General features: G+C 37.4%; 1 protein-coding gene across 1 annotated transcript; it reads right to left on the bottom strand.

Annotated features, from left to right (window-relative positions):
* Positions 1-39,781: 39,781 nt before the first annotated feature.
* On the bottom strand, positions 39,782-137,726 carry tph2 (tryptophan hydroxylase 2). Its single transcript, XM_002940171.5, has 11 exons — positions 137,579-137,726; positions 130,446-130,586; positions 123,158-123,341; positions 122,537-122,637; positions 116,742-116,809; positions 116,450-116,646; positions 110,133-110,268; positions 103,749-103,875; positions 49,591-49,686; positions 40,756-40,889; positions 39,782-40,663 (listed from the first exon to the last, which is right to left on the bottom strand). The coding sequence occupies exons 1-11, from the start codon at positions 137,675-137,677 to the stop codon at positions 40,489-40,491; spliced, it is 1,458 nt and encodes a 485-aa protein (XP_002940217.3). The 5' UTR covers positions 137,678-137,726; the 3' UTR covers positions 39,782-40,488.
* Between the last annotated feature and the right edge of the window lie 6,453 nt (positions 137,727-144,179).

Below are 144,179 nucleotides of genomic sequence, written 5' to 3'. Positions count from 1 at the left end.
ATGTTATATATTTTATTGACCTCAGCAGTACTGACTAGCAATACGCAACATTTCTGCATTCACAGCTATGATTCCCTAACTGCTTATTGGTGCTAATAATGAAGTATTTCAAAGTGCAACAGCTAACTTGAAAATAGGTGTATATTCAAACATAACGATCTTCTAAGGCTCATGTCCCTTGGAGCTGGTGAGTCCATGACAAATCTCTGCTATCGCGGGTGACCCGCCTCTATGCCTAAGGCGTAGAGGCGGGTCAGGCAATATACGATTGACAGCTGGGACTTTTAAATGCTTATATAATGGGTATGGATGTGGTAATAAAAAAATGACTGGGTTACATGTTTAATTTGAAAAGGGCTTTTATTATACAGCTTTTTATGTCTGGGTGACAGGTCCACTTTAATGTAAAAAAAATATTTTTTGTGGACATTCATTTAAAATGAGCAAAAAAGGTACAATCTTTAGCCATACAAACTGTAAGGCAAAAAAAAAAAAAAAGGTTGAAAGATTGACTACACATAACTACAAGATTAACTGACTGCACATAAACATATTGCATGCTTTAAAATATTGCTTAAATATTGCACGAAAAACAACCACAATAAAATCGCTTCTTAAGTCAGACCAGTGGCCTTTTTGTGAATCGATTGTTAATTCTAAAAATATAAGAAGTGATGCTATTTTTAAAGCATGCTAAAAATAACACTCGCTTTTTCGGCCTTTTGTGAATCAGCCCCTATGTCTCTCCTGGGAATACTTCTGACTAATGATTTAATAAGCAGGTCCAGATGTGACAAGACGGCATATAAAGGGGTGTGTAGACTAGAGTGCAAAAAGGTACTAAACGCCAACAAAGTCAAAGTTATAAATAGCATGCAAGGAATGTTATGATGGATGTAAACAAATGGTTTAATTTCAGGTGTCTGGCCTGGAGCTCTTTGAGAGCAGAGTTCATACAGCAAGCAAGACAAAGAGTTAACACTAGAAATAATAAAGAGTAAAAATTCAGACTAAAATCCAAAGTATGCAGGCTACCTGATTTCATCACAGCTCATCAGAGCTTCTTGGAATTTCATTCACATTAAGCAGAAAGAAATGCAATCACATTTTGGCTATGTTTAGAAAGGCAACTTAAGGCATACAAAAATATATATATAATTCTTTTTAATGTAACAATATAGCCATGAAAGATTCAAATGCATAAAAATAGCTTTACATCAGAACACATTATAATAACATGCTTTGTGCAAGCAGTCCAGTAAAAAGCTGATTTATAGGTCAGCATAGAGATTTTTAAAATATTACATATTTCTGCAGGATTTAAAATGAAGCTTCTAGATGTGAGTAGTAACTTAATCACGAGAAGCTGTGGAAGTCAATGGTAGTTAAGGCTGCTTGTCATCAAAAACTGTATGAAAGGGAAGGTGTATTATGAACAAGATGACTTCATTTTTACTTTGTTGATTTATGTATTTGCTCGTTTTATATATGTCATAGAAATGTACAGAACGTTAAGGAAGGAGGAGACTGTGGGGCCAGCAAATGGCATTCACCTTTCTATGTACATAAAATCCTCTGAAACTGAAGTTGACATTTGTGAATTTGATGTTAGAAGATTTCCTGGTGTAAACAAAATTTCTTACTCAACTAATTTTTTATTCCAGTTTAACTCTAAATTTGTAAATGACAATTGCTTTTCTTTTTTAACGAGTGATAAAAATAATTATAAATCTGGTCCTAGACCTAGATGCTGCTTGCGTTGCTCACCTTTCCCTGGAGGACAGTAATTCTCGTGTTAGAAACCAATGTTGGCTATGGAGATATAGCAGGGTATGTTCCTTTTATAGATTCCACAAGTAAATTTATTTTCCAAAAATACTTTTCAGTAAAGCAGTGTTAGCCAATGACATTTTTAAATAATTTGCTAATAATTTGTTTACATATTATATACGCTGTGGTTGCTTGCACCTACAGAGCTTCCATGCTGAAATCATGTTCAGCCCTACTGCCTGCCAAAGAACCAATGTAAAAAGTGATGGGCATTAACAGTGCAATATGTTTATGTCGTCTCCCTAGAAAATCATAGGTAAAGGCCCATCCTAGCTACTTTTCTGCTAGCATATTTCCTGGTAGACATCAGCCCCCCTATCTTCTTCCAGTAATAGTGACTCACTTAAAGGAAAACTATAACAATGTAGATCTCTATAAAAATATATTGTATAAACAAGCTCATATATAAAACCCATCTGAAAACCCATTTTCATAAAAATATACTTTAGAAGTATGTGCTATTGGGTACTCCTAAATAGAAACTTGGCATTTTAAGAATTAAGGGCCGCCTCCTGGGATCATAGGATTTACAGTACAGGTATGGGACCTGTTCTTCAGAATGCTTGGGTTCTGGGGTTTTCCGAATAAGGGTCTCTTTCTGTAATTTGGATCTCCATAACTTAAGTCTGCTAAATATCATTTAAATATTGAATAAACCCAATAGGCATGTATGGCCTTCAATAAGGATTCATTATATCTTAGTTGGGATCAAGTACAAGGTACTGTTTTATTATTATAGAAAAAATCATTTTTTAAAACTATAATTATTTGCTTATAATGGAGTCTATGGAAAATGGCCTTTCCGTAATTCAGAGCTTTCTGGATAACGGGTTTCTGGATAAGGGATCCCATACCTGTACACACAAACAAGCCAAGACACGCATACATGCTAGGCCACATCAACCAATTAATGGGCAGAGTTCTCTTTTGCTTTCACACTTATTTCTATTACAATTAAAGCTGCATTATTTCTGGCCATGTGATCTGAGGGAGCACACAGGCCATCACAAAATGGTGGGGCAAGGGAAAGGATGTAAACGGGTAACAGGTTTCTCTGTTTTTTTGACACACTCATTTGTGCAACAATACAAAAAAAGTCATGTTTTCACATCTTTTTTTTGTTTATTCTTTTTTAACTGATCTTTTAATAAATGACTAGACTGTATAAATAAGTTTAGTTGTGGCTTCAAAAAGCACTAAAACCGCAGAAATCCGAATGTTGATAAATCCCCAATGACTATATTATCTTACGTAACAAGTTACTAAAAGCTTACATTTGTGTCAGCAAGTGCAGTGAGCAAAGTGCAATTTAAAGTGCAATTACCATGATTTTTTCCACAATATAAGCATTTTTCCACCATCATTGTGGTCTCAAGGGGTTAGTGCCATTTCCGGTGTTCGGACATCTGAACCTGATTTGTTAGGTGCAAGTGTACTGCGCCCATCAAGGCTGGACGCAAAGGGGTAGTAATAGGTAGTGGTAGGTAGGTGGTGGCTCCAGGGTTGCCCTGTGTCAGTAAGCACAGCTTATTTCACAGAAGGCAGGAAGGACAGAGCAGTACCAAGTGCAACTACACTGAACTGCAAGAGGGGCATTTTGTCGCTAGTACCTTCAATAAAAATGGTTTTATGCACAACTGGCTGCACTTGCAGATATAACTGTGCCTTATATGTTCAAAGTATATAAACTAGTTTTTTTTTTAAACTAATTAACCAAATGGCACTGTTTTCAGGGTTTTTTTTATGATAATATGCACTTACAGCTATTTCTACTCTTCCCTCATTTGCAGACAAGAGAATCTTACATGGAAATAGGACTCCTTATTAGAAGTCTTTTCCTCATGCCCTATAATGATCCCCTTCAAACATTACCAGTATTTATGGACATCACAGACCTGCTGTGTTATTACTCAGGCATTAGCAGCAGTCTTTTCACCTGCATCTCAGCAGCAACACATAGAAAATGTGCAGATAAAGCAAGAAAAATCTTTTTACAGCTTTACACAGACAATTGAATCATGCCTCATGAATTTTAATGTGCAATCTCATTATTTGTTATGTCTGTCACCAATACACTAGTCAATAACTTTACTTACATTTATACAAACAATATCCATATTGGATGCTATGTCTAAGAAGTGTACAGTGTATTGGGAGATATTATCACAAGTAATTCCCCTTATCCATGCATGTCTGAAAGAGTTATGGAATATACAAGCTGGTTTAACTAGTCACAGTCAACAGATTAAAGCTGTAACCTTTCTGAGCTTGATCTTACTATTGTATATACAAGTACAGAAGAAGACATTAATCATGTAATATATCTCAACACAGAGCAATATGCTGGAGAGGAATACCAATACTACAGTTGAAAAAGGATAATGTGCAGCATTCATATCAAGTTAAATATACCATTAGTCCAATAGCACACTTAATTTACATTACTGTCTTCCAACAAAAACTGAAGTATCACATTCACTGTGCCTGCTGACCACCATTTCCCCATCCATGTGAAAGGAAATTTTAATTTCATTATTATTTTTAATATACAGCAGATATTAGAGTTCACTTTTACCTCTATTTTCTTCTTGTTTATAGGCCTGACAACACTGGTGTTGATATTATGCCATGAAAACTCTATGGATACAAAGGATTGCATCAAGACTTCTCACCATTATGGATATACCTGGTATCTGTCTGCTGCTGAATATGAACCCTGGCCCAATGTTTGTGCCTGTCTTGTCCTCTCTCTAGTCTAGGAAGGTACCCAACCCCAGAAGTTACCTAAATAAACCCAATCCTGATTACTCACTTGCATATTATATGTCTTATGAGATCATGGGTACATTATTTGTTCTTTGACTGACCTTGTTATTTGTCATGGGCATAACCCTTGTAGCAGTTAGGGTTGCCACCTCGACACATACTCAATCTGCATCCTGCATGGCTAATTAGCAATTAATTTAGATGCATGCTGCATAGTGAATTGGTATATGTGTGGCCATGCAGCATGCATGGTAAGTAATTGCTAAACAGGCATGCAGGGTGTGGATTTAATATGTGGTCAGTATTAGGCTGATGCCACATGGGCGTGTTCTCAGCAAGCCAAAAATTGCTTGTCAAGAATACACCCCGCTACTGTAAATGTAGCCTACCTTGTGCCTGCACCCGAATGAAAAGAATACGCTCGGGTGCAGGTACATGTAGCCGGTATCCACCAAAAAACATGAGACTTAATATTTTCAGCAGATATTGGCTTTTTTTCAGCTTGCCGAAAATATACACCATACGCTAAGGGGGAGATTTATTAAGAAACGAACGCTCGGAGCATTCAATTGAGCGTATTTTCACTGATTTTTCGCGCTTGCATGACTTTTTCGTACGCCCACGTGAAAAATTTGGAAAGTTTCTGCTACTGTTTACAATCATTTGGTACGAAAATTTTGTGACTTGCGGATCGCCGATACGATATTATCGTGACGAATACGATTTTTTCGTAAGCATTTTTGTGATATTGGCGATCTTCAGAAATTATTGTATCCAATCCGAATTTTTCCCTTTCGGGATTCGATCTCTCGCCCCTAAGTGTGACATCAGCCTTACAGGGGTGAATTGGCAGTCCTAGTTGCAGTCCTGTTTCTTGTCTGGTTGTTCTTGGCTTTGGGTTATTTTCTGTTCATGTTCCTAGTGATGCCCTTGTCCTGGCAGTAGCAGATTAACGAAGAGTCAAAAACCGACTCAAAATGCAAGGGGATAAGTATAGGCATGAGCATGCCTGCCACTACCTACTCCCCTTTACAAGAGACTGAAGGGATCCTTTACTAAATAATCCATATAATTTGTTTGACCTTCAAATCATATACCAGTATGGGACCTGTTATCCAGAATGCTCGGGACCTGGGGTTTTCCGGTTAAGCGATCTTTCCGTAATTTGGATCTCCATAATTTAAATCTGCTAAAAATCATAAATATTGAATAAACCTAATAGGCTTGTCTGGCCTCCAATAAGGATTAAATATATACAGTATTAGCTAGGACCAAGTATAAGGTACTGTTTTATAATTACAGAGAGAAAGGAAATCATTTTTAAAAATAGGAATTATTTGCTTATAATGGAGTCTATGGGAGATGGGCTTTCTGTAATTCGGAGCTTTCTGGATAACAGGTTTCCGGATAAGAGATCCCAAACAAAAGAAAATTTGTTTCTTTTACCCTTCTCATAAAAAGAATACCATGTTTAAAGTTGACTTATGTAATAAGGCGCTACAATAACAGTTTGCTACAGGTATAGTTACCTATAGTAACCAATCAACAGGTAGTATTTAATAGTGGTCACCTGTAAACAGTGCACAAGTAGGAAACCAACTTAGGAAAAACCTAACATTTTCCATAATTTAAAAAAAAAAAAAAAAATGAATCTGTAAGAGAACTTCCCGTAAGAAGTTTACATGACGTGGGTATGGTTCATGGGTAGACATTGGTAAACCTAACTCTTCTACAACGTCATTTAATTGATCTGTTTTCAGTAGAATATTCTTGGTGACACATTAGTAGCAGACTGAAATGGCCAAAGCAATTAGGTCTAACTGACTTTCCATTTATAATTCTGCATCCGCTCATTTTTAATTGTGCCTACACATCACCCCCAAGTTTTAAGACTCAAAGTACACTGTAAAGAAATGCAGAACATATTCACAGGTTACAATGTAATTCTTCATTATTCATTAGACTGTTATTGCATAGCAAATTTTAATTTTTCTTTTTAAGACATGCTTGAAGATGGCGTGATCATCAACAAAAATGTTTTTTATTAAAGGGGTGGTTCACCTTCAGGTTAATTTAGTATGCTATAGAATTACCTATTCTTAGCAAATTTTCAATTGGTCTTCATTTTTTATTTTGTATGGTTTTTTTCTTTTATTTGCTTTCTTATGACTCAAAGATGGGTCACTGACCCCAGAAGTCAAAAAACTTTTGCTCTGAGGCTACAGTTTTATTCGTATAGTTCTTTTATTACTTCTCTTTAGGGATGTAGCGAACCTAAAAAAAAAATAATTTGCGAACATGTTCGCGAACTTACGCCAAAACCCGCGAATATTCGCGAACTTTGCGAACCCCATAGACTTCAATGGGAAGGCGAACTTTAAAACCTAGAAAAGCCATTTCTGGCCAGAAAACTGATTTTAAAGTTGTTTAAAGGGTGCCACGACCTGGACAGTGGCATGCAGGAGGAGGATCAAGGGCAAAAACTTCTCTGAAAAATACTTTGTTGGCACAGCGTTGTGCAAAAAACGCAAGCTATTCTAGCGAAAATACGCGGCTTTTATGCTATGCGACATAGCATAAAAGCCGCGTATTTTCGCTAGAATAGCTTGCGTTTTTTGCGCAACGCTGTGCCAACAAAGTATTTTTCAGAGAAGTTTTTGCCCTTGATCCCCCTCCTGCATGCCACTGTCCAGGTCGTGGCACCCTTTAAACAACTTTAAAATCCGTTTTCTGGCCAGAAATGGCTTTTCTAGGTTTTAAAGTTCGCCTTCCCATTGAAGTCTATGTCGTGTTTAGCGCGACGCTAAACACCATGAAAACGGGATTTGCGGAAAAACGCCATGTGTGACTTGTGCGGCGTATTGTGCAATACTTTTGCAACGATAAAAAACGCGGCGGAAAACGCAGCGCGAACCCAAACTGCGAACATACGCTGAAAGTTCGCAAACACCCGATGTTTGCGCGAATTTGTTCGCCGGCGAACAGTTCGCTACATCTCTACTTATCTTTATATTTAGGCACTCCTTTATTCATATCCCTGTCTTTCAAATCACTTCCTTGTTGCTAGGTTATATTAGACCCTAGCTACCAAATAGCTGCTGAAAATCCAAACTGGAAAGCTGCTAAACAAAAAGCTAAATAATTAAAAAGCCACAAATTATAAAAGAATGAGATCAACTGCGAATTGTAGCAGAATAACATTCTCTACATCATACTAAAAGTTATTGTAAAGGAGAACAACCCCTTTAAGTAGTTTTATTATATACTGTGCACTGGCACAAACTTTAAAATTTGCAAACTTTCCTCAATTGTTGCAAGCAGTCACTAAATAATTTCTGTATTCACAAAAACTATATACAATTCACGGAAAGGCAAATTTGTTCACACAGAAAACTCAAATGTTAAACTTCAGCATTGTAATGGAGTAAATTTAGTTTTTTTGTTTGTTTGTTAATCCTTAAATGTTATTAAGCTTTGCTAGCCAGTAATCTATGTAAATATGTGTATAATCTGTAAATAGTTTGTATATGTTGTGTGTTAAAAGTGGAAACTTTGCAACAGTATTAGCTTTGGTTAACAAACTGAGGCCTACTTTGTTTGAAGCATGTGCCTCAGCTGTGCTGGAAGTAAGTTTTAAATGGTGCTGAAACAATTGTATATTGAAAGCTGTGCTTGACACATGTGCATACAAAATTGTGTGCATGGAAAACCTTTATATACAACATTGCAATTGCTTGTACAAACTTACATTTCATGAAGCACTTACCTAGAGCTCTCAGAGAAGCCACTTCCTAAAGGGAGGGGCAGCCTCTCTGAATAAATATTTATAGAGTAGATGCTGACCACCTGGGGCAGCATAGAGCAGTCTTGGGGGCTATGAAAATGCATCGGATAAGGGTTTACTTTTTCAATGCCAGCTGATTTGGTCAGACAGTTTTTTAACATTTTGCACTCTTTCACATTAGGGGCCTTTCATTGGGGGGACTTTTAATTCACCCTAGCTTTCAAAATATGCTAGAATTTTTGTGTAATTCCAATCATGTAACACAATATAGTTGCCTCCTTCTGTGCACGCTGCTCCTCATTGATGAGCGTGCCGATTCTCCTTGCCGCACATCAGTCGCGCGCATAATTTAATCTGACGTGCCACATGATGTCATCCTGCAAAATTCAAATATTTAAAGGCGCCATGCTGATTTCTCTGTGTTTGACATTGCCTGGCCCCGACTTTTATAAATTCTGCCTGTCCTGACCCTTTTGCCTGATTTTTGACCACACCTTTTGGATTTCAATTTTGAACCACGCTGACAGTACAGTTTTTGACCTCGGCCTGAATGTGACTTTGCCTCCTCCTCCTGATTCTGTAGTAACGCTTAGGTTCCCTTGCCTGCCCAGAACACATGCCTTGGTTCTCTCACGTAAGTCTTGGTGGCACCCGAGTAGCGGAGGGCTCCTCCTGAAGTGAAAGATGGCTGTTATAGGCAGAAGAGTGAGCACAGACCAGGGCCCTTGGCTGTTCTGGGTTTTGGGATACTGTGCCTGACTGTATATCAGTGGAGTGACCTGAACAGCAAAATAGTTCCTCCAGGACAATGTCACTGAGTCAACAAATGCTGGTGCAGTTGTAGCACCACATAATAGCAGCATCAAAACTACAATGGAGCAGATACCTCAGCGTCTGAACTTATAAAAATGATTATGATTACATGAACAGTTATGTTCCTCTATACTTCAAAACCTGGTTATAACTGTTTACTTTCTATAAAAGAAGGGAGATGTAATTTAATGTGGTTTTTTAGTACAGGTATGGGATCCCTTACCCGGAAACCCATTATCCAAAAAGTTCCAAATTACGGAAAGGCCATCCCCCATAGACTCTATTATAAGCAAATAGATTTAATTTTATAAAATTATTTCCTTTTTCTCTGTAATAATAAAACAGTACCTTGTACTTGATCCTAACTAAGCTATAATTAATCCTTATTGGGGGCAAAACAAGCCAATTGGGTTTATTCAATATTTAAATTATTTTTAGCAGACTTAAGTTATGGAGATCCAAATTACAGAAAGATCCCTTATCCGGAAAACCCCAAGTCTCGAGCATTCTGGATCACAGGTCCCATACCTGTACAACAAAATAATAAGGAAAAAAAAGTAAAACTTGTTGGTGTCGTTTATGCAGCTTAGTTATGGCCAAGTATAAGGTACTACTGTATTACAGAAAAAATGAAATTCATAAAAAAACTTACATTTATTTGCTATGGGAGATGACCATCCCATAATTCAAAGCCATTTGGATATTTCTGGGTAACAGATACTATACCTGTACAAAAAGCAGCTTTTAGTGAGATTGGAATATCTAATCACTGAATAGATTCAATATAGGCTGCTATTATTAGTTCTAAACAAATTATTTCTCTCTTATTATTCTTCTGACTTTTTCCACCAGTGACTTTTCTTTGCTTTATTGTGTTTTCTCATGGAAATGTGTGGGTTTTTTAATAGCTCCATGTTTACAGCATGGCACCTTGCTAACATTTATAATAACGCAGGGAATCAGGGATCCAGTCACTGTGAACTACAATTTTGATTTCTGAAGCTGAAAATGGCATTTGCTTTTGTTTGTGTGCAATATGTAGGCAGGGTTACAATATGAGCCCCTTCAAATCAGATGTTTCTGATCTCCACATGCTGCATGGCTGATTACTGATTACTTTATATGAATCCCAAGGCTGCTTAGAATTCAGTGCAATCTGCTGTATACAACGGAACATAGCATTAAGCATGTGGACTCCAATTGTATCTGGCTCAAAGTTATGCAGTAAAAACCTTCTACCTCAGCCAATGTAAAAAGAAAATCTTAAGAGCCCAGCATTTATAAAGAGTTGAACAATACATATTCTGTTTTAAGGTGTTTAAATCCTTTCTTTAGAAGTGTAGAAAAATTGAATATTTTTGTTTTGATATGGAAATTATTTCCAAATGTTGAAAGGAAAATGTTACTGAATTCAATTACTTCAGCAAAACTATCAAATTTAAGACAAGCGTATTCTGCTCAGCCCATATGACATATTTTATACTGTATTTTATAAAGCCATTACCAGTTCAGTCCTGGCACTGCAATTGTAGAATATAAAATTTAACAAGAAGGTTCTGAACTACAGCATTGAGCTAACCTGAGCTATAAGGATAAGGATATATTGCCCATGGCAAAAAAAACAACAGACTGAGATTGTCTTTTAATGTATTTGTTTTTTATTGATATCAATGTCAAACTTTACATGCCATAATGTAAAGAAGAAATAAACAATAAAGAGAGATATAAGGACATCCAAAGGTGATGATGATTGTTATAAGAAGCTGAAACAAATAGGGCTATGAAGTATGAAGGCAAAGGTCTAGCAATCCATAGCAACTAAGTCTAAGCAGGCGTTGGTATTTTTTGTTACATTTGTAAACATCTCAAAGATGTGTACCACCAGCAATCCACTGTGAGTATAAATATAAGGGACTCTGTAAATATTAACAAAATAAGTTTGTTGTAGCCTTTATATGAACCATATTCAAGAAAATGCAGCAGGTCTTCATCTTAGGTCAAAGCAGATGGACCAAACAGTATGAGTGTAACAACTTTTGACATGTGCTGTTTCAATGAGCTCTTTAAGTCTCTAAAAAGTATGGAAGCGTTACATGCCGTGTGTTTCCTCAAACTGTTATTTTTAGCATACATCTGTTGGCATTGGCATATGCTATGATAACTCGCTCACAACATAATAAAAATGCAGCAGAGCTGAACACCAGAAATATTTTTGTTTCCAACCTTTTAAAACAAGACATATTAGTGTAAAGTGCATGTTAATATATTTGTTGTCCCATATATGACAACATTAGCATGACAATAAAACAAAATTTAAAGGTCTAACTCTAAACAATTACATTGTGATCTCGTTACCCATAAGTTGCTGTTTTCTGCACCCTATTGTCCTATTGTGCATTGTTTCCTCAATTTGTTCTCATATTCCAGAAAAATAATGCAATAATGTCCAATAATGCCCATCTAGACTTTTCAGCAAGTTCTGAAGTGGTGTACCAACATAAGTCCTTCCATGACCTTTGGAATCCGTAGGCCTACTGTAATATATTTAAAATTTGAATATGGCACTGTATTACTACACACTAAGGGGCCAATGTATAATTGCTCGGGCTTTCTTAAAGAGATGCTGACACATTTGTTTTACATCTATCATAACACTGTCTTTCCATGCTCTTTATAATGTTGCCATAAAAAGTATTAGCCTATGCTTTTACTTTACCTATCCAATCCCCATGTTCCTATGAGGGGGCTGCCATATTTGTCCAGCAGGAGGCCGTTAGCATTAGAAGCTATAACTGACAGGCTGAGAAGGGACAGTCAGGTTGGCAAAACAGTCAGGTTTAGGGACTTCAAGTAACAATTACTTACAAAAGCAGCCCCATCAGCAAAAAACATGACTTATAGGGAACTATTTATGTACATTAATATTTTTAGAAGTAATTTTTTAGTGTCATTTAAATGAGCAAAAAATTGGCGGTTTTTAGGTGCTAAACTTTTTCTTATTTAAGAAAGCCTGCTCAGGGAAAAATACCTCAACTAACAAGTGAAGTGAATTCCTTAACTCACACAGGGTTTCCTTCATAATTACTCGATCTGCCCCCAGATCGAGAAATCATGAGCAATCATAAATCTGCCCCCAATGTACTCCTTTTCTCTAGATTATTTGCACTACGATGCTAAGTGGGCAGCTATTGTAACTTTGAAGTATGAACATATGTCTAAAAGGTTATTTTATTACTGGGCATGATGCCCGTCAGTACAGCTTATGTGTATTAATAATGTGCCAAAATCTGCAACTAAAAGAGTTGGGCGGTTTTACGGTTTCTTACGGTGGCAACCCCTGCATCTTATTCTCAGTCACACATCACTTAGATGCAGACGCTCCAGGGAGTTCCAGCAGGCAGATGGCACAGAAGAACACAAGAAAATGAGAAACCCTTTTTTTAAAAAAATATCTAAAATGACTCTGTACAGCCCCGACAATAACAAACCTTTCTCATTCAGATTTATTTTGCTTCTCTATTACAAGCAGTTAATTTACTTACTTCCTTTTTTAGTAGAAGACTTGCCCCCTTTTGCTTTATGAGCTCTTCTTCCCTCACTGACTGTGATGACCTCAAAGAGGTGCCTAATGTGCATGCCTGATTGATTTTAATCGGAGCAGAGACAGTGAGCATGTCTCTTTGAAGTCTTCATAGTCAGGGCCACTCCTGCCATGAAGCAAGGTGAGAACCTTGCCTCAGGTGGCAGGGAGTGGATAGTTACCAGGGGCAGCAAAAAGCTTCTCTCTGCACTAGCGATGCGGCCCCCGCGGACTTGCTCCGATGCCAAAGTTGTAAGCACGGAGAGAGGGAGCAGCCCTAGAATTGCCACTGTTCATAGTAGGAGAGAGAAGAAGGGTTCAAAAAACAAAAAGGGGTGGAGCTTCACACTAGTTGAGGAAGTAATTAAAAGAACTGCTGTTCAGCTGCTTGTAATAGAGAAACTAGGGGCTAGAGTAATGTTAGGGGATTTTAAAATAAAAGGCTTACTTATTTTTTAAACACAGAACTGACTGCAGCTGGCAGCGATGCGCTTAGGACCTTACACTGAATTTATATATATATTTATAGCCACTGCCCAAATTAAAGTGCTTTGTGCATAGGCACCAAGGGATGCAATTTTGCTCATCTTAGTGCACATCTTAAAACTTTTGCAAATTTGTCCAATGCCAATAAAAATGAGCGCTTATTTTTTTAAATTCATGTGCTCTTCTAAAATAATTATCATCATTATCATAATAATCTTGAGTAAGTGCACCTATTGGTACTTGGTACAGTATATTGGTAAATTGGTACACCCTGAACAAGATGGTAATCCCAGGGTTCTCACAGTTGGCTGCATTAATAGGCACCTAAGAATCTTACACTAATGCAGTTTGTTGTTGGGCACTATAAGTAAAAAAAAAAAAAATGGCATTTGGCTTCGTAAAATTGCTGTTTACACACTACACTGCGGTTATAAATTTTTAGCTCTGTTGTTCAATTTCTTTTATCAGGTACTCTCCATTTACTGTTGTAAGTAGCAATAACCAGGATACCTGTTCATACCATGAACCATACAGTTTCTGATTTATATACCATATTTGTTAATTATCTCTGTGCTTTTTACTGTGCTGTAAGTTCTGAGTAGAATAATTGTTTTGTTCTGGGATAGATTTTATGAGATGCTGCGATTTATAATGTATTTCTGTTCGTATTTAGAAAAATGTTTTTTTGAAATTGCGAGTAGTGGTGAATATAATTTTTGGGCATTTTGCTAAATTTTGATGCAGCAAAGGCAGCAACCAAACACTCATAGACCCCAATGTATATTGTGCAACAAAAAGATGTTATGAAACAAATGTCCATAGACCATTGTATTGTGTAGAGAAAAAGTCACAGCACAACACCCATAGACCAAAGTATTTTGCAGAAAAATAACTGCAAAAAAAAGGCCAATGTGTTTCCCAAATTTTTCTACAGTTTAGAAATTTTTTGGTGAAGTGAAAGTGGACAAGTGCAAGTCCTTCCATGTCTGAGTAACCAAGTGTCAAGTGCTTGCTATACTTGCTTCTGTGCTTTACCTTTTGATCATAGGAAATGAAACATACTCGCTTTTTACTTTTAAAATGTTTCTATTATTTGTTTCTAAAAACTGGTGCATAGAGTATGCATCACAAAGGCACCAAGATTTGACTGGCTACAGCTCTTCTATAACTGATCCCAAATGGCGGCAAAGTAAACTGACAGGTGAAATACTCTTAATAGTGACTTCCAAGAATTTTTCAAGTGCTATAAAATCCCTATTTTTTGCAAAGTAAATTAATTGGTTATGGCTCTCTAGGTACGTTTTAAAAGGAGCTTAAGATGCTGGATATAACTGTCTTTGTGAATGGCAAAATTAGAGCTGAGCCTCCAAATCCGTAAGGTAATGTTTTATTGCTAATTGCTCATATAATTAATAGTTCCTTCAACAGTGGAATACATTTTTGGCTTGCTCATATTTATGAAGGAACTTGAGATTTTATTCACTGCCAGATTTAATAAAGGAGATTTTCAAGAAGTGGTCTGTATTTAACTACCAATAGCTAAATATAGATATAGTAAAACACCAATGATTCTCACTGAGTGTCTGGCTATAGAAATGTCTTTGCATAATAAACCATCTGCAATTGCATTTTGTTAGTGCTTACAGCTTCTACTATTGTATCCTACAAATTTATTTAATCTTTTGGTCAAGCTGTGGAAAGGGCACTTTGAAACTTACACAAAAGGGACTTCTTTTGAACTTTCACTGACCTTTTCTCATCCCAATATTTTACACAAAGGTTGTAAAAATTATTTTTGTAATTTTATGGAAAAGTTCAAGGCAATAATATATGTCAACTCCTTCCGAAAAATACTTTTGTATGTTTGTATACTGCAAGGGATGATGAAATATGTATTATAAATTCTAAAGAGATTACAAATATATAAATGTATGTTTCATGTGAGACCCAGAATAAAGAACTGGGAGAATATAACTTACAAAAATATAGTAATTACTACAAACTGGGAGAATATAACTACAAAAATAGAACAGCATAACCAAAAACACCAAAAATAATGAGTCAACTCTTTCTTTCTTGTGTTTTTGTATAATGTGAGGGATTATGAAATATGTGCTATAAATTCATAAAGAGTTTACAACCATGTAAATACATGACTCATATGATACACAAATAAAGAACTACAATAAAATAATAGAATTAAAGAGATGAAAATAGTTGATTATAAGAATAGCATAACTGAAAATATATATTAACATATGTCATTATTGGGGCAAATAAATGATGTTGTGCTTTCCAGATCTGGGCACGTGGCTGGTTAGGAGACAGAGGACAAGATTTATGAAATATCACAATATTTTCCAGTTGGTTTTCTCATGCAAAAGTATTTAAGGCTCAGCAGTTGATATGGGTGGATGTGTGCTTGGGATAAACAAGGCCCAGTGAGTGTTCTACTCTAGAGGGACCTTACCTTAAAGGACAATGAAAGGTTAATATAAATTAAAAGTAAGTCTAAAGGCATTCTTTTTAAGTACTTACTGCATATCTAAATTCCCAGATCCCTGCTTGCTTCTCTGAGATATGGTGCTGGTAGCCTACAGCAGTGTGAAGACTACAGTGACATCACTGAAATCTCTCTCCCCTTCCTGTAGGTGCCAGCAGCAGCCTTCCTATTCTCTGAGCATGTCTGTAACTTGATCCTGTCTCCTGTTCTGAGCTACGCATGCCCACCAGCCAATCAGAAGCAGATCTGGCAGAGGGGAGGGGGGGGAGGGAATGAAACACGTGTGCAGTATGAAGCAAGGAGGGAAAGGAAGGGAGAATACATTTTTAAAGATGGCTGCCTGTTCATAAAATGTGAAGTAAGTGTGACTGAGTAAATATTTGATTAGGTGAGCCAAAAGGTGTGGCGTTTTTACTAAACAATAGGAGGACTATTGGGCAGTATGCTTTTTAAATTTTGACTTGCATTCTCCTTTAAGTGAAGTCAGGGAGAAAGGACCCTGTGACAAAGTTTAGTTTGTGTACAGGAATAGTTACTGTCATAGAGTGCATGACTAGTTAGCAAGACCAACATGTGCTCCAACTAGGAGGAATAAAGGGAGTAGATGTCCCTACTATATGTCAGACTATATTAAATTCCTGGTCAATATATGATGTAGGGAAGTAATCCCCAACCAGTGGCTTGTGAGCAACATGTTCTCCCCAACCCTTTGGATGTTGCTCTCAGTGCCCCAAACCAGGTAGTTATTTTTCAATTCCTGACTTGGTGGCAAGTTTTGGTTGAAAAAAAACAAGATTTACTAACAAATAAAGCCTCTTGTAAGCTGATAGTGTGCATAGAGGCTACCTAATAGCCAATCTGGCACCCCCAACTTTTATGATGCTTGTAGTCTTTTTACATTTGACTGTGGCTCATGAATAAGAAAGGTTGGGGACCCCTGATGTAGGGGATCCACACTACAAGACATTGTGACCCCAGCAGGTGAACCTTAAACTCCCCAAGCTATCTCTACAGCGGTGTCACAGATCACTGCACTTTTTGTGATTGTACCTGATATTCATTCATTCTACTTCTGCCTCAAGTGCTGTCAGTATTTAGCCTGTGGATTTTCTCGGATAAATATAGCTCTGTTCCAGTTTTGTTATGCAAAGAATCTGATATCCTTATTCTATCATTCTTTGGCAGTGGAGAGATGTAGTTGCACATAGACCTCTCAACATACTCTTCCAACTAGAGAAGACCTGTCCTGTGGCGAGACAGTCCACTGCAACCTGTGTTCTCAACTAGCTAGACAAGGCCTATTTTAGCCAAGATAGGGTCACACTAGCTTAGAGCAGAACTGAACCCCTCTAGTGGCTGAAGCTACACTTGCCACAATTATGTGCATCTTAAGTTGGCATTATAGTAATCTCTGTAACTGTATTAAAATACTTTGAAGAGCATTATAATAATTACAATATAAATGGCTCATCACTAAGGAATGCAATGTTACCCGAGGTTGTTCATGGCTTTTTTTTTTACCTACTGCCATCCACACTTATGTCTCAGACAGTGTCAAGAGACTCTGATTATTAATGTAGAGAGTGCAAGTGTGTTCTCCAACTTGCGAAGAAAAAAACACTGCTCCTAGTAAAGGACTGCTCTGCCCCTGAATGTTACTAGGTAACAAAAACTTCAGTAGCAATTTAATTGTGTACCTGTTTGCACAAAAGCCAAACACTGCCTATTATTTCTCCTTCAATTTATCATTTTAATGTTCATTTTCCAAAATAGCCAAATGGTATATTCACTCAATCCATACCATGTGAAATAGTGCACATTAAAGTCTAGTGACACAGATTTAATTATAGACCCCTAGAAGAGATAAGGACTCAGCTTGTGATAGCTAAAGTCTTAAGGTAATAAAGGTTTAGACAGATGGTAAAAAAAAGCCTCAGGAAAAATGATTTGTTATATACAGTTATTATGAATTTCATGTTTATTCTAAATCTTAAGGATTGTGCATGTCATAGTGCAGTTTTGATGAGTGAAATGCCCCAAAGGGCACAAATATGCTTTAAGCAATGTTCAAGAAAATTAGGTCATGACTTTTCACGTGCCTTCTTTTTCATACCGGTGACTGTAAAAGGAAAATACATTTCCTTGTGCATGTAATCTAGCTAACCTAGTATTTCCAAGCTCATTAAAAAAATCCTACTTTAAATTTATTTAAGAAAAAAAGCTACTAAAATAATAATTTCTTAATATAGTACCAAAATGTATTCATATTCACGTGCCAACTCCTTAAATAACTTTTTTTAAACAGATAGAAGTCCTTCTTCATTATATTCCTGTCCATAAGTATGTTATGAGATTATAATGGGGTGTATAGGAGATGGGCTTTCTGTAACATATATTTTGGGGCATTATTATCCGGCCCCTTTGGAAGCGTGACAATATCACGCAAAACGCATAGAGCTTGTTTCTACCGCCTGTTTTGTGAAGGTTTTTATATAATAAATCGTATTTCACTATCTTTTGCTCATTTTTCTTATTTTATCATGATTTGAGGATTCGTTTATCACTGCTATCAACATCCTGCATATTAGCTTTGGTGTGCTGAAATTTTGAATCTGGTGAGTGCATTAGCTCACCATACTGAACCGGTGGAGGAAATGTATTACTTAACCAAGTCTATCTATTATTGCACTTGAAGGTGTGGATTGTGTATAAAGAAATACTGCACCATATGTTCATATTTTCACATTTCTTCTATCTTTATGCACTTCCAACTCATGCTTTTTGGAGAGTTTTGAGACCCAGTCAAAGGGGAGTTGTTAAGAGGAGGCTGCACACAATCAACACAAGACCCTTATTTTTAATATATCACGAAGACCACAAGGAGCGCTTTGGGGAGCGAGTATCTTTGCTTTATTTCACAAACAAATCTCTGCCTTACTTAAAAAAGTAGAGCTGGAGGGTCAGAAAACACCAGAACAGATGCACTATCAATAAGAAGTGGTACTACTGTTGTTAGTGGGTGACTTTAAGAGATTTAATTTTAAAAGTACCCACTTTTGCCTCCCATTGAGTTAAAGCATGTTGGTGGCAGCAAAATGCTGTGAGACTACTTTTCTATTTGGAATAACAGAATACCACTCAAGGCGCTGATCAGAATCCAATTAAAAACATGCATTATTTATAAATTACAAAAGACATTTGATTAAACTGAACACCCTTGAGTAAATCTGCCTGGAAGAGGGGCCAGAATTACTCCTAAATAGTAGGGATGAGCACATTTTTTTGGGCTGGTACAGATTCATGCCAGATCCATAAGCAAGTGGTGAACATTCCTGAATCTGCTCTAGAGTTTCACCATGTGTTTTGTTTTACTGGGAAAAATGCCCATGCTTTTGGTGCAAGAAAAAACACCCATTCACTTCAAAGTCCTTGGTGCGAGAAAAAATGCCCACTGACTCCAATAAATTTGGCACAAGAAAAAAACACCTATTCACTTCAAAGCACTTTTAGTGAGAAAAAAACACCCACTGACTCCAATAAATTTGGCACAAGAAAAAACCCAAGAAAAAAATAGTCACCAATGAGCCGCAACCAGTGGCTTGCAAGCAACATGTTGCTCACCAACCCCTCTGATGTTGCTCCCAGTGGCCCATTTTTGAATTTCTGACTTGGAGGCATGTTTTGGAGGCATAAAGACCATGTGTACTGCTAAACAGAGTCCCTAGTAGTCTGCCAGTCCACATTGGGCTACTAATTAACCAATCTGAGTCCTTATTGGTCACCTACTAGGAATTTTTTGAGCTTGTGTTGCTCCCCAGCTTTTTTTTAATTGAAATGTTGCTCACAGGTAAAAAAAAAAGCTTGGGGAAGTCAAATATTACTTTTGCTTTACTTACTTGAGAATTTTCCCAGGCATCTTTGCAGAAATATGATCCTCTGAGAGGGGGAGGAGAAATTGATTCTGGAATTTTTATCTGTGAGATTAGCGTTGAAAAAATGAGAATTTACACAATTTTGACAAATCTGCCCTTCAGTTTTGCGAGCAAGCAAATGTATTTTATTACTTCTCCACCAATGAGAAAAAAAGACTGCACAGTTCACAGCACTAGCATGCAATGTACGCAATAAACATTCTACTGGAGTTTGAACACAAAATTGTGGCTTGCTTCATTAGGCAGATAAATGTAAGTTTTAATTTGGTCTAATTCAAAAAAGATGAATTTGCTGCGTCATTAATCTCTATAGAGAATGCAGCATTAACTTCTCTCTGCACACAATCTTTCAACTGTTTTTTTATCTTACATTTGTAAGGCTAATATCACACAGGGTGCTTTTCAGTGCTGTTTCAGGGTTAAGAAATACTTTGTATGGCTTTGGCCCAATGTCACACCCACTTCTACTTTTTTGTTTTATTTCTTTAATTGCAGTAAACCAAATAGGTTGTGTCTTTATAATTTTACATTTATTTTTGCCTTCTTGACCATTTTGCTTTTCTTAAAATCGTGTCCCCTTTCTTATTCTACTTTTCATTTGAGTTGAGCTACATAGGCTGGCTATTATCTTTTTACCTTTGTTCCTAAAGGAATACATTGAGAACTGAATAAAGCTTAGCAGATCTCTTTGGTCTATGTATTATCCCACTTTATTTAAATGATGTTCTAAGATTTTCTGCAACAACTTTTGTAGTGATGTGCATCTTGGCAGGAACCCAGGATTTCTACTAAAGAATGGATGCACCACATTCTCTGGATGTACTAATGTCATATTGTAATGTAAACAGGTAGCAACAACAAATTGCAGTAAACAGGTGGTAACTACTTGCTATGATACAATAAAAAGATCAAGGTTGATTGACATAACATCTGCCCCTTTTATTTTGGAACATTAAATAGATATACCCAGAAAAACCAAGAGAAGCAGCAGTGGCTATAACTATCATTGTGAAAACATGTAGCTTTCAAAATAATCAATATAATACAGTATCTTTCACACAAAGAAGCCAAACTGCATTGCAACTGCACACAAACACAGAATGAAGTACACAAAGTCTTGAAGAGAAAGGCAATAAACTTACCAAAGACAGATTTGTAAAAAAAAACTCTGTTTTCTAAAAGACTTTGTAACGAATATTAGTGCCTGTACTTCTGGATATATGTTGCAGAATTTCCTCCAGAAATAGCTGAATCAAAAGGAAGAACAGACCTTAAAAAGAAGAATAAAACAAATTCAAAGTTGTTTATCAAGCATAATACCTCTGCTATATCCAGGTGTATAGAATAGGTGATACCTTTTATTGGTTAAGTAGATGACAAATGCGAGCTTTCTAGACTAATTAGGTCCCTGCTTCACGGAGGGTATACCATGTAGGATCAGTAAATAAAGCTAGAACGCTATTAGGAGACAAGTACAGAGTTTGAGCAATCTTGGCAAACTTATCTAGTGGCACCTAAAAGGCAAATAGACACCAGTAGTGTGGTATTATTTCCTAGAATCAGAAGTCCTTCCTGTCTTTACTCAGAGCTGAATCTGTTTTCCAAAGGATTCTGCTCTATGGTCCTGGGCAATACAGTCAATATATAGATATCACATATAAAGCAGCTCTTCCTAAGCAATCTGTTTATTTTACATATAACAAACTATTATCAACCAAATGCTTATTCCTCTGTGGTTGACTCATTCTTGTCAGTAAAATATAAGAAATAGATCACAATACTGTGTTAATGCCACAGCAATAATAAACAAGAGCTTGAATAGAAATCAAGTCTTTAAAATAGGAAGCTTTCCAAATACAGTATTAGTGATTTGTAATATGAAATAAATTGCTCACTTTTTGCTCAGTCCATTAGGTACGAAGATGAAAAGAATGTTTCTTTACCAGTGCATAATATTCCAATTTCCTGCATCCAGCCAGCAAGGCACAATGTGAAAGAAACAATATCTGAATTTTTGCAAATTCAATTTATTCATATTCAGAGCTTTTGTACTTAAAGTACAAAGTTCACACTGGCTATAATAATAATTCTTGTTATTCCATGCCAGAATTTAATATTAAATTCAGGATACACATGTAGCCTACTTCTTAATGAATAGAGTCCTACTGTGTGCAATGTCTAAGGGAAGCCTACACAGCTACTTGAATGCATATCATTTAGTGGAAAGAGAAAGATATATACAAATAAAGAATAACTAAGTACAAACCAAATATTGTGATATTTTTAAAAGATGAAATATATACTGTACATAAACAAGTGGAGAAGGTTGCATATACTGTAACTCTGCAGACAGGTGTATTGAGCCTTTGTTTAAAGTCTGTACACGTAGGGGCCCATTTATCAAAGTTTTCGTACTGTGCATATTTTTTGTGACTTTTTCTTTAATTTGCGCAACTTTTTCATACTTTGCGACAAAAAGCGCTAAAATTTGTGCGACAAAAACGTATTTGTCGCGCCGAGTACGAAAGTTTTGGATTTATTCAAATTATTCGTGACTTTCCTTGGGCCAGCTTGGAGCTGCAGAGTGCCATTGAGCCCTATGGGAGGCTTCCAAAATCATGCACTGAAGGATCAAAGTCAGAAAGGTTTTCCAGCTGTTTACGATACAAAAACTTAATGACTTTTGGATCGCCAATACAATATTATCGTGACTAATACGATTTTCTCAAAAGCATGTTCGTGACATTTCCGATCATCAGAAATTATCGTATCTAATCCGAATTTTACCCATTTTGGTATTCAAGCTCGTACTTTGATGAATCAGCCCCATTGTATGTTGTTTCATATCATTAGAATATCCCTTTCTGCAATCTACATCCATCAGACATACACCCTGTATCTTCATATCTAAAGGAGTCAAATTGTTTGCTTAAGAGACTGGAGTGCAGTATGTTGTTAAGAATTATTAATGCAGAAAACATACAGTGGGCACTAACATACCTTTAAACTCTAAGAAGTTATATGTATCTAATGAAAATAGGCATTTAAAGTCATTTGTGAATAGGGAATAAGAAACCTAAACTTCTTATAAATACAGGTATGGGACCCATTATCCAGAATGCTCGGGACCTGGGGTTTTCTGGATAAGGGATCTTTCTGTAATTTGGATCTCCATACCTTAAGTCTACTAAAAGATTATTTAAACATTAAATAAACCCAATAGAATTTTTCTGCCCCCAATAAGGATTAATTATATCTTAGTTGGGATTAAGTACAAGGTACACTTTTATTATTACAGAGAAAAAGGAAATAATTTTTAAAAATTAGAATTATTTACTTATAATGGAGTCTATGGGAGATGGCCTTCCTGTAATTCGGAACTTTCTGGATAACAGGTTTTCCGGATAACGGATCCTATACCTGTAACATTCACTTTGGTGCAGAATGCTTAATAGGATATCAGGATGATAAACAAACACAAACACCAGTTTGATTTTACAACACCTGCAGACACCGTATATGTACATTTAGCAAGGGAGTGTATCATAGCAAATTCCAGTCCTCAGTACCACAGAAGTTGGACAACACTGGTTTAAAACATTTGTAGTGTGGTGGATAAAGACAAGACTTTAGCTAGTGTAGTAAAAAGTTTTTTGGAGCAAATTTAGGCAGTGCAAGAAGAATTTGTGTAGCAGTATCTGTTTTTATTCTGCTTGCCTTTACAGTGAGACCCATAGCATACCAGCAGCAGGGGATGTCCAGCACGGTCCCCAAAGAGCAGGACAGAAGGCTACTGGTCTAGACATGTGGGTCAGCATCCTGGGAGTGGGATGTGTCAAATCTCGGGAAGGATGATGACAGGGCAGACCCTGTCTGCCACCACAGAAGATGGCAGCAGTAACCGTCCACAGCTTGGACAGAACAAGACAACAGGTGTATTTAGATGATGTGGAGGATACAGAAGACAGTCGAGGTAATTTCTATCAACATCACTGAATTTCAGTAAAATGTTGCAGTTTTGCAGAATTTACAGCTAAGTGAAACACCATGAATTCGCTTATAAATAGTCAGGTGTTTTAAAACCCACATCTGATTTGTTGCTTTGGAGTATTAGTTGTGGGCATTTTTTTTTATTACATTAATGCAGTTGAATGGTTAATGTCTTGATCTGGTTTTTTTTTTTGTTGTTGATATTTTTATGTGCTAATTGATTATTAATGTACTCCTTACAAAGGACTATAACACAGCCTGTAATTGAATTGTAGGTACAATAAGAAGAATTTATACATTGGGTAGTAATATTATTAGTTGTAAAAATATTTCTTAGTACCCCATGCTTTCTCTATAAATGTACTGCTGGCAGTTAGGGCATTGTTATATGTAGCCTTAGTTTTACAATATATGTCAATACATTTCTTTACTGACACGCCAGTTTAGTTGCTTTTTACCATGAATAGCTAAGTGGGGTTAAAATATTCATTTATCTAGAGCCGCTAAGTGCTTTGCGCAGTCACCTGATGATTACAGTTGTGATATTGTCAGCTATTGCTTTGTGTTGTCATTGTTATTGTGCCGCTGGAAAGGAGACATTAACATTGTAGGGAAAAAAGGGAATGTCAAGCGCTTCCCTGTCAATCACATATCTTGCTACTTGCCTTATTATTTTACTGTATGGGCGCTTGGCATTTATTCTTATAAATTGCGGCATGGACAAAATATACAAAATGTGGCGTATGAAAAGTAAACGAACAAAAGAGGCATTAAAAACCTGAAGCACAATTATGAGACTTTGAAACTTACAGCTCCCTAATATAGTTTGGCAAGGCATGGTAATATTTTATGGCTCATGGGAATAAAGCCCAAGTTTGACATTTGTTCTTACATACCTACTTTTCCTTTTATCTCCGTTTCTGTAAGCATTTGTCAATTATTTTTTTCCTCAGATCGCTCACATTAAACAGTATAAGCATTCAAATACCTAATTAAATATGAAGAAAGTTTTGTTTCAGAAAAATATAGGGTATCAAGTATCTTTGCTCTTAAGGGCTCTGGCACACGGGGAAGATTAGTCGCCCGCGATTAACTCCCTGTTCGCGGGCGACTAATCTCCCCGAGTTGCCTAGCCCTGCCATCCCACCGGCGACTTACATGTTCGCCGGTGGGATGGCAGGGGGAAGGCAACTCAGGGAGATTAGTCGCCCGCGAGCAGGGAGTTTTGCCGCGGGCGACTAATCTCCCCGTGTACCAGAGCCCTAAGAGTTATATATTATGGTGCTATGGCAAAGGTTTCATTATTGTTGGTATCAGATCTGATTGTGCTATTTGTTAATGCCTGTAACACAGCCCTTAGAGAGACGTTTTATGGTAAAGGCAATGCTTAACATTAAAAATATAGTACCAAACAAAAGAATAAGTAATTTAGCAATAGTGCAAACCCATAAGTAAGACTGTAAGTGTAATTCCTTGATGTCAGAGACCATGGTGCTGTAAAAAGACACATACCAATACAATAAAAGCAATCTGTACAAATACAGCAATGAGGCATAACTGCTACAATCTCTCTTTTAAAGCATATTTATTTCTTCTTCTTTTTTGAACATTATTTTTAGGCCTGAGAACCATGGTGACATGAATTGGATGCAATTGGAATTGGATGCTGCTTTTGTGTCAGGGTAGTCCTTAACTGCAATACCTGTGTGCAACAACGATAGGGTATATACTGCCCTGCCTGAATGATCAGAGCTAGAGAGAGGTAAACAGTTTATATGCTAACACATTTGTTGTCTCAATTGACCATTACAGAGAAAAGGCATATGTGTTGCTTTGTTTTCTGAAGCCGTGCAAAGTTCTTCTTCAGGAGAAAACTTCAAGCATCTTTGGAAAACAAAGTGATGCGTATGCCTTCCCACCGACTATTGTTGATGGGAAGGCATTTCATTTCAGCCCGTGGTAGCCGAGATTAATCTTCCTGTGTGCCGTCACCAGGGGCGCTTCTGCCATTAGGCGAGTTGAGAAACTCGCCTCAGGCGGCAGAAGCGCCCCAGTTACCAGGGGCGGCAAAAAGCCGCTCCTGGTAACTTTAAGAGCCGAATTTCCGGTTTTTAAACCGGAAATTCGGCTCTTCTAGTGCAGAGAGTGCAATTGCGCTCTTTGCACTAGCGATCTCACCGCCCCCGGACCCGCTCCTGCGCTCAGAAGGTAAGCACTGGGGAGCGGCGGGGGGCGGCATCCAGGAGCCGCCTCAGGTGGCGATATGTCCAGAATCGCCCCTGGCCGTCACCCTTATTCTGTGCTTCAAGGTGAACCAAGATGACCTACTAGGCTACATAATGTAGCATTAGATATAAATAGACTTTCTGAAAGTGGTTGGTAAATTGAGCATACATGGAGGTAGATTTAGTTAATCCAGATCAGGATAAAACTATGGTTTGCAACTGAAAATACCTAGGTTTGGGCAAAACGTGTTAATCTTAAAATGATTTTTCTTAATATAGGGCATCCCATCGCAACACTCTTAAGGGTATGTATCATGCTGTGTGAAAGAGTGGGCATGTCCTAACAGTTCCTGCCAGAAGCACAGTAGGAAGGGGAGAGCGAATCACAACAGGCAGATCACAACCCAACAGAACAAATGGGCAAGACTAGTAGGGATTTTGCAGAATTTCTCAATAAATCAGCCCAAAACACTACTATTTTCATCACATGCCTTCTATATTTAAAAAAAATGTATAATGCACTGGCACATTCTTGTTTTTCACACAATATGGGGCAGATTTATCAAAATGTGAGTTTAGAGCTTAATACATCACAAAGGAATGAATAGAGCATGGGGAGTTTGTATGTATTAAGCTCTGAACTCATATTTTTATAAATCTGCCCTTGTATCTATAAACTGTGCATAACATTTACATTAACTACATTTTTTGTTGTCCGGCTGTATTGTAGTCTTACAGGAACAATTTGCCTTTCCTTTGTTTACTTTTGGCATGTAAATCTATTGCAGGTCCCTAACAACATCACATACAGTAACAAAGGTGGCTTGCCATGTCCTTATGACAGGTAATAATGTGCATCTTCACAAGTAGCTGTTATTATTCAAAGAGATAAAATGAATAGGGGGCTTTAGGATTCATTTAAGATTCTTCAGAGTTTAAAATGTTAGAAAGCTATAAGGAAATCAGACATTTAAAATAGCAGTTGGCAATAGAATTTTACAGCTCCTTTAATGTAAGAGATGTCAGTATAACAGTACTTTAAAGCTCTTCTTGAATGACCATTCTTGCATCTTATCTCAGTTATACATCTTCAGTCTGAAGTGCTACCTATAAAATGAGCTGTAATTGCAAACATTTCGTTTTAGACTGAAACCTTGCTATTCCCATATTCCCTCAACCTTCTTAAAACCTTCTCAAACCTCCTATGCATCTTCTGTCACAGAAAACCCACACTCCCATAATTGTTTTATGGCTTGATTTTGCCGTAGTAAAAATGAGGTTCACCAACAAAATAAAAAAAAGAAACTAGAATTTCTGGAGGGCCTACTGGTTCATTCTAAAAGCATCTCTAATCTCCGGTCTACTGGATTTTACTAATCAAAGAGAAATACTATCTCAGCTTCTGAACACATAGAGGCATTTGAGTTCCAGAACTTGAACTGCACTTCACACTTTCACCAATTAAAAACAATGTACATTAATCTGTATAACATTAACATGCTGGAATGTGCATTTTCACTCCAGTACAGCAATTGTTATTGTCATTCCAGGCTATAAGCTTTTACAGTTTCCAATAGAAAGAATGTGAAAGGATTTCCGCATCAGGAACCAAATACAGACTAATTTAAATCCAATGATGCTACAATATATCCCTGTATTTTCAAAGACCCATGATAGTTAACAGCCCTCAGAGGGGAGTATGCAAGATCTCTGGCACTAGGAAGCCATATATAACTATGCAGCTGTTTGCCACAGATTATTAAGGTCTTTGCTATGGCAGGAAATAGACCACCTATTTACATGCAACATCTTGGGGCCGATTCACTAATGTCCGAAAAAACAAGTGATATTTATAGCATGCGTTAAAAATATTAACACTTCGTATATTTTGAGAATTAGCGATCGATTCACTAAAAGGACACTTGTCTGAATTAAGAAGCAATGTAATTGTCGTTATTTATCTGGCAACATATCTTTAAGCGTTATTTTAAAGCATGCAATATATTTATGCATTATTTGTAGTGATGAGGGAATCTGTCCCGCTGAAAAATTTGGGAATCTTTCAAAAGATTCGCAAAACGGTGAAAATGTTGCGCGTCAATAAAAAATTGTTGCCCGTGACTATTCTTTTGTCACGCGGCTATTCTTTTGTCACCCGCGGCTATTCTTTTGTCGCACAGCTATTCTTTTGTCGCCCGTGGCTATTCTTTTGTCGCCCGTGACTATTCTTTTGACGCCCACGACTATTCTTTTGTCGCCCGCGGCTATTCTTTTGTCGCCCGTGACTATTCTTTTGACGCCCACGACTATTCTTTTTTTTGATGCATGACTATTCTTTTGACACGCGACTATTCTTTTGACACGGGTGACAATTTTTGGACGCGCAACGAATTTTTCCGCACCCTTTGGGATAATCAGGATTTTTGCGTATGTGATACGAGTAGTAACGCATGCAAAATTACTTTTTAACGCATAAAACTATGCATTATCCGTTAACAACCTTTAGTGAATTGGCCCCCTTGTGTCGTATATCTACTTCTCATTTAAGATTGTTAGATCTAGGAAGCAGGGACGTCTTTGTATCTAGCATTGGTCAGTATTTAAATGCAGTTTATATGTTTTATGTATGCACCCTTCTATTGTGCAGTGCATTGGAATATGTTGATGTTTTATAAATATGATTTAATAATATACTAAAATAATATCAGGTAAATGCTTCTAATTTCTTATTCCTTTACATCTTATGAAAAGAAAATTCAGCTGAAATATCTGGCAGCCCATTAACACACTTAATAGGAAACATTTAAGCAATATTTATTCAGGCTGTATTCCATTAGTGAGCACACTTTTCTCTAATCACATCCCAACTGGCACAACATATTTTTAAAAAGGAGCGTGATTTGAATATTAATATTGCAAACAGTAAAAAGAACAAAACAGAAAAAATACAGAGCTACATACAATAGGAATGTGCTGCCGCCTAAAATGTTATCATGTGGCTCTGAGGATGTTTTTGGGATGCAACTATCATTTTCCTCAGTCAGCTATGGCGGACGATGGGAGCGTAAATCACAAGCTAAATCATGGATTCATAGTCCTTACGTACAGCTGTACTATCTTCTAACACCACCAGTCTACTACATACTTAGAATGCTATAAATCTATTTCACATGCACAGAGAAGATAACAAGGCCAATGAAGACTGAGGCTATTCGGATGGAGCAGTTCTCATCAAAATGGTGCTTCAGACTCTGTAAACTAGTGAAATGCATAACTCCATCCAGTTCAGACTTCAGCCAGATTTATTCATATTCTATACCAGAACTATAGCTTGTAATATATGGAAAATAATTCATGTTGGGCTATTACTCTTGCTCTACCACAATCCACAAGTGAGATTAGCATGCTGTTTACATAGTACATTAATTTGTTCATTTAGATGAATGAATTAACCATCTTAAGATTTTGCAAAGTGCCCTCACACAATGCTTATGAGTATTTATTAAGGAAGAATGTTTCTTTGATGAATAATTAAGTGGGCAATGTTATTTTTACACAATGTGCCCTCAGGCTAGTTTTTGTTACTGTGCATCTTTTACATGCATTTCCAGAGCTAATTCAAAATTGCCATTTGTGAGGTCCAATTAGCCCTAAGAAAGGCAATCACATTCCCATTGATCGGCTACTTGCTTATCTCATTAAAGTCTAAAAAGGTGATGAGGTTTTGATGACTCGCAGCTGTTGTTTCTACAATAAATCTGTTTGTCAACAACTTGAAATAACTGTAAAATGTCTAAAATAATGACAAATCAATATGCAAGATGACAATAACATGTTGGATCTCTTGATTTGCTATTCAGAAGGTCAGTAATGTCATTTTACTGAACAGGAGCTCAACCAGTCTTTGCCATGGCTAACAAGGAAAACCAGATGTTAATATGAAGAGGATTGAAATTGTCAGTCATAGATGAAGCATTGGGTTCAATTCATTTGGATGGACGACCAACAGGTCATTAATCTATTATATATAATCTATTAGACCTTTTATAAGCCTAGCCCTCACCATTGCTCAGTGCTTGGTCATTATGCTGTTTGCCTTGCCGACCTCTGTTTTCCCAATTCTTGATCCTGTGACACCATTTGTCACAGTCCTAGCCTGGTTCCTTGTCCTGGTTCTGACTTCTGGCCTGTGCCTCAATTCCGTTGCCTGCTGCCTGTCCTGACTTCTGGCCTGATACTTGACCCAGCTTGATTGTTGCCAGCCCCGACCATTGTGCTGGTACTGGATTTCATCTCAGCCTGCCATTTGCTATTGACTTTTGCCTGTATATTAACGTCTGGCCTCAGTTCTGCTGTATATGGTTACATCCCTGGTTATCCAGCGCTTAGGCTCTCCCCTGCTAGCCTCTCCTTAATGTCTCTTCATGACACTTATGACAGGCTCTCTTTTTGGATTTTTTGCTATCAAAAGGAAAAACCAAAAAACAGAGAATTTATAGTACTAGATGTTAGGGTGCCTGACCACAGACTGTAAATTTAGTAATCCGTGGGAGCCCTCCTGCCAGGGCAAAGACGTGCACAGGAACAAGAAGGACACAACCAAATGGAAGTTCAAACTTGTTCAGTTTATTCTTACGTGATCATCCCCTTGTGTATGTGCAGATACAAAGCAATCATTATAAAAAATATAGTAGAACCTCATTAGCTTCAAGGATGGCCTTCAAGGATGGCTAATGCGGGACAGAAATTTTAAGGAGGACACAAGGAGTAGAAGAGGCGTTAGTGCACAGATAAGATTAAGTTGTTTTTCAAACCGTGTATTTCGGAAGGTGTGCAAGGGTACTATTTGGGAAAAACAACTATTATGGGATGTTCAAGCCTTGCTGGTTGCTGTTACAAAATGGAGATATATTTCTAAAATGGAGTATGATATGCTAAGCATCAAAGTGTATCAAAGTTATCAATGCATATATGAATATATGATTATATCGATATGAGAATACAGGATATTATATCAAACCTCACACTAGAATAAGGGAACTTTCCACTGTCGGTTCTAACAGACCAACAGTGATGACCCTGTACTTACTCTATGGCATACATTAAGTTTAGTGCCCTCTTGCATTTAACAGTGCTGGGTACAGGAGCAGCACCAGGAGGGAAAGGTGCAAGAGATTACTACGTGGAGCGTTAAGCTCTCTTTTTTTTGCACCCTTCATAAATGGATTCTCTTAACCCTGATTTCAACTGTATAGGGGACACTAGGGGCTATAAATTTAGCCCCATGCTACTCAATGAGGAACAAATTGCTTTTACTACAAAGATTTGGTAGAAGATTTTATCCACCGAGAAATCAAAAGAAACCATCCTCTTTGTCACACATCTCTACTGTCTACTTTTAAAATCTGTCAGAATGCCTCATTTTCCTAAGCAGAAGCCATGTTATTTGCATCATTTATAAAGCTCTATGCGGTTACTGTAATTCTAGCGATAAAGCAACAGGAACATTTCTGAAGGAAGGATGACTGCTTTCAAATTCATTTCTGATTAAAAGGGCAATGAACATAGCAAAAAGACAGAATGCGGCTGCAAAGTACAGACAAGCATTAGCAAATGCACAGGAGCGATAGAGATGCCCATGAATCTGGCTCATTTAGAGAGGCGAATAGACAAAAAGCAAAAGCATAAAGGTACATCAAGTCAGTTTCCCCCATATCCCTTCAGTTTGTGCCGACACAATGATCGCATAATGTTGAACCTCATTGTAATTTAGAGCACTTACTCTCCTAAATTTGTGGAGTGTAAACAAGTCCCGTATTGACATTTGTGTATGATTATTTGTCTATTCATGAGTTTTCACATGTTCATTTACTCATCCATATTCACAAAGGCATTCATTCCTACATTCATTTGCATGCATAATTCATAATTTCACACTGATTGCATCTACATTTTAATAGCATGAGAATAAAGCTTTTGCTGCTATGATAAAATAGCACATCTGGGGGGCAAGTGGACTGAATGAAAGCAATTATTTGAATGACTTTCATAAATGCAAAGACCACCCCATGAAAAAAAAACATATGGATACAGAGCATGAAGTCCATAAAGACTGAGATCATTTAGTTTTATGCATCCACAAGGGGGGGGGGGTGCATTTATTTTATATAAAAGCAATATATATCATTTTATGCAAGTGAGATCTAGAATTTCAGCTTAGTCTGTAGGTCTTCAAATGTAGGTCAACGCCAGAACACTTTTTTCATGTGCATATTATATAAAAAAATGGAATTCTAAATAACTTTTCAATATACAGTGGCATAATTATAGAGGAAGCAGACTCTGTGGTCACTGGGGGCCCAGGCTGCGGTGTCTGCTTCATCTATAGTTAAAAATAATTTGACCCAGGCGGGCAGGAGTCCTGAGCAGGGGGTGGGTAGGCTATGGTGGGAATTGGTTGCACTGGGCCCCTTCTAACTCTAGTAATGCCCCTATATATTTTCAATGAATTTAAAGCTATTTGTAAATGTAATTGCAACTAAAATCAGTACCTTTCTGTCCCTTTTTATTCTCTGGACTAAAGGTTCTGCCTATTGAAACAATGTAGGAGAAATCAGCTGCTTGGCAAGCCTGTGGAGTAATGTGTATGACTGCAAAGTCAAAATCAGCAGTGCAGAAAGGATAGACAGCTACTGATTTCAACTGCAATTCCATTTACAATTCTTTTAATAATAATCTAAACTTCTCATAAGATCATATTGCCTCCATGTTAATAGGTAAATTAGAAAAAGCAATAGAGAAAATATGTCTCTGCAGAGACTCACCTCTTTTTAAGTACCTGTCACAATGACCAGGGAAAAAGCTAGAGATGTTGCTGGCCAATTCCATGCAGTGCTCCAATGCTGCTATAACACATTAAGAAAAAAGGGAGAAAAGGCCGCACTCCTTCTCTAAAAAAACAGTCCTTTATTCCTTAAGTTAAAAACATAAGTGGCTATTGTGAAGCAGACAGACTGACGTGTTTCGGGAAAAACCCTTAATCATACACTAGAATGCATCAGGCTGTCTGCTTCACAGTAGCAACTCATGTTTTTAACTTAAGGAATAAAGAACTGTTTTTTAGAGAAGGTGTGCGGCTTCTTCTCCTTTTTTTATATTAGAAAATATCAGAATATATCTTTATTGCCATTGTCACATAGTAAACAACGAGATTTTCTTATGGTGTAATAGGTAAATTATAAATTCAGATCACTATATTAACCTAGGAGACAAGACTCTGAAAATTCACTGCAAGTGAGTTCAGTTTCATTGGCACAGGATCTGATTTTATTAGTTGTAAGGAGGGTTTTATAATAATATTAATAGTGTAGCGACCCTAAAAAGTTATGTCCGTTGTTCAAGCAATACCATTAGTCTGGATACCTAAAGGTGGTCCTAATGTCTGCGTGGGACACTATTGCCTTTTCCCAGGTTAAAAGAGTTTCCTTATAGTAGATGCAGTAGATGGCAGTGTGTTAGAGTATAATAGCACATGTGTGTTCAGGGTCTTTCCTGGGACCTCGCCTCACCGGGAGGGGGTTACAGGGTTGTTGGATTATTTAGGAAAAGTTAGTATTGAGTCAGTTTATGTGATAGTTGCTCTAGGAGACAGGGGAAGATAGCTGAGCAGCTCATTGCTCCACCAAGGAGGTTAGAGATATTAGGAACAGTATTCAGGGACATAAGTGGGTACCTCCAAGGAGGGAAGTTCTCTAAAGAGGAGGTATGATTGTGAAAGACGCATTGTGTTCAAGGAGCCATTTCTCATGGTTGTTTCATGTGTGAGTACCTGCCAATCCTTTGAGTTAACCAGAAGTTACATTGTCAGAAGTTAATTTGTTTGCACTAGACAACGATGGTCCTGGTTATTACCAACAGACAGATGAAACCCACCAGACTGCGCAGAACGAAAGGTAACACTGCAGTACAGAAGCTGGGAGTTGCAATGAGTTGTTCCCCAGTTTTCCAGTTTAAAGTGCCCTTTAAGTATTGCACGCAGCCCACACACACACTCTCACTGTTACTAAAGCTAACACCTAGAGGTGCACTACAATTATAATTAGTAATAAAAGTTACAAACAAATGAAATGTCACAAAACTAAGAAAGAAATGTAATATTATTTACTAATAATGCATTTTTAGAATTATCCAAAGCATTTTTAAAGGCATACTTAACATTGTTTGTGCAAAATTACAACTTTTTCAGAGAAATAATGCATTACCTTCACTACATATACATAGGTGCAAACTAAAACGTGTAATCTTTTTTTAGCACCAAATAAGTCATAATTCTGCATTTTTGCTAGATTTGCTCACATTACAAATATGACATTTATTACGTTCCCTCATTCAATTAGGGTTGCTCATTTTTTCCTACTTTATTGCAGGACCCCAAATGATTTCTTAGCAAATGTTGTGAACTTGTTTAAGACAAACACACTTAAGCAGTGTGACCTTGGTTTCCTGGTTATTTATAATGGCCTCAACGTTTTCATTAAAACTACTCTCTCTTGGGGGTCATATAAAAAAAGGTGCAATTTTTCTTTACAGGCCTCGTCACTTATAGCAACCTATCAGCAGGTAGCATTTACTAGCTTTTTGGTTACTGTACCTGGGTAAAATTTGCATCTTTTATTTCATATTGGGGTAACAGTGTCTGTTGTGCAAACCAATGGAATCCATGTGTAATTTATATTTCACCTGCTTAAGATAAATTGGAAGATTGACCAGCTATGCATTGGGACCCAAGGAATGTTATGCAAATATTATTTTAATGCATTGATCAATCAGGAGGAAGGGCAGTGGTTATAAAGTTAAATCTTCAACCTCTTATCTGCATCAGATTTCCGCTTAGTGTCGGGGTGCCTCAGGGCTCTGTGCTTGGTCCTTTGCTGTTCTCCCTGTACACTCTCTCTCTAGGAGACCTTATTTCTTCTTTTGGTCTTAAATACCACTTATATGCAGATGACATCCTGATATATTTAGACACCCCTGCACTAACCGCTGATGTTCAAACCCAGATTGGTAACTGCCTCCTGGCTATCTCCTCCTGGATGAACCGACGCCAGCTCAAACTTAACCTAGCTAAAACAGAGCTCATGGTCTTCCCGCCCAAACCTGGCCCTTCTCCTCCTTTCACCATTACTATTGATGGCATGACCATCAACCCTGTAAATTCTGCAAGCTGCCTTGGGGTTATCTTTGACCAGTCCCTCTCCTTCGCTAGCCATATTAATAACACTGCCAAAACCTGCCGCTTTTTCCTCCGCAATATTGCCAAGATACGCCCCTTTCTTTCACAAGCGACAGCTAAAACACTAATCCATGCCCTTATCCTTTCCCGCTTAGATTACTGCAATCTCCTGTTAACCGGCATCCCGGACTCCCACCTCTCTCCCCTGCAATCAATTTTAAACTCTGCTGCCAGGATCCTCCTGCTCTCTCTGAAGAGGGTACCTGCTCAGCCTCAATTAAGCTCTCTTGCATGGCTGCTTGTTAAGCAAAGGATAGCTTACAAAATCCTTCTGCTGACATTCAAAGCCCTTCACTCCTCTGCTCCTCACTACATTTCTTCACTGGTCTCCCTACATGTTCCTGGTCGTCTCCTCCACTCCTCTCAGAGCCTCCGTATTTTTACACCATCCACACCCACTGCGCTCTCTCGTCTTAAACCTTTCTATCTCGCTGCTCCTTACCTCTGGAACTCTATCCCTGAATCCCTCCGTAGGGAACACTCACTAACTCTCTTTAAGAAAAAACTCAGCTGTTACCTTCTGGAGCACTAAGACATTATTTTGCCCAGTCCTGCGCTTAAGGGCAAATGCCCATACCTGGTGCACTCTTACCTTCCAGTTTGTGCCTGTATGTTACCCAACCACTTAGATTGTAAGCTCTATGGGGCAGGGACCTCCTTCCTACTGTGTCTCATACCACATGGCACTTATATATATATACATATATGTATTTATTGTATTTATTTATTATATCACTCATCCTCCCAGTGTGTAATTTTGTATTCTGTAAGACTGTACAGCGCTGCGTACCCTTGTGGCGCTTTATAAATAAAGTTATACATACATACATACATCAGAAGGGAGAGTGAATGTGGGGGGGGGGGTGCAGCCCCCTCCCCATTCATAGTAATAAAGTAAGGCTTTAGAGCAGATATTACCCAATTTATGACTGGTTACATGCCCCCCACCTGGTTTTTAGACCATTCCAACCAGAACCCTAACTTGAAAAAATGTGAGCAAAATAGGCTGAGGGCTCATTAACTCAGAAGGATTTCAGATTTATTGGGGACAAGTGCTTGATAAACTGAATACTTTCAATTATACAAAGAGACATGTCCTCAAAGCATGAAAGAATCTCTGGTAATTTTTCAGCTTTAGCATGAAGTTCAGTTTAGGTGACAGTTTAAAGGGTGGCTATTTCTTTAGCTGGATATGGTGCAACTAATCTAATTTTGGTTGTATGATCTGGAAAAGTTGTGGTGAATTGACCTGGTTATATTAGAGAGCATTACAATGGTAGAGGATATTCCTGTGCCAGTAAAACAGATGTAAGACTACAAATAGGGCTTATATACAAACAGCTGGGGAAAGTGCATAAAACAGGCACAGAGCACAAATTGCACCCCGTCACAATACAAGCATGTTGGCACACTGGCACATTGGTATCCACCATATGCTTCCTTTAGGTTGCACATCATTAGGATTTGTTATCTGATACAAGGTAATTAGTGGAGCAATGCTTCAGTCAGTTTTGCACTCTTTAGTGCTCTTTCTCCAGAGCAACAGATGTACCTTCTTCTGAGCTTTGCAAAAAATTGCCAAGGGGCTTTTTATCTCACAGAAGTGCACATTGGAGAAAAGAATGTCACTTTAAGATGAAGGAAAACACCACTTAATGTTATGTGGTAGATCACATGGGGCGAACCAACAGCAAAACAAGAAACTCCTATGCAACCCTTAGAAACATTGCACATTAGGGCATGGCTCCACCATACTTTTGACATACTTTTGAAGTGGGCTCACAAGTACAAAAGGTTGGGGAGCTTTGCTTTAGAATGCATGTAACTTAAAACTTTCATTTGACTGCAAATCACAGTAGAAATAGCAACAAAATATGTCCAAAACACATACCATACATCACTTCTACTTTTATTGGAGATGGAGCTAATGTATAACAGACTTTTTCAAGAGTCAGTGTATCAAAGGACGATTTTCTTGTATAGAGTTTTATTTGGTAGTTTTCATATTAAATTCTTATATTATTCCACAATAATAGGTAATTGAAACCATGAATACCGACACAATGTTATGTTCTTTGTGTAAACTTTTCCTTGTAAAAATAATATTAGAATTACAAGTTGCATAAATTGCTGCTTCTGTTATAATCACAGTTTGTCAGTGGCTTGACAAAAACTTAAGCACAGTACATGTAAACTGAAAAGCTGTTATAAATTATACTTTTACATTTGACTGCTAGATGTAATTAACAGGTAATTTCATGTAAGTTTAAACAACACTGAGGCCTACCGTATTTACAGTGTGCAGCATGTTGTGCAGTACAGGTATGTACCTGTTATCATTTAAACGTTAATTAAACCCAATAGAAATGTTTTGCCTCCAATAAGGATTAATTATATCTTAGTTGGGATCAAATATAAGGTACTGTTTAACTATTACAGAGAAAAAGGAAATCATTTTTAAAAATTAAAAATTGTTTGGTTAAAATGGACTGGGAGATGGGTTTCAGGATCTCATGCCTGTATTCCTCCTATTTAAATTCATTAGACTTTGAGGTATGCCAATAGCTGTCCCAAGAAAAGACTAACCAGAATCCAAACACAAGTTACAAACCTACAAACTCCAAGGGAGGAAGTTACTGTGCATAAAACTAATGTTTTCTGCAAAGTCCACTCCGGACCCAAAGCATACCATTGTACTACTGACCCACCATTATGCTAGAATTATGCACTAAACTAAAAGAGGCTCAGGACAGCAGTCAAAAAGAGAGGTTAGTGTGCATGTGAAGGAGAAAAGCTTTGCGAGAAGTGTTTTAGTTTGAAAGTTGGCTTTCTAGAGAACTTCATTTTTTTCATATTGCAAAACCATTCTATTTATAAATATTCAGAAATTATGGCCAATAGATGGCCATAATAAATAAAGCATGACAATACTGGGTTCCTTTTGATATTAGCCAGTAGTTTCTAAGACAAAACATCTCATATATCCAATCAGAACTTGCCGAGAACCTCACAGGGCTAACCTACAGTCAACCACTGCACTCATTTGCCAACTCCCAGGAAGTTTAATAATGATTATTTGGCTCCCCAAAACATGTAACATTAGAATGTGGCTTACAGGTAACATACACATACATATATATTTATAAATGTGTGTCTATACAAACATTTAATCATTAGCAAAATAATTTGGAGCATTCATTTATATCTAAAATGAAGCCTGCAAAATAAGTGGAGCACATTGGCAGGCATTTGTATGTAACTTCTTAACATTAGAACATCTCCCTTTGGAAGTAAAATCAGTACTTATTCTTTTCATCAAGCAAAATAACTTAGTCCACCAAGGTTCTAAGTTTAATTTTATTAATATTAAATATTTATAATGCTGAGTGATTTACAGATCATAATGAAATCACAGGAGGTAGCAAAACACATTTACTTTAATTAATACAGAAAAATATTTATGAGGCTATGCTGTACACAATACACCTTTTTGGAAATACATTTTCTTTGGCTTTAGAGGAAGTAAATTAAGTAACTAAAAATGCAGCTGTTACAATAGCCTTAAAGATGCAACCCTGGAGTGCTCAATGTTATAATTTATTTATTAATGCAACTTGTACTTTCTGTACCATTAAAACAAGTCTTTTTGCCAGTCAGGTCTTGAACAGCAACCAGCTTCTTACTGTGCTGCAGTCCCATTGGGTGAGATCTGCTTTAACAAAGCCTTAGAACATTTTGCACTGGCAAGAAAATAAATAAATAATTTTTTTTTTGTTTAAGGTTGAAAACATTAGTTTTGTTTTGCTTGCCTCGCCAGTAGTAAGAAAGTGAAATGTCGCTGCTGATTTGCTTGTCAATAGAATTATGGTTAAACATGCTTATGTAAATTGCTTTTCGAGTTGTTTTCTCTCCCAGGCTGATGAAGAAAGATGGATTTGCATACAACTGTAGCAGCTAGAGTTACTACTAAAATAAATTCTATTTTTAAAAAGTATTTTACAGAAGGCAACAAACATAAGTAAGACTTCACTGTAAACAAAGAAAAATATTCAGAATTACTGCTTGTGAGTACCCTCTTTGTATTTGTTTCATGAGATACTAGCACAGAAGAGACACTAACGCTGATCGATTAGTACTGCTTTGGCCCCAGCAGATATACTTTTAGTTTAGTTATAAATTCATGGATCTTATAAGAACACTAATACTAAAATACAGCTTCTTCAAGGACATCTGCAACATCAACACTTATACATACATGTATTTTCAAGTTGGAATGTAATATAGTATGTACTTTTATTGTTCTTGAGATGGTGGGAACGGGGTCGGACTGGGGGGTGCAGGGCCCACCGGAGCTCCCGCCCCAGGGGCCCTGCAGGTGCCCCAGCCGCGTCCCCTAACCCCCCCCAGGGGCCCCCCTAACCCCCCCGAAGGGCCCCCGCCTGACGTCCTCCCCGAGCGCGTATAAATTGAACGCGTCGGGGAGGAACAGTCAGTAGAGGGAGCGCCGGCAAAGGTCGGACTGGGCCGCTGGGGCCCACTAGGGCTGGGGCCCACCGGGATTTTTCCCGGTGTCCCGGCGGCCCAGTCCGACCCTGGGTGGGAAGCAATGGCCCTTAACTATAAAGAGCTCATTCTCTCATGAGGTGGTTGCACTTTTTTTTTCTCAAATGCTTCCAGAACTATAGCTGTGACATTTAACACCATGTTTTTAAATATCTGTAAACTAGTTATAAGAAATGTCTTAATTTTGGATGAAATTTGGAGTGATGGCTTCCCAATAATGTCTCATTCTGCATGAAGAGGGTTGACTATGATAGACTCACTATGTTACACTGTAGGAAAATGATGAATGCAATATGAAATCATTTCCTCCAGCCCTCCATTAAAGGATAAGTAAGCCTTTTTTAAATTCCCTAAAAAGACAGCCCCCGGAATAACAAATATTTGTCCCTGTATTCAGTTTTATGCAGTTTTTAAATCACAAGCTAAAAACTTGCTCATTTGAGCTATTCCCTGCTCTAGGAGTTCTCCTTATCTCTTTTACCATGAAGACAGTTAAAAATGAATATGGATAGAAATGTCATGCCTAAATGCAGATTATCCTGGGCACTATTTAGAGTAATTTTAGAGATAAAGGCTTTACTAATTCTTTAATAAGTACATGTAGTAATTTAATGCCTATAGAAACCTGTTTCAAATAACATACTTGTAACTGTGTCCTTCCTGAATATTTGCATTATCATTTTTATTACACAAAACAGTTTTGTGGGAGGGTTTTGGGTTGGATTTATATTCCCAAATATTTATTCATTTTGGCTAAAGCATCAGACACTGTGTTTAGATCACTCCGTAAATCTTGAATGACATTTTCAATACTCCGGGTATTGTTAAGGATTTCAATGCTCTGAGTATAAGGATTGAAGTAGACTGAAAAAGGTCTGTTGATTGATTTGGCGAATTCCCTAGAAGAGAAAAGCACACCTGTAAAATCATACTTAGAGACATGAAAATGGATTGTTTTGAAAGGGTTTTTTTTAAAAAGTACTAAATGTACCTCATTTTTTCCTTGGCTTCATCAAAGCTTTCTGACACAAAGTAGGAATCCTGAAAGGTGGTGATAATACATTCTTGTAAGCAGGTTGTCTTTGGATCAAACGTTTTCACAATAGCTTTGTCAGACAAGGCGTGCTGGAAAAGAGAATCAAGTTTTCTAGTGAAAATACACAAGGAAGAAAAATTTTACTTTGCTCTTTATTTTGCATTTCCAGGCTAAACCCTGAAATCTCATTGATATATGTACATGGGATATATATCTATATAGCAATGAGTTTCTGGGTAGTTATGAAGCATTAATCACAACTATTTCTATTTAACCTTCCCTTCTAAAGAAAACATACCCTTCAATAGTAACTGCCCACCTGTCTGAATTATGTATATTTTGTATGTTTTAACTAGACCATTAATAACATATTTCTTATCAAATGTCATTATCTCAGGCTCCCAATTCCCCTGTCAGTTTTTACTTACAATATTAAATATGCAATTAGGCTACTGCCACTATAAATTCTTGATAACTGCAAAACCATATTCATGAATTATTTGCCTTGAAAATATCCTTGAGTTGACCTGAACCAAACTCCAAATTTAAACTAAACCCTAATTTCCCTCACTTTTCAAATTAAGACATAGTCATAAACGCAGAGGTAAAATAATAAGGTGCCACCCCCCTAACAAGAAATTATTTGGGCGGGGCCAATGTGCCCCTTGTTATCCTGTGGCAGGTAGATTCTGGCATCATCTGGGTATATGGTTACTATGACTAAAGAACTATAAATGTAATAAAGTATTTAATAAGGCATCATTTCCAAAACTGCTCTCTCCAAATGGACAGTTTGGGGTTGTCTCTAGAAACAAGTGTAAACAGGCCCATATTTGTGGCAAGGCCACAAAGGCCCGGGCCTAGGGTGGCAGAAATTTAGGGGTGGCATGCCGCCCTGCCGCACAGGAAAATTTTGCCCGCATACCAAGCAATGGGGAGAGGACACGCAGAAACGTAAGCGTGTCCTCTCCCCAATGCTCCGTATAAAGTTGTGACGCGCATGCGCACGGGGGGGGTGGGGGGTTGGGGGGTGCGCGCATGCATGGTCGAAGTGGGCGGGCAGCCTTGGGTTGCCCCAATCAGAAATCCGGCCCTGAGTGTAAAAGATAATCACTCTATCAGTTTATGGGTCTGAAATCATACAGAGGAGACATCTAAACATTGCAAAGATAATATTTTATGGGTAAGAACAGACTGACACATAAGCCAAAATACTGTATATCAGGGCCACTATCAGAAATCTTGAGGCCCCATACAAGTTATTTGCCTGGCCCCATGTGTGCAAAACCCGGTTATACGCTACACAACAGATCAACTATCAGTAGCGCTAGGTTATGCTTGGATAATGGTTCAACTTGATGGATTGATGTTTTAACAGCTACTAAACATTACTGAAAAGCAGGGGAAACAGACTCTGTAACTGGTAGGGGCCCGGGAACTATAGGGAAACTAGTAGGACTTTGAATAATAAGCAACTGCAATATATGTTCATGTAAAATGTAAAAAGTTTAGGGGCCAGTGATCTTGCTGTGGGGCCCAATATCCAGTCATTCCAGTGCTGGAAAGTTTATGTAGGAAATAGATCCCAATATAAAAAGTTGACGTTATTCAATAACATGTAGCTCATATACATTGTTCAGTCAATTCATGTGCTAAAAAAGTTCACTGGGGGTCAGTGGAATTTACCTTTAAATTTTTTTAATTCATTGGGGTTAGTGGAGTTAGCCCTAAGGTTAAAACATACTCATCTGCCTGCCCCTGTCACACTTTTCTGGGTTGTAATTGGATGATAAGTAAGTTACATTTCTACAAAACAGGTTTCTTCAAAAGTAAGGGGGGACTTTTACTTATGGTCTGATTTTTTTTTCTTCTCGAATTGTATTTAGCATTAAAAGTGGCTAAAAAAAGCTGCAAGCTTCCTTGAAGATCATTCTTTGCTTCGCATTGTTAGAGGTTTTCGGATTTTTGACATTGGCATTTGTGCAACAATTCAAAAAAGTCGCAGTTACCATGCAACAAGTCAAAAAAAAGTTGCAGTTTTCACAACCTTTCCATGACTTTTTCCCAAATGTGCTTTTTCAGTTCCTATTGTTTTTATAAATGTCAGACATTCGTGGAAATGAGTTTATTCAGTCTTTTTAAAAAATGTGAGTTTTAGTAAATCTGCCTCATAAGTTTTTATATGTTACATACATTTTTCACGTTTTAATGCACTTATGTACATGTTACCGAATGTACTTAGATTTTTGCTACACTGCTGGGCTTCCCCCCCACAGGTCAGAACTTCATCAGGCCTGTGACAACAGTCCCCCCTTGATGGCAGCCCTGTTGTATACACTAGGTTAAAGATAAGAATAACGCTGTTGCAAATCATGCGCTACTAATGAACAGCAGATAATTCACAAGGACTTGGAAAATTACAGATGTACAGATTTAGACTGTTGTAATACTTGCTTTTATATCTTATGCTAAGAAAAAAATGAAAAAAACAAACTCTGCTGTTTGTATATTGAAAATATTAACATGCCCTCTGTGTCTGGAAACTATAGACCTAATCATCCAGCTTTAGCAAGAAATTTCACAAGAGAACATCAATCAGTTGTAATATATGCACCGTCTCCAATATGAGCTTTGTCAGATGATCACCTGTGCAGCTGTTGTCATCCTTCTTGACTTCATTGGCTTCTTATGGAATATGATTAGCTGCTGTCAATGCTCAGAACATAAAACTGCACTCAACTCGGAATTAAATAAAGGAAAAATAGACTTTCTGCATCTACCTCAGGAATCTGAATTTTTTTACTCAGCAAATATAAAGAGTGATATGACTGAACCTGACAGAAATGTTTTTCTTTAACAATTCCCCTTTCTTTACATTTTTTAGTGTATGAACAGATAATTTGGAAGCGCTGCAAGAAAGAGATCTTTACATTCTTTACAAATTTGTAGTAAAGACTGATTGCTAGAATGTCCAGTTGTTGCCACCAGCACTAAAAACATGGCTCTTAATAAAGTACTTTCACGGTGACTAACTCTGTCACTAAAAAGTGATGTGTGCTGAAGTGTTCTCTGGATAATAGGCTGTATTACCTTGTAAAACTCGGATTATTCTTTAAGAACTTTAAAAGTCTAATATTTCTTCCCATTTGGAAAATACTAGCTACTCCATGATGATGAACTTAAAAGTACTGAATGTTTTAATTCCCATTGCTCCTCTGCCTGCTTTCATATTTCCTTTTACATTAAAGTAGAAGTTTAAAGTTAAATTGTCTGAAATAGGAAAAAACGTTAGGTTGAGGCAGCACACTAATGAGCTATTTGTATCTCACAAAAAATAAAAACCATTTAGTTAAAAATAATAATTAAGCGCCCAATATAGACAGGGTGTATATATACTGTATATATATATCTTCTTAAGGATACTGGTGTGTATGTGTAACTGTGAAAATGATTTTGTGCTTGAATGCCAATATGGCCACTTACTAAAATATAACCAGGGCCATTAATAAACTGTAATTCATTTCCGTTCAGTGAAAATGTATAATTTAATTTGTATTATTAGATTGTTAATGTTGTTTTGTTTATTTCTATATGGCCAGTGCGCATAATCTTACCTTATCTGACAGCAAACAATGAGCTAATATTAAATATTTCATGTTTTCTTCCATAATGATCTGAATAAGCCAAGCAGCGTAACATGATGGGAAATGTTAAAGAATCTGCTAAGCATATCCAAGACACCACGGGTATGTATAAAATAACCAGTATTAATAAATGGGTGTTTACATGTAGCTGCTGTGCTGGAAGGGCATTTGGAATACTTAATAGCCAAGAGTTTATCTGATATATAAATTAGAGGAAACAAAACATAAAGAATCACCAGTTCTTTTCAACAACCTTATCTGTCAGTTATTTCCCATTCTATTTAGATGGTAAGCTCTTCAAGTGGGTCCCTCTAGCCCTAATGCATTTTCTGTTACTGTTTTTTCATTGATCGTATGATCTATGTTTGGTATATAACTATTGTAAAGCAGTGCAGAACACTTGCTGGGGATTTGATGAAGCCAACAAGCATCTTAATTCATTTGTTTCATAGAGAGAAATACACAGATTGATTATCTAGAAGATGGAGCCTAGGAATTTACTTTGAAAAAATGTGTGTGAAGTATACTTTTTTTATTGGGTGATCTCCAGGTTATATCATTCATTCAACCTATTAAACTGCTTATATCTATTTAAATGATAATGGGTTTCTGAATAACTTAGTTGTCCATGGAATGCCACCACTACAACATTCTATGTTCCTCTGGACCTTCCTTTTTCTGCAGTTTACACTTTCGTTGACTTTATATTCACTCTTATTCATTTTTTACCAATCCTTTAAAGTCAATTTCATCTGATGGATTTGACATATGCTAAACTCTGTGTAATTGGCATGATAATGTCATTTACTTCACCTTTGATTCCACCTTTGAAGAAGCAGCCTGAAAACTGATTGAACTCTACAAATAGTACGAATAGTAAGCTTTCAAATTCATAACATCATATCTTGTCTGTTAATTTAATTCTTACTGATGTAATTTTCCTTGTTGCTTCTTTTTACAACTTTTTATAAAAATAATTGATCAAAAATCAACCCCCAAGGCTAACATCCATGCATCTATTTGCTATGACTTGTTTTGAAATGGAGAATGCACTCTAAACTTGGTCTGCTGAGTACATTCTGGCTCTACAGCCCAACAAGTAATGTTATACTGTATGTATGCAATAAGATGCATTATTCCAACTTTGACGTTAACCACCCGCTGTTTTAAACATGTTAAATATTTGATCTTTTCTTTCACAGGAAGGCTATACAGGTATGGGACTTATTATCCAGAATGCTTGGGACCTGGGGTTTTCCAGATAAGGGATCTTTCTGTAATTTGGATCTCTATAACTTAAGTCTGCTAAATATCATTTAAATATTGAATAAACCTAATAGGCCTGTTTTGCCTCCAATAAGGATTATTTATATCTTAGTTGAGATCAAGTACAAGGTACTGTTTTATTATTACAGAGAAAAAGTAAATCATTTTTAAAAGTTAGAATTATTTGCTTATAATGGAGTCTATGGGAGATGGCCTTTGTGGAATTTGGAGCTTTCTGGATAATGGGTTTCCAGATAAAGGATCCCATTCCTGTACAAAGTTAATTCACAGAAATACAAGTATTACGGCAGAATTAGTATTTCTACAGAAGATAGTGGCATAGAGTCAATGAATAAGAAAATAGATCAGTAACTGCTGAATGGTTTATTGTATCAATGCAACCAAATGTATCCCCAATAAAAAAAACTCTACATTTCCTAATGTATTACTAGTGTGGCAATGAATTGACATAGATATAAAATCCTGTATTAAATGTTTATACCCCAACTCTGATTTGTCCACTCTGAAATACACAATAAATAAGTTTGTGACATTCTGTCCACTCAAAAAGTTATTTCTCACAGTTGCTGTACTGATGTTCTTCCCAAGAATTATACCAGGAACAATATATTGAGCTCACTGCAAATGTTAAAAATAAAATTTGGCATATAGAATTCATGGAAAATAGTATGCACTGTGTTGGGGTTTACACAAAATATTTACACTTTTATACATACCAGTCAATCAAAGCGAAAGACTACAGTTCTTACATTTTATAGTTAGTTTCCACTTATGTTCTATTTAGTAAGAGTAAGAGGCCCCTTTTCTGGAAAACCAATACTGGCCTAGCTTATTTTCCTATTAATATATCATACTTCATTTCTACAGGCCAGGTAGCAACCCTAAGGGGCTGATTTACTAAGACACGAATTCGAATTGGAAAAATTCCGATTGGAAAACGAACATTTTGCGTCTTTTTCGTATTTTTTACGATTTTTTCTGCGCCTTTACGTCTTTTCGGAAATTGTCGCGACTTTTTTGTTACCAATACGATTTTCACGAAAAAACACGAGTTTTTCGTAGCCATTACGATTCTCTCATATCTTGTCGCGACTTTTTCGTATTGAGCGCTCGTAAGCGGCGGCCGAAACTTTCAGACTTAGCATGATTTTGGAAGCCTCCCATAGGACTCAATGGCACCCTGCAGCTCCAACCCGACCCAAGGAAAGTCTCCCATAGGGCTCAATGGCACTCTGCAGCTCCAACCTGGCCCAAGGAAAGTCTCCCATAGGGCTCAATGGCACTCTGCAGCTCCAACCCGGCCCAAGGAAAGTCTCCCATAGGGCTCAATGGCACTCTGTAGCTCCAACCCGACCCAAGGAAAGTCTCCCATAGGGCTCAATGGCACTCTGCAGCTCCAACCCGGCCCAAGGAAAGTCTCCCATAGGGCTCAATGGCACTCTGCAGCTCCAACCCGACCCAAGGAAAGTCTCCCATAGGGCTCAATGGCACCCTGCAGCTCCAACCTGGCCCAAGGAAAGTCACCATACTGAAGCTTGAATGAATCCGAACGCTACGAAAAAATCGCAACATTTTGCACAACTTTCGGAATGGCTACGAAAAAGGCGCGACTTTTCGCGCAAGTTTTAACGCTACGAAAAAATCTCCAAATTTTGCGCAACATTCGGATGGCAACGAAAAAGTCGCGATAATTTTCCGAAAAAATCGCCAAATACCAATCATTACGAAAAAAACGCAATCGGACGCATTCGGCCGGTTCGTGAGTAAGTAAATGGGCCCCTATATGTAATTAAAAAATATTGAAAACTGAAACTGTGTTATGCCTGTTGTTTTACATGAAATTATTATTTTAGTTTAGTACCAAGTCCTTTACAGCATCCCACAAGCACTGCAGGAAGGGAAAGAAGCCGTTCAGTATATTCTAAGTTTAGTGCCTAAAATAACTGTGGCAATTATTTTTCAAAAGGGATCAGTTTGTACAGTAAATTCTTATTTTTCTCATTCTGCAAAGGCTGTAAGAATTTGTGAGTCTGAATGAAAGACATGACACTTCAGTAGAAATATACTTTCGAGTGCTATTGTTGTAATGCTTATCCCAGAGATTAGCCTTCAGTTCAAGGTGGTTGGCCTTAGATCAGTGAGGGTCGTAGAAATTAATTCTACAAATAAGTGCTATGTAATGAGATTTAAACTAAGAGTGCCTTTAACCCACATCTGTAAATAATAGAGAAACTTCATAACTCTGTATTGCTTTTTAATTTATTAATTTTTAATAAAAATTGCTATATTGTTCTCAATAATTCATAAAATACATAGCAACTAAATGTTTCAGTTTGCAGAATAAACCCTTAGCATCTAATAGAGGAACTAACATGCGGGAAGGGAGCAGGGAGGGGGCAATTAAGGGCAGTCTATGGGGGCTTTTGTCTGTGGGGGGATTAGTACTCCTTTAACCCTAATTTCCACAGAAAGTACCTTGAGCAGCTTTATTAATGTTTAAAGACTTTTACCGGTTGAATATCCAGGGGCATATGTATGAAAGACAGTTGTTTTTGAGGAAGATAAAAAGCTGGACTCCAAAGAAATTCAACCTATTATTCCCAGCTGGGGAACAGAATATTTGTGTGCTAAAATAAATATACAGGATATCTGTCTTGAAATCATATACAGTTTAAATTGTGAATATGATTGGTGGGCAAGTTGACTTGCAGAGGAGGAGCACAGAATTTGCGCCAATAATTTAGATGATAAATGGCTATGTTACTAGAGTGCCCTAGGAGCAACAGAATACATCTCCAGAATTTGTGGCATACCACTGCAATTATCCTAGGCCCAAAGCTTGCTGGTTTCTTACAAGTTCCCCAGTCACTGCTGCTTATTGCTATTCCAGGGTGGATGGCTGTGAAATACAGTGCGTAAGACAGACAGTATATATGTGAGTTGGACAGAGACTGTGTACATGTTGCAAATAGGAATATTTGCCATGGTCTTGACTGTCACACATTTGGTTTTAACCTAAATGTTACAATGTTTTATTGTGTATAGTCAGTGTGTATAGCACAGCAGTAGCCTGTATCTATAGCTAAAGGTAGTCACAAAGGCCCTGGGAATCTATTGTGTCATATTATAACTAGGGATGCACCGAATCCCGGATTTGGTTTGGAATTCAGGCCGAATCCAGCCTTTTTTTTACAGGATTCAGTTTCGGACAAATCCTTGGTCCTGGCTGAACCGAATCCGAATCCTAATTAGCACAAATTAGCGTGTGCTAATTAGCATCTAAAAAGGGTTAAATTTTAGGGAGAATTTTTTTTTTTGCCGCACGCGCCAACTTTTATCTCTTCCCGATCCTAATTACCATATGCTAATTAGGATTCAGGATTCGGTAGAATCCATCAGGGTGGGTTCAGGGGTTCGGCCAAACCCAAAAAAGTGGGTTCGGTGCATCCCTAATTATTACTAGACTAAATTGTCGTTTTACCTTTCATTACCTATTTTGTATGTTTTGTGACTTATGAATATAAAAAACTAGAAGTACATGTTTTAGCACACATGTGCAGACAGTTTTTATGGGGGGAATTTTCTGAAAAATACACGTGGCTTCTTCACAGATATTCCCAGGAGTCTTCTATCTGCCATGTAATACAGAAGGACTGAGTGTTAAGCCAGTTATTACTAATACATATGCACAGTGTGAGCAGAATCATGCTGGGTCTAATTGAAAAAGTGTATTCTTTATATATTTGCCCCATAGAGCATAATTGACAACATACAAGGTTTTTGTTGTTTTTGTGTCACACAACTGTGACACTGACATGACATAAGTGCGGGTTGCTTTAAGAAGATATTTGTTACCTACCTTTAATTCCCCTATAGAAGACAGAAGTCCTGCTCCATATGCACGTAGCTGTCCATCTTGTTTGCAGAGGCCAAACTCAATTGTAAAGAAATAACACTAAAAAAAAATTAAAAAAATAAGTCCTATGATTACTCTGAAATTCAATACAGAATGGTGACATTTTAGAAAATAAAAGTTCTTAAAGATTAAGTTCACCTTTATATAAACTTTTAGTGTATTATACAGCAACCTATTTAATTTTTCATGAAATTTTCATGTTAATGCTTTGCCATGATATTTTGCAGTTGCACTTTTCTTTTCCTGCAATCCCATTTTTTTTCAAGATCATGTTTTTAGACAGTAAGGTTTGTATTTTTAAAAACACACTTGCAAGAAAGACTGTACTGGAAAAAAAAATTGGTAATGCCAAAAATGTATAATTGCTTATATTTCTATAAACCTACATTAATCAGAGAAAAACACAATCTGCACCTAAACCAAAGTTTTACTGTCCCTTTAAACTGGCAGTTTTAGAATAAAAAGAAGAACAGGATGTTTTAAGCATCTAGACCTTGTGAAACCAATATATAGCTACCCAGTTATCATTACAATATACTTCTGATCCTGCTAATACATATGGTGTATGTATCCTTGAACTGACACACGGTTCAATTTGTGATAGAACACCCTCCTTTTTTTTTTCTTTTTTTTTATGTGACTCACAAAATTGTGACTCTGTATATCAGTGATCCCCAACCAGTGGTTCAGGACAACATGTTGCTCACCAACCCCTTGGATGTTGCTCCTAGTGCCCCCAAACCAGGGAGTTATTTTTGAATTCCTGACTTGGGGGCAAGTTTTGGTGGAATAAAAATTTACTACCAAATTTACCACCAATTTACTACCAAATACAGCCTCCTGTAAGCCGATAGTGTGCATAGAGGCTGCCTAATAGCCAATCACAGCCCTAATTTGGCACCTCCATGAACTTTTATGATGCTTGTGTTGCTCTTTTTTGTGTTGTCTTTTTACATTTGACTGTGGCTCACAAGTAAGAAAAAAATTCAGTAATTTTGCCTATATGTACAGCACAACCAACGGGTTGGTATTGATTAATAAACGTTCATAGCAAGATACAGAATTGTCTCCCTTTGCTAAATAACCACCATGCATTTATTGCTTAATATCATTGCACCAGACATGTTCTCAGGTGGATTTTTTTTCTATCAGGGTGTCCATAAAGATAATGTGTCCACTTCTGTGAAATATTAGGATTTTTAAATGTCACGGAGGAGTTCTACTGTCTACAATACAATGAATAGTCAGGCATGAGTGAGTGTCAAAAACTGCAAGATCTTTAACTTGTTTATGTTTTCTGCTATAGATTGCATTCTTTTTGTTTGTGGCCTTATTTCCCATAAACTTGTTCAGGTTCTGTTATAGGTAATAAATATGCGCCAATGCCTTAAAATACACAGGAAATTTACAGTTCTGCAGGTTTTGGGAGAGGTCTTAAAGGTTACATTTCCTTGAAATGAACTTCTACTGTAACAAAGACAATGGCATAAACCACTTTGCATTTGGTCTTTTTTTCAATATTTAGACAACCTATTCAACATTCAAATTCAACTTTCTAATGCGGTTTGGGTTTATTGTGAAAATATCAGATTCAAATTCACATTTCCAAACTTGTATTTTCAAGATTTATTAGCAAAAAACTTTAAAAACTCAAATATAAAAATGTACTATCATGGGAGTCAAATTAGCAAAATGCAATCTATTTTTTAATTCAAGATTGGTTCCAAATTTGTCAGACTGTGAAAATGATGGACAGAATGCATTTAAGTTTTTATTTCCATGTTTTTACATGATCAAGGTTTTTTAAAGGAGATACATTGGATAAATGGGAAAACCCCTAATTTTGTAGGCAATTATGAATAATATACGGTGCTGGTTTCCCTTTGGGCTAAAAATGAATCATATCTGTAAAAATGGCCCCTTTATTGGAGCTCCCTATAGATTCTGTCAGTTCTGTCCGTGTTTGAAATGAAGGGTGGGCGTGTCCTAACTGTCCCTGCCAGTAGCACAGCAGGAGGGGGAGAGCCAATCACAGCCCTGCAGTCACACAAGCAAAGACAGGCTTCAGCTCCCTATCAGGTCAGCCTAGCTGCTGATTGGTTCCTATCCTACAGTGCAGTGTACTGAGAGCCGCCAGCTCCCTTGCACATCCAGAGAATTCAGCCAGCAGGCTGGAACAGATGGGCGGGACTACTGGGGTTTTGGTGAAATTTCTCATTAAGTCAGTCCAAAACACAACTTTTTTAAGCACAATCCTTCTATATTTAGAGGAGTATAATTCACTGGTACATTCATACTTTTTATATGATATGTCTCTTTTGAATAAATAAGCCCATTAATGTGCATTTATTTATTATTGTCGAGTTTGTAAATTTGAGTTTGTTTTTGAAATCGAAAACTCATCTGAATAAAAAAAAAACTCAAATACCTAGAATTTTTAAGTTTACAAACTCAGAAAAAAACTCAAATATCTTGAATTAAAAATATAGCTTGACTTTGCCTACGACAGCTCCGTTGACTTCTATAGAGACTTGGAAATAGAAACAGAGGAAAACATAATTGTGCAGAACACGTGTAAACTATGAATGGAAATGTCGTTTTGGTGACTATTGCAGGACTTGACCCTCCCCCAGCAGTTTTTTTCACTTCATTCCTAAGCTGGGTTTTTAGTTCTGCAGTTTATCTTGATTTCACAATGTTGCATTTGTTGATACATAACAAGGCAGTTCAAATCAGCATGAAATGCACTAGCTCCTAAAGAAGAGAATATAAATATATATTTTTACAGAAGCACATTTCAGAGTGAGTAATTAAGGATTTATAAATTGATTTTTTTATTAAGGTAGAACAAGAGTAACAGGCCTCTTAATGTGCGAGAGTGCCTATTAGTTTTCAACAGCCTATAATATTTGCTAATGTTTAATTTCATCTGTGTGACTGTGGAATCATAAAGATGATTCATTAATAATGCTCAGCCTGCATTCAGTTAATCAGCTGTGGCAGAGGTTTGATTGTAGCAGTGACTGAAGGCAGAAACACCTATTATTGTTAATTAATAGAATGTCTGGGCCCATCAGTACAAATCGATTTGATTGGGACAGATCACAGCTTTGATTTATTACTGCCTGCTTGATGGATGCTATAATTATAGATATTACCCAGACTTTTCCGACAACAGGCATTCTAAAGAGTCACAGGTAAACTCAAGTCAGACATGCCCATTAAACCAACCTAAAAACAGTTATCTGGTGTGTACAAATATATGTACTGAGACATGAAATGTTCTCTGGCACAAACACTTTTATTATATTTATACTGCAGCTGCCAGATCGTGACCTAAATTATTTTAGCATGTAAACAACTCATAGGCTTGTCCATAATGTATGCTCTTAGGTATGCGGAAAGCTGGGGTGAGATAATGCAGCTACAGCAAACGGCAATCTAATCCTAGTACTGTGGCTAACACTTCTCACTTGCTGCTGCCTTGAATGTTCTTTGACTTTGTAGACAATTTACAAAAATGTGTCTGGCTGCCGGGAGCAAAAAGCAAAACATTGGCCTGAGAACAGTCAGATCTGCAGAAATGGCTGCAAGTGATTAGCCTATTTTGTACAGATTGCTGGTTTGCGACATCAAATCAATGTCGTTAATTTTGCTCTAGCTTGGCTTGCCCAACATACTTGCCAGTCGTGTCAGTAAAAATAGCCTAGATATTTGAGTCTTAAATAAGAAACAACAAATAAGGCAGTTATCTAACTATCTATATACTATAAATATAGATTAAAGGGGTTGTTCACCTTCAAGTTAACTTTTTATATGGTGTAATGGGGTAATATTCTGAGACAATTTTGGCTGCTGGGGTCAGTGACCCCCATTTGCAATGAGTTAGAAGAAGGCGGCAAATAATTTAAAAACTATAAAAAATAAATACTGAAGACCAACTGAAAAGTTGCTAAGAATTGTCCATTCTATAATATTCTAAAAGTTAATTTAAAGGTGAACCATCCCTTTAAAAAGGTGCACACAGGAAGACTGTATGGAGATCTAGCATTTTACAGCACCAAGGGGCATATTTATTAAGCTGTGTAAAAAACGGCGAGAAAACTTGCCACACATCGCCAGGCTTCGCCGTGTAAAAATGGCGCAAAATCGGCGTAATTGTTTTACGTGGTTTTTCTTCCACCAGAACTTATAGAAAATAATGGAGTAATATTCGGCGTTCAGATGGCGATCTTTTCCATTTATTTTACACAGCTTTTTACTGTGTTTTTTTGGCGAATTCGTTTTACACAGCATAATAAATACGCCCCTAAGTGTAAAATGAATAAAGAATAATCTATTTTACACATCCTGTAGAGTGCTGAATTTTTCCAATAGTGAGTGCCCCCTCCCGGCATTTTCATGACACCATGGGGCACTATTCATCAAAGTACGAGTTTGAATCCCGAAATGGGTAAAATTCGAATTAAATGCGATAATCGGAAATGTCACAAAAATGCTAAACTGCAGGAAAACCGTTCTGACTTTGATCCTTCTGTGCATGATTTTGGAAGCCTCCCATAGGACTCCATGGCTCTCTGCAGCTCCAACCTGGCCCAGGGAAAGTCACGATACCGAAGCTTTAACGAATGCGAAACTTTCGTACTCGTTGCAACAAATATGATTTTATCACATAAAATTTGTCGCAGAGTACATAAAAGTCGCTCAAATTAACGAAAAAAAATCGCAGAAAATACGCACAGTTCTATAAATTAGAAAAAATACCATTTTTTTGTATTCGGAATCAATCATACTTTGATAAATGTGCCCCTAAGAGTATACCCCAAGCATTTCACAACAGCCATAGTGTGTGACCTCCAGCATTTAATGGCAAGTACAGTGTGTAGTGTCCCATTTTTATTGCACGCACAGTATGTGCCCCCCACCAGAATTTCATTACAGGCACAGTCTGAACCCCCACCCCCAGAATTTGACAACATGTGATCCACCAGCATATCACATATATATTCATCCACAAACACACGCATATACTGTATATACTCGAGTATAAGCATAGTTTTTCAGCCCCCAAAATGTGCTGAAAAAGTCACCCTTGGCTTATACTCGAGTCGGGTGCCATGAGTCCCTCTAGACTAGCACCCTCTGTCCTTTGTGTGCAAATTAAGCCACCTGCAACCAGACCCTCCAGTGCCCTGGCCCACTCCCAGTCGCAATACTTATTCCCCCTTACATGTCCCCCGGGACTGGGTCTGCTGCCAGTTTGCCAATGCCCAATGAGCATGGGGTAGTACTCATATTGTTTTTGTTGACCCTCTTCTCCACTTACAGAGCTAGTTTACGGTTTTTCTTTTAAATAAATATTTTTTTAAAAAACATACCACTGATGCCTTAATTAATGTAATTTACTGGTTTTTATTTTGATTATTGAAACTTAGCAGTAGCTGCTGCATTTCCCACCCTAGGTTATACTCGAGTTAATAGGTTTTTCCAGTTTTCTTAGGTAAAATTAGGTACCTCGGATTATATTCGGATCGGCTTATACTCGAGTATATGCAGTATATGATATACATGGATAAATTATATTATCAGGTACAAGTTATGAGGGTATCAGACATCTAGACATGTTTTTTTCCCACACAGACTAATATTGAGCTAACTGTTAAAAAAAAAATAGCCCACACATGGCCACCAATATTCACTGGTCTCTAGTTGTTTTTTCTTTTTTTGCCCCACTATGTATAAAACAAGCAATTGCTGCAGCCATGTTCAGTATTTTTGGGGACTTTTCAAGGATCCAGGCTGCCTTCCCGATGCCAACCCCTCTCACCACGCTGCATTTAGAAAATCAGCAACGGGTCAAGGGGAGGGGGCATTGCTAGCGCAGAGAGTGCTATTGCAGAAGAGACCAAATTCCAGTTTCTTTACTGGAATTTTGGCTTTCAAAGTTAGGAGGAGCAGCTTATTGCATCCCCTGGTAACCTGCGGAGGCCTGCAGCCTGAGGGGAGATTCTCAATTAGCTTCATTGCAGCAGCGCCCCTGAGTATTTTGAGCATTTTCCTATTAAATTTAAAAGTAACCCAATCAGGGAATGCTTGGTTTTAGGCATGATTATAAAGACTTTTGTCTTTCACCGCAGTTTTGACAGATACTTTTTTACTAGAAAATAAAACCAGTTAAACTTTAAGTGTAATTTAAAAGTAATGTTACTCTTCCATCTCACTTTATTAAGTTGCATCTATTATAGAATGTGTCCATTATTGTTCCAGTGTTTTGCCGTATAAATGATAACAAATGCCTGGCTCCGAGTGCTTGGGTGCATTGCAATTAACACAAGCAAATTGAAAATGAATATTGGACTTAAAAGCATACATTCTGACAAAACATACTTTCATGAATAGTGGTTATGGAAACATTTTGTGCACTGTGTTTAAATGAAACCAATTTAAATAAATTACAATATAAATGATGATCAAGTATTAAAGCATAATGCTTTATTATATATAACTAAATGAACGATTCCCTTCTGCACTAATTTATGGCAATGTAACGCATAACAAACCCCTTGAAATGAAAACTTGAGGACAGAATTCATTTATTCTTTTCCGAGCTAAGTGTCTTTATTATTATTATTTTTTTTGTTACTTTTTTTTCTGAGTAAAGGGAATAAATCACCCAATACTGCCACCTTCAGTGTGTTTATAGATTGGCATTTATAGCAAAAGTGCAAAACAATTTTTTTATAATCCCAGTTAATGCAATTTGTTATTATTGCACAGTATAATAAGTATTTCATTGAATGTATGTGTTTTGTTAATTCATAAATTAATTCCAGAACATGTAAAACATTAATGTGAGTGCACTAATCTAGTGAACAGACAACTGCATTTGTGCTAAAAATACAAAAAGTGGTATCGTTTGTACCAACATTTCGGCTAGAGACTTAATAAGAGTTGCTTTAATTCTGGTTTTGACTTGACTTTTCTGCTTTTGTTCACTACAGTCCAGGTTCAGCTCATCAGTAAACAAGATAAAATATAGTCCTATATTCAATTCAGGTCTTGTAGGGTCACCTATGGATGTCTTCCTATGGAAAAATATAAGCCATTCACAAAATAAATGTATTTTGTGGATGGCTGAACAAACACATGAACTAGGCATATTTTCTATATCTGCTAGGACCTCTTCATGCTTTGGATTACTTTATTTGTATGTGGCCATATGTCTGGGAGTTGTACAATTGTCACAGTGTATGTAATCTGGAGGGCAGGGCATGATCCTATATCTGTTTTTGTCTAGTCATGGACACAGGTATGGGATTCATTATCCAAAAACACATTATACAGAAAGTTCTGCATTATAGGAAGGCCATCTTTCATAGACTCTACTTTAATCTAATAATTCACATTTTCACAAAAGATTCTTTTTCTCTGTAGTAATAAAACAGTAACTTGTACTTGATCCTAACTAAAATATAAATAATCCTTATTGGAGGCAAAACAATCCTACTGGGTTTATTTAATGTTAAATCATTTTTAGCAGACTTAAGGTACGGAGATTCAAATTATAGAAAGATTCCTTTCTTTGGAAAATCCCAGGTCCCAAGCTTCTGGATAACAGGTCCTATACCTGTATTTGCACAATAACAGCTTAATCTATTCTCCACCATCAAACAGTTTCAAATGTCTGATTTGTTTTGCTGCACATCTGCTAGTATGGATACCTGCTTTCAACTTTAGATCATATATTGTGATATATAATTGTTAATTCTAATTAGTGTATTCATTATAATATTCCTGATTCATGATAAAATCTTTAAAGGCGAAGGAAAGGCTAATAAAGAGTTAATCTCAAGCTGCAGACATACCTTCAGTTATCTCTTAGTGCCCTTAAGTCTCCCCATGTTTCGCCTGTTCAGATGATCAGAAGCCAAATAGGAAGAAATTCCCAGAATGCATCACTCCTGCACCGAAACTAAGACCAGCTCTTTAGTAAGCGCATGCGCATTTAACATACCCAGTGAGCTTTCAATCTCCCAAGCAGGAGCGGCTCAGGTAGAGTAAGTCGCGCTCGCGTCTAGGGGAGGGAGAAGATTTGCACATGCGCGTTTCCTAACGTGATGCCTTGTTGAATTAATTTAAATATCCAACATGGCAGCCACAATAGAACAAATATAGCGTTTATGAAAATCAAAGATTGAAGGCAATATACAGGCTATCCAGGTAAATAAAGGTAGCATTCAGCTACAGGGACATGAGGTCTTTCTAGTCATGGGGTTGCTCTTTTAACCCTTTCCCTCTCATTTAAGTCTAATCCATATTTTTAGTTTATAATAAAATAGAAAATGGTGGTAAGAAAAGGTTTAGAGAATGTACTATTATAAATAGGCACTATATTTTATACTTAACTAAATATTTTTATATTCTTATCTAGCCTTGTATAAATGCATTTTAAGCACCAATAGCAAATCAGAGAAGCCGTTTGGGACTGAAATACTCATATTATTTCTCCTTTTTGTACTAAAGCGCTCAGTAACTTTTCCACTAATTCAGTGTTCCCTATCCATTTCCTAAGCTAATAAAACTCCCATATTCTCTTAATAGTCTCTCCTAATAAATGATACAAACAGCTGTATGAAAAGAAAGACAATAATGTTCTTAATGTGTTAATATATATAAAAGTCTTTCTTGCAATTTATTGTTTAGAAGCAGCTGCTAAGGAATTTCTACAAGATGTACAGGATTTTCATTTCTCCTAATGCAGATGCTGGTGGCCCAAGCACTGTGAATAGTTAGTAGGGGTGAAATTGGAATGATTGCACAGCACTTCGCTATCCCTAGTTTAAATCCTCACCCAGCACTTGTTATAATAAGCCACTGTGGCCTTAGCAACATATTGCTTATCCATAAAAACAGCTCCAGATCAGTTCCAATATACGCCATTTTCTTTCCAGACAAATGCCAGAATCACAAAGAGAATCATCCTCAGTAATACAATTTTATTTGCATGAATAGACACTTACATGAAAAATCTGAGCAAAGACTAAAGCTCTGTTTCACACTTACTCCTGCTGCTTCTTTACAGGAGAAGGAAAGGTAAAAACTAAGTAAGCTTTATCAGAAAGGTCTATGTAAATACAGCCATAAGCACTCACAGAACTGCTGCACTCCTCTATCAAAAGAAACACAGGACTTCTTGTCTCTTCTGTGTCAGCCTGGCTACAGGCACACAGAGTATTTCAGCGCAGTAGAACAGGAATATGCACTTTTGTGCTGAAATCTACTCTGTGTATCTGCACATTCCTATTTATTTATTTAATGTTTAAATGATTAGAACAGTGCTGTCCAACTGGAGGCCCGCGGGCCGCATGCGGCCCTCGACCCCCCTCTGTGTGGCCCCCCACCTGTCTGGCTGCTTTGATGGCTTAATTTTCTGTAAGATTTAAATTGTATCAGTACTGAGATTAACTGGCCCCCTGCATGGTTCTCACCTCAGATTCAGGCTGTAATCCCCCTGTATTGCTTAAACATGTAATCCCCTGTGTTGTTCACACCTTTTAATCTCTGCATTCATCCCCTGCAGTGTTCACACCTCAGGCTCAGGCTGTAATCACTCACATTGTTCACCTCTTCACACCTCATTGTATGTACTGCCTGTGTATAGGCAGCATAGGGTAGGCAGAGCATGGCACATAGGCAGCATAGGGCAGGGAGGGTATGGCACAAACAGGCAGAGGATGACACACACAGGCAGCATAGGACAGGCAGAGTGCTGCCTGTGTGTGCCATACTCTGCCTACCCTATGCTGCCTTTGTGTGCCATCCTCTGCCTAACCTATGCTGCCTGTGAGAGGTGAACCTGGCAGGGGTTTGTTCTGGGAGTTTGTTAGCAGTTGTGTAATTATATGCTGGGGGTTGCTGTGCTATCCACAGGGGAGGAGGAGGCAAATGGATTTAAGGGTGTGTCTTAATATGACATAATATAATTCTTTTACATATGAATGGTGGTTGATATCCCTGCAGCGACCATTGTGATAAAATGGGTGTGGTTTGAAGTGGGTGTGGTTTAAAATTGGGGAGTGGCCAAAACTGGCTTCCATTAGCGGCCCTCCATCATGTATGCAAGAGAAATTCCGGCCCTCGGCACCGCAGAAGTTGGACAGCACTGGATTAGAAGACTTATAGTATGGTGATCCAAATTAAGAAAGATTAATTATCCGGAAAACACCAGGTCAGAGAATTTATAAGATAAGTTGGTTTTAACTGAACAAAATCTGGTCCAGTAACATCAACGAAAATTTTTTAGCTACTTTAAATTATAACTATAGTCTATCTACGCAAATAAGGAGACATGTTGAAAAGGGAATTACTGTGTTATCCATTAAAAAACAAAGATTAAGTAGTAAAGCACTCTGCACTACAACTGAAATGACTGTAAAACTTATCATTAGAATTCAAGTGGACGTTGCAGTCACTGTGTCTAAGTCACTTCCCTTTCTCAGTCAATAATTATATCGATTGAGGACTTCTTTGCATGTCTGCACCATAGTAACAATGTATTAAGCATAAGTGCAACATGGTGGAAAAACAAGCAAGCATAATTAACTGAAACAATCTGAATGTCCAAACAAGAACATTTTCTGTGGAGAGTACTCAGCCTCAGAGGATGAAAGTCAATAAGCTTCCCTGTACACTTGAGCATGAACACAATAAATTGCTTCATTTATGACAGTTTAATAAAAAAACATAGTTACATGGAGGTGAACAGGAACATACACCTCAGCATAGTTTAAAATATAATGAATATGCCATATGTAATCTTCTCATGCGCAAACAGAAAATATAAATATAAATGTTACAAGTAAAAATGTCAAACCTGCAGATGTCTTTTGTACTGAAGTCGGTGAAGGAAATATCTTCTTCGCCAGTGTGAAAATGACATGATAAATGCAAGTGAAACACCAACATACGGTACTAGTTACAGGATGCAAAGAGGGTCATTTACAGACACCTTGGAAGCAAGTGCAAGAGCATTATGAGGAACAACATTGTGCCCCTTATGCACTTTTAAAAAGCACTTGCATGTGGGGTCTGGCTCTGCACTGAACTAGCGCAAGGTGTAGAGGGCAGCTTGGAACACTGTACTTACTGCCTGCCATAGGGCCCCATTGCAGACTGCACCTACTAGTGGTTCCTGACTTGCATGTACAGTATGCATGATGTACAAGTTAGGGGGCAGGTAGGGGGCTGCAGGAGAAGGGAATGCCCCTCCTTAACATAGTGCTGCTGAACACAGGCAGCACTGTATTACTTGGAGAAATGCAGGTCAGTTACAGAAAGCAGAGACCTGTGGCAATTCTTCTATATGCAGAGCAGGGTGCAACTTGCAAGAAACATGGCAGGTTGTTGCTGCAGTAGAACCCTAACCTGCATGTAGTAATCAGTAGTCTGATCTTGAATTGATCAAAACATGTTGGTAAAGCAGATAGTAGCTGAAATTAACCCCACTTGGTTGGGCCACCCTTCAGCTAGGGGATTTTAGTGATGAAAGACCTTTCCGCAATTAAACTATTAGAGCAATGTTTGCATTTACGTAATGTTTCTTTATTCATAGCAGTAGAAGATGTAATACTGCATATTGCAGCTAAGAATATTATTATTAACTTGTATTTATATAGTGTACAGCATATACATATAAGTATCAACTTACACAGGAATTTAAGACCTAAGCTCTTCCTAAGCTATGGAACATGATGCAGGTATGGGGTCCATCATCCAGAAACCCAAGTTTGGAATTGCTGTATGACCATCTCCAACAGACTCATTTAATCAAATTTTTAAGAAATGTTTTCTTTTTCTGTGCAATAACAAAACAGCACTTTATACCTTTTACTTGATTCTGACTAGGATATAATTAATACTTATTGAAGGCAAAATAATTCTACTGGTTTTATTTAATATTTAAATTATTTTTACAGTAGACAAAGTATGCAGATCCAAATTATGGAAAGACCATTTATCTGGAAAACCCCATGTCCTGAGCATTCTGGATAACAGGTCCCATACCTGTACTCTAGCACACACAAGAGACTGAATCCCTGATCCATTTAATACATTAAATCCAAAAGGGGACTATATGTAGATCTTAACAACCCTGTCTCCTAGAAATGTAAGCATGCCTTACCTGAAGCAAGTTCATCTATTCAGTGTATTAACATTCATTCCAATAGTCAAGATGACTCTGTATATGCTCATGAGTACAGTTCTATGCCATGATGGAAAAAAGCCTCCAATTTAAAAGGTGTTATATAATACAGCTAGCAAATAAGTAATTTCCAGTTCAGGAACTCAAATGCCTCTATTTCCCTCCATCTTTTGTTAACTGAAAAATACTATGATTCTCTCGGGTTCAGAGAACTGTCACATCTCTTTCACTTCTTATTCTCTTGATTCATTCAAAAAATAGTAGTAAAATAACAAGCTATCGTTTTAGGTCCTTTCTCTACTTTTACTTATTCCTTAAAACAGTAATAATTTAATTTAGACTACATTATTCCCTAAACACACATGTTCTTTAAGCCATATCATATTATTCAATAATCAAATAAATTAATAATTCTATGACTATCCTAATTATAGTTACTTTAAAAGAACCTTTTGGGCCTCACTCTCAGTACTAGCCATTCGTTTCAGCAAATACTAACTTGAATAAGTACAAGTACATCTGAGCCCCCATAATCCTTGATACCTTTATAAAATCCTTTTGCAATATGTTAAAGCAGTGGTACAACTGACTCTTTAGAGCATATTTTTTTCAACTTCAAATTTCCATGGGAATAAAAACTCAAATAATGACAACAAAATGTGATTTTTTTATCACTGCAACACAATGTAATTTTGTTGAACCCATTTGAAATAATGAATAAGAAAGCTATGATTGCTACTTTTAGCAATTGCATTGTTCTTATTTATTATTATCTCAAATGGGTTCATATTGACCGCAGTGGAAGAAAATGCAGTCGGAAAATGCAGACGCAATCAGGAATCTCAAAAATTCACGGTGAAAAGACACAGTCATGGATTTTCTACAACTGCGGGGAATCAATCACAATATTTTGAAGTGATTTTCTCAAATGACAACAAAAAACTATATTCTGTAATTCAGTGCATGGGGCTAGGACTAACTGGATATTAGTCATGATTCTCTTTTTTTTATACTAAAAATAGGGGAAGCTGTAAGAATTTAAACTTAATCTCACGCAGGCATGCAGTAATTAAAATCTAAATGTACTTATAATAAATGGGTTTCTGGTTTCTATAGTATATATAATGCAACAAACAAGCTAAAGCAGCTTTCCCCAGTTTTTTTCACAGGCACACAAATACTTGACAGCTCGCTAAATAGCTTTCATCCCACTCCTCCAAAATCTAGATAAGAACTATTGGTCTCCTGTTTTACTGCAATCTCTTTGTCACAAACTGGTCCATAATCCTCCCTAAAGCTCTTTCCATTCTGTTATCAACTGTTGTCTAATCATTTATTTCTGTGTGCTGCTATGTTTATATAAAGATTGCATGCTGGTGCCTTCAATCATCCCTTCACATTACTCTGTTCAGTTCCAGCTGAGCACAACTGAAGCTCTTCTAAACTATATGGCCATACACTTAAATGAGAGAAAATCCAGAGAACATTATTATATACTTCATATACCCCTTTGTATAATGGATACTAAAGCCTTCCATTTCCAGAAAACAAATATCTCTGTAAGATACACTGATACTGACATGTATAATGCCCTCTTAACCCTATAGTTTTGTCATAGGTAAGCTTAACTACACTATTCAGCATTATTTAAAACCTACAAGGCAAAACCTGTTTTGTCTTTCCTGACAACATACATTAAATGGCTGAGGTTGAGGCATAAATAGAAAGTTACTTCATCTAAAAGTAAAATATGGTATGGCCATCAGGAAAATGACTCCTTTTACACTTATTATTAAAGCTTGCCAATCATTTAGTATGGTGATTGCCACCTTTCCTGAAAAGAAATACCAGCCTTCCTATATTTATTATCATTTTTCTCTTTTAATAACATTGGCAACAATCTTTATTTTTACCAGCCAGGCAGATAAAATTCCATCCCGGTAGCAACCCTATCTGTGGCTTATATGTGAAACCAATCACATGCAACAGAAGCTTACAGCCTCAAGATTTACGGAAATGGTGGTTGACAATCCTACAAAGCATACTAGGGCTGGGTATAAAAATAAAGCCAGCTGGAGATATCAATGATAGAGCTTGCTGCAGGGATGTTAAAATGAAGGACACATATTATTACGATAGAGCATCACATCATTCTAACCTTAGATGACATGATACATGGCCTACATGATGATATTATACATGGCCTATTATACATGGTCACATCTATTTTCAGTCTTTTTCAAAGCAGGTTACTGTATCATCAACCTGTATAAATGATGTGAACTCCTGCGGGCTATTTATGGGATGTTTTTGGCAAAACACCCAACCCCCACCCCTCCATATACACCCAGTTACTCTTAACAGTATCCAAATAATTTCCAAAGTCTGGTGTTTTTCTTCATAGATAAAAATACAGTACAGATGTGTGGGGAAAAAGTTACAGCTAAGGGAGACTTGTAACCAATAGATAAAGGAAAATAAAGAAAGGGTCTGCTAACTTTCCCTGTGTGTCTGGAGTGTAGAGAGGCATTTATGAGGGCAGGAGAGTCTAAAATAACAGTGACAATTAAAAATTAATTCAAGTAAAGTTCTTTTTGTTGGTTAAGATAAAACATGCAATCTTCATGGCATTCTCAAAATCTTAAATAATATTACTACATTCCAAACAAAACACTAAACAGTATGTTTTTGTTAGGCATCTATTATACAGGTTTGCAATGTTCTAGAATTGACACATAAGGGTTGCCATCTTTCTCCAGAAATATTTACTGGCTTCTGAATGTCTAGAAATAAAAAAAACAGAAAATATAGAGTGTTTGTCTTCTGGACAGAAAAGACAGCAATTGTATGCTCACGGTATTATATTAGTAGGGTCGGTCATTCAGCTATGGTTTCCTTTACCAATCCATTATTAGAATTGCTTGAAGTTTTTGGATCATGGTAAAAACGACCTCATTGCATGTATAGATCAATAGGTCAAACATGGCCAAGGTTAATTGCTATCATGTGTAAATAATAGGGATCATACCTCACATAGAATGCATCACTATCATTTAGATTAACAAGGCAAAATGTATTCATTAAAGGTGTCACAGTTCAGATGACATTGCTGCTAATAACGTTGAACACCATTAGGATTTTGATCATACGAAAACCAAACACAATTATAAAAAAAATTAGCAAAGACATATGTCAGATTTCATTTAAGAGTCGTCAGTAAAATAATCTTCCAGCTGGGGTCTTTGGCTGAGGGCCCAGGAATCAAAGCTGGATTTTATTTTACTTCTAAAATGAAAACAAAGATCATTATTAACATGATTATTAACATGATTAATATAGTATAGAAGTCTACTAAAATGCTACAAATGTTTTTGGTGTTTAATGTTTAATTTTGTGACTGCAGCTTTTCCTTGGACAAAACCTTAGTAACTAGTGATGAGTGAATCTGTCCCATTTCACTTTGCTGAAAAATTAGGAAAACAGTAAAAATTCAAAAAACGCAGGCACTGTGCAACTTTTTTGATGCGCCTTTTTTTCCGCAAATGGTGAATTGCAGAATTTCATTGCATGTCTGCTGAAAAAATTTGCTCATCACTAATAGTAACAGAATGCCAAATGTCTATCAGATTGATACTGATATTACAATAGGCAATTAGTGATGAGCGAATCAGTCCTGTTTTGCTTCGGCAAAAAATTTGCGAAACGGCAAAAAAATTCGCAAAACGCATTTGTCGCACGATTTTTTTTTTCGCCCGCGTGTTTTTTTGTTTTTTTTTATTTTGCCTGTGCTTTCTTTATGCAACCGTGCTCAGTTTGCACACCAGTGCCCTTTTTTGGCGTGGCTGCTCCCAATTTGACGGGACCGCGCTCAATTTGACATGACCGCAGGCAATTTGACGTGCGACAAAAAATTTTACACACAACAAATTTATCCGCGGTGAATTTTCACAGAAGTTTCGCAAAACAATCCGTCAATACCGCGTGCGTTAAGTCACACATCGCATGCGTTAATTTGCAACCACATGCGTTAATTAGCATGCAGAAAAGAATACTAACGCATGATTCACAAACACTTAGACGCGCTAAATATCGCATTAGACTATGTGAAAATTAACACCTACTTGAGGCAGGCGGTAATTATAGAAAAGTACAGTTAATGAGCTTTTGGCAATAAAATATGGACTTTGCAGTGGGATTTATTCAAGTCTGTGCCCTAGAGTGATGCAGCCTCCAGTTTGCAGGGAAATTGCCATTTTCAGTACAGTAATTTTCCGCAAGTATTGGCATGAATGGCTAACATGGCGTGCATTTATTCGCATGACTATTTATATGCGGCTAGTGATGGGCAAAATGTTTCGCCAGGCATGGATTTGCGACAAATTTACACATTTCGCCATTGGCGGATTGTTTTGCGAAACGGATGAAAAAATTTGCTGTGGAAAAATTTGCCGCATGTCCAAAAATTGTCGCAGGCGTAAAAAAATAATAGTCGCGGGCGACAATTTCTTTTGCCGCACGACATTTTTTGCCATTTTGCGAATATTTCACCTTTTCGCGGATCTTTTGAAAGATTCACAAATTTTTCACCAAAGATAAACGGAACAGATTCGCTCATCACTAGCGGCTACTATTTATATGCTACCATTTATATGCTACCATTTATAAGCAGCTACTATTTATATGCTACCATTTATAAGCAGCTACTATTTATATGCTACTATTTATATTCTACTATTTATAAGCAGCTACTATTTATAAGCAGCTACTATTTATATGCGGCGACTATTTATATGCGGCGACTATTTATATGCTACTATTTATATGCTACTATTAATATGCTACTATTTATAAGCAGCTACTATTTATATGCGGCGACTATTTATATGCGGCGACTATTTATATGCTACTATTTATATGCTACTATTTATAAGCAGCTACTATTTATATGCGGCGACTATTTATATGCTACTATTTATATGCTACTATTTATATGCGGCTACTATTTATATGCGGCGAGTATTTATATGCGGCGACTATTTATTTGCGGCGACTATATGCAGGCGTTGATTAGCGCATGTACCGTCAAATACCGAACGAAAATAGTCTTTGCGAGTTAAATAACGCATGCAGTATCGTGTGTAAATTAACGCAAGTATACGTTTAGTGAATCGTGCGTTAAGTCGCGAAAATTTTGACGCGATAAAATTTTTAACGCGTGCTATAAATAGCACACGTTTTAACGCACTTTAGTGAATCAACCCTATAGCGTGGTTATTGCCCAAAAACATTTACAGATCAACAATATTTCCACTGTCCCACACAGTCTATGACATTTCCCAGCATTAATCCAGCCTAATTTTTGGGGGGTGAAATCTTTCCATGTGCCATAAGCTTAAGCAAAGTGTGGAATAACTAAAATAAACAATAATTCTGCACCTAGATTGCATTAAAAGCCAAAACGGTGGATAGTTGTTGCTTTCACTGCTGTTTTATGGATGTTTACTATATAGGGATGCACCCATGACCCCTCTGTTACAAGATGTGATGGTGTTGTAAGCAGGGACCCACAGTAGATTGTCTATAAAACTAGAGTGTATTGTTTTTATTACTTATCTTTTCCATCATGCAATTCATTATTCTGCTTCTACTTTGTCACTGGATGCACTGCTTTGTAGCTAAGGTTAATGACTACAGAGGTGGATAGGTCTGTGCTCAGCCTATAATGTGTCTTTGTTAGAGGGGGCTAAGTCCATACGTGAATGAATGTTGGCATGAGATACCTTGCAATGTGCATAGACTCCATAATAATACTCACAGCATGCTGCCTCCTCAACACACTGAAGGTCCAGAAATTGTTTCCCTGAATACAGTGTGAGAAGACTTGTGACCCAACTATTATGAGATTGAGATTCTTTAAATACTAAATATTTTGTTTATACAAGAAACATTATAGCAAGGCTCCAAAAGATGGATGTTTTCCAGTTGAATTCATGTACACCATATGTTCCTTATGCTTATAATGCTTAATGAAGTGCAATATCATAAACCCATTACCATTATTAAAGATTTTAATTGTAGCCATGTAATTATGAACATGCATGTGTGCAGAATGTCAAATTTTAAAGGAGAAGTAAAGTCTAAATCGCAAGGGGGTGTCAAATATTAGGCACCCCCCCCCCAGGTGTTGTAATCACTTACCTATGCACAATAGAGTAAAAATCCAAACAAAAAAAAAGCTGTCTTTTTTACTGTACAAGACATGCATCATCCCAGGAAAAAGAAGCATAAGAGGATGATCGCTCCGTGGGGCTCACTGAGAAGTACCCAGGGCTGGTGCAGTTTTCTTCTAACAGGAGCACTGGCCTAGGGTATCAGGTAAGTGATTACAGTCTGTGTACCCCAGTGATTTAGACTTTTCTTCTCCTTTAAACAGATGTAACATTTTCTCTTAATAAGAAAACCTAATTCTAAGCAACTTTTCAGTATACATTTGTAAATTAAATAGCTACTGTCTCTCCTTTACTGTTCCCTTCACTTCTGGCCCTGAATTCATGTACAGGTATGGGACCTGTTATCAAGAATGCTCCAGGGTCTTCTGGATAAAAAGCATTTCCATTTGGATCACCATACCTAAAGTCTGCTAAATAATAATGTAAACATTAAATAAACCCAATAGGATTGTTTTGCCTGCCTCCAATAAGGATAAATGATATCTTAGTTGGGATCAAGTACAAGGTATTGTTTTATTATTACAGAGAAAAAGGAAATCTTTTTTAAAATGTTAAATTATTTAATTACGGGTGATGGCCTTCCCATAATTTAGAGCTTTCTGGATACATGGTTTCTGTGTAACAGATCCCATATCTACTATATACTACTGAAAATATAGCATTGCCATAATGCTTTGCATGTACTGCAATTAGCAGACATCAGGAAGAAGAATCACAAATGTGTGCACGGCATTGTGGGAATTTGCAGGTCTTGGTTGGTGAAGAGCTGACTGCTATTACATTGTTTCAGTGGTACATGTAGTCAAAACCAGCAGTGCTGAGAACAGAAGATGGATAAAAGATACTGCTTTCAATAGCAATTACATTTACAAATAATTAAAACATTTGCCAGCACTGAATTCATAAATCTTGGGGGGGGGGGCATTATTTATATTGGCTTTGTGGATTCCTTAACCCTTTAAATGCCAACGACGTACGGCTTACGTCGTGGCATTAAAAGGCTTTATCTGCCAACGACGTGCGCCGTACGTCGTTTGGCAGATGAACATACTCTCTGCAGAAGCGACATGTGTCGCTTCCGCAGAGAGCTTTTAAGCATGACAGCCCCCTGGGCAACGAGCCAGGGGGGCTGTCAGGCCGGCCCTGCAACGCGATCGTCGCAGGGCCTCCCCCCCAAGCAGCAGACGCATTGCATTGCGTCTGCTGCTTACTGCTGGCTTCCTGCTTCCTTTCCAGCGCCGCCCACGCGAGTTCACGCGAGATGGAGGGCAGAACTGCAGCACCAGGACCAGGCAAACTTGAAGACAGGTAAGGGTGATTTTTTTTGCATTTATACACACTTACACACACTTACATACACTTACATACATGTACACACACATACAGCACACAATTTTACAGTTTTTTGGGGGTTTTTTTGTTTTTGTTTTTTGCACACTTATATACACCTATATACACCTATATGCACTCATATACACTCATATACACACTTACACACTGTCACACAACTTTTACACATGCACACACATGTATACACAAACACTTTTTTTTTTTAAATATTTTAATTTTTTTTACCACTTTGTTTTTAGTTTCTTTTCCTTAAAAACTGTTTATTATGACAGCGTGACTATTGGATAAAATATTCTGACCACTAATTACGTTGTTGTGTGACTTATTTTGTTGTTTCACTAATTTGCACAATTTTTGTGGTTTTATTGCATTTTTATCCCTGTATTAGTATTCCTGATCTGTTTTTAGCGTAGCTTTGCCATGTGTAACTTTGGTGTAGAAAAATAACTTTATCTATTTTGAATTTCTCAGAATGTGTACGTTCTAAAAATATATGGTTTCTGGGTTTTTCTGTATAGTTAGGGGGGTTACAGCACATAATACGCTGACAGGGGGCTCTGTGTGCAAAAGCTGAGTTGGCAGACGAGAAATCCATATGCGCTATTTTCATTTTGGGGTCAGTACATACCACAGACTTTGGTATATCTATGCATATTGGGCATCAAATTGTTCAGTAGACCTCTGGTGTTCCTATTTGGGGTGATTTGCCTTTGTACGCAAGAAATTGTGTGAGATAAATGTGGCAAATCACAACATTTTTAGGCGATTTTCTGAAATGTCATAAAAACCACTAACTTTAGGAAAGCTTTTCGGCTTGGTACTTTGGTGTAGAAAGGACTCTTTACCCATGTTGGATTTGTCAGAATGTGTACTTTCCAAAAATATATGGTTTTCTGGGTTTTTCTGTATAATTTGGTGGTGTTACAGCACATAATACGCTGACAGGGGGCTCTGTGTGCAAAAGCTGAGTTGGCAGGCAAGAAATCCATATACGCTATTTTCATTTTGGGGTCAGTACACACCACAAACTTTGGTATATCTATGCATATTGGGCATCAAACTGTTCAGTAGGCCTCTGGTGTTTCTATTTGGGGTGATTTGCCTTTGTATGCAAGAAATTGTGTGAGATAAATGCAGCAAATTGCAACATTTTAAGGCGATTTTCTGAAATGTCATAAAAACCACTAACTTTAGGAAAGCTTTGCGGCTTGGTACTTTGGTGTAGCAAGGACTCTTTACCTATGTTGGATTTGTCAGAATGTGTACTTTCCAAAAATATATGGTTTTCTGGGTTTTTCTGTATAGTTTGGGGGTGTTACAGCACATAATACGCTGACAGGGGGCTCTGTATGCAAAAGCTGAGTTGGCAGGCTAGAAATCCATATACGCTATTTTCATTTTGGGGTCAGTACACACCACAGACTTTGGTATATCTATGCATATTGGGCATCAAACTGTTCAGTAGACCTCTGGTGTTCCTATTGGGGGTGATTTGCCATTGTACGCAAGATATTGTGTGAGATAAATGCAGCAAACTGCAACATTTTTAGGCGATTTTCTGAAATATCATAAAAATCGGCAAACTTAGGAAAGCTTTGCGGCTTGGTACTTTGGAGTAAAAGGAAATGTGTACCCATTATAGATTCGAGGGAATGTTTACTTTCCAAAAATATATGGCTTTCTGGGGTGAGCGTACTTTTTTGTAGCATTATCCCATATAAAGGATGTATATGTGTTTATTTTCTGAAATGACGCATCATATGGGGGTATGTTCCCATTGGGGCCCCTACATGCCACATATTTAGGTAAACCTATACATATTGGTCATCAAACTGTTCAGTGGACCCCTAGCATTCAAATTTAGGGTGTTTTATCTTGGTACCTAATGCTATGTGGGAGATAAGATGCTGCAAAGTGGAAGCTTTGAGCGGATTTTTGGAAATGTCATCAAAATTGCTAACTTTCTAAATGCTTTGCGGCTTGGTACTTTGGAGTAGAAAGACACGGGTACCCATTTTAGATTCGGGGGAATGTGTACTTTCCAAAAATATATGACTTTCTGGGGTGAGCGTACTTTTTACTAGCTTTATTCCACATATAATAATGTAAATGTGTTGATTTTGCAGGAGCTGAAATGACAGAAATGATAGATCACATGGGGGTATGTTCACATTTGGACCCCTACATGCCACATACTTAGCTAAACCTATACATATTGGGCATCAAACTGTTCAGTGGACCCCTGGCGTTCATATTTAGGGTGTTTTATTTGGTTACTTTATGACCTGTAGGAGATAAGATACTATAGACTCGAAGCTTTGAAGCAATGTTTTTAAAACTTCACAAATTTTGATAAAAACCTATAACTTTAGGAAAGCATTGTGACTTGATAGTTTGGAGTAGACAGACAATTGTGCCTACTCTGGATTCCCCAGAATCTGTTCTTTCCAGAAATGTGTAATTTTCTGGTATAAACCTTCTGTTATTGGAAGTTTTGGCCTTGAAATCTAAAGTATGCAGCTTTGTGAAGCAGTGCTTTGGAAATTTGGTAGTGTACTGCTGGGAGTTTTTGACCTATACAAGTGAGAATTCTCCATAAAACTATATATATTTGGTATTGGCACATTCAGGAGACATGGTACTTTCCAAATCAGTTGTATTTTTGTGCATAAAATAATTTTTGTTTCTGGTATGTGTGTTTATATTATGAAAAATATTTTTTTTTTTAATTTTTAGACCTTTGGAAGCCTATATCTTGTTACAGAATTGGAATTACACCAAAATTCTACCATATTTTGAAAGCTTAGTTTGTCCTGAAAAAAACAATATATTGTTTTCCTGGGTAAACTAAAAGTCCCCCCGAGGAAAGGGCCCTAAAGTGAAACAGTGCAAAATGTTCAAATACTGTCTGGCAATACAAGTTCCGCTTTAACCAAAACGGCTGGCAGTGAAAGGGTTAAGTGCCACCCTCTTTGTCGCATCTTCTAGAGTCCTGAATAACGAGTGGCCAATTATTAACAAACTCAACAGATGTTGAGCTCTTTCTTCAAAAATGTTTTGTTAAACTGTGAGCAGCAGAGACAAGGAAAAAACTAAACAAGGGGTTCTGTCTTCAAAGTATGAAAAAAGAGAACATCAGTCTTTCTTTTTCCTCCAATCCACCATCCTGCCCCCTCATTTACATTCATTAGCTGTGTAATAAGTGACTTATTAGCAAGTGACTGACTATTCAATCAATTTGTCGTTTCATCCCATTTAATGTAAAAATGCTTATTTTGTGCATAAGTCAACCAGCACTTTCCTGTCAATGAATACTGCAGAATGGGTGGATGCGCCTTCACAATACCTACAGGAAGTCATCATTTCCCAGCATGATTTCCACTTATCCTAAAGATAAATTCTCTGGTGCAGCTACAGGCAGTGTCACATACTGCTTTCCTCTTAAAATAACCTACCGCCCTGTCATTTTATCTTTGCTACTCAAAGCAAAAGCAACAGGCAGCACCTTAGATTACTGCAGCTATTTGCCACATGTGCATTTGAATGCCTACTTTTAGATTTAGCCATGACTCTTTGAGAAAATATGTAAAATGAATCAAAAAAGATTAGAATAACATATAGAAAGTCCCTTTTTGCAATAAGCGATTTGGTAATTTACTGCATATTAGGGGCAATGTTTTGTTTTTAATTAATACCATGCAATTCAGAAAATTCTATGTGTTGGTTTGTATAGTAAGAACCTAGAGGGTGGCCAGGCTGAATGTGTAAGGAAACGGGGGATTTATGCTGTCAGCAATACTCAGCTTAAAAGAAATAAAAGCACTGACCGCTGGATGTATATAAACATTAGAATGATTATATAAATGTCTAAAGTGCTGGTTTTCTACATGCATGCAAAGGATTGTGCCTGTGAAGGACCACAAGGGGTTACTGGAAGCTCAATCTCACTTTTTCTTTAAAATAAACCAAACAAGCTAGATAATATTCTGAACACAATGACATTCATAACATCAGTATTCAAAGTGAAACAATGTGCCAGAGGTACAAATGCGACTATTTTGTACAACCTCGAAACGCCACGAGTGGTTAAACTCTTCATTCAGGCGCAGGACATCAATAATGACTTTGACCTTTTATGAGCCAGTGCAATCCAAATGTAATAATTTGCTCTACAATCTGGAAGCCGAAATGAAAATATCACACAATAAAGGTCAAAAAGTTCAATCCATATATGAACCATATAAAATTAATAACGGGCAGCAAATCCCTAATGATGATAATTTGTCACTGAGTATTGACTACCAAGACTTCAGCCCACTTGGGAAAAGCAAAAAAGGGTTTTATGACTGAGAAGACTCCTTGGCAATAAGTGAACTAAATCAGGGCTGCAAAGTTTTTATTAACTATCCTTACTTTTTTCTTTGATTTGGAATTGCTGCCTTTAAATGTACCTTTCATTGTTTAACCTGGCTGACAGCACACAGTCATCTGTCAGCCTGTGCAGATGGTACATCTTTCTTCATGGTAATACCAGCAAGTCAGAGAATTCATTGAGCATGTCATCCATTTATCAGCAACCCTGACTATAAATCATCTTTCCTTTACTCAGATTAAGGCAGAAGAAAACAATATGTCAAAAGCAGCCAGGAGACAAGTGGCAAGAGGAAGGCAATTTGTTTTATAACACCACTATTAACTGAATCTTCAAAATATACCCCTTTCTGACCCTGCTGTGCTTTATTCATACAAAACAACTACTAAAATGCCCTTGCTTTTCAAATGATTGAAGCAGTATAGCTTTAACATTACTGAGGAGAAAAGTATTTCCCTCTAAATTATACAAAGGGGACATAAAACATTGCTAAAAATAAAGTACATTGCACAGTAAAGAAACACTGAGGATAAAGGGCACGCTATGCAAAGAGGCATCTGACTGTGTTATGGGTGAGAAAAAAATTAAATATTTCAATGCTGCAAATGTTTAATGAACTACACTTTCTTTTGATTTCTGCTTTACCTTTGTATTGCAACTATCTATTTAAACTATCTGTTAACCTGGCTGAGGGCAGACAGTCCTCTGCCATCCTGCTGAGATGGTACAGACATTAGCAGCTACATAGACAATTAAGCCCTCCCACCCCCACCCTCCATGAACTGTTCTAGGTCATAAAATGTTGAATCTCTGGAAAAACGATACTTGACTGATGGCCCCTTTATTTCATATTCCATTCTGCTGGAATGTCCAATTACAGATTTCTCTCAGTTATGAGTTCTTGCTAAGATGTGGCACATTACTTAATTTTTTTATTAAAACATAAGCACATCCTATTATACAATGAAAAGTTTGAAAAAGTAATGACTAAAACCTGTCTATTAAACTTTGGCTTAAAAATATTATTACAGCTTCATGCTATTCATTAGAAAAAACACAGCATTTGCAGCCTTGTGGTGTGTACTTTTGAGTGATTCAGTTTCATAGTTGCCCAGATTATTAGATATTTTCTGTCTGGTATTTTTCAAAATCCCCAAGGGCACCAGAACACAAGTACTGCTTTGCTAATAAATATTAACTGGCTTTTGGCCAGGCACATTATCTGTATGAAAGTTCTGTTTCTTTGAAATGGTATCTCTGTCCTCATATCTGTTCCTTTGCACCATATTCATCATTTATGTTACGATATCAACAGCCAGGCGGGCTTTTAACATTTTGCAGCACTCCTGTGATCTTTATCAATACTAAATATGTATTCAATTAGCAGTAAGACAAATCTGTAGCATTTTCTAATGTATTCTGTTCTGAGTCTCAAGTACAGGTTCTAAATTATCCCTTGTATAGAGAAAGCATTATTTGCAAAAAGAAGTGCATCAGAGGTCACACTGATATAAGGATAACAAAGGTCAATATAAAAAAAATACACACATGAGCTATATATATAAATAAATAACAAAATATGGCCCGGCACTCCAATGAATGTTTTCCACAAGCAGTTAAAATGTATTGCCTTACTGAGCAAAGGTTGATACATTTCAGATTGAACCATATTGCATTTTTTTCAATGTATTAGACTGGTGTTTTGTTTTTTTTTGTGAATCCTTATCTTGAACAGACTAAGGAACAATCATAGGCTCTTGCTATGCAAACCTTTCGTTTCTAGTATGGTATGATCTCTGATGATCTGTAAGTAATTGTTGAGAAACCTGTTGTTCCCGTATTATATATACGCTGCCCAAAATACAAGATGACCCTGCCAGGTGCAGAAAGGGGCTTATCATATCCCTGATAGTAATCATTTCTTAGAGAAGCTGTTTGCGATTCAGATAGAGACTGTGGAGACTTATTCCCTTCCTGACACTATAGTTAACTGGACCTAGCAAGAAAACCAGGACACATAAGTGGGGTGCAGGTCAGCCACAGCTTTATTAGAAAAAACACTTCCTTAGTCCTTGCCATCTGTTTTCCACATTTACCAAAACATCTTAATGAACTTATAGCTGTTTTATATATAACCGAATGCCGGCCACTACGAACGCAGCGGACATGTAACAGACAACAATTAACACCAGAAATTAAATGGCCAAGGACTATCACCCGCCATATGCTGTGACAATTTTCGCAACAGGTATAAAGAAACAATGGTTTATGCAGAACATATGAGTTCAGAAAACAGGGTGAGAGGGAGATGCAGCTCCGGTCCAGCGCAGCGCAGGAGAGCACAACGGAAGAGGCGGGGGAAGGAAACAGGAGGGGACCCTTCTCTAATTCGCTGCTCTGCACGGGAAGAGGGATCGGGTGAGTTAACCCCTTACGTGCCCAGGGGTCATTAGCATATTGCTAGCTCCCCAGTCCCTCAGTCTCTATTCTTTTCAACGCTCTCCAGGATTGGGGGGAGGTGGTTTTAGGCACATTGGACGTACCTTCTTTATACATGTCTATCCCCCATGGAGATGGTATCAATGCTAGCAGTAGCCTCTTGAGGAAATATAGCAATTATACTGAAGCACAGGTTACCTTTTTTTAGGATATGCTTGATATAATTTTATGTAACAATAATTTTCGATATAAGGACATTTAGTTACGTGGGACCACGATGGGTATGCAAACTCCTTCATGCTCTTGCAAGAGGAGGAGTTTATTTGTCGTCTTGAGACATTCACTAGCCACTGTTTGGTGTTGTGACACTATATATATATATAATATTTTTATTATGTGGCGGGGTGACATGTTGTCCCTATCGCGGTTCCACAGACAGTTATCGGATTATGCAAGCTCTCATCCATGGTTGGGAAATCCGAGTCTCAGCTTTCTCAAGGACTCTAGCTGGATACCCTCTATTGACAAATTTGTATTTCATCTGTTCAACCTGTGTTTTCCTGACTTTTGGATCACTCACTAATCTCTGTACCCTCTTTAGTTGACTGATCTGTATGGAGTCCCTTGTATGGATTGGGTGATAACTAGAATAGTGTAAAATCTGATTTCGGTCAGTAGGCTTAGAATACAATTTGGCTTGCAATCTCACCTGTCTATAAACTTCCACATACAAAAAGTGTATATTGTTATAATCCTTCATACAAGAAAATGTAATAACTTGATGAAAATTATTTAACTGTGCGTGGAACCGAGATAGGGAATCAAAGTCACCCCGCCATAATACAAAAATATCATCAATGTACCTCCACCAGGCCCCACAGTGGGTCATCGCAATATATATGGTGATGTTCAAACCATGTCATAAAAATATTTGCATATATATCGCTAAGAGGGTTGTTGGTACCATCAGAATGCTGTCAATCATAGCTTAATTTAAAGGTTCCTTATGCTGCAAAATGTATTCAAGTGATCTGTTAGAAAGATAAAATCTGTAAGACGGGGAGGCCCATTTATCACCATTCTCATTTTAGTGGTTTTAGAGTTTTTTGAAACCATGAATAAACTTATTTCCACTAATACCACAAATGTCTAGTCTAGTCATGTATTACATGTAAACATGACCACCATGAACGAATTAAATGGAAAATGAAATAAAAAGAACACAAACTTTGAAATTTTAGTTTTCTTAAGAATGTTTGTACACTTACAAATGGAAAAATCCCCAAAACCCTCCTGAAGATTGTTACAATTTGCATAGGACAAACTCCCATTGACTCCACATGGCCTCAACAGCTTTAAGATGGCGCTTTTTTACATTTGCATTTTTTGGTGGTTTTAATGCATAATAAATGGAAAAAAAATATTTTAAAATGATAGACGCATTAAAACACTTGATCATATTTCCAAAATATCTGCAACAGCAAATGTGGTCACCCCAATTCTTATACTACGTGCCTCAAAGGCTGGACTACCAGGAGTATCTAGTTTCAACCCCAAAATCTTTACTCTTAATGGCCTTCAGGCTCACTACTGCCCCCCCTGCTACATATGCGGAGTACAGAATGTTATAATGTGATACTGTATAATGCTGCAGTGTCAAGAGATGTTAAAAAAGCTATTATATTAACCAGTTATCAATACTAATGGGTTACTGATCCTGGGCAAATTTAGTGATTTTTATCACATAACTCACTAAGAGTATCCATAAAAACTATACGGTATCAATATGATAAAAAGACCTGCCACAGTACCTTTGTATCACACTATTCCCATTAGACCATGTATCAGGTATGTTACCTTAGCTGGCCGGAGGGCCAGTGGCCCTGGTTTTCAATTACCTCTTATAAATAAGATAAAGCTAGAACAGTTAATGGGTACAATAATATAAAGCCCATTTCATTATTAGAGTGATGTACAAAATGTAATCCTTTCAGTGCTGGCCAATTTTACACAAGTGAGATCACAAGTTACCCACACTGAATAACCTTTAAACCAGAAATGTATAATCTATTGCATTGGGGCACTATGGGACACTAATATGCATTATATATTCTAAAATGCATAAAGAGTTAAGCCTTCAAAGCTAACCGTATATTCATTTTAAAATATCACAAATGAAACACAAAAATAAAATGCAAAACAATCTTTGGGATAAATTGAACCTAAATGTAAAAAACAAATATTTTAGCCCTTATTTTAGCTGAAAATATTAATATTTTATATAAAAACATCAAACTACAGAGCAATGCATTATTAGCAGCAGAGAGAATAAGATGATGTATAGTTTTCTTTAATCTACTGCAGGTCAGACCAAGCCAAATAAAATGACCACATATACTGCCAGTATTCTAATTCCGAGGGCAAGACTAGAAAGCAGACAAGGATTACTAGTACAATCCCCAGTTGCTTTTTTCCACATTATAATTGCCTCTGATTCGTGATGCCTGAGTAAGTAGAGCATAAAATAAGGATGGGTTTCAGTTTATTTCTGTATTTATTCGGTACATATTGGTTCTGCCCTGACGTAATCAAATATGCATGTACCTCTTGCACCCCTTGTCAATCACTGTCAGCAACAGAATAAAATGCAGGCCAAGGTGTCATGGACCTTTCTAGATACTATAGCATCGGTACGGCTGGCTCATTAAAGTAAATGAGAAATAATATAGCAGGGCTCTAGAGGTGACATATTTGGGGTTTTACATAGATTTTCTTTCAAACAGATGGCTGTAGCCTCACCATCTTCAAAGGCAGTCCCGTTGCTGTTCATACTATGCATTTATTACTCTGCAATTCTGAATATACTGAAATCCAGTCAAGTGAGCAGCGCTAAAAACTAGTCAATGTTTTACATTTTCTATTTTTACATCTTATTTAGCTTACAGGTTAACCAAACAAATATTTTGATCCTCATTTCTACATTTTAATAACAAGGCAATAGAATGAACATCACAATTACTATAATGCTGCCTAGCCTGTCAAAGCCTGAAAAACCTCGGCACTCTGTATTCTAACTGGTCTTAAGATGAACCCCCTCCACTCCCTAGACATGGCTTTTTGCCCTTCTTGGAGGGGCAACACACAGTTTGGGAACAGCAACCTTAATGAATAATGCAATAGGAAAGTGGTTACAAAATGTTATATTCTGGAAGCATTTAGGGGGGTAAGTAGCAGAGGTAAGTAGGATAATAGGTCATAATGGATTACTCATGCATAGATAAACGTTTTTTAAAACAGTAGTTTGTAAAGAAAAAATATTTGGTGTTATAGAAGTATTTCAATGCAATTAATTTAACTAAAATGTGTTAAAATGTGAACTAGAATCTTACAGAACATTGTCTCAATGGTGAGTAGACAAAAAAGAAATTGGAAGTTCATTATGGGCACAGTCCATACCTCTACAATAAAAGTGAAATGCAACTTTTAAAGTCTTCTCTTTCTCTTGTCTTCTCTAACTTTGACATGCTAGAAAAAATGGCCAGACAATTAATGTTATTACTGCCTGAGTGCTGTGAGCAGGAAAATGTAGGATCTCTTTCAAGCCGCTCCCTGTCAGCTATTACAGGGAGAAGTGCTTAATAGTATGTTTTCTAAAAGCACATTCAAACAATATTTATATTTGCATGTTCCACTGGTGCATTAAAAGAAAAACACACTTGGCATTACTTGATAATGAGTGCAGAAAGATTTACTTTGGGTCGACGCAAATGGAGTGCCCAAGCTTGTATAAAAGACATGCTCAATTTTCTGTTTATGGAGTGTTCTGATAAATGAAATGTGCTTTCAACACCTATACTTTAGTCTTTGTACTTCCCGAGGGAGGAATTTCTATGCTAAAGCCATTTATATTTTTACCATTGGACTTCTGAGCTATATAAAAAGTCATAATAATAGATTTCCATTGAAGAATCTTTCAGCCTCATTAATATGCAAGTTATCTGTCAGTTCATTTGTCTCAGTATTTACTCTGAAGTTGCCTATTTCGCATCTTTATCTCTCTTCTGTCTCACACCATTTACTTCCTTTCATATCGTTTTGCCTGGGATTTTTAGTTTTACCAAAAGAAGGGAAGACAAAAGGATGCTACATCAAGCTACATTAAAGTTAATCTAATTCTGGATAGGGAAGCAATGAACAATGCTTCAAATACTTTTCTATGTGATAAGCCCTTATGCAATTTTTGTGTTGGCTTTTATAGTTATTTGCCATTTCTGTGCTTTAGAAAAAAGAATATTTTTCTCAGTGGAATGTACGAGAAATATTATAAATAATAAGGTGAAAATAATGGGTGAAAAGTTGCTTGAAAAGTAAAAGACATGGAGCCTCATTAATGAATCACGGGACAGTATACAAGGTGCAAAAATCAGAAGAGCAGAGCCGAGGGGGGGGTGGGGTTTAAAAGATTGGCATTCAAAGGCCTTCGCCTTTCCCATGAATACAGTGCAGCCTCTGTCCAGTCATGCTGTATTCATAAGGAGTGGTCTGGGGGCAGTAGTTGGGCTTCCTTGGGACACAAGCTATGAAGCACGTAAAGGTGCAAAACACAGAACAGCCTTGTAAGTACCAGGCAGATGTAAAATACTTGGCTACCTCACACCCACAGTGCAGTGCTCTGCACCTTATCCAGGAAAATGGAAATATCCTAGTGTATACTCTGTGTTAAGGGGCCAAATATTTATACAATGGATTTGTATTTGAGGCTTCAGTGACCTGTAAAAATTACTGGAGTATTCAAAAGACAAAGGGGAAATAAAGCCTAATATGCTAGATTTTTTTGGGGGGAGAGCATTTTTAAGAAACTAATGTAGACAGACTTTTGGGATAAGAATGGGGTTATGGGAGATGAGTGGGGTACACAGTACACCACTTAAGGAGATCCCACTATTACAAAGAGAACTATTAAACACTAACTATAGATCTAACCCACCAATGAGTAAGGTTAGTTTCAGAAGTAATAACCTCCACTGTCTGCTTGCAAATGAAGAGCTCGAGATGTTTGCATGTACAGATAATTATGATATAATTTGTATTACTGAGACCTGAGGTCACAGAGCTGCCAATTTAGATTGTTTTTTAGGAGGGAGCCAGAATTAATGCACTGAAGAAATTACCAAGGTTAGCACTGTAAAGTGGTGTTTGGAAGTCCTATGGTATAGATTTCAGACTGGACTTAAGGTTACTAAGAAAATGATCATAGATTTATGTGAAGAGGCTTCACAAATAGGTTTAGTTGTTAATATGGGTGACTTTAATGATCCAGACATTGACTAGAGTAATGGTTGTCAAGTCAGAAGAAGATAGCAGGTTTTTTTATATGTGCTAAATGACATTTTTGACATGACTTTTTTATTTCAGGTAGTTCAGGAACCTTCTTTTGGATCTGGTAGTAACTATTTATAATAATAACTAACACCAAATTTGTCACTAGCATTTGCAAAGATAACAGTGATCATAACATGATATAATTTTATAAGGGAGTAACTACGTGCCAAAAGTTTAGACGTGCAAAAAGGGCATCTCTGCTATATGTTAACTGAGAAAGGCTTTTCATAGGGTTAAACACAGCAGGCAAATGGAATGTGTTTAAAATGTTGCTTCAAAAATATACCTGTCAATATATTGCCTTTGTAAGAAAGAAAAGATGTCGCAAAACAAAACTATTATTGTTTAATAAAAAGGTTATCACTTGGGTCAATAAAAGCATTCATCAATCAAAGTAAAATAGAGAATGAAAATGGCACTGCAGTGAGGAGTAAAATCAATCCATAACAATTTATTAAATATGTAAATAGTAAGAAGGGTGGGACCATAAGTATCAGAGGGTGGTCAATTGGTTGATGAGTAAAGGGAAAAAATGGAGATTCTGAACGACTGTCTACCCAACTGAGGCACCAGATAATGAAGGCATATTTTTTAATAGACCCAGTTTTAATAATTTAACTATTGATGGTTTGATGGCTATTGAAACTATAAATTCAATGCAGGATGCTGCCACGTTGAAGAAAAGTATTTAAATTGGAGTTAGCCATTGGCTGATAAAGCATAAAGTACTGTCTTGCATAAAGGGCATTAACCCAAGGGATGAAAACATAATTTTTCGTCTTTACAGATCCATGGTAAGGCCTCACCATAAGTATACAGTGAAGTTGTAAGATGTTGAAACAATGCAGACATTTTTAATCAAACTTTCTACCAACTGTGTAAGCATGCCAATGATAGCATAGGCAGACAAAACATTCTGTATATACATACATAAAATTATAATCCAAAATTGTTTGAGCTATAATTTACATCATAAATGAACTATACTCAGTGTGTTAATATCAGTTGTAAGGCATTGTCTTGTTATTACAGGGGAACAGTGTCACTATCAAGAATAAAGAATTGTTCATCCTCATAGTACAACATGGGAAGAGCACTGCAAGTCCTTTTGGTGGTGGCTTTCTGGATAATAGATTCTGTAGACTTTTCTAAGGTTTTATAGCTCTATAATTGCAAGTATTGTATTTTGGATTAAGGACTGTGATCAATCAACAAGACAGTACAGGAAGAAATATTCAACATAATGAATAATTTAACTTTTGTGCTTGCAAGAGCCGGGACAGAGAGAAAAATATCTACATTTTTGTTAAAGGTATTAGAGAAAATGTGACAAACTACTGTATGTTAATTAAATAGGATTGAATTGGAATGAGGGTGTGAGCTGGTTGGCTTTTATCTGATGGAAGTTAAAATATCAGGCTTATGAATATAAAAAGAATAATGAATACTCCTGAGGATTTTGCAGGCTCTGCTGTTAGTGTGTGTGTGTACAGCAAATTTGTATCTATATTGATAAATGAAGATACTTAAATATATATATATATATAAAATCCACAATGGGGAGCACTCCAAAAACGTTCCTTACAATACCTGGGTGCCAGAGCGGGAGTTGTAAAATAGTAATAAGTAGTGTCAGCACTCACAGGGTTTCATGATAATATCCAAAAGGAGACACATTGTTAGATGCAAATACTGGTGAGTTTTATTGTTCCTACGTTTCGGTTCCCCACTGGAACCTTCGTCAGGGAAGCCAAAGTGTGCACAAAACAGGTTTTGTGTTTTGTGCACACTTTGGCTTCCCTGACGAAGGTTCCAGTGGGGAACCGAAATGTAGGAACAATAAAACTCACCAGTATTTGCATCTAACAATGTGTCTCCTTTTGGATATTATCATGAAACCTTGTGTGTGCTGACACTACTTATTACTATATATATATATATATATATATATATATAAATATTCCAGAGAACTGTCTGTCTTTTCAGAGGATGAAACAAAAATAAAGGGAATTAGAAAAAAAGCCTATATTGTGGTTATCCTACCTCTTTTACAGTATATAATAATAATATAATAGAACTAATTGAGTCCGAGGGTATAGAGTTATAATGGGCAAATGCTTGCCTATATTTGACATGACTCAAAAAAATAGGGTTTTGAAAAATTCAGTCTGCTGAAAAGTACATTTTTTTTAAGTTTTGTAATAATAAAAGAGTAACATAACCTTCACAGAAGGTTCCAGAAAGATTCTTCATTAATGCTGCTGTATACTGATTCTGCCAAAACGCAGACAGGCACAGGAAGATGAACTCATTATAGCAAACTCAATAATTGTCTTAGAACTGACCTTGTACATTTAGTTATGAACAAGGACATTCTACAGTTATTCTACTAAAAAAGGAAAAAATGATACCTAAAAAACAGTTTTGAGCTAATTAGGTAAATATTGCTGATTTATACACTGAAGGTGTTTACACACTCTTACACACTTAAGAGCCTGTGTTAACCTAGAAAGTCCTGAAAAAATAGGAATCTAACATCTTCCTCAGAATCGCAGGCAGCAGTATGCAAATATCACTTTAATGCCTTTTGGAGTGATAGTTCTATGCTAAGAGAACTGTTGGAAATCAACACTATAAATGATCATAGCAGGATCTTCCATTAACTGCATAGTCTATGTTATACACCCCACTGGCTTCATCTGTGAAGTCCACCCAGCTTTTTCTTAGTCTGCTTATTTTCCATAATGAATTCAGAACAATTTTGCTTTAAGGTTTTGAGCTTCAAACTCCTTCATTTATTCTGTATCTGAATATATGCAATCTGTACTGTGTGTCCTCTAGGTTATGGCTTGATTCCATTAGCACTGTGACATTAACCACTGGGGGAATCTCTGCTCGCTTTTGTCATGAAACTTATTTTAGAAGATTGCACAAAATGGACACAAACCTATGCTCCAGTATGAACGTCAGTGTTACTCAAGTAGAAAATGAGAACACTGCTTGCGATAGTTTATACTCTAGAGTTTAAGGATCTCGATAGAGTAAAAACGTAGATGTATGATAATTAATAGAGCTCAGTGCTTGCTACTGCAGTAAACTAGCTTTCTCTGAGAAAGAAACACTGTGTAAAAAGCAGGGAACTATATAAAAAGATGAAAAAAGAAAGGAAAAGGGGAAGGAAGGAAGGGAAGGAGGGAGGAAGGAAGTTCCAGTAAGGAATTATCAGAGTTTTGCATCATATGTAATCTTTTGTATTCCAAATGTAGTTAGTAAACTACTATACTACCCTTATATCTAAACAGGGGACATTAGAATACACCAGTTATTGTCCTGATACACCACATAAAATTACATGTAATTATAAGTGATTACATTTTCTATATCTTGATACAGGTATTTAATTATTATACAATTATCCAGATTATGTGTGATTTGGGGTTTTCGGCATAAGGGATTTTTCTGTAATTTGCATTAACATACCTTAGGTCTGCTAAAATCCCTTGAAAATTAATATTTAACATTACATAGTTACATAGTAACATAGTTACATAGGGTTGAAAAAAGACCAGTGTCCATCAAGTTCAACCCATCCAAGTAAACCCAGCACACCCAACCCACACCTACCAATCTATACACTCACATACATAAACTATAAATACAACCACTAGTACTAACTGTAGATATTAGTATCACAGTAGCCTTGGATATTCTGATTGATCAAGAACTCATCCAGGCCCCTCTTAAAGGCATTAACAGAATCTGCCATTACCACATCACTAGGAAGGGCATTCCACAGCCTTACTGCCCTCACTGTGAAAAACCACCTACGCTGCTTCAAATGGAAGCTCCGTTCCTCTAATCTAAAGGGGTGACCTCTGGTGCGTTGATTGTTTTTATGGGAAAAAAGAACATCCCCCAACTGCCTATAATCCCCTCTAATGTACTTGTACAGAGTAATCATGTCCCCTCGCAAGCGCCTCTTTTCCAGAGAAAACAACCCCAACCTCGACAGTCTCACCTCATAGCTTAAATCTTCCATCCCCTTAACCAGTTTAGTTGCACGTCTCTGCACTTTCTCCAGCTCATTAATATCCTTCTTAAGGACTGGAGCCCAAAACTGCACTGCATACTCAAGGTGAGGCCTTACCAGGGACCTATAAAGGGGCAAAATTATGTTCTCATCCCTTGAGTCAATGCCCTTTTTTATACAAGACAGCACTTTATTTGCTTTAGTAGCCACAGAATGACACTGCCTGGCATTAGACAACTTGTTATCAACAAAAACCCCTAGATCCTTCTCCATTAAGGAAACCCCCAACACACTACCATTCATTAACCCAGTTTGGTTGTTTTGTCACCAATATGAATTCATGCATGTTGTTTTTTTTATTATTATTGTACCAGTTAGCAGGTATGCGGGCCTTGGCTTGTTTGTGCGCAATGTGAGTCCTATGATCCCAGGAGGCGGCCCTTAATTCTTAAAATGGCAGTATTTAGGAGTACCCAATAGCACATACTACTAAAAAAGTATATTTTTATGAAAATGCTTTATTTAGATGAAGCAGGGTTTTATGCAATATATTTTTATAGAGACCTACACTGTTTGGGGATATAGTTTTCCTTTAAGGCATATACATGATTGGCCAGGTGTTATGACATGATTCTATGATGTTAGATAACAGAATAAACATATAATACATCAAAGGATTCAGCATTGCAAGGTGCTTTACTACGGATCACTATGCCACTCTTGTGGTTTCAGCCAACTGCCCATTCCATGTAGTTCACAAGAGCTACAGTTACCATCAAGGTCTTGCTAGTTTGGAGGGAAGAATGGTAGGAGCTACAGTGCCACAACACCAGGAGCACCAAATACTGCCTTGGTCCGAGGACAGGTTAGGGAATTATGATCTGCCTAGATCTGAGGCTGCTATGTGGTATTTTTCAGTTTACCCTGTCTTCTGGATGCATGCCTCATCAATCCTCAAGGGACAGTTAACTTTGGAAAAAACCCTGGGTGCTGTCCACCCTAAACCTGATTTACCCCATTCCACTCAGCCCCCCTTCACCCAACTCTGCTGGCCCCCTTGAAATCATGCACTTTGGGCAACCCTAGTTTCGTTATCATAATGGGTAAACATTAATGTATTTCCTTGCACTCCGCTTGTCTTGCATTTCCCACAGCCACAACCAACCATAATGCTAAATTAAGTTTAAGAGCTGACATGAAGGTAAATACCAAGCTCTAGAGTAACTAGTCTCCATATGTAATAAAAGGCTTTGCCCAGGAGCAGTAACACATAGCAACCAATAAGATGTTTTTTTTTTTAAACAGGTGCCCATTAAATTCAACCTGCTGATTGGATGCTATTGGTTACTGCTCCTGGGCAAACTTAGTGACTTTAAATACATAACCCCTATAGAGCTGTAATAGTTGCACTCACCTACCACTTTCATTAAGCTGTGTAATTGCACGGCAGCTACCCTAAGAAGTTTCACAGCCCTTACTCCCAACATTGCTATCTTCTTCCGCCAACTAAGTTGCATTCTCAACTTTTATGGAGCATACAAGTGTAATGTCATTGAGCATATATGTACAGATTACACAAAAAGATCAAGTTTATCAGGAGCCAATTAACTTTCCTATATGTTTGGAGATACAAGTTTAGTATCAAAGGATGGTAACAAGTTGGATAACTAGGGAGGTTTGTAAAACCTAGAATGCTGGGAACTGATTTTAATCTATAGCTGCCATGAAACTGAGATACATTTTAATTATATTTTTCAGCATGGACATAATGGATTTCTTATAAACTGTTTAGTTACTGGTATAATTTATTTATATCAAATTTAGATATTAGAATATTTCCATTTTCACCTCATACCCTGCCCTAAAAGGTATACACACTTTAGCCCAGCTATATATCAGTTTACAGGCTTTTTGGTGTATTTTAGGCAGCATACTTTTGTATTTGTTTTGCCTTGTACCTGCCAGCCTATTTATTAATACAAGCAGCTAATAGATGCAGTCGGAATAGAAAAGCATTCTAACAGCAGAACAACATGCTTTTTGATAAACAAGCCCCATAGTGTTTTCACCTAGCTGATTTCAATTTGTCTGCAGCTGCACACACCAGCTGCTGAAGATGCTAAGTATAACTCAAGTACCTACGGGAAAAGGGCAGAAAACTACCTGTAGCTACAACAAAAACTGACTGGGAAAGGAAGCAGTAAATATTGGTAGGATGCAAAGCAGAATGCCTGAACTGTTCCCTTCAATTATATATATAATTCAGTATGTCTTGTTTGTTGTGCTAGGCTGATACACCAACACAGCAATATAAACAGAAAGCTAGACTGGAGCATTGCCTTTAACTACAAACAAAATGTGCCAGCCTATAAATATATACACTACAGTGTACTTTTAAACTAATGAACCAGCTCCGTGCAACTTTCCTTTTCTTAAACGGCTTTAGCACAGCTACGTACACTTTGTAGAACAAGCAGATGAGAATAAGTTACTGCTGATTTTTTCAAAAAGTATTGGTTTTACTTAGTCACTGGGGAAGGTTTTATGCGCTATCCTTTTAAAAATTGTCACTATTTGTTTTTTTATGTAAATGTATTCCAAAAAGTAAAGTAAAATCCTTTAGTTCAACCAAAAATCACCTCACGATGGAGAAAAAGGCTGCCTACCACCTCTAGTCCCAGAAGTCATTTTTACCTCCTGAGACAGCAGAACCATGCAGCTACATATGGCAGACACAACTTCTTCATTTACCACTCAATCTCCCCACCCCCAAAGCTCTCAGATGACTAGGACTAATTTGTGTGATCAAAACATACCTTCTCTATGGATATCATTTAAAAAAAAAATCTATCTGCAACCAGAGTGAGGAATGAAAACAGGGCTTTAAGAATTCATAGAATTAGCCTGTACAGAGTTTTAGGATTCTTACACTAGTGGTGATGTGCAGAATTTAAGGAATCTTACACTAGTGTCCAGTGGTTAGCATTGTTGCCTTGCGCTGTTGGAGCCTTGGCTTCAATTTCTGTGTATAGAGGCCTCATTTGTAAAGAGTTTGTATGCTCTCCCCTTTTCTGCATAGATTTCCTGCAAAATTCCTAAACTTACAGGTTCGCTAAGTAGGTTCAGATAAACTTGACCCTAGTATGTGTTATATGAATGTCTCAGAGAAAACTAGAAATTAAGCTCAACTTTATTTTTGTGAAAGATGTGAACCAAGCAGGTAGTATTTGTTATGACAAAATTTTGAGAGTGCTTCTGACTCCCCTCTATACAGGTATTTCTATAAAAGGACAAATGTTGTACTACAGGCTTAAATTTCTAACTAATAAAGTTTGGCACCAAAATACTGAAAAGAAAGCCAAGTTCAAGTAATGCATAAACAACTTCTGTCCATGCATGAAACAGCACCATTATAATATTTACTCCAAATCCATAATTTTCCTTCCCAGCTAGTTTTCTCTTATCTACCAAATAAATGCTATTTTATTGGTGAAATAAAAATGTTCATTTCTTAAGCCATGTTGTTGCATTTACAGAGCACTTTAATATTCTTATGAAATGCATGCTAATGGACAGAGCCTCATCTCTACATGCTTTTATGAAGCATGCCTAATTCTAAAGATGTTTTAACGGCAGAAACCATTTGTCTGACCTTTTATTGTAAAACCTGCTACTTCTGGTATAAATTTGAGTATCACTATAATTTAAGGTGACCAGATTTTGAAACTGAAATCCGGGGACTGGATCTGGGGTAGTTAAGTCACTGCCGCTTACTTCACAGTGCAGAGGAGCGGTAAGAGCAGCAGCACAACTTACTTTATGGCAGAGAAGCCGTAGCAGCAGCGCAACTTACTACAAAGTACGGAGATACAAACTTACTACAAATTACTACTACTATTACTTCACAGGCCCAGGGCAGAGAGGAGCAGTAAGAGCAGCAGCACAACTTACTTAGTGGTGGAGAAGCGGTAGCAGCCGAGCAACTTCACTGAGCTCCATACTGACAAAGTACGGAGCTCAATGAAGTTGTGGTGCTGCTCTTAACTATCATTCCAAGTCTGCCCTTTGTGAAGTAAGTTGCACTGCTGCTCTTTTGGAGTTGGATTTGAAAGTCACAGGACAAAGTCTGCCCTGCGATTGTTTTGAATACAACATTCCATTTTAATTCTTGCCCTGCCCTGCCACTCACACTCACCTGGCTCCACAACACAGCCTCCTCTACATCAACTGCACACTTGCAGGGGACAGGACAACTATATATAAATAATCTCTACCCAGCCCCATTCTCCTTGGCAACAAAATTTAGCCAATGGGAAGGCAGAAACAATCTTGAATGGCATTTTATAAGCCCAATGAGATTTATTTTTACATGGGGATGTTGCTAGCGTTACACAGGGATTTTTAACGTTTATTCCAAATAACGGGGCAAGGGGTCTTGGGTCTGTCGAATGGTAAGCTTACTATAATTAAGGAAAACTTATGTAATTGCTAATGGAAGTGATGCTCTCAGGACTCAATCCCCTGCTTTCCACTGTGGAAACTTATTTTGCTTGGTTTTGGACTGCATGCCAGTCATACTCACTGCCAATGGGGCATTGTTCAGTTAACACTGTGCTTCTTCCAGCATTTCTAGAAGTTTTAACTTTGTTGTTAGACTTTGTTCTTACATTGAAAATAGAGTCTTCAAGATATGCCAAGCTCATTGGAATTTTGTAATTATCTCCTGCAGGCCACAGAGAACAACAAATTCTTCTAGATGTATCTAGATGTACTGTATATCGTCCTCTTCAGGAAATCCATGACAAAGGCACAGACTCTTCATAGGACTGAAACTATCTTCATCCAATCGTTTTTCATCAGGACATTTGGCCAGCAGACTTCCGGGAGGAGGTGGGGGTTGCATTGTGTAAGTTTGGTATCGTTGGCCCGCAAAAAACAACACACAAACACTCTTAGGGAAAGGCAGACTACACATGCATATGCATATATTTTATCACCCATGTTTTACATTAATCCTGGTATGGTTGTATATTTGGACTTTTTGTTGTCCACGCTGGAGGAGATTAAGCATTGACACCAAATGTCCCATTTGCCATTGCCCTTACTGACAGTGACCTGTGTTACTCTTTATCTGAAAAAAGCAAATGGTTCACAAAGATAAAAAGCTTTTAGCAGCAACCCCTTCCTTAAAAAATGTATATTGCTCTCTGTCTTCCCATGTGTGAAGAAAATGTTATGCATGGAAATTACATCTAAATAGAATCATGGCTAATATAAAAAAGTGCCCATTCAGATTTGACTAGATGTAAGAAATGGAGAGGGTTACATTTATATATATTTATATACACACACATACTGGCAGGTAAACTGAGAATGTAAGTGAGACACCAATATATGAAACATTTTAATTATTAAACACTGTAATCATAAGAACTATATCTAAAAAAATATATACAAGTAAATATGGAGAGAATATAATTTATAATGTATATAGCAGGCTGTGGTGAGATGTATGTAAGTGAAACAGTTACCCTGCAGCATAAACATTAGAGACAAATTAAAGTTAGTTGCTGGGGTCACTAGAATATTTTTAATGAGAATATGTTCCTGCAGAGCACAAACCTTGCAGATAATGACATATACTTATACACCGAGGCTGAAATGTTTCATCACCTAACACAACGTACAAAGGGGGAGCTGCTGTTCTGATAGGCAGACAATACAGTTTGCTCTAAAACTGGAAAGGGTTCAAAGAAATAAACTGAAGCAAATTTCAGGGATCATTAAAAAATGTATAAAATAAACACTAAAAAAAAGTCAATGAGCACTACTCTAGTCCAACATAAAACTAATTATATTTAGGCAATAATCAGTACCCTTCACCCTGATAAAGGTTTACACTTAAAGCAGTTTAAAGCAACTACATTAAGAGATAAAGGAATTTTCTAAAGCACCCAAATATAAATATAATTAGATTATATGCACTCTTGTTTTAGCAATTTTATTCAAATGTAATGGTCCTGAAACTGTTAAAGGTGCAGAATACCCCCATTTCAACATGAGTTCAATCATTAGGGCATGTCTGAACATACTGTTTTGGCTATTGTTTAAATCACAAAAATGTATGTTCTTTGTATTTAATTAAAGCTACTCCATGTTTGGTACTTGCGAGGTGGGTAATTAGATTATCATTGTAAAAATAAACAGAAGTCCATTATGCAGAAGGGTGATCTGTGCTCTTGTCATCTAATTATCTACTTCACAAGTATCAAATATTGAATAGCGCCGAGGCGCAAAGTTCAGCGGGTAGCTTTTACTGTTTACTTGTATCAAAGCAAACATTTTTATTGTTGCTATGGGTTACTGTGCCTAGGCAAACTTTTGCCTTTTATTACATATAGGCGAATCCAGCTATAAAAAAATTAAACTCTATTGAGGACCTGTCAATATTTGTAGGATATTATGTATACACCTATCTATATACATCACTGTAAAATATGATGACACTTAAAGGAAATGGAAAGGCAAAATTTATAAATACTACCATTACATAGTGCTAGTATTGATAAACAAAAACGCTACACTTTGGGGCCAATTATATTAAGAAAAACTTATAAAATCTTACTTTAAACTTTTTGCTCTATCTAAAGAATGGCGCGGCCATCTTTGAAGTTGTTCGCCCTCTTCCGTTCCTTCGGCGTCTGTACTGCGCATGCGCAAGCTTCCTTCCCCCAGCCTAGGCGCGCGTCCTTTTCTGCGCATGCGCTTATGGTGCGCGCTCCTAGAGGCCGGTTCAGAGGGTGAAGAGGGAGAGCGCGCCTGCCTGAGGGCGTCCACAAATCAGTGGTTTTTGCAGCGCTTTGGATTTAGTGCACCTAAACGATCCGGATATGGGGAGACTTAAGGGCAGCGTTGAGACCACAGATGTTAAGCCTGCTCTTAGAAATTAACTCTTGTGCAGCCTTTCCTTCTCCTTTAAAGGAAAACGAAAGGCAAAATCACTTGGGGCTGCCAAAATGTTAGGCACCCCAAGTGACTTTAACCACTTACCTCGTACCCCGGGCTGGTGCCCCTGTTAGGAGAAAACAGCACCAGCCCGGGGCACCTGGAGCGGATCGCTTCCTTCTTCCTGCTTCCGTTGCTGAAATGCCAGCGGTGGGCGCATGCGCAGTAGAGTGAAAAGCCGACTTTAATGTTTAAGTTCGGCTTTTCACTCTACTGCGCATGCGCGCGCAGCGAGTCAGGACGAAGTAAGCGCCGGCAGCTACCCCGGGCTGGTGCTGTTCTCTCCTCACAGGGGCACCAGCCCGGGGTAAAAGGTAGGTGGTCAAAGTCACTTGGGGGTGCCTAACATTTTGGCACCCCCAAGTGACTTTGACTTTCTTTTTCCTTTAAATATGTGCCATGAATAGTCTAGTGGCTAATCTAAATATTGTAGAAATGATTTAGAATCAGTATTTCGGGCCTTAAGCTCCTGATTCTCTCAGGAATAAAACATATATACATCAGGTAATTAAGTCATCAACTGTGATTAAAAGAAAGTCAGTGAGATTAAGGTCAGTGACAGCTTGTTACATGTTCACTCAGCCATAAGTTTCCACAAGAATGCCTCTATTTGAAAGGGGAATCATTAAGTCATTATTACATTTACTTTAAGGGACTAGTCATTTTGTCTTCTTTTTATTCTAGAAGCAAATAAAATAATTTACAAAATGGAATGTGGGTAAGCTGCTTTACGTTTGTGTGTGGTAGGCTGGAGCCAGCATAAAAAATCAGGAAAGAAGAAAAAAAATGTTTGATGAGACCAACAAGATGTGTAAAGCATAAAGATGGCTATAATTGTCAGAGATAGATAGAGATCATAGATGCTCTAAGATAGAAAACAATACATTGGAAGACCTTGTAAGTATGACCCATCTGACCTTGAGTAAGGTTGTTTATGATTGTTACCCTTATTGTAATTGGTCTGTGTCTGCAACATTGTTTTTATTCTACACTTAGGGGTGTATTTATTAACACTAGAGACAAATATCAACATCAAGCAATTAGATTTGAACAGTTATCTACAAGTTATAAAACAAAAGCAAAGATCTGATTGGTTGCTATGGGGAATAAACCCCCAGTGTACTGTACCCTGCATTGCAGAATATGTTGATGTTTTTTGAAACTAAGGTAATAACAATAATAGTAAGAAGGTTGATGGGGAGTATTATAGTAAAAACAAAAAAAAGCTTGTCTTCACCAATATTTCTCAACAGGCTAGGTACACTGTGGGCAAGTTACATTTTTTTCAAGATTTAAATATCACTAAACAATACTCAGAAGAACAACAGGCCACCAAGAGAAAAAAATAGCAGATACTGTGAAGATAAAGACAACACTAGGGGGCTGATTTACTTACCCACGAACGGGTCGAATGGAGTCCGATTGCGTTTTTTTCGTAATGATCGGTACTTTGCGATTTTTTCGTATGTTTTGCGATTTTTTCGGATTCTTTACGAATTTTTCGGATCCAATACGATTTTTGCGTAAAAACGCGAGTTTTCCTATCCATTACGAAAGTTGCGTAAAAAGTTGCGCATTTTGCGTAGCGTTAAAACTTACGCGAAAAATGCGCAACTTTTCGCGTAAGTTTTAACGCTACGCAAAATGCGCAACTTTTTACGCAACTTTCGTAATGGATACGAAAAACTCGCGTTTTTACGCAAAAATCGTATTGGATCCGAAAAATTCGTACAGAATCCGAAAAAATCGCAAAACATACGAAAAAGTCGCAAAATATTCGTTTTCAAGTCGGAACTTTTCCAATTCGGGTCGGATTCGTGGGTTAGTAAATCAGCCCCTAGTAGTGGTATAACGGAGACCTCAGCCGAAACCTTTATTATATGCTCTATTAACTACTACACAACAGGTTTTAGGCATTTTAAGTCTAACTGAATGTATTTTGTAGGAGGTAGTGGGAAGTTTTTAGTAGGCCGAATTTCTAACAGGTTTTCCATTGAAAAAGTTGTAAAAATGTTTTCACGGAAGTTAATAATTTTTATAAATGTAAACATTTCCCTATGCTAATTATCTCAGTTCTGCTAAATGTGAACCATCCCCTATTCCTAGTTTAAATTTGCTTTATGTTTCTAGCCATTATCTTTCATTATAATTATGGCATCATTGCAGATCAATCTATCCTTACAGAAGCCCACTAACATTTAACCACCATCACCCAAACCCGCTTTCCTGCTCCTATTCTCAACTGTGAATTGAGAACAATGTTTTACATTTTAGATCTAACGCTTCCAATCTCTCTACATATACAATTTGTAATATTGCTTTTATATCGTAAGATGTTGTGTAGAGCATAAATATTACAAAAAAGCCCTAAAGACATAATTATGAACAGTAAAAATGAAAATAGGGAAAGGAAAGATATGATAGAAACCTTTTAATATACCAAGGGGGTGTTTAGGCAACATTTATTATTGTTGACAGGACCATTGTTCACGATAAAATGAATAAATAAAATAGGATGATCAAAAGGCCAGGCTTAAACTACAGCAAAACTCAAGAGTAATATTGGAAATAACTGCTTCATTAAAAGTGATATAACCAGCACAATAAAAAGTGTTTATCTACCTCTGAAAACAATGAGTGATATTGTATAAAGTAATGTAGTTTTTTTTGTAAAATGTTAAAGTCACTTGCCAATGACAAAATATAAATTAAATTAGCAAATCAGATTGATTGGAGGTTCTTTATCCACAAAGTATCCTCTTTGTTTTAGATGCAAACCTATTGATTATCCAGACTTAATGACTGACTTTGTTAAAGGGGTGGTTCACCTTTACGTTAGCTTTTAGTATGTTACAGAATGCCCTTTCCTAGAAACTTTGCAGTTGGTCTTCATTATTTTTTAATTATTTGCCTTCCTCTTGTACATCTTCCCAGGTTTCAAATGGGGGACACTGACCCCGGAAGAGATAAAGCTATTGCTCTTGGGCTTAAAATTTTATTAGCATTGTTACTTTTTATTCCTTATCTTTATATTCATATTCTGTCCTGTTCATATTCCTGTCTCTCATTCAAACCACTGCCTTTCTACTCAGGTAAACAAGACCCTAGCAACCAGATGGCTGCTGAAATTCCAAACTGGAAGCTTCTGAACAAAAAGCTAAATAACTAAACTAACTAACTGCATTGTCTCAGAATATTAATGTCTATGCCATATTACAAGTTAATTTGAAGGTGGACAACCCCTTTAATGAACATGTTATACATTCTTATTTTTATATGTGCATAAATATTCCATTCAAACAGGCTAAATACAACTAAGTATTCTGCAATATTTCATTAAAATGTCTAGTTCTTTTTCTATGTTTCATGCCTCAATGCGCATCACACATGACCATGTATCTCAAGGAGTTACATTTTGTTCATACCTGAAATCCACTACCCCCTAGATCTGTCCCTAATCTATAATGATCACACCATGTTTGGTAGGTCACACCAGAACATTAACATATGCTGAAAAAAACTTCTATAGAGGTAGGATGTGACCTACTCATGCCACATATTGGAATGCCCTTGATAATGATTTTGCCTTAATCTTAATAAAGCTAAATTTCTACATTCATCAGCAACTGCTGATAAGATTTATTATTTCTTCTAGTTCATACCTAACAAGCGTTTTATTTAAATCAAGTGTAAGTCCATCCCAAGTATATAAATTTTCATAGCAATTGCAAATAGGCAGTAATGACCTCTGCATATTATGCCCCTTTGCTTTTTTATGGTTCGTTCTAGCACTCAGGTAATCAATTCTAGGCTCAAGAATCTCTGTACAGGAATCCCATTTTATATTGTCAGATGTAGGCACATGTAATCCTTGTTTAAACTCTCCTCTGAATAAGAAACAGGCAAAGGAAAATGTGATATAGTAGTTAAAAAATGACGGGAAGGCAGCAAACTATGAAACAAATTTTTCCCATTTCGGGATTTGAACTCATACTTTGATGAATGTGCCCCTAAGTATAGATGTGTTTGTTATCGAGGGAAAGAACAACTGATGTATAAAACGAGTGATGAGCGAATCTGGCCTGAAAAACTTGCGAAACGGCAAAAATGATGCGTGCAACAATTTTTTTTTTGTGTAAACATCCTTCATTCCTGGGCCAGAGTCTGGGCAGCTCTCTCCTCTCTACCTTCTCCTGCTCCCCCATTCCATAGGAATAAATAAGAATTCACTCCCCCTCCCATAGAATGTGTGATCTATGCTACCAGCAGCAGGAAGCAATGGAGACCAAGCTAAATGGCAGCTGCTACCTTGAACAAATGGAGGGAGCTTCTAGGGCTCTTTACTCAGGTATGGTAAAGCTTTCTGCAGACTAAATATAGCTTTCTAGTTGGCACTAATGTGGCTAATTTATTGGCAGTAAAATGACAAAATGACATTCCTTCTCCATTAAATGGCCAAGTCATAGTATCTGCAGCTTCTTTCTTTACCCCACAGCCGCAGTGAGGTACAGAGAGTCATTTATGAAAAGGCAAGATAAGATGCAAACAGTCCCTTAAGAAAAGCATTATTCTCTTAAGACATTAACTATATCACTATATAAATAGATTATTTGTGTGATGCATAGGCCAGCTGTACATACACTGCAAGCCTACAGAAGCCCATTATGTTTATGTGTGTTTAATTCACTGTAACATTAATAACAGGGGCACCTGGGATGGCCCAGTAAAAACAGAACAATGTTAAATAACAATATTATTAGGGATGTGCTGAATCCAGAATTCAGTTCGGTATTCAGCCAGGATTCAACCTTTTTCAGCAGGGTTCGGATTCAGGTGAATTGAATCCTAATTAGCATATGCTAATAATAATTTGGAATGATTAATGTTGCCGTATAAACATGGAAGTGTAAAATGTATCCCTTCCAAATCCTAATTAGCATATGCTAATTAGGATTCAAATTTGGTTCAGTATTCGGGCGAATCCATTAACATGGATTCAGGGTTCAAAAACTGGCTTTGGTGCATTCTTAAATATTATATATGTTGGTTTACACTTTATTCTTTTGGTTTTAGTTTTACATTTATTGAATGTCACAATTCTCCAATTATTAACAGGAGGGGTAAAATGAACACTAGAATATCTGGGAGCAGAATTTTACATGGATTCAGAAAAAAAAATGTATCTGCTGTAAGGTAGGAGGTGAAGATGCTCAAAACATTGCCAGTCATATCACTGAGCTAATTAAGCCTGCAGGGTGTGATTGTAAATGTGTTTTGAATCAAAGTCTTTAATTTTCATAATTTGTCATAATAGACTTCTTTAGCTTTAAATAATGAATTCCATATATTCATAGCAATCAATTCTAGATGCTGAATACTAAATATTTTACTAAATTAATGTGGAGAATGGCCAAAGACAGATGTAGATATAAAGACATACCATAGGTCTATTGTTGTTCGAATTATTTTAAGCTTCTCTTTAGAATTTAGGTTGTACGCCATAATATATATAATATATAATCTTTTTCTAACAACTTTTTTATTGAACATACAAAAAATAACAATTGTATAGAGTGCAATACATCAATTGTACTTATTGCTGGTTTTACAATAACGTTTAATACAACAACTAAACAACTCTGGTGAATTGTTTCTAATAAAAATAAGCTATAAATGTATAATTATGCCGTGTATAGTGAATGCCTGTGGATCATGGGGCGGGATTGGTAACTGTCTCTCTACTTAAGGTGGCCATACACGGGCCGATTGTAGCTGCCGATATCGGTCCCTTAGACCGTTTCGGCAGCTTATCGGCCCGTGTAGGGGCACAGGCCTGCCGGCCAACATCTGGCCTGAAATCAGCCAGATATTGATTGGACAGGTTAAAAAATTTGGTCGGATCAGGGATGCGGTCCCCAAACCGTTTGCGCCTATTACCGGCGTTCCCAGGGCCAAACGACTGAATTAGCTTGAATTCCCCTGATATCCCCCACCGGTAGCTGGGAGAAGATCTGCTCGATTCGCGACCTCGTCAGGTGAGCGGATCTTTACGTGTATGGCCACCTTTAGTTGCCCATGGGGTGGGCGGGAAGGTTAGTCTTTATTCAATTATCATGGGGCAGGTTCCAGAAGCGGGTATTGATTACAAAGATTACAAAGTGTTCAACATTAATCCATAGCTCCCAAACCATGTTAAATTTTCCGAACAACCTCTTCTCATGTATGTAAGTTTATAAAGAGGGATGGCTTTCCTTATAATTTGTTCCCAGGAGTTTAGGCGAGGTCTGTCCTGAGACTTCCCCGTTATTGCTATACACCATGATATTTTTATTGCAGTACTTATTAAGAACATGAAAGAACAGCGTAAGTCATTATGAATCATATCTCCCTTTAACACAAACAGGTATTATGCTACGTCATACACAAGATAGTGTTTTTCTAAAGACCATTTAACATCAAGCTTTAATATTTCCTGTTCACCATTGGCTGGCATAATAATGTACATGGCTACCGGTAACCACAAATGCACTAAGTGATGTATTTGTTCTTGGGGTTTTCTAGTTTATAATCTCCCCATCCAACCATCAGAAAGTCTGTCTTTATTTCTGTAATTTAAAACCCTTCTAACCAACCTTATTAGGAGGATGCTAAAGAATCCTATAACAATCCTATAACAATATTGGGATCCATTCATTCATTTTAGGCTTTTAATTTGTATTATTTATTTTAATATTTTCAAACCCTAGACCCCAGCAGTGCTAGGCAGCAGTACTAACTAACTATTGTACCACCATGCCACCCCTCTAAACAATAGGAGCACTTGAAACACACATTCAAATTGTGACTGTATTCATTTGTTTTAAGGTTAATAAGCCTTTTTATCTGAAAATCTTCCTAAATCCACAGTTAGTGAAATGTAAAATATATTAAGGCATACATGAGAGCAAAATCCAATTTAATTCAGGAACACAAAAATTTCTTCACACACCGACATGTGTATGTGATGATGATATATCTATTGTAAACATATTACCCTTCTAAACAAGGGTTGTCTTGTTTATGAAAAGTTTAACAACCACACGATAAACACACATTTTGAAAAAGTGAAAACTGTAGAGCATAGTGCATTGAGAATGGTAACATCTAAACAAGAAACCATTCCAGTAATGATGCTGTAAAGGCTTGGCAGGCTCACACTAATAATTCAGTATTCTCCTTAAAACATAAAAGTGTGTGCTGCTTATAAGCTTTTTTCAATCTGTTGCTGAGTTTGGATCATTTAACTGTTTTATTCTCCCTAACGAGGTTCAAGGATCAACATACTGAAAATCTGTGAGTAGATCATAAGCATGCAAGATGGCCTAATTCCAAGAAGATCTTGAAATTATAAGGGCTCTACAAGGAAGGGTGTTTCTATGTATTAAAGTTTATGAAATAAAACGTAACTGTGCATTACGATGTGTAAATATGTTGATTTTTAAAACACTGATTCCTGCAGTAGCTGTTTTCTACTTTTCATTTACAAAATTAGTAAAAAAGTATGTCATTAGCCAAGGGGTGACCAAACTTTTACTTTCAACTGTATATTATGTTGCATTCCATCAGGTTATTAGCAAATACATTAAACAACCTCTTAAGAATTAGCAATGTTTGTTAATAGCATGAAGGCAGTCCTGCCACTAGGGGCTACAGGGCCCATCAATATCATCTATGCCTAGGCCTGCCAGTACGTTAAAGGGGCCATGACTGATGGTATAGAACAGTATCCTAGGACAGTTGATTAAAAACTAGTGTTCATTGGAAAGGTATAGCTTTTCTGATGTGCTGAATGTTTTATACACTGATATGCCATTGTGTCGATGGAGTGGTGGCTTATACAGTTGGAGCACACATTATTTATTTCAACATATGACAGTATGTGACAGAACTAGAAATGTATGCTACATCTCAGCATGGTGTCAAATTATGCTGTACTTTTAGTAGAGTCATTTTTCTACACTTGAACAGGGATTGGATTAGTTTTCTAGCACTTAAGCTATGGCAGCTAACATTACAAGCATTTGACACTTATTATTCACTCATGTCAACAAAATTAGCCCAGACATCAACTATGTCGGCCATGGATGTACTCAGGCAAGCCTCCCAGGAATTTTCTCTCTGGAACTGCGGTTCATCATCTTTTCCCACCAAACCTTTTTAAATTCAACTGCCAGAATCATCATCAAATTATTGCCTGCCCATTCAATGCTGAGCCAAAAAACATGGTCCCTATTAAACAACAAATAATATACTATTTTACCATTGGCACCAAATATGTTCATGGATGCCTCCTCTAGCTGTCACTGAGGTAAGTCATTTTTATATGAGCCACATCTCTAGCCATCTTCAATGCTATACTTTAGTTTTACCAGCATTTTTGCAACATTAAACAGTCACCCAAAATAAGCACAAATTATTAACAGAATAAGTGTTACATTTTGTAATAACGCAAAGAGGAATGAGTATGTTAAGCAATTTAGCTTGTCAGGGTATCGCAAAGTTGCAACATGCAATGATTTCATCCCACAATCATTATCACAGTCTTTAGCGGTTAGTACTGCTCTGTATAGAGAACTGCAACAATTGGAGACCAATGATCTACTTTGAATCATGAAGAGTTTACTAAATGGGAATTAGGCTAGATTGAGGCAAAGTAGTATCAGTCAGGCCAGCTAAATATTGAACAGACTGGATTTCAAAGAATTCTTCAGAACAGCTGAACCCTGCAAAGTAGGTGAACCAAGTTTAGGGAAACAATACCAAAATGGCAGTTTCTGGACTACTGTTCCAAACGTTTGGTTGCATTAATGCAGCACTAAAAAAAGATTAAAAGCATATTTTAAACTAAACAAAAGTGTTAAATCTATGTTCCAGAAAGCTACCCCTGGGTACTAACAATGCCTACCAACAAATTACATGCCTTTGCATAGCTGATTTAGAACTGTACATGGTTTGCCCTTATGTAAGTCAATTTACAGCATCCTAGTGTTTGCCTTACATATAATATCATTTCTAAACACTTAGCACTAAAGAAAATAATATTTTGCCTCTAGCAAGAATACTACTTTTACCACTTTCTCTGAGGTCCCAGCACAGCATAGAAGAAATAAAAATCCTTGTTTGATTATTTCATAGTAGAAGGTCAGAATACAAGCTAATCAATCTCTCTAAAAGGCAAAAAAATGAAGCTCCATGAAACTAATATATAACATTATCAGAAAAGTCAATCACAGTCTAATGGAAACAGATGGCAATATCTTTCTTTTAAGAGGTATACATAATGCTAAGCTTCTGACACAAATCCTTGAAGTATAAGAGCAGCCATTTATCTATCTCCTGAATGTGTTGTTGGCTCCAAATTTCCCAGGTTTTGCATACTTGTACTTTCATGCATATACATTTATTGTAGACATCAAAACATTAAACAGATTACCACCTGAATATGTATTTCACAAAAGACTACCTCTAGACTAGCATACAGATTGAGATTTTGTACCTTTTGTATTGTACCCCGCCCCAAGCTAAATGATAGTTTTTCACATTTAAGCAACTTTTAATTTGTTTTACAGCTTATGACTGTGGAATTTAAAATTCCATATGCTGCATTTCAAAGCATATCATATTGCATACTTGTACTATTTTCTACAAACTGCCTGGCATTTCATTTTACTATTTCAGTGCAAAGCTTAAATCAGAAGGGCCATGTTCTGCACATTTTTCTAGCTAATGGAATCAGTATGTAAGAGTTACTATTTTGAATGCTGGCTATAGGTTTGCATCAACCATATGAATACTGATCAGTATGTAATCTGGTATGCCTTGAACCTGATGGAATTAGATATTTTTATTAAGTTTTATACTTTATACTTTCACTTTATACTGTATTCTGACTTGTTTAGTTTAATCAGGTTGTATCTCCCTCCCATGAATGGTGCTCACGTATATATGATGCCCTATGTTAGGAAGTAGGCAAGAGACAGAGTAGCCAACTGAAATACACTATATTCTTAACAAGACTTTACAACCTTTATGTTTTAATCATAGCATAAATATGAAAAAAGTTTGGAAAAATGCACATGTATAAATAAAATACATGTATAATTTCAGCCATTTTAGGGGGCAAATTTTGCATCCCTGCCCTCACTGAAGGACACTAAAGGATCTAAATTGCACAAGTCCTGTTCATCGTCTATTACAAGTTAGAAAATGAAAGAAAAGATCTCATTTCTGCTGGCAACTGGATTGTTAGCACCTTTGATAGGAAATGAGACCTTAATTATGCAGCTAAAAGTGTTAAACCTTTCTACAAATGTTTTTTGTAAAAACCTAAAAGTCAGTTGGCTAACATGTAGTTCTTGTACAGATGGTTATAACTGGTAACATTTACACATTATACAACAGGGGGTCCCCATACTTTTTTACCTGTGAGCAACATTTAAATGTAAAAAAATGTTGGGGTGCATCTCAAGCATGAAAACATTTCCTAGGGTATGACCAATAATGGCAGTGCCTTACATTAGACATGGTCTTTATGCCTCCAAATCTTGTCTTCAAGTCAGAAATTAAAAAATGAAAACCTGCTTTGAGGCCACGGGAGCAACATCAGAGGGGTTGGTGAAGTTTTGCTCATGCACCACTGGTTGAGGATCACTGCTATACAGCATTAAATAAAATGGCTGTTGTAGCTTATTTATGAAGTTGTAGGGTTTATTTTAAAGTGATGCCATTGTGTAAGATGCTTATCTATTCATTTTCACTTAGACCAGCAACACTGGGCTTCACACACCAGGGATTAAATTTCTTTAAACATCTACACTCTACCCAGTCACACACAATATCTGTGCCCAGATGACCAAAACCCCAACCCTTTACAAAAAGCCCCTCTCTGCAATCTGACTCTGCAGGAGGCCTCCCTGCCCACCCCATCAATAGAAGCCCTTTGAAGAGGGCTGTTGAGGGCAACAACAATGCGAAATGAAACCATATTCTATTAAATAATTTCTATTTGACTAATTTACCAAAAGGAAAAATAATGTTGTATTTTGAACTTACAGTTGCAAGTTTCTGAACATCTTCATCGGATGCACCCAAGGAAGCAAGACCAATCTCCTGTGAAAACTGGGCAAATTTGGGGTCCGCAAGCAAAGGAACATGGCCCAGCAATTCATGGCATGTGTCCCTGTCACAAATAATACATAAGTAATGTTATTTTAGTGCATTTCACATTTTGTTGGTTAATGTGATACTGGTATGTTCAGGTATGATACATTTCTGTTTGCTAAAGTCATGGTATTGTATTATTCATTTATACAACCATTTATGTACCTATGCTTTAAGTTGTTTAGCTCATTTTACAGATTTTTTCTTCATATGAACTAAATAATAAAACTGCAAATATACTTCTTGCAACATGTGTTTCCTACAATACCTCACTGTGTGTTGCTAATTAAAAACTGTTCCTCATAATTTTAGCTGCCTGCTATTGCCATCTCCAACTGATTGTTGTCAGTGTCGTAGACTCGCAGACAAAATGTGCAAAAATGTATAATAAAGAATTCTTAATTAATCAGATGAAACTGAGTGTAGGACTGGCCAGAGGGGATGACGTAGTTGGCCAGCTTGATTCTTCTGCAATATATGGACAAACAATTCCTGTTTTTCTTAAAGGGAAGGGAATTGCTTAGTAGCTTAGTGCACAGAATGTCTTAATGTCCTATATATATTAATAATGGGTGAGTGCAGAGGACCACATGAATTTTGTGGTCACAGCCTCATTGCATCTCTGCCTTATAGTTTAAAATTTAGCGGTGAGAACAACTTCCCCTTTCTTGAGATTGGGATCCCTACTTGGCACTCACAAAATCTTCCCTTCAAACCAAAAGAATTCTGGGAATTAATTCCAAACTCTTGAAAAAAATCCCATTTACATGGGTTTATCCTATAGGCTAAAGCTCACCCACTGGGTTTAAAGCTGAAGCCAGGACAATAGCTGATCAGTGTAGTGCAGGGTTTTCTGATCAGCTTAGGCAGAGTCACCATGTGGTTCTACAAACAAATAAATAAGGTCTAAGACTCTACCTAAGCTGATCAGAAAACCCTGCACTACACTGATGAGCCTCAAGAAAGGCAGAATTCCTTTTGTTTGCTTTTGTCTGTATGAGGCAGTCTCCTCAACCTTATTTTGTTTGTAAAATCTTCCCTGGAAACTGGCAAACTTGGAAACACTATCTTAGGGGAAGCTTTCTCTGGATCATTAGCCATGACCTCTTAAAGGAAAGTATCAGGGATACTTTATGTTAATGTTAAAGGTGTTACCAAAAGGTGAGAAAATTGGTGAAATATAAACTCTATCCAGCCTGTTACATAATAATAATCTTGAAAAATCAAAATGCACTAATACCTATCCTTTTCATTTTATTTTTCCAAGCTGCTTGAAATCATATTCTTACTTGATGCATTTACTCCTCTCTAGTTTTCTGTCTGACCTTCTATAGCTGGACTTATCCAGTATATATCCAGCACAAACTGCACATAATAATTAAGTTCTCCAAAAGAACATTTTTCCTTTCTTATCCTGCTTGACACCAGTGATATTTTTACACAGTGTCCTGAAAGCTTCCCTATGGCATTTGGCTCCCTTTTTTCTTACTGACATCAGCGCAGCCTTTTTTGCTGTAATCCCTTCCTAAATGCATTTTTCAGCAATTTTCTCATTGCAAACTCCCATTATTCATTTGTGAGTCCCTTAAGGTTCAATCAATTGTCCCTGCTTTTCTTTCATAGAAAACTTATACATTTCCCCTATCCATAAAGTCCTTAAGCTCAAACTCATTGTCTGCTAAATTCTCACATATAAGTGATCATTTAAATGTTATACAGTATTCTTGCCAAAATAAAGAATGTTTTTACAAATGTGCTCAGAATTATGTGTCATTTGGTGCAGAAACAACTGGGACATTGCTAGATTAGCACCAGTCATCTTTCAACTTACCACCCTATACAGTAGAATGTCATTCTTAAAGAAGTAGTTCACCTTTTGGTTTACTGTATATACTATCCACACTTATTATACTAATTATAACTATTTGCCTACCCCCTTTTTCCTTCATCTTCAGACAGCTTTCAAATGGGGGAAACTGAAAAATATTGGACTGTCAGGCTTCAACCAGGGGCAGCAAAATGCCCTTGACCCGCGGTAAATCTCCAAAAGGTAACCACGGGGGGACGAGGGGGGGATGGCATCAGAATCGCTTGGATACAGAAGTCTTTTATTGTTTCCACATAGGTACAGTTGTACAGCTAATACGCTAAGGTTTGTGTTAAGGCATACAGGCAAATGCATGCAGAATGAATAAATATGGGGAATTAATAATGCACATTTCATACTGTTGTCTGAAGGAGAATGTGTCACATGAACATTCCTATTCCAGTAAATATCTTCTCTTTTACTTACATTCACATAAAGGGGCTGTCTGACAATTCTTCATTTACTGTACAAGCACTATCCAATAAATATACGTGGTTAATGCTGCCAAGGTTTTGCATAAGGATCTAGGCAACAGTGTTTAACACTTACAACACTACAGGGGGTGTTAATACATCCAGCAGTAAAACTGTTAAAATACACCTGACATTTTATTGTCTTCACTTATTTTTCTTATTGAAAAATCTATTTTTCTGAGACGTTGTCTTGAAGCTGAGTTGTCTCCTGAACATACCTAGAGAATTAAAAAGTTTCAGTACCACCTTTACTTTTGCCATGAAAAAGCTGAAAAATACCAGCTGTTTATCAGTGTGATCAAATGAAGCGAATACATTATGAGATACCTGCCTGGTATTTGGTACATTAAACTGCAGCTGTCTCTCATTTAAATGAGTACATTATGGTCTCCTGGAAAATGTAATTTTCTTTTTCTCTAATCAGCCAGCTTCAGATGTACTCAGAACAGGGCAAATATATATGCTGTGTTCTCGTGTTTCACATGTTCTCCTTCCAGTATTACAGATCTTATTTATATATTATACTAATACAGGTATGGGACCTGTTATGCAGAATTCTCGGGACCTGGGGTTTTCCGGATTAGGGATCTTTCCATAATTTGGATCTCCAAACCTTAACTCTACTAATAAATTATTTAAACATTAATTAAACCCAATAGGATTATTTTGCCTCCAATAAGGATTAATCATATCTTAGTTGGGCTCAAGTACAAGGTACTGTTTTATTATTACAGAGAAAAAGGAAACCATTTAAAAAAAATAACATTATTTTCTTATAATGGAGTATATGGGAGTTGGCCTTCCCGTAATTCAGAACTTTATGGATAATGGGTTTCCGGATAATGGATGCCATACCTGTAGTTAATTTGACACTGTGAGCCCTTAGTTTTCATAATTATACAGTGGCACAGCTAATACTACTGGCCCCACATAGCATCACCTTTTTTATGGTCAACCCATTCTCCAAAACCCGGGATACAAGATCAGTTTTCCAAATAGGTACTGAAATTGAATAACTGTACTAAACCCTGCCAGGTTCTCTATACTATAGCTGCACCCTGTAAAATAATGCAGTCATTTCTTTCTTTTTAGTTTTATGGGTTTTTTGTGCTGAGTGTTTCTAGCAATTATAGGGATTACTCTAAAGGAATGTTTAAACATCCAACACTTAAAAGAAGAATTAAACCCTAAAAACAAATATGGCTAGAAATGCCATATTTTATATACTGAGCTTAATGTACCAGCCTAAAGATTTTCATTACTTTAACAGTAATGATTCAAGCTTTTAAGGTTGTCACAGGAGGTCACAATCTTGAATATTGTTAGTGTCAGTGACACTGCACAAGCTCAGTGTACAAGGTGTGTCATATAAGTTGATGCTACAGGGTTGACTATTAAATTGTGCTGGTTTCATAGCTGCCATATAATGTAAACCTTAATTAATTAATAATCAGCCTTATGTTGTGACTGTTATATTGTATATAATATTGTTCTCCTTTAAACCTTTTGGCAACCAGAGCTTAAAGTTACACACTACAAGTAATACTTGCACCAGGCCCAATATTCAGGCCCAGCCATTGTCCCCCAATAATGGAGCTGGTGTTCCTAGTATAGTTTCAATAAAAAGAGGAAAAGGGAGAAAGTAGAAAAGACATGGTGAACTGGTGGTGCCATAGGTGGTAATATAAACACTGGCCAATCCTGGCCTCTTCCAAGTATTATCCCTCTCTAAGGCAACATTTTCTTTATAATGATTAAATAAAGTATCATGTTAGTAAATGAGTTTGGTGGCTACCAACACCAAAGTGAGATACTAGCAGGAGACTCATATATCCATATAAAAATTGTAACAAGATTTATATGTGATTAACTCAAATCACATATAAGGGACAAGAACTAAAGCGTGGAACACATCCATGGTGTTTTTTGGTGTTTCTAATAAAGTCACTTGCCTATGAACCAATAGCGATCAGTGTTTAGATTCGTAAGATGCAAATCCCTGGGCAAAATTTCCCTTGCCAATCTCTAGCCATGTGGCCACTGTTTAGAATCTGACTGAATGCCAAGCTGTGCCTGTTTAGCATAGTCATACACAAATATCTTCACATTCGCATAACAGAAGCTTCCGTCAATATCTTTTCTTTTGTATCTATCAACATGCACATCACTCAGTTGTACAGTATTTACAGCCCAGCTGACTGCACCCTGTGCCAGCACACTTGATCTAGCATTTAGTCTCACGATTAAACCCTTAAAAGTGTTGGTGCAGAGCTATTCTATATTTAAATAACCATTTGCATTGAAGGCTCAGCAAGAGAAGTGATTAATGACTCTCCTGATGAAATCTAAACTTAGAGGAGCAGTTACACCAAACATGACATGGGTTTGTGTGCATTTAACTATAATGTACAGTTACCCTGCAGAGGCATACACAGCATGTTTGCTTCAGAACCACTAATACACTTTAGATAAAATAAGATGCTATGTTGCCAAGGGGACAGCTATTTAAGTTGAAAATGGGGCAATAGAGCTCATGTTTACATATATGTCTGTGAAATATAATGGTCAAATTCCATTCATGGCTCTCTACAAAAATATAGCATGAAAACCTCATATAAAATGGGATATTATTAGGTTTTAAAGGGGAAGGAAAGGTAAAAACTAAGTAAGCTTTATCAAAAAAGGTCTATGTAAATACAGGCATAAACACTGCTCCATTGAGTCCTCAGTGAAAAGAAACACATATTTCTTTCCTTCCATACTGTACATATGATCTTTTGTGTCAGGCTTCCTTCTCTTAGCAAAATCCTTCAGGGAACGGCATGGGCCTGCTCAGTTTGCTCCTCTCTCCCCCTCCCCTCTTTGCTGTAATCTGAGCCCAGAGCACAGTGATGCAGGTACGAAAGTGAAGTCAGACCAAGCTAAAATGGCAGCTGCCAACAAACAGAGAGAGCTTCTATGGCTGTTTACTCAAGTATGGTAAAGCATTCTACAGAATAAATATATCGTTCTAGCTTGCACTATTGTGACAAATCTATTGCTAATGAATTGCCTCAGTAGCTTTCTTTTTCCTTTGAATGAACAGGTGCTTAAAATATTTTCCTTCATGGCATTAATGGTCCTTTACTGTCAAAATGGTTGCTAATAAGTAACAACTTGGTAAATGCCACTGCCTGTTGTACAGTGTAGATCACATAAGCCACAGCACTGATGCACACCAAATGCAGTGTCATCTGTGCCACATATCCTCTGTTTGTTCATCATTAATCACACGGACATAAGTACCACCTTGTCTAAGTTAGTTGTATTTTTCTTCTCCTGCTTCTCTGCATGGACAGAGTGAGGGGGCCCTTGGAAAGTGTAGCCTAGAGGCCTAACATCTCATTAATCTGATACTGGAACTAACACTTATTTATATTACAGTAATGCGTACAATGATATTTTTGAGTATTTTAACAATTTTGATCATTTTGAGTACATTTGCTAAAATCTCCCTCTAGACCTTTTTATCATGGCCAACAACTGGCTTCCTAAATACAGTTAATTCAATAATTCTCCTAACTCAAGACAAAAGCTTGCCCGAATGCTCCATTATTACAGCTTTGCTCTGAAGTGCTTTCTTGCTGGATTGGTTTTGTGATGCAAATGCTAATATGAAGGACAGAACAGTAATGTACGGGCACTGCCTTCTGTAGAGGGAAATAATTGCATCTTGAAAAAGAATTTGAAGCATGTATTCTCCTATAATCAAGTGAACCCAACCTTTATTGATTTTCTTGGATAGAAAATGACAGATGTTGTTCATTAGCCGTATTGTGCACAGAGGAACCTTAGCATAATTGAATGTGCTATAATTTAAATGTTGCATCCTCAGTTGCATATTAATCTCCACAGCCAGGTTTCATCCTGCTACAAATTAGAACACAGCATACTTACGGCTCAGGTGTGTAGAGGGGATCTGATCCGTGCCTAATGTACTGCGTGCAGTGAAAAACCCGGTAGGCTAAGCCAGCTAAAAAGTCTCTAGGTGATAGATAGCCCGCAACAGGTCTCACCGTGAAGCCAGATCTTTCTAAAGAGAAGAGAGAATTATAGGGAAAAAACATTTTGTGAAAGGATGCTTGAATAATGACTCATGCTAAGTAGGGAATTTAACTTACTAAAATTATCCTATTAGGAATGAAATAAAGTTCTCCTGCAATGCATGTATCTGCATATATGAATATAATACCTCTGTATTCATCAGTGCTTGAAAAGCCTCAGGTCATTTTCCCTCTCAAAGCAGCACTCATTTTTATTATGCACCGTATTTCCCTTGCTATATCGCCTCACAGCTGTATATTCATGAATATTTGTGCATGTATATACATATATATACATATAAACCGCAACATAGATAGAAAGTTAAACAGCAGGAGCCGCACAGGTATATATGCATTGCTTCTCCTACATAATACATTCCCAAGAAAAAGACAGCACGACAGGACAAATCAATATATATATGTATTGAGCATGAGAGGCTGTGAGAGGCTGTGTACAAGGAAGGAAAAGGATGTAAGAGACAGAAATAAGGGCAACTTATTTTGGGATATAACATATTTCACAAAATCATTTTCCACGAACTGAGACTTGTTCCCTGCTTTGAAATTAATTAACTGATGATAATTTTCAAAGCATGAAAAGCTAGAGCAGTCGTATTTAATATGCCTGTATAATTAATAGCTGTGCCAGTGCACTGTACTAATCCACCGCCAAGGATTGTGTCCTGAATGCAGAATAATATCGGCACTCCATGTCCTGGACACACACTGGTTCTATTTCACCCATCACAGGCCCTAAGGTCACAAACCAGGTCATATGTGCTTGCATGAATGCTAAATCTAAAAAGCAAGGCAGAAGCCCCACATTCATCTGGAATCATTTGTATTTGTAGAATGATCACAAACAGAACACTGAACTGAATAGGGGCTCGAAGAGAGCTTCATTGATTTTCAGCACTGTTAAACAAGCAGTTCTCCTGTGCAAAATATACTACTTTCATATAGTACACCACAAATAATGGCTTTTAATTGCTTTGTTTATTTCATACTTTTTCATGAAACAATTTCAGGGTGATATATTAATAATCGAGAATCAATGTTCCTTAATGTAAAGCCAAATTATAACTGGTCTTTAGAGCCAGGAGGGACATGCAGGGGAAGGCTTGAAATGTGGGGTGTTGGATCTAGGGACTATGGTGTATAGGGGAAATGTTCAAAGCAGAAAACTAGTAACACAAACGGCTTGAGCAGACAGTGCTGAAAAGACTAATGGTCTAAGCCGATTTTTTATTAGTACAAGTGAAGCGAGAACTGCATCTTGCAATTTAACTAAAGAAAAGAAAGCTGTTTGGATGTAAGAAAAGATCAAAAGAGGATACTAACAGGACAAACACTATGTTGTCTGGTAGCTTAATTGACCGTGACCCATGAAAGAACTCTGGAGGACAACCAAAGGAAAATCAAATTAGAAAATGGATCACAAATTGTACAACTTTAACTTACTGGTGATGCCAAGTTGGAAAATAGATTGCATAAGAAATAAGCGGTTAGCAATGTCAAAGGTACCAGTGAAATTAAGCATTACATGGTGTGTAATGAATAATGCCTCTGGTCCTTAATAATGGGTTTTGGGAACTTGTTTAACAGAGAAAATGTCAGGATGCTGAGGTTTACAAAATAAAAGCACTAAGGAAAGACACAGCTATGCAAACCAGTACAAGCATGTTCAATATATTGCTTAGCACTCACTCTAATAGAAGGTGGCACCTTATTTATCATGTAGGCATCTCAAAAGTGGCCTGTTTGATGGCATGATCAACCTTAATGGATTCCATGACCTGACTAATGAGTAGGTTCTCCATGTTAGGTTAGCATATTGGGAAAGTAGATAAAGAATCCTAATCCTAAAACATATTTAAAAGACCCAGAATTTAAAGGATATGTAAAGTCTATTTCACTCTGGTGTGCCCTGTTAGGAGATAAATTAAAGGATTGGGGAGCCCGCCTCATGCATATGCAAATAAACACAAGGAATTCTGGTAACTAATTCCAAACTGCTCATTTACATGGGTTTATCCTATAGGCTAAAGCTCACCCACTGCGTTTTTAAAGCAGAATCCAGGATTGGTAATGCCCTAAGCAATGGCACTAAGCAACTGTGGGGCAATTTTGGGTACTTTGGCACACAATATATAGTAGCTAACTTCTGATTACAGGTTGATCTAGAGCTGACGTGCTTAGACATTATTGTTGTGGGTTCATATCTGTGAATACATTCAAACAACATCTACCAACTGCATGTCACAATATTGTGGGGAGTTATAAAAAAATAACAGGAAAACTAAACAACCCCAAACAAGCCTAACATTTTTCAGACTGCTCCTCTGAGCACTTTTGCAGATTACACAGTTTTACTTTATTTTAGATATATTAGCCATTTAGAAGCCAGACAAGAGCAGAGTTGGAAGTGCTAAAAGGAGACCTAAAGCTGCAGCTGGATACAGAAATAGGTGTAAACATTTCTGAAAAGTGTCCATAAAATAATTGTTTGTGTTTTAAAGCTACAAAAAAAAACAAAGAGAACATGGTCTTGGGAGTGCCTGGACCAAGTAGCATAGGGCAGTGTCTTGGCAGTCATGGAAGAGAGTTCCCCAAACAGGTTAATTTTACCAGGAAAAGGTAACTAAATGACCCCAAACATATGAATATAAAATATTCTTATTTTGTATTATTTTTCTATAAAAGAAGTGCCTTCTGCTGTCCTGTTGGGGCCAGGACCTGACAGAACAGCATAAGATTCATTTCCTGATGCAGTAAGGGTCTACTGATGCGTCTCTGCTCAAAATTTCCATGCAATCTGATTTCTTAGACTGTAGGCAGGTTAATCAGAATACATATATAAATACATATATGTTGGTCTGGGCATGTGGTATGTGTCTAGCTTTCAGAGCATCTCACCCTAAGCATCTGCATCAACTTTCATTGCTTTGCTTCTCTCTCATGTCCATTCTTGGAAGGTAGATTTATATTAGAGCCAGCTGGAAGGGGTGATTATTTAAGTTCACGTTATGAGTAGAAATTGACTACTATTTGTAATGGTATAATCTGTGACATGCCTATTAAGCCAAACTACTGCACATTCATTTATATTAATTTGCCCATGAACAGGTAAAAACAAATGCCAGTTTAATGCTCATTAATAGATTAGAACATCTCCAGACAGGAGGTAAATTTCGAACATGCACCTGTACTGTGTTTGTGATAGAACTTTAGATCTTTGATTCTGCCTTGATTAAAAAGTTATAAATGATCATTATACGTGAATGTTTTTCCCATTTTGCAATAATATATGATTTGGAAACCTGCAGGAATCTTTTGCTTGTATATCAGAAAGGTATAACTAGCAGAAAAACTGAACTCTGATTCCCTGCAGTTCTCTTCAGTCTGTACAAAGTAATGCTTGTTAAACCATGAAACGCAGGTTCCACAGCTGTTGCCTCCCTATTATAAATATGAAGCAAGCGAGTGCAAATTTCCATTGGGCTTTCAGCAGCATAATGTGGAAGACTCAACACCAGTTCTCTGATTCAGGTCTGTTTTTTGAAAATCTATTTAAATGTAGTACAACAATGAGCTGTTATGGGTTTATTGTTCATGATATGAAAAACAAAATGCACAGTAGCTTCTTAAAGGAGAAGGAAAGGTAAAATCACTGGGAGAGAAACCCATAGCTGCAATAAAGCAATCCTTCCTGTCTTCTTTCTTCATGTTCCTTGGACCAACACATGTGCAGTACAGTGAAAAAGACAGCTTTTCCCTCAACTGTGCATGTGCAAGTGGCACGAATACAGAAGGAGGAAGAGGATTGCTTGGTCTTAGGTACCCTGGGTTGGTGGGGTTTTTCTGGGAGCCCCGTCCCAGGGTATAAGGTAAGCAATTACAATCACAGAGGGGACCCGCACTCCAATCTGCAGTGAATCAAATAATTTTTATTTAGTGCATCTGTACATCCAATGTTTCAGCCCACTTTAGGGCCTTTCTCAAAAGTGGATTAAACGTTGAATGTACAGATGCACTAAATAAAAATTATTTGATTCGCTGCAGATTGGAGTGCAGGTCCTTTCAAAATTTTATACGCTGTTTTGACCCTGCAACCACAATAGATAATTTAGTCTGGATCTGAGTGCGACTGCTTGATATATATATATATATATATAAAAGTCCACACGACAGCACAACACTCCGAAAGTTGCTACAATGTAGCTGCCCCTGTGCACGGAATACCAAATAGATACCAAATCAAACACAACCAGCACCAAGGGTCTTGTGGTTCAAACAAACGTTAGTGTATTATAATTGAATGTACAACCGACGTTTCGGTCCCTTTTGGGACCTTGAAAAAGGTCCCAAAAGGGACCGAAACGTCTATTGTACATGCATATATATATATATATATATATATATACAGAACAAAACTGGATCGCATCACACAGGACTTAAAACAAAAAAACTTGATTTATTAAGTGAACAACAACAGAACTGACGTTTCGGCCACTCCTGCAGCCTTTCTCAAAGTTAACACAGAAGCAATAAAGCTAAACTTAAATACTCCATGTGGCGGGAAAACACAGATAGTGATGTGCATGTATGACGTGTACCATTAGGTGATGTTCATAAACAAACATAACATCATATAAGACTGCACTTACAGGTCTTGCAAAGTGAAAAAAATGGTAATTTATTGAATCGACGTTTCAGTCTCAGCAGACACCTTTCTCAAGGTTTTTTTAATAGTTTTTTTAATTCTGGCACCCAGGCAATTATCTCATGCAGAGTGCAAACTATATGCTGATTATATATATATATATATATAAAATACAAAAAAATAGCTGCACTCACTTACTGGAGAGAATGTTTCGGTGCACACAGCAAAACAAAGGTCTTAAGGAAGACTAAGGAGAGCACACCTACACACCTATGTGGATCAGTTGCCTGGGTGCTGGTAAAAATGTAGAAATTGTGAACAAATTAACAAAGTATACGGCACTCACAAGTCTTAGCAAAGTGTTTTAAATAAAAATTCTTAAAAACCCTAACCCACATATATAATAAAAGGCACTTAGTTTGCCCAGCAGCAGTAACCCATAGCTACCAATAAGATACTTGCTTTTAAACAGGTGGGCAGTAAATTCTACCTGATAATTGGTCAATATGGGCTACTGGTCCTGGGCCAACTAAGCACCTTTTATTATATAAACCCTTAAAGTGGACCTGTCGCCAAGACATAAAAAGCTGTATAATAAAAGTCCTTTTCAAATAAAACATGAAACCAAAAGTCATTTTTATATTAACACATTCAAACCCATTATAAATGCATTTAAAAATCTCAGCTGTCAATCATATACTGCCTGCCCTGCCTCTATGCCTTAGACATAGAGGCGGGGCAGACAGTTACTTAAACTTTCCATTCAGCACTCACATTTTCCCTACCTTCTCACTATCTAATTGTGTAGCCAGTGCATGGACAAGGGCTTCAGGTCTCCCATACTGGCACATACACAAGATTTTGGGGGGATACAAAGCTTGTCTTAATAACAGTGCCCACAAAATGGCAGCTGCCTGCTGACTGTGACTGTATATTCCCAAGACTGAAGGAAACAAGATGTATATAATTTATATAGTATGTGAAGTTCATTTTGCTTAACAAACACAATAGAAAAGAAATTGGAATTATTTCTTAGGGTGACAGGTCCCCTTAAAGTGCAAAAAATGTCACCAAAATGAAAATGGTAACTATGGCACCCTAGAGACTAACACCTCTATGGTATAATGCATTACAATCTCTATAGTAAAGTGCACTACAAGCTCTATAGTTCAATGCATTTCAAATTCTGAAATGCAACCATTCTCTTTTGAATTCTCTGGCAGCATTAACGGTGTTTAATTCTCATTTATAACTAAACTTTATATATATATATCTCTTCCCTGAGGAAGAGCACAGTTGGTGCTCGAAACGTTGGATTTCTTTTTCTAAATAAACGTATTATTTTTTGCAAAGTCCCGGTGTGTGCGGCTCACTGTCTTGCTATATATATATATATATATATATATATATATATATATATAGAAAAAACGTATAGGTGGAACAATAACTATATAATGTTCTATTGTTCTGGCGCACATAAAAAATATTGTTCTTTATGAAGCTCATACCTTTGAGAAATATAGCAACATCCTCAAGTTGTGGAACATTATCTTCTCGGTAGCCACAATATTTGGTTAACAGTGGAAGGTTCTTGAGGTACTCTTTGCAGGCATGTGTTGGGTATAATTTGGTAAGTTCCTTAAATACAGTGCCCCATGTTTTTATCTCTTCTGCTGTGTACTCCACTCTAGGTATGGGTTGGCCACTGAAATAAAATACATTTAGATGACTTTTAAGAGTTTGTGCCAGAAAACATACAACAAAGTGACTTGTAGAGTCTTGTAGAGCAAGAGTACTTACTATTTATAGTCCATGGCCACATCTACAAAATACTTTCTTCTTTGTCTGTACACGTTGTCCTTAAATCCCTAAAAATACAGAGAAAACAGAAAGATAAAATACAAAATAAAGGGTTACAGGGTTTTATAAATCAAACTGCTGGAAGTATTGAAACCCTTTACAGGAATATATTGCAACCTCTCCTTCACCTTGTTCTACTGTGAACTGATGGATTCTGGGACTTAAAGACCCAGTAATTTCTACAGTGGGTGGTGCACAAATTCTCTGGCTGGTCCCAGAATCCATTACTTCACAATGGAACAAGGTAAGGGAGGGGCTGCATGACACTGTGAGCCTAAGGTAGAGAACTGGTGCCTGCAAACAGGTATACAGATCAGTGGGTTTCTTTCAGTCTGTGAAATCATTTATTTGTATGCAAAAAATAAAACCATGTATATTTATATGTATTCCGCCAACTGATTCCTTAAATGTGCTTTTGACATTGCATCCAGAACTGATGATTTAACAGCAAAAAAACTAACAAAATGTTCGAAACATTCAAACTTGCACGCAAATGTAAAGAAACATCGATTCTGAGGTAAAGGTAAGGAAAGATAAGAGTACGGCAGGGGAATAAAAGGCAACAAAAAGTCGTCACCAGTACATTAAATAAAGTGAAAGCCCTGAATCCTGTATCTGTCCTATAAAAATAGCAGTTCCAGATGTAGCACTGCCTACAGGGACATTTAGCAGTCTATTTGCGTGTCTTCACCCACAGCTCCTAAGTAATGGTAAATGTGTAATTTTTTCGAGTCAAGGTAATGATATATATATATATTACATAATTGACTGCTTCTTATATTCGAATACAAATTCAAGGCTTTTATCACTTATCCAGAAATCTGATATCCAGAATGCTGCAAATTACGGGAATGCCATTTCCTAAACAGAAATGAAGATGTTTTAAGATGTTTTAATTGTAATGTTTTAAAATTATTTAATTTTTCTTTGTGATAACAAAAACATACCTCATACTTGAGGGAAACTAAACTGATAAATTCACATTGGTTAAACAATCTGTTTTTTTTTTTTTTACAGTTTAAATGTTTTAAGTATGCTATAGGTATGCTGATCCAGATTATGGAAAAACATCTTATCCTAAAAATCTGAGGTCCCAAGCATTCTAGATAATAGATCCCATACCTGAAGTACATTTTAGCAACACAATATGGTACATCACAAGAGCATAATACACACAATTCCATAAAAATAAACTCAGATGCTTTGTTTTGTCAAAGCTCAGATAACCTGCAGATAATTAAAATCTTTGCTAATAACATCTCTGTAACCTTGCACCTAAGAAATATGCATTTTCTCAAATTTAGGGGAAATCTTTGCACAGGCACCCTAAGGGAAAGTTACTAAACAGCTAAACAGAACAGCCTCAATCTATCATCCTGATCTGATTCAAAAGCAAATCCTTGGTGAATCACCAGACAGGAAAAAATGAGGCAGGTTCTAATTGCCATTCAGCTGGATAAATTGGCATGGACTGGCACCACTACTATAACGAATGTTTGGCAACACCCCTCCGCCTCTCCCAGTGCCCAGATAGCATATAAAAAACAAAGTTGTTGTGAAACAGCCCAAATCTAATAGACAATGTCATGACATCCATTCATTTTTATCACATTAAATGGAGATGCAGCTCTTTCGTTTTCCTCTGACACTGTACCTAACTGCATTGGGCACAGAATCTAGTGGTATGACAAAGCGTATAACATGTCAGCAATGTTAGCTATTGCAATACTGTGCACGTGGAAACATTCTGTAAACAGAACTTTAAGTAAAAACAGTTACATCCCATTCTTTACATTTTAGTGCCTGTTAGGATTAGCATGTCAAGTTATTTAAGTACATTATAAAGTGTGAAATATCACAACATATTCCAGAAAAGTCTGTTTTTTGTTATTTAGGAATATTGCACATATACAGTGCAGTTATACAGTGCTGTAAAATGCACACAGAGAGGGGCTTAAAATTAGCTATAAAACATACTCCCAATAAATACCAGTGCTGCAAATGTCAGTATTCTGCATACATATCTAGCTATACCCTGAATACAAATGAGGTTCTCATTATTCGACAAAAGATGGAAGATATCAATCTTAATTTTAGCCCCCTTTATTTTCCAGATGTTTGAGGCAGCAAACAAAACTACCAGTTGCAAAGGAAATTGCCACTTTGAGACTGAAATTAAATTCCGATAAGGCTGCACACAAACCCCCATGGGTTTCAAATAGGGCTCTGCAATGTGTTAGAGATGCCTCTAGCATACAAAGGGGCTGCTACGTTGGGACTGAGCAGAGCTGTACATACTGATCTAATTCACACCAAGCACGACCAAAGAAACACAAGAAGAAAATGACACCTATATTTAAGCTATCTCCTCTAATGTTCACAATTACTTCCAAGAGTCCCATTTAACTGTTTCTGCCCTTAAAGTGTGAACTATATAGGTATTTTTGGCATCCTGATTAAGTGGACGATGCACTGAAGGACAGCACAGCATGAAGTGGTGGAACATACATCGCCAGAATAGAATTCAGCATTTAGTGATTTCTATAGAACAGTCTTCTCCTTCACAACCTGCAAGGTGGGGGGCAATTGTCTGTAAACAGTTATCTTCTTGTCCTATCTTCTCTTTGAGTCATTTACCTGTATAGATGCTTAAAGAGAAATTATTGCCACTTTATAATCATTTCTATTTTTCTTAAGCATTTTATTACAGATTTAACCACAACCTTTACAGTATTTGAATTTGACTGAATGCTTAGTGCTACTACTTAGCTGAACTATTACCTGAAAGGGCATGTTAACCTTCCAAATAGATTACTGCTCTTCTAAGAACTTTTGCAATCACATTATTTTATGTTTTTGTAGGTATCAAGATATTCACAAAAATGTATTCATAAAACTAAAACAGTGCTGCCTGCTGGTCAGTCCTTATGACCATTATACAAAGGAGAATATGTAAAAAAATAAACAGAGAATTCTTCTGATGTTTCTCTGCTTAGGAAAGATATGAGAAACGTCAGGTGACTTTTCTCATGTCTTTCTAAAGCAGAGCAATATCTGAAGAGTTATTTTCCAAAATTGTTCCCCCTGCTGTATTATAGTCTGAAGATATGACCAGCAGGTGGAGCTGTTCTTTCAATTCTACTATATAAGCAGTATCAATTGTTGCTTATATCTTGGAATATACAAAACAAAATTATTAATGTAAATTAAGTAACTCAAGTGCTAAGATTAGCACTCTGAGCATCTTTACATTAGTTTTAAAGGTTTACAATCACTTTTGTATTTTTATGCAGTGATCAAATGTTCCCCATATGTAATAAAAGGTATTAAGTTTGCCCACGAGCCAATGATATGTTTGTTTAAACAGGTGACCAGTAAATTCTACCAGCTGATTTGTTGCTATAGGTTACTGCTCCTGGGAAAACTTACTGCCTTTTATTACATAACTCCCTTGCTTTTGTGTTTGGACAAATATTTTGTGAAGGATTTGGCAGTTAATTTAGTGCAAAAGTTACAGGTTGCGTGCACTTCTGATACTGACGTTTCGGGTCAGCACGCAATTTCCTGCATTGTGAATGGGCTTTAGTTGTGGCTTGCTACAATTTTCTTACAGTGAAAAGGTGCTCAATCGCCCTGGCAAAAATTTCCTTCTAACTTTAATATAAGTTCAAGGATACGATTTCAGTGTGCCCTTGGGGTCCACTGTATCCCCAAAACCCTCTGCTATGAAGAGGGAGTATTTTATCCCTGGTGTCACTCCTGAGCAATGGGTTAGAGAGGGTAACAGACTTGTTTCTCTCAAGAATCTTGGCATGTAAATTAAACAAACCAAAAGCTTCTCCATCTTTATTAAAATGAGAATAAATACAAAATATTTTATAATACTGAATATTTTTTACTTCATTTTTGGATTATATTTTGTTTCTGTAATGGCTAGAAGGGGCCAACTTGGTATTCTACTACTTTATTCAGTGTCCAATTGGAGGAATATTTTTGTTTACTTTATTTTAGGATTATATTTTATATTTCTATAGCACCTTCTGCAATAAATTCTGTAATGACTAGAAGGGGGCAACTTGGTATTCTACTACTTTATTCAGGGTCCAAAAGAGGACAAGCCTTGCAGATCCAGTTGGTCAGGTAATTCCCTTAGGACAATGACTTGGGTCACTAACATATGTTTTACTAACCTAGATAGTGGTACATGACTTATTAACAAGGGAAATCACAGGCTTCACAGTAGTGCCAGAACTCCCCTGACATATTTTTATATCCATAGTTGCTTTTAGAAATACCACTGGATAACATGAGAGGTACAAGTGGTTATAAGATTCAATTAACCCTTTTGGTAGTCCTGGGGAAGTTAAATTGTTCCAGCGCTGGAACCTTTCTCTGACTTTTCAATGTTAATATCTAAGACCTGAGTGGCCCATGTCTACCAGCTGAGAGTAAACTCTGTAAAAACATGAGGGGAAGTATAGCTAAGGAACATCTGTGGTGTTGCTGGTTGCCTGTCCCTGTGCTATAACAATAAACGTCTCTGAGGCGCCTTCCAAACAGTGACTGTATTTATAAACGTGCCCTTTTATCTTTCTGAAAGATGAGCGGCAAACAAAGAAAATGTTACTCGAGCAGAAGGTTTATGCATTGTTATATAAATTGGTTTACAAGTATGTTTATTGTTAAATTGAAAGAGTGAACAGTTTGTGTTTTAGGTAGAGAAAAATAAAAAATATTTCAGTCAGGCACATAATCATTATTTTATGATATCATTATTTTACTTTATGGCTTGGAAAGGCAAGGAAAACTATCTGCAAATTTGTGAGGTATGCATCACTACGGCTTGTATCATTACTTATTTTCTATTACCAGAAAACTGAGAACAAAATATACAAACAGCAAATTTAGCAAAGAAACAACTGGTCAGCTCAGCTGGACAATGCTTCCCTGTGTCCTTGCTACAGAAGGGGATCAATCCCTCTGCTTTGCTGTCCAGTACTAAACCTTACACATTCATAATCACCTTATTGTGCAGAGCAGTATAAAATGCCTTTAATGAATTATCAAAATAATTCATTAAAATCATTCTAGATCCACCCTTTCCTACTACCATTTTAGAAACTGTCGCTACATATGAGATGCACTATAAATGTACTATATAAAACTGGCTTGAATGACTGGTTAGCAATAGTCCTAATTCAGAGTACACCCAGTGTAAATAAAGTATAATTTATATTCTAATCTACTGAGTTATTTAATTTGGTACTGAGTCTGAGTTCAGAAAAGAAGGAGTGAACAGTCAAAAGCCATAAATATGATAAGTGTAGGATGATGAATCCTATAAATGAATTTACCACTGCCATGCATCCAAAGTCTCAGTCCCCATGGGAGTTCCTTAATATTAGGACCCCATGGGAACCAAAAGGTTAGATGCAAGGTGATAAACAAAATTATATTCTTTTATATTTATGGGAGAGCTGTCTGAATAGATAAAACACACGTGGCCTCCATGATCTTGGAATGAGAAACACCTGAACCCTTTTGTAGAGCTGTTTTTCAACCTAAAAATGCCCTTTGAACACTTTCTGGCTTAAAAGGTGATCGTAGCAAAGAAATGTATCCTCAGGCATTTATAAAGATTTTCATCAAAACACTATAAGAAGATAAACACAGATTGTTGACACATTTATAAAACATTCACATTCAGTTCAGGGCTTGTTCCTTAGCATACTTACAGGATGGTCAGCATCCAGTTCAGATCCATACATCAAGACTCTGTTGGAGCATTTATCTAGTTCAGAGATCTTCCTGGGAAACCACAAAACTCCTTCCAGCTCTACTAGAAAGAAACATATAAAACATTTATAAACTGCAAAATAGGGGGCTCAAGGGTTGACCGTATATATGTACTGTATGTAAGACGGGATGGAATACACCAGTGCTGACTTGTGCCTCACTAAGTGCATGTCTTCAGCATATCCACACAGCAGCACAGGGGGCACAGCAAGAACATCTCAGGGAGGATATCCTGAACATGTAGGTTAGTTGTCCTTCTGGGTGGGACACATCTAGGGAAGCATAAACCACTACACAAGTTCCTATTATTTAAAGAGTTGTATTTAAAATAAATACAACACCTTGCCAAACACCTAGCTAAATGTGAACTAAAACAACCAATAGTACAATAGACAGCACCAAGGCAAAAGAAATAGTAAAATAACAATGATCGTTAAAACACATATTTCTGCATTAAAAAATGTTACTGAAACAAGAGCATATATATATATTTTTAGCATAACACTAGATTTATATTTAATAGGTATACAATGTGAGATCATGGGTCCAGCAAGACTTGCCTTCATCCTTCCTCCAGATCCTCTCAACTGGATTTACGGATATGATGCCGCTTTGGAGTTTCAGCAGATGTTGGAGTTCTTGGCATTTTTTCTTGGTACATTCAAATTCCACATACATGTCCACCTCAGACTTGTTCCCCTTAGATTTCCGTGATTCTATGTGAATAATATTCACATACTTTTCCTGAAGATTGAAAACATCTCACAGTTATTCAACTATCACCATTTAATGAATATAATATGCTACCACCTGCAGTGTGTATTTCAGTTCTGGTAAAGGACCAGTGAGGGAGCGCCAACAGATATCGGGTCTGGTTCAGTGAGGCCCACAATGGTCCAGGCTCACCAGGTTTTTTTCCGGTGCCCCACTGGGCCAGTCCAACCCTGGCTGCAGTCCCATAGGAAATAACCAATATCATATACTGATGTGCTTTAGCTTAAATGAATGAAAATGCAACCCTTAAAGTAAAGGATACTTAGGATAAAGTTTTTTTGTTTTACTTTACCAATATTGTTGCTGATAACCATTGCCCCCTACAAGAACTGCATATTGGTGGGTGGGTGATGGTGAGATTGGCATTGGGTATGGGAAGAGTGGTCAATATGGACAAAAAGGTGGACTTTGATAGTTGGTCGTCCTCAAATGGGTGGAAAGGGGAGGGAGTCATTAGGTGGTGGGTATTAGTGGGCAGCTCTGAAAGAGTTTTTCTCATAATAAAATTCTCTATGCTGGGATGATTTTGCCAATTCAAATGAATGATTTTGTGGCAAAACCTCCAAAGCCTTTCTGTGTGCCATTTTTTCTTAACAATTGTATTATTAACTCAGTGCCCTGTATTTATAAAGCCATTAATGGATTTATTGGCATATTCAAAGATAATGTCCTCATTTACTAAGTGTTATTAACTGTTGATAAAAGCATAAATGGGCAGTAGGCAGCAATATGGGTTAACATATTCAACTTGTGTATTATTTATTATTCGTCTCCTCTTCTAAAGGCAAGACCCTAAATCTAGAGTAAAATATGTGGTGCCCTGTAGCATGGGAAAGAATAATATGCGCACTATGTATGAACTACAGAAACCCTGAAAGCCCATCCTATGTTTCTCCAGATGTTGCTGTGGCATGCTTCACAAGGAGCACTGTTGGTTAACATGCTGGAGGTACTGTGGGTGCCATCTGGTGCTGCAATGTGCGCCCACACCAATGCCAGTTATAATTAGCAATGACAATGCACAAACCTTCCTGTTATCTAACAATTCTGTCTAGTTCTTTCTTGCATGTCCATGTTAGAATGAGCACTTGTGTTTTATTTTAAAAACCAGGCAGTGACATGAATGCATACCATAGTGATGTGTCCTGGGCTAACTCGTTCCTATGCTGCTCTTTTGCTCACTATAAAGTTAGAAGAGTTCATTAAAATTCATAATTTTCAAGACACCGGAACAAGGGCACCTGTCGCTCACAGGGGAGTTATAATTTGATCTCCCAACAGGCTGTGCTCTTCTAAAACATACTTTTTCTAATATCCCCAAAATGTTACTGAGTAGTTATGTAACTATCAAAGGTTCAGTGCCTGCATATGTAATGTAAAGAGAAACATCCTGTATGTGCTAAAGATTTCAGATTGTGACATGTTCTGTTAGATGTGAGATATTTCTTATAAAAGCACTTGGATATTTGTTTGTAAGTGATTGTAGATATGAAGTATGGGAAAGGCAAAGATTTCTGTTTATACAGATTTCACAATTTTCTGTCAAATAGAGAACAGATGGAATATTTTAATTTTAATCTCAACATTTGCTAAAACATTGCCATCTGCTGGCCTCTCACAGTACTCCTCTAATTATCGAATTACCTGTACTGCAGTCCCATACAGAGCTAAAGAAATCATTATTCACATCTCATGCCAGTAACAAGTACACCTAAATTTATCACAATTGATTTATTGATGATTATTTCATTTTAGAGATTTATATATGTGTATGTATGTTCTCTTTCTCCACCCTCCCACATTAGTTATTTTTTATAAATGCCATATCCATAATTGATGTGATATACGTGCATGTGTGCAATCATAGCAGCAGCACAGTAGTCTACCTAAAAGCAACAAATATGCAAAAAGAAAGGTAATATACACTGCAGCAGAATGTGTGTTTGTGCCATATTACGCTTAAAGGAATGTGTAAGTCAGCAAGTGAAGTGAGCAAAAGGGTAATTTCTACAGCAATCACCATGATTTTTTCAAAAATTCCAAAAGATTCGTCATAATATCAAGGCATTTGAACTGAATCAAAAACGTATTAATTCCTCAAAAGGGGTAGATTAAATGTATTATTATTTCAGTGAGCAGTTATTATAATTAAGAATATACAATAAAAATAGAACATATGCATTGTTTAGTTTATTTAAAATCTCTTAAATTCATCAGCATAAAAAAGGGAGGAGGGAAAGAGAATACAATCGTCATATTTTAAGAAAATGTAAAAATGTAATATTCTAAAGATTGACTGTAATTTCATTGAGCAATTATCATAATCAAAGTATAAACTAAAAAAGGAATTATTCAACAACAGATTGTGTGTTGAATTAAGACCTCACAAATTCACCAGAACATTAAAAGGAAGAGGGGAAAAGAAAAATACATGGAATTCAAGCCCACAGGTTGAAGTCCTTGCAGGTTCTTCCCCTGCATTTCTCTTAAAGGAGACATATTGGATAAATGGGAAAAAAGGTAATTTAGTAGGCAATTATGAATAATATACGGTGCTGGTTTCCCTTTGGGCTAAACATTAACCCTATCTGTAACAATGGCCCCTTTATTGGAGCTCCCTATAGATCCTATCACTTCTCTGTCCGAGTTTGAAATGAAGAGTGGGCGTGTCCTAACGGTCCCTGCCAGAAGCACAGTAGGAGGGGGAGAGCCAATCATAGCCCTGCAGTCACACAAGCACAGACAGGCTTTAGTTCCCTATCAGGTCAGCATAGCTGCTGATTGGTTCCTATCCCACAGTGCAGTGTACGGAGGGCCGCCGGCTCCCCAGCTCATCCAGAGAATTCAGCCAGCAGGAAGTGGAACAGATGGGCGGGGCTAGTGGGGTTTTTGTGGAATTTCTCAATAAATCAGTCAGAAACACAACTTTTTTAAGCACAATCCTTCTATATCTAGAGGAGTATAATTCCCTGGTACATTTATAATTTTTATAGGATATGTCTCCTTTAAAGGACATGTAAACCCCACACACAAAAATGTAATCGGTGAACAACCTCTTTGAAATCTTTTAATACCTGCCACACTGGTTGTCCAGAGGTTAACATCTCCTTAATCACTTAGATTTGTTCTAAACTCAGATTACTAAACACGCCCTCCAGTCTAGCAGCCAGTGAAGAGATGCCATTACTGGTTTCCATAGAAACTCAGCTCTTGCTGTCTGTTCAATTTTCTTCTCCTAACCTCCTCTCCTGAGCTCGGCTCAAACAAAGCAGAACTTTTATCAGACAGTTGTGCCTGTGTGAGCCTGTATTCTTGATGAAATGTAAGCTAAATAAATGTCTGTGTGTGTGTATGCTGTTTGCAGATTTAAATGTATCTGATTATGTATCAGAGGAAAAATGGCCACTGGGTGAAAGCTGCTATTTGCTTTAGGAAAATCCAAATGCTAGCAAATGGAGGATATATATGCAGTACAAATATGCATGGGCATCCGCAGAAAATTTTCCAAGGGGGGGCAAGTAAGCTAGCATCATCCTGCAACAGACAAATATATATATATATATATATATATATATATATAAAAGTTGAACATGAAGAAGTCGCTCTCACAGGTCTTATGTGCAAAAATGCAGAGTTTTTTTATTACATGGTGAACTGACGTTTCGGCTGAACGCTTCAGCCTTTCTCAAAGTTGAAACATAGAGTGCCAAACGAACAATAAATACAGCTAGAGGCGGGAAAACACAGACAAGGGATGTGTGCTGGTGACGTCACACTGACCGTATACAGCCGAAACGTCAGTTCACCATGTAATAAAAAAACTCTGTATTTTTGCACATAAGACCTGTGAGAGCGACTTCTTCATGTTCAACTTTTGTTTCGTATTTTTGAGGATTGCACCCAGGCCAACTTTACCTTCTATACGTGAGTGCCAGTGGTTTTCTACTTTATATATATATATATATATATATATATATATATATATATATATATATATAAATATATATATTTTTTTTTTGCAGGATGATACTAGGGGAGGCTAAAGATGGCCCATACACAGACTGACCTACAGCTAATGTGACACTTAGTGGATTCGCTGCTGGCGTAAAAAGTTAACCTCCCAACTACCTCTTGCCGTTCCCACTGACTCCCAGGGATACTGTACAAAAGTGTTTTACCCTAAAATGTTTAGTATGTAAAAGTATTCATACGCGCACTTCTGTTAGGGGATCTGCAAACATTTGTGTTTGTGATCAGTTAGCTTAAAGGGGTAGTTCGCATTCGAATTCACTTTTATTTTTAATGGTTTTTCAGTTATTTAGCTTTTTGTTCAGCAGCTCTCCATTTGGTATTTCAGCAGCTATCTGGTTGCTAGGGTCTTATTTACCCTAGCAACCAGGTAGTGGTTTAAACAAGAGATGGGAATATGAATAGTTAAGGGGCCTACTTGGAAAAATAAGTAATACAAAATTATAATAATAATAAAATTGTAGCCTCACAGAGCAATATTTTTTGGACCCCATTTGAAATCTGTATAGAGGCAGAAGATAAAGGCAAATTATTCAAAAAAATTAATTAGGAAGACCAATTGCAAAGTTGCTAGGAATAGGCCATTTTATAACATACTAAAGGTTAACTTAAAAGTAAACCACCCCTTTCGATGTGTTTATGTTAGTTTTATAGCAAGAAAGGCAGTGGATACTGACTCCCCATTATATACAGTGAGACGCAGTCCTTATTTACAAAACCAGCACATTATATGCCATGAGGAACAGTGGGTACTGATGGCAGATATTCAGGCCTTGGCACTATAACACTGGCACTGATTGGCCCCACTGTAACTTACTATAAATGAACAAAACAATGACAAAAATAAAAAAAAAATAGTAAGTGCAAAAAACAACAACAAATATATAAACACACAATGAGCTTTTTCAGAGGGAAAAGTTAACTTACCCTCCATGTGTTAGGGTAGGGGATAGATTATAAATTATTATAGATGTCAGGTCAGGCAAAAAACAATTTAATGTCAGCTAGTGATTCTTTAGAACTGTATACCGTATATACTCGAGTATAAGCCGAGTTTTTCAGCACTAAAAATGTGCTGAAAAAGTAAACCTCGGCTTATACTTGCGCTTATACTCGCATATATACGGTACCGTTGCGAGCACACACGTTGTGGACGTCCGAACGTGCGTGCTGTCGCGTTGAGCGCCGGTAGCATTTAAACAAACAGCCAAAGATGATTGTGCACCGGCAGCATTGGCTTCGTATTACAGGAAACAAGCACAGACAGGGCGGCATTGTTGAGCACCGGCAGCAGTCCAACATACAGCCAAAGATGAATGAGAACCGACAGCATTGGCTTCGCATTACAGGGAAAGAGTACAGACAGGGCACAGATGTGACGCGATGTGACCATCGGCGGTGGTATCAGACGCGGTGCTTCACAGGGTAGGGAATAAATGACAATGCTGTCATTGTGTGTGTCGTGTGTGGGGGCTCCTGTATTGTGACTGCCATCCTCCAGTGTCAATGACAAGGGCTGTCCATTGCCTATACGGGCCTGTATGGCCTATATTTCCTTCCTAGGATGTCAGTCACAGCACTGCTATATTTCCCGGGGCTGTATCTTTTTGCCTTTCTTGTCTCTCTCTCTGTCAGTACACCCAGTGGATTAGCAGACTATTGAGGATTCTCTTTTAAAAGAAGCTCTTTTAAAAAGGGTCAGATAAAGAGAGAGGGAGCAAGAGGGAAAGTGAGAGAGACTGTCAAAATGAGCCTTAGACAAAGATTTATTATAAACGATTTAAAGGGCTTAATGGGCCTTAGAGCTATGAGAGGAGAGAGATGGACTGTGAAAGGCGGCACAATAACCTATTGTTTCTCCTACTCCCATGTAACTGGGGGAGTCCCAAGCCGCACTTGGTTTTCTTACTATTGCGTGCTATTCTTATATATACTGGGAGCTGCTATCTTGATGCTTTCACATTGTTCTGCTAAATGGCTGCTGGGAGGGGGTAGATATCACTTCAACTTGCAGTAGCTGCTGCATTTCCCACCCTAGGCTTATACTCGAGTCAATAAGTTTTCCCAGTTTTCTTAGGTAAAATTAGGTACCTCGGCTTATATTCGGATCGGTTTATACTCGAGTATATACGGTAGTACCTGTGGGATGAAAACTGCAGCAAAAGTTGAGAGTTGGTTCTTAGGTAAAGTTACAGCTGCAGATTCTTCTTTTCAGTCTTCATTTCTGTTTCCAGTTTGCAAAATCTCCCGATCCCTGTGTGCATCTGTGCTCTGATTGGTCAATTTTACTGCCTGTCAAGGAAGCTGTGCTCTGATTGGAGAATCCACAAGAAGAAAGATCCAATCGGAGCACAGCAAAACGGGCTTGAGGGGACAGAAACGGAGTAAGGTTTTTTTTTTTTTTTTTTGCTACTTTTCCAGGGGGGGGCAAGTGCCCCCTCTTGCCCCCTTCTGTGGACGCCCATGCAAATATGGCATTTGGGTGGGGGAGATGTGCCCAACTGATATACATTGTGGGTAAATGTAGGCTTCACATGTCCTTTAACCAAAGATCCAGAAGAAAAATGCCAATGTAAATCAACATAAATACACAGTTCTGCCATCAACCAATATTCTCAGCTTTGCTGGAAATTACATAGTCTATTTAAAGTTTCGGTACATAAGTCTCTTTTCAGCTACAGTAAAGCAAATTCATCAGCAATTTACTTTAATGCTAGTGGGAAGGCATTTCGGGGAGATTAGTTGTCTGCAGTAGCCAAGATTTAACTGTAGGCGATTACTCTCCCAGTGTACCTCAGCCCTTATTTAGAATGATGCAGTTTAGTTCACTCTTGCTGTCAAAATTTAGCTTTATTAGCCTCAGCAAAGCAAATTAGGTTTTCATTCTTGCTATCAAACTGGCCTCTAGGTTTAGCATTCCTTTATAACTGTATAATGCAAAACAAAGAGTCACCATAACGCAAACAAGGAACCTTCTATACCCAGTTGGATCATCCTGTTAAACTCAAGCCTTTAACCTGTTTAACAGGAAACTGCAAACTTTACCTTGAAAATTTTTAGATTTTGCAGTAATCCCCCAACTTCATTTTTCATTGTAAGTATCACTGCCGTCCTCTCTGTTTCCGCAGTGGCTTCAGTCTTGCTACATTTATTCTCATCAATTCTCAAAACATTTAGTTTGTCTCTCTGCAAAATAGAAAATACATTGTTTTAGTTAGAAAGTTCAAAAAAAGACACATTTATAGAAATATAAGCACCTTGATTATTAGCCTCATATACCCAATGTGTGGGAGTGGGTGATTACTTAATGTGTCCTTTCCCTGTTTCAAAGTGGAACTTAAATAACATTTATCCAGTTTTAATGTGCTTTCAAATGTGCTGAACCCAAATTAAAACATGAGTAATGAGATTCAGTGCATCGAGGTAGAAGCATTGCTCTCTCTCTGTTCTACAGTCCATCATGAATTTTAAAATGCCATACAGTGCATTTTGTCATCTTTTAATGTATGAGGAGTTTACGGTTGGGAGTTTACCGTTCATTCTACCTGAAAAAATATTTGTTAATAAATAGCCTGCTTGTATTTCTATTTATTATTTACATAAAAAGCAAATGCAATAAACATCCAGAAGAATACATTTCATTTGCATTCAGTTTTCTTAACATTTAGAGGCATTACCTTAGTGGAAGGACGTTTAGTTTACCCAGAAAACTATACTAATATATGTTGTTTGTTTCAGAACAATATAAGCTTTCTAGATTGATTTTTTGTGAAATTCCTGTTATGTAATAATATATGGTACTCTGCCTAAAAACTATTGAAAAATAGTAGTTTTCATAATATGGAGAAATATATATAAGAGATATTGTATTATATGCACAGAAATACTGATCTGGCCCACAAGCATGTCAGTACCAAATATGCATAGTTTTATTGAGATTCCTAACTCATATAGGAATCTCTATATCTCTAATTCTATAGATGAGAAACCCACAGCAACACACTACAGAATTTAACCCCAAAATGTATATAATTGCAAAATCAACACACTGTTTGTATTTCATGTGTGGTAAAAGCCTAAATAATAAGTTGAGAGTCTAGAAAACCATATATTTTAGGAATATACACATTTTGAAAAATTCAGTTGGGAAAATATGCCTTTCTGCTTCAAATTACCAAAGTGAAAGCTTTTCTAAATTTAGCAGTTTTTTGACATTTCTGAAAATTGCCTCAAAGCCTGCAATTTATAGCTTCTTAAATGTCTTAAATGTTCTTACGTTGTAAAATAAAACATCCTTAATAAGAATTCCAAGAGGCTTCTGAATGCATAGGATTACCAACATATTTGGCCACCAAACCATATGATGTTTCATATGACAAAACCAAAATGAGTAAGTATGTATTTCTACCTCCCACATGTCCTTAGGTGCTAAGGTAAAACATATATTATAAATTCCCTTTTAATAAAACCCATTACAAAACTATGTAGCATTTACAGAGCACAAAATAGAAATACTGCTCACAAATATTTTTTACAGGGAAAAACAAATAAATGAGAACAATGCAGACTACATTACATGAAACCTTCAACTTTATCTGAATACAAATAAAAAAACAATAACTATTTAGTAACATGAATTTGAACAATATCAGTGAGATCAGTGGCCAAAATCCCACTTTCACTTATCTCATTTCCAATAAATATTTTACAGGCATAAACAAGCAATCAACTGCAAATGGGAAAAGAAAATGCACGGGTCTAGAAGCTGGATGAGCAAATAGACACAAATAAGTGACACAGAGACAAGAGCTGAGTGGATAATAGTTGCTGCAGTTGTTTATTATCTATATCACAGCTTGTTTATAAACTATATAAACTGACATGAACATACAACAAACTGTAAAATGTGCCTAGCCAGCCAGAATTCAAACTCATCCAGCTGCCATATGTAATATATTTTGCTACGCCTTAATAACTGACTGTGAGCATACTTATTCCAAATAAATTTTGAATAACTTAGAAGCCTCCAAGCTGTGACAATATATATATTTTTTAATTAAATGCTTAATTTCTCCACTTATTACCTGGGAGGGTGGGAGTGTCACAAGACTGGTTCCTAGTCGAAGACCCCCTTGCCCTGCAGGCTTACAATTTGTACCCTGCAGGTGAGTACCCTTTGACCTGTTTTATCCAACCCACATTTTACCTGCACAACTTTCTCAGGTGCTGCTTGATTATAGTAATGGGCTCCTGGTAATATACCTGTGCTGTTGCTTAACCCCTTATCAACCAGTTTACCAGCTGCAGTTCTATTGGCCTTAATTAGGCAATCGATCTGCAACAAAATCATACAAAATGCAATGAATCCAAAAATTAGAAGACCGTATTACACAGTGAAATCTGTGTTCACTCTAGTCACACTGGGCAATAAAACAATTTTCTGTTGGGGTTAAAAAACCCTTAATACAGAAAAAAGTACAAACATTGTGTACGTGAGTATTTGTGTTTGTCTACATGAGTTAATGTGTACAACTCTAGTGGATGCAAGCAGGCATGAAATGCTTGAGGACTGCACAATCCAGGTGAGCACTGTTATTTTGCCACATACTGCAAGGGACAGGGTGCAGACAGCAGACCAGAAGTTGGGGACTTGGCAGTACGAAAATTGCAGAAGAAATATTATTTTGTGCCACCGCCCACCCAGGGATACCTAAGAACAGGCAACAAGGTGCTGACTGCACACTTTGCAGAACTAACCTAGCCTAGTATGTTATTAATAAAGAGGAGCACGAGTCACTAATAGTTTAGTAATTGGAGTTACATGGTTGCACAGTCCATTTGAGTTGAAAAAAGGCAACATTCCATTAAGATCACCCCTTCAAATGACCCCAGTGGTTGCACACACACACACACATATCCATACAAAACTAACTGTAGATCTTGAGATCACTGCAGCCTTGGATATTATGCTTGTTCAAGAACTTATCCAAGCCCCTCTTTAAGGCATTAACAGAATCTGCCATCACAACATCACTCGGAAGGGCATTCTACAACCTCACTGCCCTCACTGTGAAAAACCACCTACACCGCTTCATATGAAAGTTCCATTCCTCTAATCCATGGATCCCCAATCTTTTATACCTGTGAGCCACATTCAAATGGAAAAGGTTTTGGAGAGCAACACAAGCATGAAAAAAAAGTTCCTGGAGGTGCCAATGAGAGCTATAATTGGATATTTGGTAGTCCATAGGGTGATTGGAAGCCTAAAGAAGGCTCTGTTTGGCAGTTACACTGGGTTTTTATGCAATCAAAGCTTGCTTAATTCAAAAATAAGCACCTGCTTGGAGGCCACTGGGAGCAACATCCAAGGGGTTGGTGAGCAAGATGTTGCTTACAAGCCACTGGTAGTTGATCACTGATCCAATCTAAAGGGGGGGATTCTGGTGAGCTGATTGTTTTTATAGGAAAAAAAGAACATCCCCGATCTGTGTATAATGCCCTCTAATGTACTTGTACAGAGTAATTATGTCCCATTGCAAGTGCCCTTTTTTCCAGAGAAAACAGTGCCAACCTTGACAGTCTAACCTCATAGTTTTATTTATTCATCCCCTTTATCAGTTTATTTTCACATCTCTGCACTCTCTCCAGCTCATTAAAATCCTTAAGGACTGGAGCCCAAATCTGCACTGCATACTCAAGCTGAGGCCTTGCCAGGGACCTATAAAGAGGCAAAATTATGTTTTTATCCCTTGAATCAATGCCCTTTTTTATACAAGACAGCACTTTATTTGCTTTAGTAGCCTTTGACTGACACTGCCTAGAATTACACAGCTTGTTATCTACAGAATTTCCCAAACCCTTCTCAGATAAGCAACCCCAGCACACTACTAGTATTTTAGTTTATTAGTGTATTCCTTTACCCCTCACCTCTGCCACACACACAAACTATGTAATTTGCCCTACTCTCTAGTTTAAATACACAAACATAAATGGGCCTTTTGGATCACAAACACACATATATATACATACATACATTCTGACAGGTGTCGACAACAGTATGACTTGTAAGGGGCAGATGCAAAATGTAACACTCCATGCAAAGGGCAGTGAATTGTGCAAATAAAATGATCCGATGACTGAGCTGGGCTTGGCACCTGCACACTTGGGAAAGAGGTCCCCATTTTCAGAAGTACATATAAGCACCGTAAAAAGCTTATCTGTCTCCTTCATTCAGCACTGGAATTTGATTATTTCTTCTTCCGGAATGCTTATGAACTGTGACTGGTTTGTTTTTGCTAAACAGTATTCAATGCAATTTCTACACATTTACCTACCAATTACAAATTATAACGCTGCTGTCTTCAGGTAATTACTATTAAAGCTTTCACATTAGTGCTACTTTATCACAACAGTCGGAGCTACCTAATGTTTCCTCATTTTGCAGTATATAACTGAATTGTATGTGTTTATATATTATCATTATTATTATATACACAAATACACAATGAAGTTGATAAAAACTGTTAACTGGGACCCCAGGGAGAGCCTGTCAGACCAATATATGGCTAAAAATCACCAAATAATTAGACCTTACAGTGCAGATCATATTATTTGCCAGATTTATATTTACCATACTAAACCCCTTACTTTATGGCTCTGATGGAATGGACAAATGAAGGGAAAAAAATTACAGGCATGGGCTCTACTGCTTGGAACCTGGGGTTTTTCCAGCATGTTAGAGAGGGCCACAGGGGGCCACAGAGAGCACAATATCACTCTCAACACTAGAAGACCTGAAATTCCGAAGCTGCTTTTTGCTGCCCTTGGTAACTGGCCAGATTCTGCCGACTGAGGTGAGTTTCTCAGCTTGCCTTATGGCAGTGCCCCTGGGTTTTCCAGATAAAGAATCATTCTTTAATTTGGATCACTATACATTAAGTCTACTAAAAGTCATTTAAATATTAAATAAATCCAGTAGGATTGTTTTGCCACCAATATAGATTTTTGCAGTTACTATCAACTACAACATCCTTTTTTATAATTATTACAGGGCTCTACAGAAAACAGCATTCCTGTATTTTAGAGCTTTCTGGATATAGGGTTTTCATGATTCTGCATCTGATTTCCCTTTTAAAAGATACAGTTTTAAAGGACATGGCAACCCCAAATATGATTTTTGCATAATAAAAGAAAACATAATTAAGCAACTAAGCAACTTTCCAATATAAAATTATTACAAAATTGTAGTGCTTTAAAACATATTTGTAATTGCTATTAAAAGCAGCACTTGGCTTTTATTAAATTGTTTCAACAGTCACCAGGGCAGAGAATAGAAAAGGACAGGCAGACTCTGCTTTTAATAGCAGTTATATATACAAATATTCAAAAAACATTACAAATGTGCAATAAATGTATATTGCAAATTTGTTTAGAATTTTGGATTCTTTTATTAGGCAAAAAATTATATTTTGCATTGACTTGCCCTTTAAACAACAGTATTCACTATACTATGAGCACAAGAGTGTGGGCATGGCACTTTTATACAGAGCACAGTATTCCAATGTGAGTTTTAATATCATTACAAAGTTAGGTGGGGAATACATTATACTTCTAATACCTTTCACGACTGGCATGGGCAGAAGGACTACAGTTCCCATCATGCAAAGTGAATTCTTCTTACAGGAAAAAATTAGTAGCCGCTACAATAAACAATTTTGGCTCCTGCTGTCCCTCAGAATTATTGGCTCCATATCAGTGTTTTGGTTATGTCTAAAAAAAACTTCAGATCCCATGATAAACTATGAGTGCCCCACTCAATACAGCACTGTGTAGTACAGAACCATGATGCTCTGTGAAACCACTGTCACTCATGGGGGTAGCAGTGAAGTCAGGAATGGGTAGATAATAAAAAAAATCACTCTGGGTGGTGCATACGTATGTAAATGGACATTGGTGACGTAACATCATAGACATCTTCGAGTAGCTCTTTACACTGTTTGCTAACATTCTGCTAGGGTTTGCTAACATTCTGGTGGGTTAAATGGTATACATGGCAACTTATATCAGTGATGTCAACCTGTCAGCCTCCAGTTGTGGTTGAACTGATACTCCCACCATGTACAGGTATGGGATCCATTATCCGGAAACCTGTTATCCAAAAAATTCCAAATTACAGGAATCTTCTATAGATAAACAAGTAATTCTACTTTTTAAAAAATTACTCTCTTTTCTAGGTAATAAAGAAACAGTACCTACTACATCCCAACTCAGATATAATTAATCCTTACTGGGGGCAAAACAACTCTATTGGGTTTATTTAAAGTGTAATTTAATTTTTAGCAGATTTAAAATACGGAGATCCAAATTACAAAAAGATCCCTTATCCGGAAAATCCCAGGGCCCAAGCATTCTGGATAACAGGTACTATATCTGAACAGTACATTTTAAGCTGCTATACATCCAAATGTGGACTTGCCCTGCCCTTACATACATATACAGAGCACAGCTATATACATGCTTTCCTGGCTTTGCACTGTACTATAACAAAGACACAGGTCTGTTCCAGACAGACACAATAACCAAATTTAATTTAAATGTCTAAACTTCCATTTAGTAGCAAAGAGGAATAAAGAAATTCAACTTTTGGGTGAGGTATGAATTTAGATTTGTACATATGTTGCTCATATGTGTTTGTATTTGGTTCTGGCTACTAAGAAGGGATACACTTGTGTCTCCATGGAATGTGCAGGTAACAGAAAGCAAGTTTCCCTGGTGGAATGAGAGCATGCTGCATTCACAGGAGGGCACTCTGAGCATTTATTACAAAGATGGATGTTCCCAATCAGCACCTAGCAGCCCCAAGTGAGCACAGCAATACATCTCTGCAACTACATGTGGTGGCACTTGGGAAACTCATTTATCACACTTCTTTAGCACTCCTGCTCTGCTGCAGAAAGACTCTGGCATTGTACTGGCATCAGGTGTAATGAGCAATTTGGGCTGAGCAGTCTGGTACAGGACTGGCACAACAAGCTCAGAATAAACCAGGACTGGAGACAAAGATATAAATCTCCAATATATATGTCATCTACATGCAAACAAAATGACTATAATAAAGGAACAAGACACATTTATTGCAACATTTCCAGAGAACTGTATCCCGTTCCTTTTGTACTCACCGAGGGTGCATTTAGGAAGTCCTGGGACATTGCAGAGTCCAATGACATCCCCCTCCTGGCCCAGTATTTGGACGAGAACATCATCATTGCAGGTTGCATTGGTCCGGTATGTTCCTCGCTTGGACGGCAGAGGGCGCTGCAATGAGGCTCAGACGCTACAGTGCTGTACAGGCTCTGTCCTGCTCTGCTCTTTATATAGAATCCCCAGGACATCAGCTGATAGATGAACGCAAGAGATTAGTGTCTGGGTGGCCTTCCAACCCCAACAGGTTTTTTTCTAGAGGCGAGCCCTTCTTTTCATGTAAATAACAGCTAGGCAACGTGGATATATCAGGCAGATGCTTAACCCCTTGTTGTTGGATCTATGTATATTTGTGTTTCGGCTATATCTCTAAAGATAATTACTGGAGCATTGCTAAATATATAAGAAAGGGGGAAGGGAGGATAAAAGGACTCTTTCCCTCTGAATATAATGTAGTTAGATTGCAAGCTTCTTGGTGCAGAGACTTTAATCCTCTTGTCACATGGTACTTCATCTTAAATGCAATTTTATGTTTGCATATATATATATATATATATATATATATATATATATATATATATATATAACCTATTATTTTATTGCATTGTTCTCCAATGTACTTTTAATTGACAGTGCTGTGTATACAAGACGCAGTGTATAAATAAAAATATGCATACATGTCTTACTGTATGATCGTTATAAAAGAAAATGCTGAGCATTCTTATATATGTTAATAACATAAATCACTCACTGCTGTGTATATGCTTCTATTTGAAAAACAATGGGTGGCAACATATTTATTCATATAGTCCCCATGCCACAACATTTCCTTTACTGGGCCAGGATGCTGGCCTTTGTATTTTGGCTCCTTGACACACATTGTTCTAGGTCTGTCTTGTTCTCTTGAATCAGTTTCCATTTTTCTATTAATATATATTATTGTTTTGCCTCCAATAAGGATCAATTATATCTTAGTTAGGATCAAGTACAAGGTACTGTTTTATTGTTACAGAGAAAAAGTAATGGTGTTTAAAAATTTTGAATTATTTGATTAAAAAAGAGCTTTTTGGTGACGACCTTCCCATAATTCAGGATAATGGGTTTCTGAAAAATGGATCCAATGCCTGTAGTATGTAGGCTACAAGTTTAACATTTTACACCATTCTCATTCCTGCTCATGTTATATATGAATTATTTAGCACCTGAACAAATCCTTTGTAACCTTTGAGTGGTTAATTGGTTTGGGAGCAACATAGCTTGTTAAACCAGAGGAAAAGGATTGTCCTAGGAAGGCACCTTTGCCTAAAGTTGGGAGCAGAGCACCCTTAGCATTTCCATAAAGTCATCAAACAGCTACATCCTTTTTAACTTGCCCCATGATTTACATACACCACCAACCTGAGAGACCTAAGCAGGCGAATTCAGCATAACAACCGCTGACTCAAGCCGGGTGCATCGAGGTCACTTAGACATATTTGAGGTCCTAATTAAATGATTAACTATTCATTCCATGTCTTAGCTACAATCCTCAGGTCAGTGCATTATAACTGTGCAGAGACTTAATGGAGACATACAGTGGTGTGAAAAACTATTTGCCCCCTTCCTGATTTCTTATTCTTTTGCATGTTTGTCACACTTAAATGTTTCTGCTCATCAAAAACCGTTAACTATTAGTCAAAGATAACATAATTGAACACAAAATGCAGTTTTTAAATGAAGGTTTACGTTATTAAGGGAGAAAAAAAACTCCAAATCTACATGGCCCTGTGTGAAAAAGTGATTGCCCCCCTTGTAAAAAATAACTTAACTGTGGTTTATCAATTTCAATTTTCAATTTCAATATCAATTTCTGTAGTCACCCCCAGGCCTGATTACTGCCACACCTGTTTCAATCAAGAAATCACTTAAATAGGAGCTACCTGACACAGAGAAGTAGACTAAAAGCACCTCAAAAGCTAGACATCATGCCAAGATCCAAAGAAATTCAGGAACAAATGAGTACAAAAGTAATTGAGATCTATCAGTCTGGTAAAGGTTATAAAGCCATTTCTAAAGCTTTGGGACTCCAGCGAACCACAGTGAGAGCCATTATCCACAAATGGCAAAAACATGGAACAGTGGTGAACCTTCCCAGGAGTGGCCGGCCGACCAAAATTACCCCAAGAGCGCAGAGACAACTCATCCGAGAGGCCAAAAAAGACCCCAGGACAACATCTAAAGAACTGCAGGCCTCACTTGCCTCAATTAAGGTCAGTGTTCACGACTCCACCATAAGAAAGAGACTGGGCAAAAACGGCCTGCATGGCAGATTTCCAAGGCGCAAACCACTTTTAAGCAAAAAGAACATTATGGCTCATCTCAATTTTGCTAAAAAACATCTCAATGATTGCCAAGACTTTTGGGAAAATACCTTGTGGACCGACGAGACAAAAGTTGAACTTTTTGGAAGGTGCGTGTCCCGTTACATCTGGCGTAAAAGTAACACAGCATTTCAGAAAAAGAACATCATACCAACAGTAAAATATGGTGGCGGTAGTGTGATGGTCTGAGGTTGTTTTGCTGCTTCAGGACCTGGAAGGCTTGCTGTGATAGATGGAACCATGAATTCTACTGTCTACCAAAAAATCCTGAAGGAGAATGTCCGGCCATCTGTTCGTCAACAGCTGAAGCGATCTTGGGTGCTGCAGCAGGACAATGACCCAAAACACAGCAGCAAATCCACCTCTGAATAGCTGAAGAAAAACAAAATGAAGACTTTGGAGTGGCCTAGTCAAAGTCCTGACCTGAATCCTATTGAGATGTTGTGGCATGACCTTAAAAAGGCGGTTCATGCTAGAAAACCCTCAAATAAAGCTGAATTACAACAATTCTGCAAAGATGAGTGGGCCAAAATTCCTCCAGAGCGCTGTAAAAGACTTGTTGCAAGTTATCGCAAACGCTTGATTGCAGTTATTGCTACTAAGGGTGGCCCAACCAGTTATTAGGTTCAGGGGGCAATTACTTTTTCACACAGGGCCATGTAGGTTTGGATTTTTTTTCTCCCTAAATAATAAAACCCCTCATTTAAAAACTGCATTTTGTGTTTACTTGTGTTATCTTTGACTAATAGTTAAATGTGTTTGATGATCAGAAACATTTTGTGTGACAAACATGCAAAAGAATAAGAAATCAGGAAGGGGGCAAATAGTTTTTCACACCACTGTAGAAGAAAAATCTTTTCTATTGTGCTGAATATGAAATTGGTAGACTGTGGAGTACATGCGGTGGACTAAATATACAACAGGGGAAAACATTTTGTAGGGGAAAAATACAATATATGTCTTTGCTAATGTACTTGATGTGTTTTAATGGCTTTCAGTTTGTGTATACATTGCCCAGATGAGAAGCATGACTATTAGCAAAAGGCTTAAAGAAGAAATAAAGCTAAACTAAGAATTAAGCTAGAACTGTTACACAGGTCTCATTTACAAACACAAAGCTCAAAATTGCACTCTGATTTGAGTGCAAAATGCTCAGGGATTGCTTCACAATATCCACTATATACAGTATACAATATAGCATTAATGATACAAGGCTTATTTGTACAGATTCACATTACAGGGCAGCATAGTTCTGGTCTGTAGCCTCACCTTCTATGACAGACATAGGGCCTGATTCACTAAAGTGCGATAAAAATTATCACACGCTTTTTTGCGGTAAAAAAAGACGCGAAAATTAGCACGCGATTCACCATAGTATTATCGCGAGCGATAAGTCACCATTTTCGCATGCGGTATTTCTCACGCTAGTTTTACCGCATGTGTTAATTTCCGCGCTGAAAAGAATACGATCGCATGATTCACTATAACTTTTGCGCGCTAAATATCGCATTCGGCTATGCGAAAATTAACACCTACTACAGGCAGGCGAAAAATTATACAAAAGTACAGTAAATGAGTTTTTGGCAATAAAATATGGACTTACAGTGTTATTTATTCAAGTATGTGTCTTTTTACTCAATTTTACTCAAAATTAACACCTACTACAGGCAGGTGAAAAATTATAGAAAGTACAGTAAATGAGTTTTTTTGCAATAAAATATAGACTTACAGTGTTATTTATTCAAGTATGTGTCTTTTTACTCAATTTTACTAAAGTCTTGGCATGTATGGAATTTCGCTACTAATATACAGTACTATAGCGGTGAATATGTTGTTGCCAAAATATACAGTACTATAGCGGTGAATATTTTGTCGCGATATTATACTGTACTGTAGCGGCGAATATTTTTTCGCGCAAAATACATTACTATGTATATTTTGGCGATTTTTTTTATGGCGATATTGTAATCTCGCGACTTGTGGACATTTTGTGGCGATTTTGTAATCTCGTGACATGTGCGACTTGGGGCCATTTTGTGTCATTGAGCCTGCAGCCACCAAACTGAGAGGACATGCCTGGGGTTTCCGACTTGCTACCAGGGGAGGGGCGCTACATTATCAGCGTGCTCCTGCGTGCAGGATATGACCACCCACCGCTGGGGGACTTAGGGGTCCACGAGAGGAAGAGGGCAATCCTGGGCGAGCTAAGAGAGGGTTTGCTCGCCGGGTTTGCCCTTGATATGGACCCCGCCAGCTCCGGCGTCTGTGGTCCGACCTGAAGCGCAGGAGCCCAGAACTGGTCGCTGAAATTGCAGAAGGTAATTATTGTACTTTATTATGCTTTTACAGTATACGTTCAATAAAAGATTTAGCAAGTAATTTGAACTAAAGGTACAAATGTAAGAAATGTCAGGGATGATGAAAGTAACATAGTAACATAGTAAGTTGGGTTGAAAAAAGACATACGTCCATCACGTTCAACCATAATGCCAGTGAGGAACTGAAACGTTGGTCACAATAAACCTCTGAATATTATTTCACATCTTTGTGACTCCTTGTCAAAATCCTGTGTGTGCTGTCACCCCATGCCTGTCTAGATTTTGTTTTGCCACAGGCACCCAGGTGTTATTGTTCCTTATGGTGTGCAGCTTCCCAGCACTTCCTATTGTATATATATATATATACAATATATATATACACATCTATTTTCAAATACATATGCATAAATAAGTTTAAAGCAGGGGGGAAGCAGCAGGGAGCGGCCCATAGTATGAGTCATTTGGGGAAGGGCCACGAATGTTTTAGGGGGCCCTGGCTAACAATGTCTGTGTGTCCTTTGTATTGATGTGAGGGTTCACAGGGGGAGGGGCCATTGGGGGCGTGGGAGGAGGGGGGCCCAAAAAATGTTGTTGTGAGGGGCCCCGTTATTTATGATGGTATATGAATGTATATATATAATATATTACACAAAATAACATCTTGCAATACTATTTCACAGAACTTCAGCTGGAGCCTCCTCCCCAGGCCCAACCCCAGGCCCTCCAGGCTCTACCAGCCCAGCAGGCTCTACCGGCCCCAGCGGCCCGACTACCAGCCCCAGCGGCCCGACCACCTGTGGCCCCAGCGGCCCGACCTCAAGTGGCCCCACCACCCAGGACCCAGCCAGGCCCCAGAGGCCCCAGGACCCAGCCAGGCCCCAGGACCCAGCCAGGCCCCAGGACCCAGCCAAGCCCCAGGACCCAGCAAGGCCCCTGAGGCCCCAGGACTGACCCAGGGCCCTGAGGCCCCAGAGGATGAGGAGGCGGAGGAGGCCGCCAAGGCCGAGGAGGCCCCGGACACCTCCCCCCTTTACCCCTCCCCCAGTTTGCCCTCATTTTCCCCGGCCCTTGAGTTCCCCCCCCAGCCCCCCGGATGCCAGCCACCAGGTTCTCCTGGCCCAGCACATCGGTCCATGCAGGAGGACCTGGACAATATGAGGGCTGAGCTGGCCCAGCTCTGGGGGGAAGTTGCTGAACTGAGGAGGGACTTTGAGGAACTCAAGGGCAGCAAGCCCTAAGTTTTTTTTTCCTTCCCCCTTTTTTATTTTTATTTTCATATTTTATTGTTATAGTAAAATTTCAGATTTTTCAACTTTTGAACTGAGTAATGTCTCATTATTTATCCTTCCTTGATATGGTATTCTATACTTTCATGTAGTTTCCCCTACACTCTTACATTTATCAGTAACAGCATCAATATGCTATATGGGTTAAATGTTTGCAAATATTCTGGCAACAATTTTGTCTTTAGCCCATTTTGCTGAATAGTAAAACTTTTAATTAAGTACGTAGCGTATTTTCTGGCAAGTGTGCCAGAGTGTTGCCAGAATAATTGCAATATTATATTTGTCCCCGTTTAATAAAGTGCCCATAACATATTTGCCGTTTATTCTGTGTCTAAAATCTCCCACTTAATTTAAGCCACTTTAGCAAACGGACCCCTAAGTATTTGGCTAAATATTCTTAAATGCCCCCCCATTTTATTATCTCTAGCACTTCTTTTTTTTTCTTACTTATATTTTTATTGTTTTTTGGGGGGGTTTTTTGCAAATAAACTTTTATACAGCACCTCTCTAGCACTCTGTGCTCTCCCAGGGCAAAATGTCGCCATTTTTAAGCTGCCGCGCACGCTATTTATCGCGACAAAGCTATCGCATGAAATACCGCGCGTAAAATAGCAC

This window comes from Xenopus tropicalis, chromosome 3 (assembly GCF_000004195.4).
Source record: "Xenopus tropicalis strain Nigerian chromosome 3, UCB_Xtro_10.0, whole genome shotgun sequence".
Classification (NCBI taxonomy): Eukaryota; Metazoa; Chordata; class Amphibia; order Anura; family Pipidae; genus Xenopus; species Xenopus tropicalis.
The sequence above is the reverse complement of the archived record's forward strand: the minus strand, read 5'-3'. Positions and strand labels throughout refer to the sequence as shown.

Excerpts from the sequence above, each read along its gene's own strand:
- tph2 (XM_002940171.5), bottom strand. The coding sequence starts at position 137,677 with ATGCAACCTGCAATGATGATGTTCTCGTCCAAATACTGGGCCAGGAGG. Across the intron at positions 122,638-123,157 it reads GATCTGGAGGAAGGATGAAG|AGCTGGAAGGAGTTTTGTGG; the intron begins GCAAGTCTTGCT and ends TCTTTCTAGTAG. Across the intron at positions 103,876-110,132 it reads CCCCTCTACACACCTGAGCC|GGACACATGCCATGAATTGC; the intron begins GTAAGTATGCTG and ends TATTTGTGACAG.